At 45.8% G+C, this 144,179-nt stretch overlaps 4 long non-coding RNA genes across 5 annotated transcripts; 3 read left to right on the forward strand and 1 right to left on the reverse strand.

Moving 5' to 3' along the window:
• Nucleotides 1-24,693: 24,693 nt before the first annotated feature.
• On the forward strand, nucleotides 24,694-85,923 carry LOC308471234. 2 transcript variants are annotated; one of them, XR_013982824.1, is made up of 4 exons: nucleotides 24,694-25,586; nucleotides 50,943-51,058; nucleotides 53,389-53,469; nucleotides 55,541-55,718. It is a non-coding gene; the product is annotated as an uncharacterized lncRNA (long non-coding RNA). The 2 variants fall into 2 exon arrangements; XR_013982823.1 differs by lacking the exons at nucleotides 53,389-53,469; nucleotides 55,541-55,718 and adding an exon at nucleotides 84,632-85,923.
• A 16,322-nt stretch (nucleotides 85,924-102,245) lies between these two features.
• LOC308471170 lies at nucleotides 102,246-106,386 on the reverse strand. Its single transcript, XR_013982745.1, has 2 exons — nucleotides 106,248-106,386; nucleotides 102,246-103,379 (listed from the first exon to the last, which is right to left on the reverse strand). It is a non-coding gene; the product is annotated as an uncharacterized lncRNA (long non-coding RNA).
• A 1,157-nt stretch (nucleotides 106,387-107,543) lies between these two features.
• On the forward strand, nucleotides 107,544-108,143 carry LOC308471277. Its single transcript, XR_013982869.1, has 2 exons — nucleotides 107,544-107,637; nucleotides 107,826-108,143. It is a non-coding gene; the product is annotated as an uncharacterized lncRNA (long non-coding RNA).
• Nucleotides 108,144-113,544: 5,401 nt separating this feature from the next.
• On the forward strand, nucleotides 113,545-117,456 carry LOC308471228. Its single transcript, XR_013982817.1, has 3 exons — nucleotides 113,545-114,383; nucleotides 114,731-114,919; nucleotides 115,852-117,456. It is a non-coding gene; the product is annotated as an uncharacterized lncRNA (long non-coding RNA).
• Nucleotides 117,457-144,179: the final 26,723 nt, after the last annotated feature.

Below are 144,179 nucleotides of genomic sequence, written 5' to 3' on the forward strand. Positions count from 1 at the left end.
AGTTAGCCTACCCATGCTTTAAAAAGACACCTCAGCGTCTCTCCAAAAGGCAAACAGGGAGCCTGTTTTGTCAAGGATGGATGCCATAAAATAGGGACTGTTCCCGGTAAATAAGAGACAGATGGTAAGTGAGAATTATTTAGGCCAAAATGGATAACAGTAACAGGATCCTGAATCCTGTTTCTGAATTCTTGCCCTCGATAATGCATGCGGTGGAAGAACCTGAACGCCATATAATACCATGGTTCTTTGTGTTAATCCATCTGCGGGAACTATTGTCTCTTTACTCAAATGGGCAGATGCTCCGGGTTCCGTCCCGTTTTTAAATTGCAGGGAACTACAGCTTCCTTACCCCACTCTCAAGCTTCTGGAAATGATGCTCTGTACATAGCCTAGCACAGTTTTGACCTTCATTTCATCCCAAAAAAGGGGGTGTGGTGTGAGGGGGAAAACACCACCTCCCCTCTCCCCTGCAGTGTGTAATCACTCTGGCTGTGAGTGCAAAAGGGTGGTGTAAAGAGTGAGATTCACTAAAAACAGGAGGCTGGGAGCCAGGAGCAATTTTTCTGCATCTTTCTGAGGAATGAGGATTGGCTGCTAGCAGAAGGGACTCCTTTGCTGTAGTAGCTCACTCTTGGAATGCTCTCCTCAGGGAGGGTGGCTTGGCCCCTGCATTGTATCTCTCTGGCACCAGGTGGAGAACTTTTTAATTTCCCCAGGTCTTTCAGTCTTTAAAAAAGCTGAGTATTTATTTATTTTTATTTTTTTAGATTATTTTGTTTTCCACTACTGATATTCCCTGTTGCTGGCTTTACTTTTGTTTCATTCCGCCGCTGCTTATTCTGTTTCAGATTCGATGTTTACGTTTTATTTATGCGATTTTAACTTTTGCTGTAAACTGCCCCGGTGACCTTTTGTTACTGGGCGAGTATATATCCATTGCAAATAAATAAAATCGATAAATAAAGACTGACTGCTGGGTTGGATTGTTAGAAGGGCCATAGGATGCGTTGATAACCATCGCTGAGAAAACTTGATTGAAAACACAACAAAAAGCCAATACTCTTTTCTGTGGACGATTGAAATATCAAAAGTACCAAAAGGATGACAAAGGTCAGTTACTCCAAAGCAGTCCTTAAAATGGAGGTTCCCAGCACCTGATCATGAATGAATGACAGGGCATCACTTAATTCTGTTAATACCTCTATGCCCTGCAGTGTGAGCAGAATGTAAGAAATAGAGAGAGAAGTGCTAGCATTACAACCAGAAAAACTAACGCAATAAAAGCTACAATTGAATGCACACTGATAATGTTCAGTGGCTATTGAATGCTGACTGGCTGTCGGTGGGTGGGTGGGTGTGGCGAAAACCAGGTGGGGAACTAATACAATGGAGTCTTCTGGAAAAGGGCATGGCTGGCAGGCTAGAACCCTGAATGACGGTACTCCACAACAATGCAATATTTTGTTGCAGGTCCCTCTTGCCTTTGCAATACTCTAAAAACCAGCATAAGCAAGCCAGCTAATTGATATAAGTGCTGCAGAATACATCACAAAAAATTGTCATATTTTTTTCACTTCTGAAGTGCCTGACTCAAAATAAACAGTCTGCAATGTCACCTTGGACAAACTGTTCCACACTTTGGGAGATCACGGCAGAAAATACCCTGCTCTGCATGCAAGCTGAACACACACACTTATCAAGTGCATTTTAAAGATCTCCTTTGGATGGTAGGGCTCCATATGGAACGTTTTGTAGCAAAGGGTGCCAGGTCTTCACCCAGAGATAATGCCCACACCATCAGAACAGACATAGGGGATCTGTGGCCCTCCGTTTGTTCCATCATCCCTGACCATGAGCCCTGCTAACTGGGGCTGATGGAGTACAAGATCTGGAGGGCTATGGGTTCCCCATCCCTAAATTACAGCATTAGTGTCGTACAGGACAGTCTTCTCAACCCAATGCCTTCCAGGTATTTTGGACTACAATGTCTGTCATCCCTGAGCACTGGCCATGCCGGCTGAGGCGAATGGGAGTTTTAGTCCAGGCTGAGGCGAATGAGAGTTTTAGTCTGAAACATCTGGAGGGTGCTAGATTACGGAAGGTTTACAGTGACTTAAGGTGCTTCCAAACTGTTGCTGGTTTCGAGTGGGATTCAGTCACACACCAGAAATTCAGGTTGCCCAGTGACAGTTGACTGGGAGGTTTTGTGCAGAGAAACCTGCTTCCCCACCCCACCCCACCCCAAAATCAGACTTTTGTGACAGGGAAATGCACAGGAAAACACTTGCTTTGACACAACAGCATCCAACCTCCCTGTAAAAATAAAAATAAAAAATCAGGATGAATGCTCAATCAAGAGATTGTCAGGAAAAGCCCTTCTGGGAAGAAGATCTGAGTTCAAATCTGCCAGTCACTCTCTCTCAGACTGTTTAACTACTTATACTGGGATAGCCCCATTTTAACCACTGGAGGACAATGAGATAATAACAACACACATCAAGGGAGTGCAGCTGCCGTGCCTCCAGTGAAGGGGTGGGGAGAGAGGAGCAGTGGGTGCTGCTTTGCTGTCGCCACATGCTCTTAAAGCAGGGGCAGGGAGCTGTGTTCAGCCTCGGGGGCCACATTCCGTTCCCCAGGGCCACATGCCCGTAGTGGGCGGAGCCAAAGTCCAAAGTAGGCAGGGGCAATGAATGTGGCTTTTGCCTTTTTACAGTAGGGTAGTTTCCACACGCATACCCTGCCCTCCATCCGAACAAGGAAGAGGCATGATCAGAGTTCAAGGGCTCGTTCCAGCCAGACGTAAACATTCAAGGAGAGAGTGGAGCAGGGCCAGTGAGGGGTGTGGCCTGTGAAGAGGGGGCGTGGCTGTAGAGAATCTTGAGGGCCAGATACTGAGCTCCGCCTCCTGAGAGTTTTGAGAGTTCCTGATTTAAAGATATAGGTGCCGAAGCCCCAGGACCGGATGGGTTAACCTCTAAGTATTATAAATCACTTGTTGAGCAGTTAGTACCGGTTCTAGGGGAAGTAATGAATGCTATTTTACAAGGAAAAGGGAAAATACCAAACTCCTGGAAGGAGGCTTATATAACGTTGATCCCCAAACAAGATACGGACCATCAGAGTGTTAAAAATTTCAGACCGATATCATTGTTAAACAATGACTATAAACTTTTCACGGATATCTTGGCCAACAGATTGAAGACAATACTAAATGATTTAATTCATAAAGACCAGGGAGGTTTCTTGCCAGGTAGGCAATTGAAGGATAATGTGAGACATATTATTAATATATTGGAATACCTGGAAGTAAGAAATGATAAGCCAGCCGTACTGATGTTTAGAAAAGATGGGGATCTGTGGCAATTTTTTAAGAGGAATTGAGGAAATTTACTCAGAGCAGAAAGCAAAATTAATTGTGAACAACACCTTAACAGACTCATTTGACATTACAAAGGGTACAAGACAAGGCTGCCCACTATCTCCGCTGCTTTTTATCAGTGTATTAGAAGTACTAATAAATTGCCTGAGAGGAAGAACAGAGATAAAAGGGGTCAAAATAGGCGCCAAAGAATTCAAACTTAAGGCCTACGCGGATGACTTGGTATTAACCTTAGAGGAACCTCAAGAAAGTGTAAAACTAGCATTGGAAGAAATGGGAAAATTTGGGCAATTGGCAGGATTTAAATTGAATAAGATAAAGACGAAAATGTTAGGCAAAAATTTAGAAAAAAGTGAAGTAGAAAGGTTAGAACAAGAAACAGAAATCAAGGTGGTCAAAAAAGTTAAATATTTGGGAATGTGGATGACGGCAAAGAACATAAACTTATTTAGTGACAATTACCAACCAGTCTGGAAGGAGATTAAAAGAAATTTAGAAATATGGGACAGACTAAAGCTGTCAATGACGGGAAGAATGTCAGCGATCAAAATGAACTTATTACCGAAAATGGTATTTTTGTTCCAGACAATCCCGATAATAAGAGGTTTAAGACAATTTAAAGAGTGGCAAAAGACTCTCTCGCACTTTATATGGCAAGGGAGAAGACCAAGGATCAAATTTAAAATACTGACAGACAAGAAAGAAAGAGGGGGGTTCGGTGTACCTGATCTAAAACTCTATTATGAAGCGACGTGTTTATGTTGGATAAAGGAGTGGATAACCCAGGAGAATCCAGATCTGTTAGATTTGGAGGGGCATAACAATAGATTTGGATGGCACTCCTATCTTTGGTATGGTAAGGCAAAAGTGCATAAAGGGTTTACAAATCATGTGATAAGGGGTGCTTTATTTGAAGTCTGGGACAGAAACAAGAATTTGCTGGAAAGGAAAACACTGTGGTGGGTGTCACCAATTGATATGTTAACAGTTAAAAAATTGAACATAGAAGGGAGAAGGGCCACCTATGAGGAGATTCTGATGAAGGCTGAAACAGGTTGGAAATTGAAGCCTTATGATTGTATTGCTGGAAAATTGACAGGATGGTTGCAATACCATCAAGTCAATGATGTTTTTAAAGATGACAAAAAATTAGGATTTGAAGACAAAAAATCGAAATTTCAAATAGACATTATAGAAAAGTAAGTCTAAGCTACTTTCAAAAATGTATAATCTCCTATTAGAATGGAATACAAAAGACGAACTTAATAAAGAGGCTATGATAAAATGGGCTATTGATCTAGGACACAACATAGACTATGATGTATGGGCCAAACTCTGGAATGAGAGTATAAAATTCACCGTTTGTTCTGCCTTAAAAGAGAATGTTATGAAGATGGTCTGTCGTTGGTATCTTACTCCCACCAAATTGGCAAAAATGTACAGAACTAGTAGTAAAACTTGCTGGAAATGCAAGGAAAAGGATGGTGACTTCTATCATATGTGGTGGTCATGTAATAAATTAAAAGAGTTCTGGGAATCGATTTATAATGAGTTAAAAAAGATGTTTAAGTATAGCTTTCCCAAAAAGCCGGAAGAATTCTTGCTAGGTTTGGTGGGAGAAGATATTAAGAAGATTGATCAAAGATTATATCTGTACGCAACAACAGCAGCTAGAGTTCTGATAGCTCAAAAGTAGAAGCAACAGGAGATGCCGACAATAGGAGAATGGCAGATAAAACTGGTTGAATATCCTGAGATGGCTAAACTGACACACAGAATTCGCAATCAGGAGGGGACAAAGTACCAAAAAGAATGGTGTAAATTTTTTATTTATATAAGTGAGAACTGTACAAATTTGAAAACGTTGGCAGGATTGAAGTAAATCTTATGTCATGTTGTAATATCTAATCAAAGAAACTGTGAACTATAGAATAGAATAGGAAAACTGATGGAAGGGAAGGACGGAAGTCAACAGCTCTACGGAGCATAAAGTAGGATATATGCAATAAGATTTGATGTTTTATTGGTGTTGGTGGGTGATCTTAAATCTCAATAAAAATTATTTTTTTAAAAAATAAAGATATAGGTGCCGCCTCACTCCCTGTGGGGAGTTGGCAGCTGTACACGCAGAAGCAGTTCACCATCCAAGCACCTAGCTAGCACAACATGGGTGCTCAGCCAACATGGTGTTCTTTCAGCAACTGCTAGAGCCAAGTGCCCCTTTCCCCCCAAGGCACCCTGGCATGGGCATAGCCAGGATTTATGTTGGGGTGGGGGCGCAGGACACCCACCTGTCATCATCTTCCGTCTGGCTCTGTCTAGCAGATTCCGAATGAAATGTCTCAACAACAGTTGTTTTAAATAACTTTCTTTTGACCCCAAGTGCTCCGGGGGAAAAAATCTGTCAAAATCTTCAGTCATTTGAAAACTAGGAAATTAAATTTTAAAAAATTAACACCAGGGAGTACCTTCTATGCGGTTAATGAGTATATTTTTCAAAATTACAAAAAACACTTTGTTTTCACCTTATTTTTTTTTTAACAAAATCTAAACTGAAACAAGTTTTCTTGGATTTCCTGAAAACCTTTTCAGCACTTCTTTTTCAAATTCCTCCTTTTTCCAGTGCAGTTTTTCTGTGCACACTCAGTAAGCACGGCCGATTTCTACTTTTAGTTAAGTATTTTTATTTATTTACTTGATGGTGGGGGGGGCGGGGGCGGGAGGAGACAGCTGCCCCCAACCCCAACCCCTGGCTATGCCTATACACCCAGGGCTGATAAAACAAAGCGGGAGATGGCAAGAGAGATGCGCACTGGAGATCAGGCTTGGGGGCCCTTCTGAAAGAGATCTCTCCCCCCCCCCACCTACCCGAGGCAGGAGGCCTCTTGAAAGGGGACCCCCTCTCTCGATGTGCCCAGCCAACGTGGCAACAAAGCAAGCCCCTTTTAAACAAAGAGCAGGTAAGGCGAATAAATCAGCCAGGAGGAGATCAAATTTCCGGTGCACCCAAAAGCCCCTGTAAAACACAAGAGAAAATTGACCTGTCAAGGGAATAGATGGACAGTGAGATCACGCCTGCTTTCCCCAGACATCCGCGCGCGCCCTCTCTGGAAATCCATGGGGCGATGCCCGCTCCTGGCCAGAGGGAGAGACAGAGCCGGGGGGTCGTGCGCCCATCCCCACAATGCACCGCCGAGGGAGGCGAGGCATTTAACAGGCCTCTTTCCAAGGGGCGGACGGGCCTCTTTGCGCACAGCCGTGGCACAGCTGTAGCAGCAAATAAGACAATAAAACAGATGAAGACCAGCGATTCTGTCAGCAGACAGTTATAGGGCCTTTCTTTAATTTAATCTCCCGCCGCCGCCCCCTTGAACCATGGAGGGTAACCTCTCCATAACCTCATCCTTCTTTGCTGTGCAATTGGTGGACGCGCAGAGCGCAGGTGTCCTTGGAGCGCGGCGGACAAGTTTGCCGGCTGGCGCGGAGATGGGAAGGTGGAAGCTCTCCGGGACATCTTCCTTAACCTTGACCAGTGGAGGTTGCATTTGAACAGAGAAGCAGGGATTGGAGGAGAGAGGGATGGAGAGGAAGGCAGGAGGAGGACGGAAAGGGAGCTGAGGAGGAAGGGGAGAAGCCTGCCTTCGGGCTGGCACCGGTTAGGGCTGCTTTTTTAGTGTATAATGCTCACCTCCTAGAGAGCTACAATTCCCAGCACCCTTAAACTACATGTCCCAGGATTCTTGGAGGGGGAAGTCATGTGCTTTTAAATGGTGTGTGTGTGTGTGTGTGTGTGTGTGTGTGTGCAGCCTAAATAAATAATAATAATAATAATAATAATAATAATAATAATTTATTTATACCCTGTCCATCTGGCTGGGTTTCCCCAGCCACTCTGGGCGGCTTCCAACAAAACACTAAAATGCAATAACCTATTAAACATTAAAAGCTTCCCTAAACAGGGCTGCCTTCAGATGTCTTCTAAAAGTTTGGTAGTTATTTTTCTCTTTGACATCTGGTGGGAGGGCGTTCCACAGGGTGGGTGCCACTACCGAGAAGGCCCTCTGCCTGGTTCCCTATAACTTGGCTTCTCTCAGTGAGGCAACCGCCAGAAGCCCCTCGGCGCTGGACCTCAGCGTCCGGGCAGAACGATGGGGGTGGAGACGCTCCTTCAGGTATACTGGACCAAGGCCGTTTAGGGCTTTAAAGGTCAGCACCAACACTTTGAATTGTGCTCAGAAACGTACTGGGAGCCAGTATAGATCTTTCAAGAACAGTGTTATATGGTCTCAGCAGCTGCTCCCAGTCACCAGTCTAGCTGCCGCATTCTGGATTAGTTGTAGTTTCTGAGTCACCTTCAAAGGTAGCCCTACATAGATCGCATTGCAGTAGGCCAAGCAAGAGATAACCAGAGCATGCACCACTCTGGTGAGACAGTCTGCGGGCAGGTGGGGTCTCAGCCTGCCTACCAGGTGGAGCTGATAAACAGCTGCCCGGGACACAGAATTGACCTGTGCCTCCATGGACAGCTGTGAGTCCAGAATGACTCCCAGGCTGCGCACCTGGTCCTTCAGGGGCACAGTTACCCCATTCAGGACCAGGGAGTCCTCCACACCCGCCCATCTCCTGTCCCCCCAAAACAGTACTTCTGTCTTGTCAGGATTCAACCTCAATCTGTTAGCCGCCATCCATCCTCCAACCACCTCCAGACACTCACACAGGACCTTCACCTGTGTGAATATGGTTAAAGTTTGCAATCCACAGGAGGAGAGTACAGTGGTACCCCAGGTTACATACGCTTCAGGTTAGACGCTTCAGGTTACAGACTCCACTAACCCAGAAACAGTACCTCAGGTTAAGAACTTTGCTTCAGGATGAGAACAGAAATCGTGCTCCGGCGGCGCGGTGGCAGCAGGAGGCCCCATTAGCTAAAGTGGTGCTTCAGGTTAATAACAGTTTCAGGTTAAGAACGGACCTCCGGAACGAATTAACCCAAGGTACCACTGTAACTCCTAGGGGCCAAGATCCCTTCGCCTCCCCCCATTAAAATAGTTGAGGGGGATGCCCCCCCAAATGGATGGACATTGCCGCTCAAATGGTGTGAGCTCACCACATCAGGTGATTGATTATGTGGGGCAGGGCTTACCTGCCCCAATATTTTGTTCAAGTTGGTTCCCCTGTTAAAGCTACAACCTGAAGCCCACTTACCTGAGAAGAAGCCCTATTGAATTCAACAACAGTTTCCTTCTGTGTAGACCTGGTAATGTTCTGCAATCCTACATACACTTACCTAGGAGTAAGCCATACTGAGCACAACAGGGTTTTACCCTTAAATAGGCATACATAGGATTGCACCCTGCATACTTACTTGAGAGTACCGTAATAAACCCCAGTGAGCTGAGGGAGACTTGCTTCTGCACAAATAGGTGTAGGGTCATGCCGGCTGGACGCAAATGTAAAGGCTTTTACTAGGGAGTAAGTCCCCTTGAACTCCCCAGAAGTTATTTTTAACTAAACATACATTAATATTGCCGCGTGTTTATAACCTGCTGTTCTGCACAGCACTCAAAAGTGGCTTACAGAAGATTAAACAATAAAAACAAATAACCAAAACGGCACTTAAAAAAACTAAACAGTACATTAAAAAATCAGCAGTAAAACTTAAAAGCAGCAATAATAGCAGCCATAAAATGACTTAAAAGCAGCAGTCAGAAATAAATTAACAGAATACTGAACATTAGAAACCTTTTTTGGGGGAAATTGTCCTTGATAGACATCTAAAATTGAAAGGGGAGAGTGCCTGGCAGTTCTCCATCAGAAGGGCATTGCTCAGTTTTGGAGCCGCCACTGGGAAGGCCCTGCTTGCCTGTTCTAAAGTGGGACGGGAAACAAGGCTTCTGACATTCCTCTCAAAATGTAGGCAAATCCATGAGGGGTGAAGTTATTTTTGAGCTAATGCTGTTTGAACATTTAGGGCTTTAAATTTGTGCACCAGCACTTTAAATTTGGGCTAGAAAAAGGCAGGTAACAAATGCAGGTGATAAAATCAGAGTGATGTGCTCTGATTGTCTGACCTCATGAGAGATCGCCAAAGTTCAGGGCAGGGTAGGAAGCACACACACCCTCCTCCCACTAATATTTCCCACTTTCCCCATCTTTCATTCACAATATATTAAGGTCCTGTATAGGACAGATTAGATTCTTGCTCCTGTAGTGAAGGTCTTTGTAGTGACAGAATTCTTGCCATGCAATGGAGGGGAGGGAGTAACCTTGCTGGAAGAGAGGATAGCCGTATTGCAGGGAAATCATCATTTCACTGCATTATTATTATTATTTTCAGGTAAATTAGTTGATTGACAGCCTGTCCAGGATTGCAGAAAATAAGTGCACTGCCTAGAATCTTTTATTTTTTTAATTTTTTAAAGTAGGTGTTTCACATTTTCCAGTGTGCAACTTAGCTCAAATATGACTCTTATTCTTTTCACACAGTTGCAGACTTCCCTCACTCTATGGATATTCCTCTTACTCTCTCTTTCTCACCCCCGGCTAGGTCCGGTGCTTTTTTTCTAAAAAAAATGTTTAGGGGTACTCTAATTTCCCTACTCATATTGAATTTCCTACTCATATTGAGTAGGAATATGAGTACGAAATTCAATGAGGCCAAACTTAGATTCACAAAATGTTTAGGGGTATGCATACCCTGTGTCCCCCCGGAGAAAAAGCCCATGCACACAAATATCATAGCTGCAACCCCACACACAAATATTCAGAATCATGCCTTCTAGTTCCTTACTCATAAAAAATATAAAAAGAAGTGAGGGAAGTTTCCAAAATGGAGAACTCTGGAGAAAGAATACTTTGCACAAGAAGGGAAGCACTTTCCACGAAGCAGCCTTCCCGTGGGAACTTGAGTACATTGCTAACATCTCATTTATTTAAAGAATTTATATATCACTTAACTGCAATCGTCTCTGAGCAGTGTACAAGAAATACAGTGAATCAGTTAAAATTCAAAAATCAGACTTCAGTTAAAATGCCTGCAGGAATGAGGGGGGAATAGTCTTCAGTAGGTGCCTGTATTTGAACAGGGAATCAGCTTCTTTTCCTAGAACATGGGTAGCAAACTAAGGCCCAGGGGCCGGATCCGGCCCAGTCGCCTTCTAAATCCGGCCCACGGATGGTCCAGGAATCATTGTGTGTTTACATGAGTAGAATGTGTCCTTTTATTTAAAATGCATCTCTGGGTTATTTGTGGGGCATAGGAATTCATTCATTTTCCCCCCTTTTCAAAATATAGTCTGGCCCCCCACAAGGTCTGAGGGACAGTGAACTGGCCCCCTGCTGAAAAAGTTTGCTGACCCCTGTCCTAGAACCTCTTCTGCAGGGTTGAGGAACCTATGATCCTCCAGGTGTAATTTGACTCCGACTCCCATGAGCCAGTGTGGCCAAAATTGAGGGATATACAGTGGTACCTTGGTTCTCAAATGCCTTGGTACTCAAACAACTTGGAACCCAAACAATGCAAACCCGGAAGTAAGTGTTCTGGTTTGCGAACTTTTTTTTGGAAGTTGAACATGCTCCATTTTGAGTGCCACACTTCCATTTTGTGTGCCACACTTCCGTTTTGAGTGTTACGTCGAGGTCTGTCTGTTATTGCTATTTATTTTGCATTTTTGTTTTTGCGGCTCTTTTTGTTTTGTTTTTGCGACTGTATGGAACCCAGTTCAGCTGCAGATTGATTGACTGTATGACTGCAGTACATTGTTTATTGCTTTCATTTCATGGATCAATGGTCTCGTTAGATAGTAAAATTCATGTTAAATTGCTGTTTTAGGGGTTGTTTTAAAAAGTCTGGAATGGGCTAATCCATTTTGCATTACTTTCTATGGGAAAGCGCGCCTTGGTTTTGGAACGCTTTGGTTTTGGAATGGACATGACTTGGGACCTCAACCACAAATGCTCCACTCCAACACCTGAGAGTCCCTGAGAAAGCAAGAGAAGGGGGCATTCATGAGACAAAGTAGAATCGCTGCAACTGTCCCTACGATTCTCTCGAAAGCTCTGTGTCCCATCATGCTCTGAATATATTCTTTTGGCTCAGACCAGAGTGAGGCTGGGACATGCAAATGCAATCAGAATAGAAGACAAACCTTTTGGTCCCACTAGCAGGAAGCTGTCCAATTTTTAAAGAGTTCAGCCAAAAACTACAAATACCTTATGAGTTTTTAAAACTCTGGCCTAAGTCAACTGGGGCGTAGGAGTGCAAAACTGGAGTGAAACATGAATATTTGCAGAACGGTTTATTCTCATTAACAGGATTACCTGGCCTTCAGTATTGATTGGCCTGATAAGCTTAGTGCTTATTTGTCAACACGATGTGCTAAAATTCATTCATCCAGACCAATGACATCAGAAAGCCAGCTGTGCCTCAGCAGATAGAGTGCTGGAAACAGAATGGCAGACCTTGGTTCACATCTCCAGGTCAGCCAGGAGCTCAGTGGGTGGCCTTGGGCAATTTACTATCTCTCGGCCTCAATTTCCCATCTATAAAGTGGGGAGGATAATGACCTGCCGCCTCTCAGAGTTGTGAGGATGAGCAAGAGATAAATATGGTAAAGCGTGGTGTGCATTAAGTGTGCTATATAAATGATAAATTGTGACATGCCCTGGGCCATGTGACACCCACTAACCAATCTCAAATTACAGAATTATTGATTATTAAACAGCATATATCAAATTAAACAAAAAAACAGTCAGATGCGGTCATTCCAGTGTGCGTTTCCCCCACTCTGAATATCTGCTTCAGCCCTAATTGATTTGTTTTTATTTATCTGACAAAATTTATAAACCGCTTAATATATGTTTGAAAAGATATTTAAGCGGGTTACATGAAGTATCCATGAAGATCAAACGTATCCATTCTGAAGGAAATCAGCCCTGAGTGCTCACTGGAAGGACAGATCGTGAAGCTGAGGCTCCAATACTTTGGCCACCTCATGAGAAGAGAAGACTCCCTGGAAAAGACCCTGATGCTGGGAAAGATGGAGGGCACAAGGAGAAGGGGACGACAGAGGACGAGATGGTTGGACAGTGTTCTGGAAGCTACAAACATGAGTCTGACCAAACTGCAGGAGGCAGTGGAAGACAGAAGTGCCTGGCATGCTCTGGTCCATGGGGTCACGAAGAGTCGGACACGAGTAAACGACTAAACAACAACATGAAGTAGTGTGACACACACATATACACACAATGAAATTTTAAAACAAGTGCCACAATAATAGAATGATCAAAAATAAAACCAACAGAATTTAAAAAGAAGCATGCATAATAATTGCATGTCTGGGTAATAATTGCCAAATGGAAACAAGAGTTTTTAGTAGGTGTATAAAACAGGGCAGTGAGGGCACCCACCTGATCTTAACAGTTTGGGAGTTCCAGAGCTTCAGAGCTGTCAAAGTGAAAGACTGATTTCTCACAGAGGCAGAAAAAAGCATTGTATGGCACTTGCTGAAATGCACATCCCCCGGATAGAAATGGTCAAGCGAGCATGTACTGTATGGGTCAAGCAATCCTGCTAAACTGGTCCCAATATGGTTTTTTTGGTGTGTTTATTATACAACCCATTAGAAGTAAATTTATGCAGCTCTTAATCATAGAAAGTGGCATCAAGTCTTGCATACTGTGTAACATAGTTTAAGTTAGTAGAGTAGTAAGGCATTGAAAGGCATGCCGGAAGGGGTTTCTTGCAGTCCGTATTTTTCCTTCAGCTCTTCCACTTTTTAAATATATGCTTTCACTGCATCTTTTTTGGACATTCCTTTCAAGGCATTCCAGGCGTCCCACTTGGCGTCCACCTTTGAAATCAAGCATCCCAGGATGGCCTGTATTTACATCTCTACTGTGGCCTGCTTGTACAGTGGGACCTCGGGTTAAGTACTTAATTCGTTCTGGAGGTCCGTTCTTAACCTGAAACTGTTCTTAACCTGAGGTACCACTTGAGCTAATAGGGCCTCCCGCTGCTGCCGCATGATTTCTGTTCTCATCCTGAAGCAAAGTTCTTAACCTGAGGTACTATTTTTGGGTTAGCGGAGTCCGTAACCTGAAGCATCTGTAACCTGAGGTACCACTGTAATGGCTATAGACATCCAGCATTTCTTGATCTGCTGGTTGGGTCTTCAGCTCCTTGACTTCTTCTGCAGCTTTTTCAAACTCTGTCTGTGTGATAGTTGCAGAAGTGCATAGCAACCTCTTCCTGATGCAATGCAAGGGTGAACTGCGCCTGCTCTGGTCTAAGGTTACCAGATTTTTTTTCAGTGAAACCGGGGACTCTTCTCAACTTGGATTTTGTATGGGGACTGATTTGTAAATCCAGGGACTGTCCCTGGGAAACGGGGACATCTGGTAACCTTACTCTGGTCCTAAGATGTTGAGGGCTTTATATAATAATAATAGTAGCAGCAGCTTGAACTTGGCTGCCTTCCTCGTGAAATAAGGTGTGTGTGTGTGTGTGTGTGTGTTCCTCTATACTGATTGGCGCCTCCAGCCACAAACTCACATCCCAAAAATGTTTCCATCTCCCCACCTCTCAACTTGGTATCCCCAGAAGAATGCCTTTTTCAGCAAGCACCTGGTCTCTCCATGGGGAATGCCTCTATGGTCCTGTATGCGGGAGGCATCTGCTGCGAGTATTTGAGCGGTGGAGGGGGGGGATGTAGGTAAGTCGTGCTAATTTAATTAACGTAATGCACAAGTCTGCCCAATTTGGTGCATTTTGAGGGACTGGCTCAGATGGCTTTCTCCTGAGATACCGATCGCACCCTAGGAGCTTGTCCTCTCTGTGCCTGTCAGCTTGGGAGAAAGAGCCGAACCAGCGGGAGTCCTATTTGGGGGTTTGCAGAGCCAGCCACATGACCACATCGCTTGATGTCACATTTAGGCTAACCTATTGGGTTAAACCACAGAGCCTAGGACTTGCCAATCAGAAGGTCGGCGGTTTGAATCCCCACGACGGGGTGAGCTCCCGTTGCTCGGTCCCTGCTCCTGCCAACCTAGCAGTTCAAAAGCACGTCAAAGTGCAAGTAGATAAAGAGGTACCGCTCCGACGGGAAGGTAAACGGCGTTTCCGTGCGCTGCTCTGGTTCGCCAGAAGCGGCTTAGTCATGCTGGCCACATGACCTGGAAGCTGTACGCCGGCTCCCTCGGCCAGTAAAGCGAGATGAGCGCCGCAACTCCAGAGTCGGTCACGACTGGACCTAATGGTCAGGAGTCCCTTTAGCTTTACCTATTGTTTCACAGAGGCCAGTGAGGGTTGTGGCTTGAGGAGAGCTCCAGATAGAAAAAGCTGGAGGGGAAAGAAGGGGTAAGTTCCCCCAGCAGAGCGACTTTTCCTCTTTCTGGAATAGCAGGAGAAGTTATGGTGGCGGTGGATCCTTCTTACAGGGAAAGTGCTGATTAAAAAAGAGGGAAGGTGTCAAAAGGTTTCTGGGAGATGATTTATAATGAAATGATAAAAATGTTGAAAAGGTCTTTTATATAAAAGGCCAGAATCCTTTCTTTTAGGAATAATGGGTTCAGATATACTTAAGAGATCAGAGAAATATTTATGCAACAACGGCAGCCCAAATGGTATCCGCTCATTAGTGGAAGGAGGGCACAGTACCAACAAAGGAGAAATGGCAGATGGAATTGATACAGAAGTGGTTAATTGATCTGGAGGAATAAGAGAGCAGGGAGAAAGAGTCGTTAAAGAAGACTGGAAAAAGTTTGTGGAATATTTGAAAAATTATCATAAGCAACTGCAAACAATGGTAGGACTAGAGTAAATCTAGCAGTAAAATAATGAATGTAGGGAAAAATGGTAGAGAAAGAATAAGGAATAATCAGAATAGGCAGCAGTAAAGGAAAATTGAAATGAACCATGGAAAGGGAAGGGGAGGGAAGTCAACAATTAAAGTGTGGTTTGTTTTTGTTTGATTTGTGCAGATTTGTAAAATTGAAAATGATAAATAATTTTTAAAAAGGGAAGGGGTGGGTGAAGTTTCCCCAGCACAGATACCCCTCGAAAGAAGCTTACCCAGGGTATTTTTTTCAGCTGGAATTTCCTGGAACTGATGGTGCCATTGCCATTCTAAGAGAACAAGGGAGGCGTTCATGGTGAGTTCTGGCACCTCTTTTTCTAGAAGATAAACCAGATAAAGGTTATCCATTACAAGGAGACTACCTATTGCACCATTAGCGCCGATGCAGGCTAGTACTGTGTGCTTATGTTGTGTGTGTCTGTGTATGAGGGATGCACCTTTGAGGGCAGGGGAGGCAAGTACACTAAACATACTGAACAGCAGTCAGTTGCCATTATTTTTTCCATTTCTTCCAGACTGCATAAGCTCTTTTGGCAGGCACTTGCCTCGTTTTTATTTCTTGTACTGCACTTCATACAATTTTAAGCACTTCACAAGGACTGTAAACAAAACATCCATGCTGTAGGAAACCCTTCACCTCCTGGGAGGGAAGGAGCCTGAGGCAGACCCAAGGACTGGAAGGGGGAAAGCTCTTGGTCCATAACTCTGCTTTAAATGCCAAGAAGGTCTCAGGTTCAATCCCTGGCAGGTAGGGCTGGGAAGGTAGCCTGTCAGCCCAGGTCAGTCAGTGTAGATCAGGCATAGGCAAACTCCAGCCCTCCAGATGTTTGGGACTACAATTCCCATAATCCTTGACCACTGGTCCTGTTAGCTAGGGATTATGGTAATTGTAGTCCCATACATCTGGCAGGCCGGAGTTTGCCTATGTGTAGGCAATACCGGTCTATCTGGCTCAGTGGGACGCGGGTGGCGCTGTGGTCTAAACCACCGAGCCTCTTGGGCTTGCCGATCAGAAGGTCGGCGGTTTGAATCCCCGCGATGGAGTGAGCTCCCGTTGCTCTGCCCCAGCTCCTACCAACCTAGCAGTTCGAAAGCATGCCAGTGCAAGTAGATAAATAGGTACCACTGCGGCGGGAAGATAAACAGCGTTTCCGTGCGCTCTGGTTTCCGTCACGGTGTTCCATTGCACCAGAAGCGGTTTAATCACTATGGCCACATGACCCGGAAAGCTGTCTGTGGACAAACGCCGGCTCCCTCGGCCTGAAAAGTGAGATGAGCATCGCAACCCCATAGTCGCCTTTGACTGGAACTAACCGTCCAGGGGTCCTTGATCTTTACGTTTGACGTGGCTCAGTATAAAGCAGCTATGCTACCTATCATTCAGAGCCCTGGATATTCATGATCGTGGCCTGGGCAGGATTCACTCCCCTTCCCATCTTCTCCTGCTTCTGTTTGTACCTTCATGTCACACAGCCACAGTCCTTTTTGTGGATTCTGCCAAAGCCTGCCTTCTAACCAACTGAACTGAGTCCCGGAGGACAGATGGGGCTGTAAAGAAACAGACTGCAAAGAGGACCATTATTCTGCTTCTGACTCCGGTAGAATGAAATGTTGACCACAAGCCTTCCGCTTACAAAGTCCTCGTGTACATGCAGCACCAGGCTGAAGGTGTTTTGAATAACTGCTCCAGTTTGGAGCTGTTTCTGCATGTTTTATTATGCCATGCATGTTCTGTGAAAAATGAAATACTTTTCTCTAGGGCTAGGCCACCCAGACCTTCTTCTTTGGATGGGGAAAATCACCCGGGCTCTGGGGTCTGAAGCAAGGGTGCTGCTTGGTGCTTAATGGACTCAGGGCACAGAAACCCCCATAAACACAAATCTACATATATTGTGCATGTATCAGATTTGTATTGATGCCTCTGGGCAAATCAAGATGGTGGATAGCTAAGGGTAGCAAATAAAGTATTGGGGGCGTATTTGGTTTGGGATGGCTTTTGGGGGAGTGAACTGCTTTTTCTGTATGAGTGTGTGTAGTTTTTTTTTACCTGGGTTCTTTTTTTGGGGGGGGGTCATTTGCACCACCTATTTTTCTTCTGTGAAATGGGTATTTTGTGATGCCTATGACAAAAGGGTTGTGGACCTTGCAGTAAACAACGCAAATATTTTTTGTTTGTTTAAAAGAAGTAGGAAAAGGGGGCAAGAGATCTGAGGTATGGCACAAGAACAGGGGTCTGGAATTTCCTGGAATACCCCCCCCACACACCACCTTATAACATGCCTGATCTGAAGGCACCTGATGTAGCAATTTTGCTGATGCTTAGTAGATCTTAGACCTGGGTAAAAGGTAAAGGAAGGACCCCTGGACAGTTAAGTCCAGTCAAGGGCGACTATGGGGTTGTGGCGCTCTTATTGCTTCAGGCTGAGGGAGCCGGCTTTCCAGGTCATGTGGCCAATGTGACTAAACCACTTCTGATGGAAACCAGAGCACACGGAAACGCCGTTTACCTTCCTGTCACAGTGGTACCTATTTATCTACTTGCACTGGTTTGCTTTTGAACTGTTAGGTTGGCAGGAGCTGGGACAGAGCAATGGGAGCTCACCCCATCACAGGGATTCAAATCGCCGACCTTCTGATCGGCAATCCCAAGAGGCTCAGTGGTTTAGACCACAGCGCCACCCGTGCTGGGCAGTGTCTGGATGACAGACTATCTGGAAACTGTAGTTTGTTAAGGATGCTGAGAATTGTACATCCCAAAGGAGTAAACTATAGTCCCCAGGATCCTTTGGGGGAATTCAAAGTGTGCTTTAAACATACGGGGCGTATGCAGTCTTGAGCTGTATTCAAGCATTCAAAAGAAAGTGTGAGGGATGTAAACTAGGGAGGCGGGGAGAGGAACAGACAGGCCAGGTCTCAGTGTCCTTGTGTGCACTGGGCATGCCTGCTCCACCCTGTGACTCTCCTGGAAGGAGCTATAGTCAATAGATGAATGAAGAGACTGCTGTGGTAGCCAAATCTCTCTCTCCGTGGGTTCAGATCCAGCACAAAAGCCCCATGCACCCTCTTTGTGGTGCAATGGGTCGGTGTGTCTGGCTGTTAACCGAAGGTTGGTGGTTCGAGCCCACCTAGGGATAGCTGTGGGCAGAATTCCTACATTGCGGGGGGTTGGTCTAGATGACCCTTGGGTCCCTTCCAACTCAACAATTCTATGATTCTCTCTGATGTGCAATAGGGAAATATACCCACTTTCCAAATTCAGGTGCATACTTTCCCAAAAGTACTTCCAGCAGCCTCTCCTCCTTCCAGGGAGCATGGCCGTAAACCTGCCAGCCTCTGGAAGTTTTGGACTACAAATCCCATCAGCACCGGCAGATGGGAGTTGTAGTCCAGAACATCCAGGGGCTGGAAGGTTGGTGAAGGCTCCCCTAAGCCAAGAAGTAGGTTATGTGAGAGTGGTCACTGTCGCTTTAATTGTGGTCAGCATCCTTTCCAAACCAAGCCAGAACAGTAGCCAGGGATATGCAGTCCATCCTTCCAGTCAGAATGCAAAAGGAAGCATTAGCACCCCCCACCCCACCCAATACATAACTTTGTGCAAGTTAATGGTTCTTGAGTTAGATATAAAAATGATGCAAATTGGGGGAGGGGAGTGGATGGTAGGGGAGGCTTTTGAAACAATAATTGAGTTAATGGAAGCTCAGCAAGTGCCTCGTTTTTTTGGGGGGGAGGCGTAATTGGTCGTTTTTGTCACTTGTGTCCATTTACAAACTTCGCTTTTCTTTTCTCTATTGATTTTTTCCCCCTTAACAAAGTGAGGCACTTAAAAGCAATTTCTGAAAGCCCCAAATGATTAATAAAACCCCATTTCCCTCTCTCATTAAAACAAAGGAATTAGAAGCTACCACTTGATTTGTTTAACAATCCTGCAAAAAGTTCACCGGAAGCTGTTCACAATGGCTGATTCCTTGTTGTAGTAATGGATCAAGGATTTATTTTCAATTTTTTTGAAAAAAAACAAAACCCTTCAGAATGAGACAATGAGAGGGACAGCTCTCTTTGTTGAGAGGAAAGCATGGACTGTGTTGGGTCAATGTACCTCCTTGCTAAAGGAATCAATGATCAGGATTTTTAGTCATCTCTCTCTCTCTCTCTCTCTCCCCCTAGCCAAAGACACTGGTGTCTCTGAGACAGATGCCTGGGTTTATACCTTTCCCTTGTTTCCAGTCTCTGTTCAATACACAGCCAGGAACAGTGAGATTTTGGAGCTGCTATACTATTCAGCTGCTGGTCTGTCTTAGAACAGTATTTTCTCATCTGACTAGCAATAGTTTTCCAAGGGCTCACACAGGGCCATTCGATTGTGTGTGTGTGTGTGTGTGTGTGTGTGTGTGAGTGAGAGAGAGAGAATGAATAGGGGCCCCCATCCAGGACCCCATATTTTCACAGGCCCTATGCGTGGCTGCAGTGGCCATGATGAAGATCTCCAGCTCTTCCCTTGCTAGAGCAAGGCAGGGAATGAGGAAGTGAAGGGCCTTGCGGGTGTTGGCACCACTAAAGCAGCAGCAAAAGGGGGGGAAGTAAGCAGGGAGGAGAGGCTGCAGCTGCTAAACTGGTGCAAAACAAAACAACAACAATAAAAAGTAAGCTGGAGGAGAGGAAGAGAAAGGGTTGTTGCCATCACCAAGGAGGAGTGAGAATTCCCAGGGAAATACTGAATGTCTGATGTGAGAGGACCCTGAAAAATGAGGAGGGGAGGGAATGGAACGGAATGGAATATCCTAGAAGAGGGCATGACTGGCTGGATTATTGAACAGCAGCACTCCCCAACCCACCTTGCAACACTTTGCTGCAGTTCCACTGGTCCTGTTACAATTCTGTTGGTGGGAGACTCTTTATGCTGTGTGTATGGAGGTCCTGGGCGATGGCAAGACCCCCCTCTTGGTCTCACTGATGCGGTCCAAAGGAAAGCAGAGCAATACGTTTGACACATAGGTGTAGCCGGGGGGGGGGGGAGCTGCCCTCCCCCAAATCAATCAAGTAAATAAATAAAAATACTCAACTAACTGAGGTTCTGCCCCCCCCAACATGAAGCCTGCCCCCCCAACATAAATCCTGGCTACGCCCATGGTTTTGCACCAGCTTGGCTGCTGGAGCTGTAGGAAGGAGATGTAAATAATAATAATAATAGTAATAATAATAGTAATAATAGTAGTAGTAATAATAATAATTTATTATTTATACCTTGCCCATCTGGCTGGGTTTCCCCAGCCACTCCAACCATCTTAGGGACTCCATTCTGGATTTGTGTAGAGTTTCCTCCTTAGCCCTTTCTTCTCCTGGATGGGTTACCTACCTTCCCAGGCTGACAAGCCCCACCTGCCCCTTGCTTCCCTCTACAGCACGTGCAAAAACTGCCTTCTTGACCGTTGGATCCAGTCTTCCTCGCCCAAGCCTGTCTTTGCATGCAGCGGAATACACACGGCACAGCGGGAACAAAGTTACTTATTCATACACCTGGAGAGGTTGCTCTTCCAGAATAAGTATCTGGGGAGATGATACCTAGAAGAGGATTGCGGGGAGGGGAGGGAGGAAACATCTCTAAAGAGACCACAGAATCAATTTTCTAAAAAGAAAGCAGAAAAGAAAGCAGGGATGATGAGTGATGCATTAGGCTGGTTCTCTCCCTCAGGATGTTTTCACTGTGAGGCCTGGGAACTGAAGTAATACAAAGGATTCCAGTAACGGTCAAGTCCACCCTTATCACCTTGCAGGGAACTTGCATCCAGCTGAGGAGGAGTGAAGTTTTACAAGGCCAGGTGGGTTCCTTTGCGTGGTGAGGCCCCAGACCCCCTAGCTCCCCCCGAAATAAATACACAAATACAAGTATGTTGGGTTAATGGGATAAACAAGGCCACAACTTTATTGGTTACAGATGTGAGCGGTTTGGCTTTGGCAATTGGGTGAAGCAAGACGATATCCTGACTCCTGCCCAACTGCAGGAAGTTTCTTAAGGGTCGATGTACATCAATTGAGCTCCCCCAGGGTCGCCACTGGGGTCGTGGCATGGCCCTAGCCCATGCCAGGAACCACACACCCAGGTCCCTTTAACGGGATACCCTTAGTGTGGAGGAGCAGGCAGAAGAACAACCTCCCATAATGAGGCTAACCTTACAAAGTTGTGACGATTGCTACTAGGTAGGCAAAAATCAAATGGCTAGTGCCAATTTTGCCAAATGGAAAAATTCCTAGTCAGCCCTGACAACCAGGCGACTGACATAAGTCATAGCAAGGCCATAGTCAATCCACGCAAGAAAAGAGGATGGGTGGGCTGCGAAATCCCACGAATGGAGACAAAAGGAGGCCATATACTTACCAGACGGTGTCATATGCTGCCAGGTGTTTCAACTTCGAAAGCAAAAATGGGAGTGTTCTCTCCCTTTCTTCCATGGCTGCCCTGGTTTTATTTCAAGCCGTGACTGGAAAGACTCTTGCTGAAAGTGGGGCTTTATTGTTGTTGTTCATTAAATTGGTATACTGCCCTATACCCACAGGTCTCAGGGCAGTTACGACATAAGATCACAACATAAGAAAACAAAATATATAATAAAACAAAGACAACTAAATAACCCTCCCCCCTTTCCACAACACGTTTTTGAAAGGGCATTGGGTGTCAATCAACCAAAGGCCTGGTTACAGAGGGATGTTTTTGCCTGGCGCCTAAAGGTGTATAATCAAGGCACTCTTTTTTATTAATTGTGATGAGGAATTGGGGTTTGCTATCAGAGAGGGAGTCTGAGGAATGTCTACCACATCCAAGGAAGGCAGTGGGCATGTGAATTAGCCGCTCACGACCAGAAAAATAACAATGCAGGACACTTTCAAAATTGGGATAGGTGGTATTTGACTTTGATTCCAGCTCCAGTAGCTGTGGCTCTTATTAAAAGGTATGCATTTATTAAAGAGTGATGATGACCTACTGCTGAGGCTGGGAAGAAAATCAAAAGACCTGATTTGGGTGGGAGAGAAAGGCGTTCTCAGAAGACTTTGAAAACTGGCGATGTCTCAGCGGACGAAAAAGTGTGCCAAGCTGAAGAAAGACACAAGAAGTTGCTTATGCCAGGTCAGTCTATTTGCCCATCTAGCCCAGTATTGTCTGCTCTGACCACCAGCAGTCCTTCAGGCTCCAAGGCAGACATTTCCCCCATTGCCTAACTGGAGACACTGGGAACTGAGCCTGGAAAGCCTGGGTAGAGTAAAGCATGTGCCCAACACTTAGCTATGTCTCCTTCCACAACAAGGATCCTCCCACAATAGTTTTTAAGAGAGCTTAAAGTAATTTGAGAGAGGCATCACTTTTTATGGTATACCTACGTCTCACTGTCACATCTGGCCAGACAGGTATTTGTGGGTATTCGAAAGTTAGTTAGTTTGTTTAACAACAACAACAACAACAACAACAACAACCAAGCCGAATCAGAGGGGGCACAAGAATGCCTGTATTCTATACTGCAAGTACCATTCCTGTCTTCCACTCTGTTAGGGTGAAGATAGATGTAATATAAATAGAGAAGCCACAGCAGATTCTTCACCTGCAATGTGAGCTTAGTTATTCAGTTTACATGCCAGACACCAGTGAGTCAGACACTGGTTCAGCCATCAGTCTTGCTTCAGGTGGACTGTCTAACCTTTAAAAAATATTTAATGTATCACCTGTATGTAGGGCTGCCAAACGTCTGGATTTTCCCGGACATCACCAGCAATTGATGATGGAACTGAAGGCAGAATTGACGTCCGGGGTGTGTGTGTTATGAGTTAATCATTGCCTTTTTTAAAAGGTTAAGAAAGAATGTTTCATGAATAGATACATTCTATTTCTAAAAGAACTGCAAACCGTTTCTAAAACAGTTACAAACTATTTTTAAAAGAATTGCAAAACTGTTTTGGAAATAGGGGGAATGGCGTTGTGATGACACAAGTGCTAGCCAATAGGTGCCCTCTACAGGCAGCTCCACATCATGCTGAAAACTCACACAACCCTTTTTTAAAAAGAAGAGCTTGTTTCCACATGAAAATAGTACGTTGAACTAGTAAAACTGCCTCTAACACTCTCACAATGGCATGTTGCTTGTGTTATGTCACAAGAAATATCTCTTGTTGGCATTGGGAAATATGGGGATGTTCCCTCCCTGTGCATACATAGTAATTTTGAAATGGCTCTTGATGCAAAGCAGTTGCTTTAATTTAGTTTCAATTTCCATTCTGTTGGTTGGAAGTTATGTTTGTAGTTATGCCCAGACTGAAATCAGCAGAAGCCTTTTCCTTTTGGCTCAACTCTTCTTCTAGGGGGTGTTTGTGGGATTATTAGAGTAAAAAGGTATTCTCTTGTTTCAGTCTCAGGAATGGAGGCAGAGAGAGATGGGATACTGTGTGATAATGTATATGCATGAGATTAGTGGGTGTACAAACAGGATATATACATACATATGAGTTATATACACTGACACAAGTAAGGATTGGGTGCATGTTTGTGGTCAACTATACATGCACAATAATCTGGTTTGGGGGAGTGAAACACAATTGCTGCCATTTCGGATTTTGTGCCGTCCCTGATATAAAGCCTTTATTTGTTATGTCGCATTGATGCCGATGTGCCCCACGGCCAGGATGGATCTGTGGGCCACTCCTAAGGGGGCCCCTGCACCAGGGCAATCTAGATGGACTTTATTTATATCTATAAGATTTTGCAGACTTTGGCTATAAACTGGGGCCCTACCAAAAAAAAATTCAAGTTGCGCCCCACTGCTTCAAATTGGGCCCCACTGGCTAGCCCTGAGTCTAATAGTTGCTGGGCCCCAGTTGTCCTGCCCTCGCATGAAGTCTTGGGTTTGCAATTTTGGGAGAGGGGAGACTGGCCGCTAGGGAGTATTAGGGCTGGTGAGGCCCCCTAGATTTAGAAGCCCTAGGCTTCAGCCTACTTAGCCTATACATAAATCCGGCACTGTTGCCAGTTCGAATCCCTGTCACGGAGTGAGCTCCTGTTGCTGTGTCCCAGCGCCTGCCAACCTATCAGTTCGAAAGCACGCAAGTGCAAGGAGATGAATAGGTACCACTGTGGCGGGAAGGTAAACGGCATTTCCGTGCGCTCTGGTTTCCGTCACAGTGTCCTGTTGCGCCAGAAGTTTAGTCATGCTGGCCACCTGACCCGGAAAGCTGTCTGTGGACAAACGCCGGCTGCCTCGACCTGAAAGCGAGATGAGCGCCGCAACCCCATAGTCGCCTTTGACTGGACTTAACCATCAGGGGTCCTTTACCTTTACCTTATACCTATAGTGGCTGGGGCAAGCCAGTCAGATGGGTGGGGTACAAATAAAACAACTATTATTATTATTATTATTATTATTATTATTTGCATGCACCCCTTTGGAGAGGTGAGGTTAGTGGGCAGAATCAGGTTAGAATATGATATATTAGGGTTGGAGCCTACCTAGCCTCTGGAGTTCACTGCCTTTGAAGACTTCAGACTTTCATTTCTTTACATAACACAGTTTCATCTGTCAGATTGCAAAATACTGGATGGTTGGCCGCTTTGCAGAATGCCTGTAACATTTGCAGGCTGCTTTACTTGGGAGGTAGCCGTGTTTCCAGTGAGGCTTCCTTCCCAGATCTGGCTTCCAGAGAGGCCTCTGCTAAACCCAACCGTGGGACCCACTCCATACCTTAATGCAGCTGCCCATGTTTGGCATTGGGCACAAATGAACTGAGTGAGGAAGGAGTAGTGAGCCACCACTGGAGCAGGGTTGCGCACACAGGAGTGTGGCACCGGCTGAGGCGTGGGAGACATTTATTCAGTAGCTCGGGGCTGATTAGTTGCAGGTGAGCAGATGCCACGTGGTTTGGATTTCGGCGAGGTTCGGGAGCAGGCGATTGGAAACACATTGTTTGGCAGAGCCGGCTGGCTCATTGGGGAAGGGCGTGTGATCCAGCTAAGGCCCAAGGCATCTTCCACATGTCGGAACAGGAGAGGCTATGAGAATCGCAGAGCAAGACAAAAGCACAGGTCATCAAGGCCAGGCCCTGACCTTTGGGGCTGAATGCATCAGCCAGCCAGCAAGCCACAGATCGACTCCTTCAGTCCAGAGCTGAATGGGGAAAGGCTGCAGCTCAGTGGCAGTGTCTGCATTGTATGCAGGTTCAATCCCTGGCATCTCCAGGTAGGGCTAAGAAGAGACCTTTTGGCTTAAGGGCTATAGAGCCACTGCCAATTAGTGCAGACAATACGGACTTACATTTCTGCCGTCATACAGCAAGTGTGCTACAGAAAGGACTCCTTGCAGAACAAAGAGCTCCAGGTAAGAGTCGGGCTGCACTTGGGCTTTGTGTAGAATGGATAGTCACTAAGAGCAGGACTTGGGAGGTTCCCAGGAGGGATGGAGGAGAAATTTTATTCAGTTCACATTTAAAGGCGAACCAGTCAAATCTGCACTTTCTGTAACAGCACGAGAACCAAAGTACAGTCATCCTTTGGAATTGGCACTTGTCTACAACCAAGCTTTACAAAAATGCGTAAATCAGGGGAAAGTTCACAGAAAAAAATGAATATATTTTTGAGATTGACATACAAAGATGCGTTGTATTCAAGGAAATTGCTTGCGAAAATGTGTACATTAGTCCAAACTGCATACAAACGTGTTTATTAGAAGAAATTGGTACCAAAATGATGAATTTTTGTGAGGATCTTTTAAAAAAACGCTGCAGAGTTGTGGAGAACTGAAGATTGGAAGAATGAGAAAGTGATAGGCACGGGCAAATTCCCTGCCTCTCATCCACCAACTCTTTATCTGGCCTTTTGGGGCAGGTTGATTGCTCTCAGCCTCTGCCCTGCATCTTCATTATTTTGATGAAAATAATAACACCACTGCCTTGCCTTATAGGACACTGTCAGAAGCTACCAAGATAACACCTGCAAAATACAGTGGTACCTCGGGTTACATATGCTTCAGGTTACAGACTCCGCTAACCCAGAAATAGTACCTCGGGTTAAGAACTTTGCTTCAGTATGAGAACAGAAATCGTGCTCCGGCAGCGCGGCAGCAGCAGAAGGCCCCATTAGCTAAAGTGGTGCTTCAGGTTAAGAACAGTTTCAGGTTAAGAACAGACCTCCAGAACGAATTAAGTACTTAACCGGAGGTACCACTGTACTTAAAAAACTCAGAAGTGTTTTATTCATGCTAAGTAGGGTGATGACGATGCTTAAAAGGGAAGGGAAAGCACATCATTGTTATTAGTTTTATCGATGCCCATCTGAAAAATTTGTGCAAATCGCCGTTGTTGAGGGAGTGGAGGGCAGCCATTTTGTGCTGCTGGGTTGGGGTGTGTGTGGGAGAGGGAGGGGGGAATTTGTGGAAACCACAGGTGTTTAATTTGTTGTCCACCTTCAACTACAACCAGTGCTTTTTTTCTTTAAAAAAATGTTTAGGGGTACTCTCATTTTGACTCAAAAAAAAAATCACCATTTTATAGTTCAAATCAGGAAAGATAAATACAGTAAATGGACAAAAGTACGAAGATTCACAAAATGTTTAGGGGTATGTGTATCCCTGCACCCCCCAGAAAAAAACAACAACACTGACTACAATTATCATCATCCCTGCTGGATGGTCAGGCAAGCTGGGGGTGAGGGTTTGGGAGATCAACCACCTCTGGAGCGCCACAACTGAGGCACCTCTGGTGTAAAGTGTGTTCAACATGTGCACTGTTATGTATTCAGTGGTCTGTGTTTGCCTGAGCTTGAGTCTGGACTCAGGATTCTGAGCCCCTGTGTTCTGATATCCAATCACAGAACATTTCAGGATTTGGGCCTCTGCCATTGGCCCTTAAACTCTGAGTTATGATTCGCAGCTTAGAAGTTAAGACAGCCAATCATGTTGGGAGTGGGAGTGGCCCAGGCCTTCAGAAATATATATAAGCAGTTGCTTTGCCCCTGTTGTCAAGTTCTGTTAGTTCAATAAAAGCTCTTGCTGTTATCACTGTGTCTTGCCTCGTAGGGACCCACCTACTCTTCATGCACGACCGTGTATGCGTGTGGCACCGGGAAGTAATTAAATAAATCAATTCAAACTGTGGGTTTTTTAAAAAGGGTTTCCAGAGGTTTAGAGGGTGTTTACAGGCTTTTTAGATGCTATTCCCCACTACACACAATTTCATGTATACATGCAGTACCCAGGAACACTTACCCTGCATAAGTGGGGAAGATGCCTTTATTTGTGTAAGTTTAGACCTCTGGCAATAGTAATCTCTCTGCCTCCCTCTCCCTCTCTCTCGGCAGCCAATGGAATGGAAATAAAGAGAGAGAGTAAGGGGTGGCTTCACCCAATTTTGACTTTGGCTCTGACCACATCTGGTCTGCAGTCCACCTTCCTAGAGAGTGTGATCCTCAATAGTAAATAAATAAATAAGCCACTGTCACAGAGTGGAATATAAACCAAAAACATAAACAACCAGGTACAATATTTAACCGATTGCAATATTGTAAGCTCTAAAAAGGATACCCTCCAATGAATTGGGTAGCATATTTAAAATGTTAACATTATTTTTAGAAGCACGGTAAACAGTATTAGAAGATTAGAGCGGTTCCCCTCCCCCATATGTAAATGCATGCACATTTAATCAATCAGTCAACCGGCACTCATGCACTTAATCAGTTTTGATTTTTTTTCTAATTGTGTGACAGCACCAGTAAACAAATAAAGGAGCTGCACTTGGGGGTGGGCACAAATTTGTGGGCAAACAGGAGTAGGCATTACTAATAGAGATGATGTCATGAGATGGTGTCATACCTACAAAGGCTGCCCTCAAAACCTTGGTCAAAGATATCATAACTATTGGCCTCAACCTTTTCCAGAACACTGAGTGAATGACTCATTGCCCCACACAGCATCCTTCCTGCTCCATCCCAGATATTCCAGACATCTCATATGCAGAAAGAACCCCAGTTGCAGGTAGGCTGCATGTATTTATGGGCACATAGGCTAGATTGGCCCAGACCGTTTTTGGTGTGGCTCTTTTGCACTCCATGAAACCCAGAATATGCAAAGGAGAAGGGCAGAGCAACCAATAAATATCCAATATCAGGTTTGCTAGGTTTGAGAAGTAGCAAGTGGGGCAGAGATGCTGAGGACTGGGATAATGGCTGATGGGTTGACTTGGAAAGCTAATAAGAAAATACAAGAAAAGCCCTGGGTTGTGGTTGTTATTTCCTCATACACCCCTAATTTTGAGCTGATTTGGAAGCCTTTTTTGGCTAAGAACTTTGGCAAAAATTATTTCAACAAAATATATAAAATCAGCTCTGTACACAGCCGTCTCTGAAAAGGGGGAGTGGCCATGTGATTGACACAACATCCAGCCAATCCATGCTCAGTACAGCCAGTTCCTGCTAAAAAACAGATGAATCGGTTTCCCCCCAGCTTGATCTGTGGAAGAAGGCTGTACATGTGCCCTTAATGCTGTGATTATGATTCCACAGTGGCCTCACTGCTGTTATTAAATATGTCTTCATGCATTCTGAGTCATTAAGTGACTCCACATGAGCTGACTTTCTCTGTGACGCTACTGTCAGTGGCAGGACCTGAGTGTCCATTTTGCCATTTGCAACAGGTGGCAATAAAGTTTTTGACTAGACTATCGGCTGATCTTTGATTCCATTCTTCCTGGACTTTCAAAATGCTTGGCTGAGCCTAGAGCATCAGTGGTGAAGGCAGGAGAAATCAGTTCATCTCCTACAAAAACAAGAACTAGATCGCGTTTCATCTTTTACCTCCTTCTCTTTGCTGTTTAGTTTAGTTGCAGGACAGGTAAGGAATGGAATGACAGTACTTTCATGGGGTACGCAGTGCAATTACAGAACACTAGAGACTGAATGAAAGAAGAGGTAACTTGAATGGATTGCTAGGTCCAGGAAGAGAGATGCTCAAAGGGAAGGAGGAGGCCCAAGGAGAAACTGTATAGGATACCAAAAGAGGGAGTATCCTTCTAGCTAGGAGTCCTGGAAATGCTTAGAACTGGATAGCATGAGATTGGCTGGATGGTTCCATCAGTTATTCAAATATCCTTAATTTTCTCTTCTACTAATGCCTCCAGAGGCTCTGCCTCACCTTCCCAGCCAGTGGAGGTGTTGAAGAAGCCACGATGCTACCTAATATTTAAAAGCTTTCAATTATTTTAATCCATCGGAAGCTACCCTAGAGAATTCCTGTCAGCAGGAGAGAAAAAATGTGATAAATGAGCCTCTGCCTATTATGAGATTATACTGTTTATCCAGTTTTCAAGTTAATGTTAAGAGCAATTATGCCCGCATCTCGGGTGCTTTGGGGAGCCTTGTCTCTGAGGTCCCTGAGGATGGTTCCTTAGGATCCTTGTTGAAAGGCTAGGTCAGATTTCACCTTTTCCACCACATCTTCTTTCCTGTTCACTTTCTCTGTCTAATTCCAGGTGGGACTTTGCTCACGTTTCCATCCACTCACCAGCCCCTATAAAACAGAAGGAGTTAGACCCAGACGAAGTTTCTTGATGGAATCTCTGGCATTCCTGAAAAACCTGGTGGGAAACCAATTGCTACAACATGCCCTCCGAAATGGACTGGTGGTTTGAATCCAGAATCCTGCACCTGTCCCTTCTCTCGGATGAAAAGTGTGCATCTAGGCTTCAGTTCCATATTTGTACATTTTTGCAGAGGCATACCTAGACTCACTTGTGCCCTTGGCAAGGAGATGTATCGGCGCCTCTGAAGCTCCGAAGCAAGACCATGGACAAGAAACTCAGAAAGTTTGCTTTTGTTTTCTTCCATCTTGCCACCCACAAAACAAATGTTTGTGTTAATTTATGTTTCAGTTTATGTGCACGTTTATGATATTGTTTTCTTACATTATCTGCTCTGTTAACACTTAATTGAAAACCCCAATAAACATTTCTTTAAAGGGGAATTAGGCAAGTTGATGGAAGATAAAGCTGAATCGTAGGGTTGGAAGGGACCCTGAAGATCTTTGAGTCCAACCACCTGCAATGCAAGATGTCCCTTATGGGGATCGAACTTGCAACCTTGGTGTTATCCATACCACACTCTAACCAACTGAGCTATCAAGGGCTGCTTAGCCATGATGCCTATATGTTACCTATAGGACAAGAGGCAGCATGTACCCAGATGCCAGCACATCAGAACACAATTGGAGAATGCTCTGGCACTCATGTTTTTCTCATGAGCTTCTTGGAGGCATATGGTTGGCTACTGTGCGAAACAGGACCAGGTCGGCCTTGGGTCTGATCCAGCTGCAGGGCTCTTCTTGTGAGCTTATGGGGTTTTGCAGAATTCTTCTATACAGTGGTACCTTTGTTTTCGAACTTAATCCATTCCAGAAGACAGTTCAAGTTCCGAAACATTCGCAAATTGAAGACTCAGTACGTAAGCCTCAAAATGGAAAACTCAATACGGAAGCCGCTTTTCATGTTCGACTTTTGAGGCGCATTTGAAAACCGAAGCATTTACTTCCGGGTTTACAGCATTCGAAAACCGAAATGTTTGTCAACAGAGACGTTCGAAAACCGAGGTATGACTGTATAATGCTTCAGGTTAAGGATCAATACATGAGAAGCAGCAGATCCCAGACTCCTCTCCAGAGCGGGGAAATTTGTGATCCAAGAGTGACACAAACACAGTCTTCCCAAAACTGCCTTCCTCTCAGGATGAGCTTACACATGCTTATTCATCACTCGATAGCGGCAAAATCAAGTGATGACCTACGAATGCGAAGCAGCCATCTCAGATCAAACATCACAGCCAGAGTGCTTTCATGCTGTCTGACATCACCTATTTAAATAGAGTCAGTTACTCGGTCATCTGAAAGTCACTGAATGATGAGATATCAGGTGATATATGCTCATCTGCGAACCAGCCCTAAGAAGACTTTCCAGAGTCCAAGCAATCTTTCAACCACTTTGTGGGCTCAGCTAGACATCCCTTTGTGTAGCTGTCCATCTGGGCAAGCATATTTGTCCCTGTTGACGGTGTGGGTCCAAAGCAGTATGGTGCAGTCAGGTTCCCATTGTCTTGTTTAATTGTCCTGGTTACATGCCCGGATGCAGGAGATCTTTGTCGTTCAGAGTAAGCCTTATTATGCAGGGTTCCAGCTTCTTCGCCTTTTTAAGGGAACATTTAATTTTCAGCCCCATTGATGTCCTCAGGAAATCTGGCATTCTCTACACTTGGCATCCTGCAGGCCTGCTGCTTCCTAGAGGAGGGCTGCCTTTGTAAAACGACGGGGCCCAGGTTTATGCCCTCCAACATTTCTCTGATGAAAATAGGGACATCCTATTCCATAATAATAACAACAATAATTTTGTTATTTATGCCCCGCCCATCTGACTGGGTTGCCCCAGCCACTCTGGGTGGCTTCCAACACATATAAAAACATAATAAAACATTAAACATTAAAAAACTTCTCCTAGACAGGGCTGCCTTCAGATGTCATCCGAAGGTTGTATAGTTCCTTATCTTCTTGGCTCAAGGGTCACACAATTCCATACCCTCCGACATTTCTTTGATGAAAATAGGGGCATCCTAAGGAAAAGCGGGACATTCCGAGATGAAACCAGAAACCGGGTTGACTTCTGTAAATCTGGGACTGTCCCTGGAAAATAGGGACACTTGGAGGGTATGTGCCAAGAGTCAGGAGCAAAGCAAGTACCTTAACTGCACACAGGTTTCATTGGTCCCCTGTATTCAATTACTGTAGTAGCCCTCCCCTTTCAGGGTAAGCGACAAATCCATGTACCAGACCAGTCATATATTGTCCCTTTCAGATTCTTCTTGCCAGCTGTGCCATCCATCTCCTTTTTTGACTTTAAGATACTCCGAAGACCCCTGCAGTTAAGACTCCTCCTTCTCAAACTACAGTGGTACCTCTGGTTAAGAACTTAATTTGTTCTGGAGGTCCGTTCTTAACCTGAACATGTTCTTAGCCTGCGGTACCACTTTAGCTAATGGGGCCTCCCGCTGCCGCGTGATTTCTGTTCTCATCCTGAGGTAAAGTTCTTAACCCGAGGTACTATTTCTGGGTTAGCGGAGTCTGTAACCTGAAGCGTCCGTAACCCGAGGTACCACTGTACACAGAAAAAGGCCCTTGCAAAGAGTTCTTGTCTCTCACAAACGTCGCTCATGGGAGAGGTACGAAGCTACCCTATCTGCCCCACAGGCCGGTGTCTGGACCGAGTGCTGTTCAGAGGTTTAATGCAACCCTTAAGAAATGCTCCAGAGGTTTCACTGTGTCTTCTTTTTTTATGAGCTCAATAAGCAAGCCCTTTATGGAAGGGATGTGAGGAATATCCACAGAAATGTCTGCTCACGCAAGAATGGCCCTTCACACTCTGCCACCCAGTTGGGGGAAGCGGGTGGAGATAGGGCTGCGGAGGCAACGTCATAATTTCAAACAAACAAGGAATAAAACAGGGCAGAACACCCTGACCTCTGGCAATAAAATCCGCAGCTGGGTATTGGGGTGGGGTGGGGGCTTAAAGACGCAGGCCTTGGAGCAAAACGTGTGGGAGAGCCTGTGAAACGTAATTACCATCCGTGGACAGATACATTCTGGAAGAAATCGAAAATATTTATTGCTGGCAATAACTGGCCCAGTATTACAGTTGTAGCTTGCCTTTTTATCCAACCCCCAACTTGCTTTTCTTTATTCATTCCCTCACCCCCTATCAGAATGTGAAATGCCTTGTTTGCTAGGCTGCGCAGTTTGCAGGCAAAGCATCTGCCCCTTGTGGCCTGGGGGACTTGGAAATGCCAAGAGGCCCAGAAGTGAGCATTAAAGCCAATCTCCCCCTGCCTTCTTTTCTGAATTTAGGTTTCCTGGAAGTCCTTGTACTTCAGGCCTCTCCGTGGTGAGGAACTAAGACTACAGTGGTACCTCGGGTTACATATGCTTCAGGTTACATACGCTTCAGGTTACAGACTCCGCTAACCCAGAAGTAGTACCTCAGGTTAAGAACTTTGCTTCAAGATGAGAACAGAAATTGCGCGGCGGCAGTGGGAGGCCCCATTAGCTAAAGCGGTGCCTCAGGTTAAGAACAGTTTCAGGTTAAGAACGGACCTCCAGAACGAATTAAGTATGTAACCAGAGGTACCACTGTATGTCCATACCATACATTTAAAATAAATTCTCCACATACATCCTAAAATCTTGGAACTATAGTTTACCCATCACAGAGCTATAATTCCCAGCACCTTTAGCAAGCTACATCCCAGGATTCTTTGGGAGGGCTTTGTCAAATCATAGGTCTCATCTTGCTCAGTATTGTCTACACTGATTTTCAGCAGCTGTCAATAATAATAATAATAATAATAATAATAATAATAATACCCCACCTATCTGATTGGATTTCTCCAGCCACTCTGGGCGGCTTCCAACATATATAAAAACATAATAAAACACTACACATTTTTTAAAAAACTTCCCTATACAGGGCTGCCTTCAGATGTCTTCAAAAGGCTATATAGTTAGTCGTCTCCTTGACATCTGACGGGAGGGCGTTCCACAGAGATGGTGCCACTACCGAGAAGGCTCTCTGCCTGGTTCCCTGTAGCTTCACTTCTTGCAGTGAGGGAACTGCCAGAAGGCCCTTGGCGCTGGATCTCAGTGTTCAGTTCAATTTCAGACAGGGGGCATTCATAACTCTTAGGAAATGAACCTGAGACCTTCTGCATGCAAGGCAGATACTTTCCCACAGAGCTATGGCCCTTCGCCTGTTGGGAGAAGATGGAGTCAAAGAGGAGCTGAGCAGTCCAGTCTTCTTGATGCTGCCTGTTGGTATTTCCTCATCCTTACTGAACAGCAGGCCTACCATTTCCTTCCTCTTCTTTGGAGCTGAACAAGCTATTTCTTTGCTCTTGGCATCCCTCACCAGCTTTTTCTGAGCTTTAGCTTTTCTACCAACCTGGGCTCCTCATCTGTATTCATCCTAGTGTCCACCAGCCATGGCTTCCTTCCATTTCTGACATGTGCCTTTCTTTTATTTTCAACTCCTCACAAAGCTTTTCATGCAGCCACTCTCTGGCATTTTGAGATGCTTCCTCACTCTTGGGGGATTGTTTGTGCTTCTGGTATCTCCTTTAAGAAAACTCCCACCCATTTGGGGCTCCTTTCCACATCAATATATCTAGACATGGCATCCATCCCACGTAGCATTTCTCTGAATTTATTAAAATCTCAGCTTTCCTGAAATTCACAACACACATTTGACTATGCTCACCTTCGGCTTTCCACAGGATCAAGAATTTGGAAGCACATTGCTCCCCCCAAAGAATTCCGAGAACTGTAGCGTCCCATCCCCCACAGAGCTACAATCCCAGCACCCTCAACAAACTACAGTTCCCTGGACTCTTTGCGGGAAGTAACGTGCTGTTAAATGTGCATTGGATGTGTTCTAAATGGATGGCTTGACTCTGCCTTGCTTCCCTATTGGTAAAGAACAAGTCGAGGGTAACCAGTCCCCTCATTCCTTCTTCTGCCTTGCTCTGAAAGAAGAAGTTTTCAGCAAGGCATGTCAGGAATTCACTGGAGATTCCATGCCTGGCAAGATTGGTCTGCCAACAGATATCAGGGTAGCTGAAGCCCCCATCCCTACTAATTGTTGCTTCTCTGAAACATCTATAATTTATTTCAGAAAAGTTATTATCCGCACCCTTGCCTGGGTTGACCACAATGCTGTTTTTTCGTTTTTTCCTCTATTCATTTTTACTCAAATGCTCTCCATGGGGCTATGGTACCATATTTGCTCTCCTTAATGTCTGTGAAGGTGTAGATTAAAAAAAAATAAAATGCTTCCAGCCACTCTATTTTTTTTGTTGTATCTCTTGATTTTAAACAAGTTATATCCTTCAGTTGCTACATTCCAATCTTATCAAGTCATGTTTATCTTCCTGTACTAGGAGTTCAAGCTCATCTTGTTTGTTTCGTATACTCTGCATATTAGTATATAAACACTGGAAAACGTGGCTGGTCTGATCCAATGTCTCCTCTGGTATGTTATTTTGCAGTTTGCTAGATAACAGCACAACACCCCCAGTTTCTCCTGCAGCATCCAAGTCCCTTCCTTTTGTGCTTACTTTCATATTTACCTTTGGGCCATCACAGGATTTAGTTCACAGCCCTTTTGATTAGGGACTCAGCTACATTAGTAAAGAAAAGGCGTTTTAAATGTGTTATAACACTGTGGCACCAGATGGTGCTGTAGAGTTCTATCTTACACCCAAGTGTAACCCATTATGAGGGTTACCATGCATTTTCCTGAAACTATTTTTGTGGTATCTAGATCCAGCCTAGGTTGATTATCAATAGCAGACATTGGGGTGGGCTAGGGTAGGTGCTCACCTGACATCTGGTGATGGGCTGGCATACTGGAATGGACATGGGGAGGAGTGAGTCAGTGGCAAGGTCAGCCTGGTGCAAACTTACCAGCAGGAGTGCTGAAATGGCTCTGCTGGCAGGTCTGCTCCATGCTGTTGTCACCACTGCCTTGGCCCTCCATCATCAATGCAGGTGACCAGAGGTCAGGTGAGCACCTCAGCCCTACCCTGCAATGCACTAATGTTCATAATCCTTCAGCCAAACACATCTAATCCTGGTGAGGTGCTGCCCATCTCCTGCCAATAGTCCGGTGTTAAGGAAGCTTTAAACTATGATTCCAGAAACCAGACATCTTTTGCTGACACCATCTCTTTTCTGAAAGTTTTTTGAAAGTCTAAATACACAATGTTGACTGGAGCTCACCTGTATGCTTCTTGAAACTCTCAAAGATCTCCCAGAACGCTTAACAAGCTACACATCCCATGCGTCTTTGGAGGAAGTCATCTGTTTGCAGTGTTCTTTAACTGCATAGTGTGTAAGCAGCCATGGTCCAAAATATCTGAAGGGCACCAGTTTGGTGAAGGCAGCTAGACCTTATCTTTGCTCGAACTTCGTCCAAAACTCAAGCTTAGTTCATCCTGTCAAAAAGGTTTCACTGGTTAGCTTAGTTTGGCTGAGGTGAACTATTATTTGGGAGTTGCTTCAGTTGACTTGGGGACGCGGGTGGCGCTGTGGGTTAAACCACAGAGCCTAGGACTTGCTGACCAGAAGGTCGGCGGTTCGAATCCCCGTGACGGGGTGAGCTCCCGTTGCTTGGTCCCTGCTCCTGCCCACCTAGCAGTTCAAAAGCACGTCAAAGTGCAAGTAGATAAATAGGTACCGCTCCGGCGGGAAGGTAAACGGTGTTTCCGTGTGCTGCTCTGGTTCGCCAGAAGCAGCTTAGTCATGCTGGCCACATGACCCGGAAGCTGTACACCGGCTCCCTCGGCCAATAAAGTGAGATGAGCGCCGCAACCCCAGAGTTGGTCACGACTGGACCTAATGGTTAGGGGTCAGTTGACTTGAATTTGGCTGTGAGCTCCACTAATTCAGAAAACTTGGGAAATTTGGCCCCGTTTGCCTTCAAAATACACTAAATTAATTCAAGTTAGGTTTTTGGCCAAGGTAGCGTACGTTGAGATGGCTTACAAGTAGTTAAATTAGCTTGATTTGGGAGCAGGTTATGATGGAGAGGGCAAAATTTGGGTGGATGGCGTGTTTCAAATTGAGTAAGTAAATTCTTAGGTAAGAATTGTTCCAGCTCTGCAGCAGCTGTGCTGGAATGGATTGAGTTTCTGGTTTAGTAAAGCTAACCTTTTTGGTTGAGCTGAACTGAACTGAACTGATTAGTTCTGAAAAGGAATATATTGCTCTCACCATTTCCCCTCATTTCTTATTGGCTCCCTCACCAGTTCTTTTATTGTCTTTAAGGACCGCCCTTTTAAGTTCAGCCAGAAAGGGTGGAGGCAGTTATTACCTGACTAAGGGAAGTCCATTGCTATTGATTCTTGCCCTGTAGGTGAAATAGGACTGGAAGCTTTTGTGTTCCATGCAAATACCTTTTCATCTGCAGTCCAAGCTTATGAGAAAGGATGCTTCAAGGGCCCCTGGGGAGAGGAGGGGTCCTTTTGTTATACATGTCTGAAGAGAAAGGTCAATGTGTCTGTTAGACAAAGGGCTCTGAAACTATTCCATACACTTTCCCCATATAATCTCCACAGCACACATTCAGCAGAGTAAGGTTGTGTCTTCACACACACACACACACATACACACAGAGAGAGAGAGAGACAGACAGACAGACAGACAGACAGACGCCACTTCTCCAGCCTTCAGTTTGCACTGAGAGGCCCTATCCAAACTGCTGCCTCTGAGGATCAATGTTGAAAAATTCATGCAAAAAAAAAGTATCACACCAGATCCCCAAACCACAAAATTAGTGTTGCCAAAGGCCCTAACAGAGAAAAAGGGTGATTCGTTTGAGCATCCCATTTTTGTCTCGGCACTTAATTAAGGAACAAAAGTTCTGGGTTCTGTCTGCGCAGGTTCAAACAGGTACATGAGTTTGAATCTCAAGTTTTGAGGTTATCTGCACAGCCTCGAGGCCTGAGAACAAGAGAAGAAATAAATGATTGTTGTTTATGACCGCCCAAACCAGATCATCAATCATTTCCAAGCACATCAGACTCTGGCACTACGTGACCCTCACCTGCACAGTTTGGACTGAAGAGGTTCTGCCTTTGTGTCTGAAGCTAGCCCCTCTTCCGCGTGAGCTTTTGTCCTAGAGGTTTAAACATCGCCAACACAACAAGGAGTGAGTGTCACATCCTGAAGTAAAGGATCAGATTCCAAAGTTGGCTCACACATATACTTGAGTTGTCTCCTCTTAAGTCTCTTTCTCTGCAGCTTATGAGCTCTCTGCTTGTTAAGCTCACTGACCAAGTCCCAAACTGAAATAGCTGTCAGGGACATCAGTAGTTAGCCATGCTACACCTTCCAAGCTTCCCTATTTTCCAGGGACAGTCCCGGATTAACAGAAGCCACCCTGATTTGATCCTGGAATGTCCCTTTTTTCCTTAGGACATCACTATTTTCATCAGAGAAAGGTTGGAGGGGATGGAGTTATATGACCCCTGAGCCAACAAGATTGGTAACTATACACCCTTTAGAAAACATCAGAAGGCAGCCTTGAATAGGGAAGTTTTTTAAGGTTTAATGTTTTCTTATGTTTCTATATATGTCGGAAGCCACCCAGAGTGGTTGGGGCAACCCAGTCAGATGGGTGCATGATGATGATGATGATGATGATGATGATGGACGTCCTTATTTTCATCAGAGTAATGCTGGAGAGTATGGCTTTCAAGTCCCAAACCAAAATGGCTGCCATGCACATCAGTGGTTGGCCAGGCTCATATTAAGGGAGTGGGGGGAGACACTATTGTTCAGGCAGAGTGAATTTGGCCTTCAACACCCACTAGAGGGTGACCAAGAACAATAACAATGTCCATTGCCACCAGTAGAGCAGCAAACTCTACCTGTGGCCTTGACATAGCATCACAACAGGAGAGCCAGTCTCTATTGTCTCATCACATTGTATGAAACGGGTGGCAAGCTGGCAGCCCACCATGTAATCTTGGCTGGAGCCTGACCAGTAAGGAATATAGGAAGCTACCTTATACCAATCCAATACTAATCTAGCTTAGTCTTCTCCACACAACTGGTAGCAGCTCGCCAGAGTTTCAGGCGGGACTTTCTCACCGGAGATGATGATGTTGTTGTTGGTGGTGATGATGATATTTGTACCCCACCCATCAGACTGAGTTGCCCCAGTCACTCTGGGCAGCTTCCAACATATATAAAAACATAACAAAACATTACATGTTAAAAAGCTTCCCTATACTTCGTTCCTATGTCTTATATGGTTATATGGTTACTCATCTCCTTGACATCTGACGGGAGGGCAGGTGCCACTACCGAGAAGGCCCTCTGTCAAGGATTGAACCGGGGATGTTATGCATGCATGACAGATACTTTGCCGCTGAGTTATGACCATTCCACGGTTGTGCCAACTTCCATATTAAAAAATGTGGGCATCTCATTGCCCCCTTCTGCATAGAACTTGGAGTAGCAAAGGAGGCAGCAAAGCAGGTGTGAAAGCACTATGCACTCTGCCACAACATCACATTTATTTGTCTACACACACACACACACACTTTTCCTGGCTCGACAGAGCAGCCTATGGATGGCAGCTATGCAAGCAGCTCTTCCAGGCACGCTGCCAACTCACTTGAGATTGCGTAAGAAACACAGCATTAGGGTTTCGTTCGGTAACATGGCATCTTAGTAGTGTGCAAGTATTGACTAAACAGCTTAACCAACTAAAAACAATCCTTTGGTTTAAACATTCTAGATTTACCCAACAAGAACTCTGGCAACCATGCCAAATGCCTGGTTTTTTTTTACCCTCCCCCTCCCTCCAATTCTGGTGGCTAGCTCTCACACAGTGCTACAAAAACCAAATATTACACCCAGGCAGGTTTTGGGTTTTTTTTAAAGAACCTGACCAGCTGGAAATCTTAACAAATTTCACTCGAGATGAGCTCTTTTGAAAATTGCTCCCACTTCCATTCATAAGGAAAATGGTTTTCAAATGCTATGTGAGATAAAGAGATTCTGTACTTTAGCGTAACATCTCTCTGGCCTTTATTATAAAACCCAACCCCTCCCTAATAACAGAGCGACGAGAGGCAGGGTAGTATGACAACATACACATCCAGCCTATGGTCCATTGTTTAGAGAACGGGAAAGCCTTTGAGAACACAGAAATTAGCCATCCCTGGAATGAGGAAAGATGAAGCTTTAATAGTATGCCCCCCCAAAGAGTTATTATGAGCCCCGGGCTCACATAATCACAACTTGGTGGCCGGTGATCCATAAGGCATGTTTACTCTGAATATAAAGAAGCCCATTTACCCATGCTTCTCCGTATTGCGCAGCTTGCAAAGCTCCCTAAAACCTTTTAAATACTCACCCCCTGAAAAACAAATGGAATATGAAGTCTCTATCCTTAAAAAATAACTCCAAAGCAGGCTGGCACAACATTAAGCCTCATGGGCGATGAACCCTCCTTGACTAGCTTCAACTTCTTGGGGGAATACGAAGTATTCTTTTGTTTACAGACCATCTCCTTCCTCTTTGCGGGAACTTCTAATGCTCAAGCATCCCATCAAAGGCGAAGGTGGAGATGAGGGAATGCCAGAATCATCTTTATTGCTCATGCAGTCCTTGGATTCCCAGGTGTGTGCTGGAGTTGACATCAGTTCTTCCTGCTTGTTGCGCCAAGGCTGCGGGGCCCATGCTTTCCCCCTCTTGTGAATTGTGGGGAGGGAAAGTGTGAAAGCCTTGTAAGTAGTTCTTTTGCTGCTGAACTCAGCAAGAAGTGGCTGGGAGGAAAAGGTAGGAAGGAATTTTAAAGAGAGATTGGAAGTGTGTGGTATCTGTGTATGAGGGAGGGAATTGTAAGAGATGGGGTTGCAGAGAAAACCACAGGGTGGAGTGGGAAGAGGGAGTTAACAGCATACAGATCTGTGGTGGTTCATAGGGAGGGAAAGAGTGTGTCTTTCTGTGTGTTATGGGGGGGGGGGAGGATACCTGAGAGGAGTTTTCAGAGTGATGGGGGTACTATGTATGGGGCACAGAGTTAAAAGGGAGCTGACACAGAATGAGTTAAAGGCCAGCACTGATTCCCCCACAATTAACATAGCAATATGCGTCCCTCAGAATTATTTCAGATGCAAAAGTGTCTTTTCAAGAGTGATTTGACCCTGTTCCCAAGCCTATTCTGAGCAAGTCTGCTGAATATCCAGCAGAGGGCGTGCTTAGACTCTTGAAATACCGGAAGAGCCAAATATGGGGTGGAGGGGGGGGCCCTTGTTCCTTAGACAACCGATCCCCCATCCCACTCTCATGGAAAAAGGTCATTTGAAGCACCCTTGCACAGAAATCATTAACCAAAATGCCAAACAACAGTTGGTGACATCAACTACCCAGTGGCTTTGGTTACAGGCCCTGCCATGCAGTATCCGTGCGATGTGTACATAGATTTTCTTTTGGCCACTAGTTCCAGGGTGGATTGCCTCTATATCCCCATCTCATTCCTTTATAGCTTGGTTCTGCTACAGCATCCTTTTAAGTCTGTGGTTTTGTGCTGACCCACTGTCAATCCTGGACTAATGTGATTGGTGGAGGGATGCAGGGATGAGGATTCTTCGCAGCTGCTGTTGAAACAAAACAGTTCTCCCCTTCTTTCAAAGAGGTGCTTCCTAGGCAGCCGCCTGGAGTCATTTAGTAGAAATGATGGCCTTGATGATGCTTGCTGAGAGCTGGCTGCTCGCAGGCAAAGGTCGCCTTCCATGGCAATTGTACTATAGAGAAGGTCTTCCATGAGGACAGAGAGGTTCGTTTTTTCCTACAGATGCTCTTGCAGCTTTGCTCAGGCAGCGAGAAATCTAGAGCTGCAGAGAACCAGAACAAGGCACGGCTGACTGAAAGAGAAAAGGATATTTGTTTGCTTTATTATTTATTACTGAGGTATTTAACTAACTAGTCCTCGTAAGAGATCAGTGTGCCACGGTTTCCTACGTTGTGCTGCCTGTGTATGTCCAGTGGTCTTCCTGTAGCTTCCTGTCATGCTTAAAACTGCTCCTCAAATCCTACCTTCTTACATAAGTACAGAAGAAAAGTGTGACAATTGCTCATCTGCTTTTTGCCTTTGGCTTGGGGAGCCACCTGTTGCCATGCCAATCATGGGTTCCCAGCATCTGTGCACGTTATAAAATAGACATATATGTGATCTGCACATGCAAAGGTATCCATGGGTATTCTTGTGAACATCCAAGCAGGAAAATTGTTATGTGTGAAACTGTCCTTTAAGTATAGGTACTAGAATCAGCGGCTGTTTCTTTTGCATTTATAGGAACCCGAATCTTGCAATTTGATGCCATGCGGCAGTTCCTGATGATTCATGGTTATTTGTTTTCAATGTGGCTTTTGAGTCACAACAGTCCCATAGAACCCTGATGAAGCAGACTCCTTCCTCCCAGCATAAAAGATCTTGCAGAAGCAACGAAGAGTCCAAATGCATAAATGCTTCCTGGCCTTTTGGCTATGATCAAGTGTAGTACCTGTTAACATTTGTAAATGCAAAAGAAAGCAATTTATGCTCCTCTCCGTGAGCAGAAAATGCCCATCCATTGACCTGTGATAAAAAAAATAAGTCAATAAAACTCATTTGGGGATTTTGCTGCTCAGGTTTTAGCATGAATTTTATTTATTTATAATAGTATTTGTACGGCAACCTCTTATGAAATACCAGGACATTACAAAAAACATAAAAAATAAAAGCAATACAGAACAATCATAGAAATGACTGACTACTCAAGGAAATTTTAAACAACTGCACAGGCTTGTTGGTATAAAATGGCCTTCAAGAGACACCTACAAGTAAAAAGTGAGGCTGCCCACCACATCTCTGCTGGGAGAGTGTTCCAAAGTATGGGACCAGGGATACTGAATGGCTGGGCCTCAGTTACACAGGGGACAACTGACAGTACTCCTTCAGTTGATCTCAGGGTTCAGGCTGGGATATAAGGCCTCAGGTTTCTTGGACCCAAGTTGTTCAAAGCTTTGTATATACACACAATAGCAGCAGCAGAAGTACCGGTAAACTGCAAAATGCTAGATTAGAAAACAGCAGGGAGATAGAATGGCTTTTGTTGTAGCAGTCTACCATCCGAAGAAGTACAGAAGAGCCTTCTGGATCAGTTCAGTGGCCCATCTAGTCTAGCACCCAGGGGGAAATGTGCAATATGGGTGCAATGCCTGGGTGCAATACGAGTCTCCCTTCCTGTACCTGCCCTAGGGAATGCCCCCTATAGAAGGTGATGGTTGAAGCTGAATCTTCTTCATTGCATAGCTAGAGAGCTTTGGAAAGATCCAAGTGCCAGTGGAGAGGGAAGAACCACTTCTACATCCAGTCAGAGCTAGCCATAAGGCTTCAGCTATAACACATTAGAGTTATCAGCTAACATGCAGGGCAAGAAAGGGCTATCAGTTCTATGAAATCATACCAACGAAGCGTGATGAGCTACTTCAATTTTGGCAAAACATTGGGACAGGCACCTGTCAAGGCAAGTGCAACCTTCCCAGCTTTAGGTGGGTTCTCAACTCCCCTGCCTGTCCATTTGCCATTCAAGGTCTTTCCTGGCTCAGAACAGCTTTTGTAACAACCTCTTAGTTTACAATGCATGGATTTCCTCCATCAGGGTCAAACCAAACCAAGTCATCCCTTGTAGTCAATTTATTGCCTTTTGCTCTCTTCCACCCTGCTGGCTGTGCAATCAGTCCACTGCAATTGCGCCTAACCCATAACAAACAAAAACACTTCTTCTTCTTCTTCTTCTTCTTCTTCTTCTTCTTCTTCTTCTTCTTCTTCCTTATCCTTGATCTATCTTTTGAGTGGGTCTGCTGTTTCAGAACCAGTGTGCGTGTTTCTTCCAAAGGAATGCAGGCGGGTTTTTCCGTCTCTCTTCTTTGTTACTGTTTCATATGTTTTGCTGGTCCCAGTTGTCTTGTCCCTGTTTCTGGCAAATCGCTGTTCCTGTTTCGTCCCCCATTTTTGTCTTTTTTTGTCTTTTGTCAGGCAGGGAGAGCTCTAGCAGAGTAGCAGAGAGCACATGCGTGGCATGCCGTGGGCCTCAGGTTGGCACCTCCAGTTAAAAGGATCCAGCGAGCAGGTTACAGGGATGGCCTCACCTTGAGGCTCTAGGGAGCTGTTTACCTGTCAGACTAGACAGTACAGAGCCAGGCGGACAAGAGACAGACTTCCTATAAGAGAGCTTCCTTGTGTTCCTTGCTAACGTTTCCTTAAGCTTGAGCCGCTAGGGTTGCCATGCCTCGGGATTCAGCTCTCAAAGGTGTGCATGGATGGTGCATTTAGCCTTTTGAGTACCTGGATGTTAATTATAGGCAACACCAGCGTGGCAATGCTCTCCCCCTGCCCAAACTGCTGCAGTTCTGCACCCCTGTGTTGATTTGAAGGAAGCAATTCCCCCCCCCCCCCATATACAATAATAAACCAAAACTTAAAAGCAGATAAATAAATGAGTAAGTTAAGTTAATTTGGATATGCAGAATAGATTAAATTTAAGGAACCGCAGAAAGAGGGGGAAGGAAGTCAAGTTTTAAAATGTCAAAATGATTGTAAAATCAGAGAAATGTATATACAGTGGAACCTCGGCTCCCGAACGCCATGGGAGCTGAACGTTCTAGCTCCCGAACAAACGAAAACCGGAAATAATTGTTCCGGTTTTCGACATTCTTTGGAAGCCGAACGCCCGAATGCCCGGCTGCTGCAGCCAATCAGAAGCCGCGCCTTGGTTCCTGAACTGTTTCAGGAATCAAACAGACTCCTGGAATGGATTAAGTTCAGGAACCAAGGTTCCACAGCGGCAGCAGGAGGCCCCATTAACTAAAGTGGTGCTTCAGGTTAAGAACAGTTTCAAGTTAAGAACGGACCTCCAGAACAAATTAAGTTCTTAACCTGAGGTCTCCCTGTAATATGCTCAAATCGTCTGGTCCGGTGGGCAACCTGGCTGCTGCATTCTGCACTAGCTGAAGTTTCGTAACATAACGTAGCAGCAGATGCAGCCGAATTGTCAGACATGTGTAGCACTGTGTGCATGGAGAACTGTCTCAGCATCTTCTAGGAACTGGTGGGGGGAGACAGGAAGGAGTGGCAGGTTGCTCCCTGCTGTAGGAATGTGTCCATTGCTCAATCTGTAGCATGCATGTAGCATGTCAGTGCTATATATGTTCCTATCTCGTTGCCTGGGGCCCAGGAATTCTAATGGAAGTCTGATGTTTTCCTAAGTCTGCAGACAGCCTGCGATATCAGCTTGGAGAAATGTGATCAATGCATCAGCTTGAATCCGAGGCTGAGCCCTCTGGCCTTGGGGGTCTGGCTTTCTGTCTGTGGTGCCACCAAATGGGTTCTTCTCAGGTCACTTGTCTCTAAAGAAATGCAGATATCTGCCCTACAGATGCAGCTACATGTTGCTTGATAGGAGGAGATACTGTAGTATCTCTTTCACATTCTCTTTATCTCTTTCTCTCTCTTTCTCTGGCTTCTGGTAAACAGAACTGAGCCTGACACCATGCCTGCTTTCTTCCAAGATACATTCCTTCTGGCCAGAGCACACCCTTTTCCTGCAAAACCATATCCTTGTGAAACCATCTCTTTCTGCCTTGAAGCCGAATTCAAAAATGCCAAGCAAACTCCTCCAATAAGAGCCTTTAAGTTAACAAACTAAAATCCCAGGATATTCTACCTAACTCACTCACTATGTGGACATCGCAAACGAAAAGCGATAGAAGAAACTTCTTACATTGTTTATTTCTCACTATGACTGGAAGATTACTCTCCCCACACCTAGTGCGTTTTTGTCGACCTGCTGTTATTGGTCCAGGATGGCCTGGTTTGGAGGAAGCCTGGTCCTATGTATCCTTACTCAGAAGAAGGTATGTTCCACTTAGTGCAACAGGGTTTGCAGTCAGGCCAATGTGTTGCGGATTTCGGGCTTGGTATTCCAAAAGCCCAATACAGTGGTACCTTGGGTTACGTACTTAATTTGTTCCAGAGGTCCATTCTTAACCTGAAACTGTTCTTAACCTGCAGCACCACTTTAGCTAATGGGGCCTCCCACTACCGCTGTGCGATTTCTGTTCTCATCCTGAAGCAAAGTTCTTAACCTGAGGTACTATTTCTGGGTTAGCGGAGTCTGTAACCTGAAGTGTATGTAACCTGAAGCGTATGTAACTCGAGGTACCACTGTATTATGCATGTCTATTTGGAATTCCCATTGAGTTCATTGGAATTTACTTCCTAGTAAGAACAGCAAGGAGTTCTGCAGCCCCTTAAGGTTTAACAAAGCAATCCAAACACTTGGTCAGCAGTGCAGAAAGGGGTCTGGATGAGACAGAGGTGTCCCTCTGCCCAGTCCTCCCCAGATCCACTGCGGAAGCTGGTGCTGGGGTGCTGCTGTCAAGGAGCACACCAAACAGCGGGTGGAAGTTACTGCTGGTGGCATCCTTTGCACTGGTACACAGCAGCACCGGCATAGCAACCCCCATTGGTGCCTGGGGTGCAAAGATGGGTTAAAGTTGTTGAGCTTTGTTTGGAAGATCGGACCCAGGAGATGGACAGTGGCTCTGGGGCCCTGAAGCTCTTGTGTCACCCACAAGCCCCCATACCACCCATAAGCCCCCATACCACCTGCCTTCCTGTGCTGCCACTGCTCAGCAGAAACTCCCAAAATGAGTCGTTTTGCAGTTGGGGCTGCATAAACACAAGATCCGCAGAATCATGACCTGACTGTATGGCCAGCACATGACTTGGAGTCCCCCCCCCCCCCCCCATAGCACCAAGCCATGGATCAGGCTCAGTTTGTGACGGGGGAGCCAGAATTCTTGGATGAGTCTGAGGAGATACTGTTTGCACCATGAAGGGGTTTGACTGCAGTTTGTCAAACAGGGGGAAAGTGGGTCACCTACAATTGTGTGTCATATGTACTTTTGCCTGAATAAGTAGGCCTTCAAGGCAGCTTGTAGCTGGCAGCGCAGGAAGAGATGCTTTCCTTAGGGAGGGAGGGAGGAAACACATGTATATCAGGGCTAGGTAGACAGCAGGGAAAGGACAGCCACTGGGCAGGAAGTTGTGCAAGCACTAGGCTAGACGGAAGCCTCACCCCGCGGCCTTTGGGAGAAGCACTGTCCAGCCAGCTTCAGTTCCTGAGGCTTCACTCGATTCAACACACTCACAAAGTGACCACGGGGGCCAGAAACATGCTTTAAAATAAATAAAATTCTCATTATGCCAATACTTCGATCAAAAACTAATTCTGGCTTGCTGAATAGAATATACACAGCCCTGGCTGGAAACCTCCTGCATTTCTGTACCATTGAATTTTAGAAAGAGAGGAGGCTGAATCAAGCAGTTATTCGATGTGACTTCTTACAGAGGCTGGGGAGGGTTGTAGTTTGTTCGGTGCCCTACTCCCTGCTGCCCCACTCTCACCTGCCATGAAGAAGAAGAAGAAGAGTTTGGATTTGATATCCCGCTTTATCACTACCCAAAGGAGTCTCAAAGCGGCTAACATTCTCCTTTCCCTTCCTCCCCCACAACAAACACTCTGTGAGGTGAGTGAGGCTGAGAGACTTCAGAGAAGTGTGACTAGCCCAAGGTCACCCAGCAGCTGCATGTGGAGGAGCGGAGACGCGAACCTGGTTCACCAGATTACAAGACTACCGCTCTTAACCACTACACCACACTGGTGGTTACAGACCTAGGTGATTATAATAACAGGAGCACCTATATCTCGGGGTCACCTTTGAAGTTCTATATGCTGAATGGCTATGTTTATAAACAATGTTCACTGTATGCATGTCAAATGCGCAAAACCCCATGCTTAAGGATCTAGATCTTGGGCTTCCAGATGTGGGCGTCATATCACACAGCAGGGATGGGGAATCACCAAATTTAAGAAGAGCCTGCTGGATCAGGTCAGTGGCATATCTAGTCCAGCATCCTGTTCACCAGATGCCTGTGAGAAAACCCAAAAACAGGACCCAACCACAGCAACACTCTCCCCTCCTGTAGTTCCAGGAACTGGTATTCAGACTTATTACTGCCTGCAGGTAGAACAAACCCCTCATGGTTAGTAGCCATTGAATGTGGCTCAGCAGGGGTTCCAATTTGCCCCTCTAGACCAGGCACCCCCAAACTCAGCCCTCCAGATGTTTTGGGACTACAATTCCCATCATCCCTGACCACTGGTCCTGTTAGCTAGGGATCATGCGAGTTGTAGTCCTATAACATCTGGAGGGCCGAGTTTGGGGGTGCCTGCTCTAGACCATTTTTCTCCAAACCACACCCAGATGCAACATTAGGTGGGAGGCAGGCAAAGGAGTGGCCTTCATTTGACGTGCACAGATCTGGTTTCCATTGAACAGCAAAGGGTCATTCAGGTATCACAAATGGGCCACCAGCAACAGGATAAATCCAGATTAAATAGAAGGGGGACGGCATAAGGGGTTGGCAGCTTGATGCCCACAATGTCATGTGAACAGTGTAAAAAAAGAAGTAAATCACGTATGTTAGGAGCAACTATCTCACAATAAAACCCCATCTGGAAGCACGCCTTGCAACCATTACTACGTGTTATAAAAGGCAACCCCAACCATTGGTTCTGAACATATGCTGCTTTTTGCTGTTGACTATGCCCCAGAGCAGATCTTTCCACTTTACTGTGAATCTCCTACCCCTCTCAGATCTGACACGGTGCCCTTGGGTGTGCCATCTGGCTCCTCCATCCCTGCTGACTAGTTGGAGATGGACAAGCAAAAGGAACTGGGGCTTAGAAGAACCCTCTCCAACCGTGGCACAAGGAGGCGACCTGACCCCACCACTACCTTCTGGTTCATTGTCCAGTGGGGTCAGGTCACTATTCCCCCCCCAATGGGCATTGACCTCAGATCAGATTGGAACTTTTGACCTCAGAGAGTCATCTTTCCACCCATTGACAGATTTGCCTGAAGAACCGACTTCCGCTCTCTTTTCCCCCTTGGCTTTCTGCTCTAACACTGGTTTTACCTGTCTAAAAAAAGAGAGCAGGTCTCATTCAATTGTTCCTTGGGCTTCCCAGATGACAAGTGCTTCCCATACATCATCTGAGGGGGTCTCAGGCAACACATAGTTCCAGAGACAATTTATAGGGTGGGAGGGTTGTGCTGATTTGTGCCTGATTCTCCCCCTTCACTTATTCGATCTCCCCTCCTCCCTCCATGTTGCTCCTGAGACACACCTGAGCAAGAGGCAACCTGCATTTGACACAGACACAAAAGGTGGTAGAAAGAATAGGAGGAGCAGGAGGGCAGGCTGCCTCCCTGACCATCTTTATTAGCAGCCAGACCGTGACAGTTTCTTGCCTAGTCTTGCCGGGTCTGCTACCTGTGGAGGCGCCCAGATTTCTCTGATAACAGAGGACTGTTTCTCCCAGATGTCTCTCCATCTCTCTGTTACCATGTCATGAGCATGGAACTTGCACTTGATTTACAAGCCCTTCAATTAAAGGTTGGACAACTGTTTAGGAAGCAGCAAGGAGAGGTTTTTTTCTTTTCTTTTCTTTTCTTTTTTTGGTCCTGGATCCTATGATAGGCCTGTGCTAACAGCTTGCAGCGAGGAGATGCTAGATTTGACAGAGAGAGGTAGCGGTCAACAACCTCAAATATGCAGATGACACAACGATGGCAGAAAGTAAGGAGGAATTAAAGAACCTTTTAATGAGGGTGAAAGAGGAGAGCGCAAAATATAGTCTGAAGCTCAACATAAAAAAAACTAATATCATGGCCACTGGGCCCATCACCTCCTGGCAAAAAGAAGGGGAAGAAATGGAGGCAGTGAGAGATTTTACTTTCTTGGGCTCCATGATCACTGCAGATGGTGACAGCAGTCACGAAATTAAAAGATGCCTGCTTCTTGGGAGAAAAGCAAAGACAAACCTAGACAGCATCTTAAAAAGCAGACACATCACCTTGCCAACAAAGGTCCGTATAGTTAAAGCTATGGTTTTCCCAGTAGTGATGTATGGAAGTGAGAGCTGGACCATAAAGAAGGCTGATCACTGAAGAATTGATGCTTTTGAATTATGGTGCTGGAGGAGACTCTTGAGAGTCCCATGAACTGCAAGAAGATCAAACCTCTCCATTCTTAAAGAAATCAGCCCTGAGTGCTCACTGGAAGGACAGATCCTGAAGCTGAGGCTCCAATACTTTGGCCACCTCTTGAGAAGAGAAGACTCCCTGGAAAAGACCCTGATGTTGGGAAAGATGGAGGGCACAAGGAGAAGGGGACGGCAGAGGACAAGATGGTTGGATAGTGTTCTCGAAGCTACCAGCTTGAGTTTGACTAAACTGGTAGACAGTGGAAGACGGGAGTGCCTGGCATGCTCTGGTCTATGGGGTCATGAAGAGTCGGACACGACTAAACGACTACAACAACAAAGTTTGTACTGCATCTATCACTCTATCCATTTAAAATGTTCAGGTTTCGGTAGAATTTAGCTGCTGAAGACAGGAGTGCTTGGCGTGCTCTGGTCCATGGGGTCACAAAGAGTCGGACACGACTAAACAACTAAACAACAACAACAAATGCTCTGAAGGCTCCTGTCTGGAGGTTCTTGCAAACTTCAGCCACATCCACACTGTGTACATTTAAAGCACATGACTTCTCCCAAAGAAACCTGGGAACTATACTTTGTTAAGGGTGCTGGGTACGCCGGTTCTTTCCAGAGACTAGCAATTTTCTACCTAGCAGAATCTAGGAGGTTGACTAGGTTGACTAGGTGCAGACCCAGGGGGGCCCCAAACTGTGCCTCTCCCTGTTGGGCTAGGAGCCCATCCACCTATGTGTGGCCCACGGCCCAAGACTGGCAAAGGGGCAGGAGGGATCCCAGCTGTGATTTAGAAAATCAATTCATTCAGCCACTTTTGGAGCTACCACTATGAGATCATCTAATCCTCCTCTGCCCCGCCCCCCAAAATAAGGTTTTTGTGTAGATTTAAATCCTTTACCTTCTACAGCCTGATGGCCAATAACATCAAAATGAAGTAATGACAGAGGGCTTCTTTCCCCCCCCCCTTTTGTTTTAGGAAGGAATGCATAATACTCAAGAGCTTAATAATCCTCCAGGGCGATGCTCAAGGGACACCTTAACAGAGATATGTCAAGTAAACATCCTCTTGTTTGAGGAATGAGAAGCTGCAAAGTGAGTATTATCAGAACCCCACCATTCAAATTCTGGCCACAATAAAAATTGCATTTTTATTTGGTCAGGCGTTTTACGGACAAGAGGAAGACTGGAGTCATTTTTCCTTATCTGCTGAAGATGTTTAGTTAGTAGGTGTTGTTTGTATTGTCTACAACTGAAGCAGGAGCACCCTAAATAGTGGAGATGGGGGCTCCTATGAGGCCTGCTGATGAGACATGTTGACTTCTGTGACCCTTGAGTTGCATTTACCATTGCTGGTGTTGCTGGATTGTGATTTAAATGCAGTACTTTGAACTTCATATAGCCCAGTGACTTTAAAAAGTTTGCCTCCTGCTTACTTGATAGCATTTTCTATGCATACCTCTGAAATGTCCTTCATTGTGTCAGATGTGTCAGGGCAAAAGCTCACCTGTTTTTCAGATACTCCAGACTATTAAGAGGTGTGAGAAGCCTTTTCAAAGAAAGGAAGCTTTAAAACACAAAAAAAGAAGAATGCAGGATGGATGTTCCTCACAATGGGTCACATTTCAATTTAAAATACATTCACCACAGTAAACATTACACTAAACATATGTAAAAGGGAATTAAATCATGGAATGGCATTTGCCCATTTCATTCCCATTAGCATCTTTAAAAGGTTGGATGTTGTGTGTCTGCTGTACCTGGAAGAGAAGGCATAGCTGAGGCTGATCTAGTTATCCTAGATGGTTCTAGCTTTTCCTCAGCTCCTGCAGAAGGAAGGGGGAAGGGGCTTCTGGGAAACAGGTCTAGAGTTTTTCACCTGTACTTTGCACCATGTTCTACCTCTGTGAACTAGGCCCTTGAACCTGTAGCCAGAGTCGAATGTCTGCTCACCTTCATCTGGTCTGGTGCCCTGGACCTGACCTTGTTTGCCTCTGCCTTATTTGTCTCTGGTAGTTTGTTATGGGTGCTGGGAATTGTAGTTCTGTGAGGAGTAAACTGTGGTTCCCAGGAGGGAGAGGAAAATGTGCTTTACGTGAATGGTGTGTATTCAACCCTGTTCTCACTTAACTCTGAACTGGGGTCCATTTCTCTCTACAGCTAATTCTGCAAAGGTTATTCACATATCAGTTCATTTCCCTGACATCTGGTCAGAAAATGTTTTGGATTGCTGTGTATTTTTGCGTTTTTAAAATAACTTTAAAAAATAAGCCTGGACTCTTTTTTTTTTATAAAAAAATTAATAATGATAAAATATACACACAACAGGGGGAGATCAAAGGCAGCTGGGGGGGGGGAATCCAAAACAGAAAAAAACCCAGCTGCTTGAATTTGTTCTTTTATCCCCAATGCGTTTTGATATATAATCTTTTTCTAAGGGTGGAGGAATTCTTATTCTCTCTTCTCCAAAAAAGAGGGGGCAGAATTCTTTATCCCTTCTTTTCCAAAGAGTCATCAGAAATAGATGCCTGGGAGTTAGTCGGCTGCAGCTATGAATATTTCTGAGCTGTTTCTTACCTTGTTTCAGGAATAAATTACAACTAATTGGGGGGAAGGGTTCCCTTGAAAAATAATATAGCAAAACGCACCGAGAGCAAAAGAGCAATCCCGGCACCTGTTTTCTTTCTGTGTTGATCGTTTCAGCTCACACACCTCTTATGCCGTGTGCAATCGCTTTGCAAATTCAGCAGCTAAATTCTACCGAAACCTGAACATTTTAAATGGATAGAGTGATAAATGCAGTACAAACTTACAACAAACCAAAGCCACAAAACCAAACCATAGCTGGGGTTAAAAAGGAATCCTTCAGAATTACAGCCGGGTCAGTTTGGAGAAAGACCATCATTTCTAAGGGCATCCATTCGATATACAACATTATTTGCTTGAATCATAGGATTGTAGAGCTGGAAGGGCACCACGAGGGTCATCTAGTCCAACCCCCTGCAATCCAGGAATATGCGACTGATCAAACTTGCAGCCTTGGCATTATAAGCACCAAGCTCTAGCCAGCTGAGCTATCCAGGCTGACAATAACAAACAGGTGTTTGTTTTGTTTCAGGGACACAGGATCATGAATCAAGCATTCTGCTCAGACTTTCCTTACAGTCCGATGATTAGCTGACATGAAGTCATTTCTTTTAGGAATTTGCACTTTGTGGTGGTTTCCCCTCTACTACTCTTCAACTGAACTCTCCTGGTGGAGGCAATAGCTATTTAATATGCTGCTGTGACCGAAGTCAGTACCAAACTATAGCAGTCTAGTGAGTAGTGTGTGCTAAGTTCAGATGTGCCAGTGATCCAGAGATGTGGCTGCTGTCAGTTTAGAGCCAGGGGTGGCTAACCTGTGGCTCCTTCATATGTTGCAGGACCCCAGTCCCCTTCGCCCCAGACCATTGGAGCCACTGCAGGGCCGGATTTAGGATTGATAAGGCCCTAAGCTACTGAAGGTAATGGAGCGCTTTATATGTCCAATTTGTCAACAACAAATTGTTGGTGTTTTTTGTGTTGAATATATGGTAATTTATGGACCCTAATAGGTATCTAAAATGGGATGCGGGTGGCACTGTGGGTTAAACCACAGAGCCTAGGACTTGCTGATCAGAAGGTCGGCAGTTCGAATCCCTGCGACGGGGTGAGCTCCCATTGTTCGGTCCCTGCTCCTGCCAACCTAGCAGTTTGAAAGCACGTCAAAGTGCAAGTAGATAAATAGGTACCGCTCTGGCGGGAAGGTAAACGGCGTTTCCGTGCGCTGCTCTGGTTCGCCATGCTGGCCACATGACCCGGAAGCTGTACACTGGCTCCCTCAGCCAATAAAGCGAGATGAGCACCACAAACCCAGAGTCGGCCACGACTGGACCTAATGGTCAGGGGTCCCTTTACCTTTACCTTAAAGCCGTTTGCACATATTGTCATGCAACCATTCCATGCTGAATGTAGGCACCCTATATATAGAAATGAGCAAACCAGTGATAGTTTAGGGAGCAGGCTAGAAGGCCTTACATCTTAGGAGCCTATACAACACAAAACACTGCTGCTGTATGCAGGTTTTATTTTATTTCCGCAGGGCCTGCAAGACGGAGCTGTTCCGCCTGGCCTTTGGTTTGGACTCAGTCTGACCCTTATGTTTCCCTCCCCTTATGGTTTTGAACTATGGGCTACTTTTAAAATGAGGCTGCATTTTAAATTGTATTTTAACGTGTATTTTAAATTGATTTCCCCCCCTATTACGTTTTTATTGTAATTTTACTGGTGTTAGCTGCCCTGAGCCCGGCTCTGGCCGGGGAGGGCGGGGTATAAATAAAATTTATTTTTTATTTTTATTATTTGTTTTTTATCTTATATTTTGGAAATGTACATCCAGGTTTTTTCCCTTTACATTTTTTTTTGGGGGGGGGGCAAGAGAGCTATAGCTTGTTTAAAGGTAAAGGGACCCCTGACCATTAGGTCCAGTCGTGGCTGACTCTGGGGTTGCGGCGCTAATCTCACTTTATTGGCCGAGGGAGCCGACATACAGCTTCCGGGTCATGTGGCAAGCATGACTAAGCCACTTCTGGTGAACCAGAGCAGAGCACGGAAATGCTGTTTACCTTCCTGCTGGAGCAGTACCTATTTACCTACTTGCACTTTGATGTGCTTTCGAACTACAGTGGTACCTCGCAAGACGAATGCCTCGCAAGACGAAAAACGCTCAAGACGAAAGAGTTTTCCATTTTTTGAGTCGTTCCGCAAGACGAATTTCCCTATGGGCTTGCTTCACAAGACGAAACGTCTTGCGAGTTCTTGCGAGTTTGTTTCCTTTTTCTTAAAGCCGCTAAGCCGTTAATAGCCGCTAAGCCGCTAAGCCGCTAATAGCCGTGCTTCGCAAGACGAAAAAACCGCAAGACGAAGAGACTCGCGGAACGGATTAATTTCGTCTTGCGAGGCACCACTGTACTAGGTTGGCAGGAGCAGGGACCGAGCAATGGGAACTCACCCCGTTGCAGGGATTCGAACCGCCGACCTTCTGATCGGCAAGTCCCAGGCTGTGTGGTTTAACCCACAGTGCTACGTAAATCCAGCACTGTGCCGCTGTCTGCCTGGGCTGGTAAAAGTCTGGGATAGTTCACTTGGCAGAGACTCTTAATCTTAGGCTCATGGGTTCAAATCCCACATTCTGCTACCTGAGGCAGCTGCTTCACCTTGCCTCATGGGTGAGTCGGACCTGCATGCAAAGCAGGTGGTCTACCCTTGAGCTATGATCTTTCCAAGGAGAGCGTTGGTCGGAGGTGGATTTAAAGGACGGTTCCAAGCCTTTAACGCCCACCCCCTTGCCCCACAGCACAGGGGCCCAGGGCTGGCGTCCAAATAGTGGACATTTGCCCAAGGATGCTATGTGTTGACACTGGATCTGCCACAACCCCACTTATACCTATGTTATAAAAAAAGTTCATACTGCTTTTCCCTGTTCTCTCTCCATGATAGTTTGTAAGGCAAACTTGATAAATATTCCCCACCCTTCTTCTCTCATTTCTTTTTCAGTAATGTGGGGAAGGGGAGCCAAAATCCAGCCCCGCTTAGGAAAGAAGCAACTGTTCCAGTCCTGCTTGAAATTCCAGATTCTTTTTCGTTGGCTTCCGAGAGCTAAAGTGAATAAATATGCCCCAAAGTGATGCTAGGAGGTTGTAATTATTTTAATTAGAAAAGGTGGCCTCGGAGAGTCCCTGGGTCTCAGTCTATTTTATGAAAATGCAGGGGGGGGGGGGGAGGGAGAGAAAGGATAGGAAAGGAGGGGGGGGGGAGAACCACCAGGAGGTCTAGCACTTAATAAATGTGAACTGATTACAAATCTTCCTCCCGACAACTGTGCTTTTGTCTTAAACTGGCTTAATAGGGTTTTTGTGCATGGGCCCACGTGCGTTGTTTTTGTTTTTTTAAAAAGGCGATATAAAGGGGCATGACAGCTTAGGAAATAGAGGTGGATTTGGAATTTTAATTTGTAACACTGTTCCTGGGGAAAACAACTTGATTTGTGTTTGGCCTGGTGGAGCCCAATTGCAGGAGTTTGGGATTCATGTCCAGACCGGCCCTTGCAGCCAACAATTGATTTCATTCCCACGGCTGATATTTTTCACTCTAGGCATTCATCTTGTTGGCAGGTGGATGTCCAATAGAGAGTGAGCCCTCCCTCCCCCAAACTCAAATTTTAGAGGGTTTTTTTCCTTCTCCCCCAGACTCTCCTTGAGAAGCTCTGCTGAGGTCAGCAGCAGCGGAGGGTTTCGGAGGGTTTAAGAATTCCTTGGTGGAGGTGCCTCTGCTTGTGTGAGCTGTTTTTTGATGGGGAAAGGCTAGGGAGGGGAAACAACAACAACAACAACAACAGACTTGCCAAGTGTCCTTGTTTTCCAGGAACAGTCCTGGATTTGCAGAAGCTGTCCCGGTTTCTGATTTGATCCAGGAATGCCTTACTTTTCCTTAAAAGGTCCCTATTTTCGCCAGAGAAAGGTTGGAGGGAATGGAGTTATGTGACCCCCCCAGCCGAAGAGAAAAGTAACCATACAACCTTTAGAAGACATTGAAGGCAGTCCTGTACAGGGAGGGTTTTTCTAAATGTTAAATGTTTTATTATGTTTATATAAAATATATATTTTATTATATTAATTTATTATATAATTCATTACTATTATATAATTATATAATTTATTACTATTATATAATTATATAATTTATTATTATATTAATTTATTAATATATAATATATATTTTATTATTTTTATATAGGCGCTGTGGTTATATAAACCACAGAGCCTAGGACTTGCCGATCAAAAGGTCAGCGGTTTGAATCCCCGCAACAGGGTGAGCTCCTGTTGCTCGGTCCCTGCTCCTGCCAACCTAGCAGTTCGAAAGCATGCCAAAGTGCAAGTAGATAAATAGGTAACGCTCCGGCGGGAAGGTAAACGGCGTTTCCGTGCGCTGCTCTGGTTCGCCAAAAGCGGCTTAGGCATGCTAGCCACATGACCCGGAAGCTGTACGCCGGCTCCCTCGGCCAGTAAAGCGAGATGAGCGCCGCAACCCCAGAGTCGGCCACGACTGGACCTAATGGTCAGGGGTCTCTTTACCTTTACCTTTATGTTTATATATGTCAGAAGCCGCCCAGAGTGGTTGCAGCAACTCAGTCAGATGGGCAGGGTATAGATAATGAAATTATTATTATTATTATTATTATTATTATTATTATTATTGAAAAGGGTGTTCCTATTTTCATCAGAGAAATGTTGGGGGGTATGCAACAACACACTTCCTTAGGACAGCATTGTGTGTGAATCCTACCAAGTTGGTAAGAAGCTGTTGGAGGAAAAAGCAAGACAGGAAGTTATCAGCCTACTAAGACATTCCAAGCAGAGACAAAAAAATATTGGACTGGCTTTCCCGCAGCACTGTTTGAATGTGCCTATTTGCTGCCAAACAAGGACCGTTTTTCTTGTGGTCGTTCCAGGGGACTTCATTTCCCATTCTGTCCCCACTACAGCTAAGATTTTCAGAAGCCTTTATGGTGTCGCATGGAATTTCTAGTCCAGATTTTTTATGAGGACACTGTCGTAAGCGATGTTTAAATGGGTTTTCGAAAAAGCCTCCTGGCTAGCTTGAGGAAGAACAATAAAAATAGCCCTGCTTGATCAGCCCACAGTCCCATCTAGTCCAACACTCTGTTCTCAGAGCAAGAACTGAGCTCAACAGCCCTCTCCCCACTCTGTCCTGCTACCCTGCGGGAGCAGGTATTCAGCAGTTCAGTTCTTCCAGAGATGCAGTTTTTGCTATTTGCCACCCTGACTCGTGGCAAATGGATAAACTTTCCCTCCTCCGTGAATTTGCCTGATCCTCTTTTAAAGCCTTCTTTTTATTAATGCATTTTATTTTAAGTATTGTTAGGGGCAAAAGCCCTCCTAAAATGGCTTAATATTTCAGATTATAATGCATCTGAGCTAGTGGCCATCGCAACACTTTGTGGCGGTGAATTCTATTGCCAATTCTTTTCCCCAAGTGACTGTGAGTTCTAGGATTATGGGAGAGTATAGTGTGTGTTTTTCCCCATTGGCCTTTCCTTTCCTTTCCTTCCCTTTCTTTCTACTCTCTTTTGCCCCTTTATGGAAACCTCTGTCGCCTGCTTTTCCCTCAGATCCCTGCTTCTCAGCAGATTGCTTATTCTGCAGCTGTTTTGCATCCAATGTCCTTGCCCCTCAAGCTTCTCATGCTTCTCAGAATCTCTCCCACTATTTCGCCTGCACTGCAAATCTACTCTTGGCTCTAGGACAAATTTCCGTCCTCCCACAGAAGCTGAACTGCAAGCATTCGGACAGCTTTTTGCCCTGAGTAGCTGGAATGTTTGGGAGCATTCTGTGTCACCACATCAGCTCAGCTAATGAGTGTCAGAGACATCATCATTATCATCAGAACAACGCAATATAAGCTAATCTAGAGTTTCTAGTGTGCCGCAAGCTTTGTATTAATACCGTATTTTTCGCTCTATAAGACGCACTTTTTCCCCTCCAAAAATTAAGGGGAAATGTGTGTGCATCTTATGGAGCGAATGCAGGCTCCATGGCTTCAGCGATAGCAACGCGAAGCCTCCGAAGCGCAGTGGGAGTGCTCCCGCTGCGCTCCGGAGGCTTCGCGTTGCTTTTTCTGAAGCCTAGAGAGCACGAGGGGTCGGTGTGCACCGATCCTTCTTGCTCTCCTGGCTTTGCTTCGCTGGAGAGGCGCTGCGCAGCTTTCCCTCTCTGCGCAGCGCCCCTTCAGCGAAGCGGGAGGAGAAATGGAAGGGGCTCCGTTTCTCCTGCCGCTTCACTGAAGGGGCGCTGCGCAGAGAGGGAGAGAAATTTTTTTTCTTGTTCTCCCCCTGTAAAACAAGGTGCATCCTATGGTCAGGTGCGTCCTATAGAGCAAAAAATACGGTATTTCAGTACCTTCTAATGTTTTGTTTATCATTATTATTTATTAAATTTCTATACCACCCTCTACCTGCAGGTCTCAGGGCGGTTCACAGGATAAAACCACAATATGAAAACACAAAATATAACCCAATATGACCCAAAAAACTAGGAGGAAATGATACATTAATCTTATCCTTATAAGGACTGGATGGGCTTTAGGTTGAAGGGAAACCCTGTGTGTGAAGCCATCCTATTGCATAGCAGGCAACAGGACTGGCAACAAGGACCAAAATATACTTTTAAAATCTGGAAAGGTGTGCCCAGATGTTGCCTGGCTGTCAGGACTCTTAAAACCAAGCAGGCTGCATAGCAATGTTCTGACTGTCATGGTGATCTGAGGTAGAGGGCTTCTAAATAAACCTATGTCTGTATGCATAGGTGTCTGCAGCAATGTTTCGCAGGGTTTCCCCAAACTAGGGTCTCCAGCTTTTTTTGGACTACAATTCCCATCATCCCTGAACACTGCTAGCTAAGGATGATGGGAATTGTAGTTCAAACTTTTTTTTGGAAACCCTGTTTCAGGGGTGAGGAATAGTAGAACACCGAAAGGGAGGTGCAAGCTGGTTCTTCAGGAAAAAAAGAAAAGAAAAGAATACATTGCCTGTACATTTCACCTCATATCTCAGGCTCTACAGATCCTAGAATCTTACTCCTTTTTGAAAATGGAATCTGGGGATTATGGTTCAGCTGCATGACCCCTGGCCACCACTCCCTGCAGACACTTATAAGGATTTGGCTATGAAACTGGTGCAAGCACTCCACGAGGGCATTTTCACACATTAGCACATCAGCTCTCGAATAGCTTCCATAATAGGCTAACTTATTCAGTGCTCAGTTGCTAAAAAGAGAAGTGCCAGGGAGGCGAGCCTTTCCACAACTCTGAAGCCCTCTTGGGTTCATTCCAGATGGGTAAGAGCAGGCCACACAGGAAATTCTGTCCTGCATGTTTTCAGATGCGCTCCATTATTGCTTCATATATTCCCAGGGCATTCAGAGAACGTGGGTTGTGTTGCGTGGTTGACCCTGCCGAGCCCCTGCTTCAGGTTGTGCCCTGACGGTAATATCAAGGGACAGGACAAGTTGGGATCGAACCAGATGTGGGAAGCTGTGTTTGAGACGGAGGACACGGGTGCAGAGCCAGGCACTCCTTTTTGTGCCACCTGTAAATGTTGCGAAACGGGCCTCAGAAGCTCTCGCTTCCAGGGCTGATTGTGCAACAGGATGAAAGAGTGGTACGCTGTGTTGCTGCCTCTGAGAACCGAAGCACGCTGCGTTTGAGGCCTTGTGCCTGAAGCGCTGCAAAATTGCCACACCGTCATCCGCCCAGCCTCCCAGCTGCTGTGCTTTGCCTCCAATGCTAATGGCTTTTTAGCCTCTCTCTCTCTCTCCCTGACTCCCTGCTCACCCCCAGCCCGCCCTGTTGGGCCTGATTAGTAATGAGAAGAGAGCCTGCCATGCTCTCCATCGCAATCACTCAAGCTTCCTTCTGGGAAAGTTCAGCAATTAACTTTGGGTGAAGATGCTTTTGAAGCGCACAAGGCATCTGAGAGCCAAAGGGGAGGAGGAGGAATGGAGTGGTGAACCCAGGGTTAGGGTGGGGTGAGGCACGCCGAACCCAAAGGCATTCCACAAATTGGAACAGGCTGGGGCTCCTGGGAAGGGAAAGGAGGGGGCCGTCCCATATGGCAACAACAGATGTTGCTTCCCTCCTCCGCCCACCCCCCCTTCTCCGTTGGATGCAGGGTCAGCCCAGTTCCAGAAGCACGAAGAAAAAGAAGACTACGCTCGCTAAAACCAGAACTCCAAGGGTCAGAGGCATAAGAGAACAGAGGTCTTTCATGCAGCCTTAAGGAACTAGATTAGAAAGGTCTATGGAGTTATATGGTGCTGCGGTGGGCTGGGTAATCTGTGGGTCCCACGAAGGCTGGGGTTAACCATCATGCTGAGTAAACCGTAGATTGTTCTTGCTGTTATTACTGGTAGAGGCGGGTTATTACTGGTAAAGGTAAAGGGACCCCTGACCATTAGGTCCAGTCGTGACCGACTCTGGGGTTGCGGCGCTCATCTTGCTTTATTGGCCGAGGGAGCCGGCGTATAGCTTCCGGGTGATGTGGCCAGCATGACTAAGCCGCTTCTGGCGAACCAGAGCAGCGCACGGAAATGCCGTTTCCCTTCTGCTTTCGAACTGCTAGGTTGGCAGGAGCTGGGACCGAGCAACGGGAGCTCACCCCGTCGCGGGGATTTGAACCGCCGACCTTCTGATTGGCAAGCCCAAGAGGCTCAGTGGTTTAACCCACAGCACCACCCGCGTCCCTTGTTATTACTGGTAGAGGCAGGCAAATGTCATGGCTATCTCCATTTGGTCATTAGCTTTCTGAGAAACATCTGGCCAGCCACTATTGGAGAGAGAGAGCTGGACTCAGCAGTACCAAGGAAAGCAGGGTGGCACAGGGGGTTGCAGGACGTCATGGGCGCTGCAGGGTGGTGGAGCCATTGTCTGTCCCTCAAAGAGCCTCCCCGCCTCCAAAAAAAACCACAGCTCAATAAGTTTGGCTGATCTCTGTAAAAAAGCTCAACAACTTTGGCTGATCTCTCGCTGCTGGGACTGATTCAGCAGAGGCTGCTCTTATTTGTAGGAGGTGGGAAAAAATGGGAGGCCCCTGCTGTGGTCTCCTTGTGTGGGAATTAGTTGGTCTGGAGAGCACACTTCTCCTTGTTGTATAAAGTTTTCAGAACCCTCCACCGCTCAGAACTAGAGCAACTCCCCAATGCTAGGCCCGGCTGTCAAGTCTAATGCTCACCGCTGGCTGGGTCCATTTGCTTGCTTTACTCTCACTCCTGCTGTAGTAAACAGGATCCCGGGTTTGCCCCAGGCAGCAAGACAGAAGAAACTTCTGCAAATGGAAGGCACATCCAAACCTGAAGGAGGGACAATCCCCAGCTGCATATTGCCTTGCTGCCCTGGAGCTCTTAGAGTTGGCAAGTAGAGTCTGGCAGCCCTAGACGCCATCACAAATTAGAGGAGCAGAAACCATTTTTCCAGGTGTGGGAAAATAGCAAAATTTGCCTGCCTGCTATTACAAAAAGAAAAAGACTGTCTGCACAGCTGATACATGCAGGAATAGGACAGAATGAGGATAGAGTAAAAACGTGTGTGTGTGTGTGTGTGTGTGTGTGTGTGTGTGTGTGTGTTTAAGGGGACTCTGTATGCTGGTGCTGGTGGAAGAACAAGTGTCATTAATGGCATAGATGGGAGATATGTATTGCTGGCCACAGTATAAGTCAAGGCGGGGCCCTATTCTATATCAGGCTGCAAGTCTATACCCACTTCCCTGGGAGTAAGCCTCACTGAGTTTATTTCTCAGCATATGTGCATGGGATTTTTGCTGCTCATTTCCTTTTGGCTACACAGGAAACTGAAGGAGTTGTACTATTCTACTGTTTTTGCATCACCAAGGAATAGGGATGTTCCTGCTCTGTGTCTGGCTTACAAGTTTGTGTTCCTTCACAAGTCTGCTCTATCCAGTTTCCGTATCAATCTGCAATGCATGTTGTTGTTGTTGTTAACCCTACAAAAATAGCCCTGTTGCCCTCACAGAAGTCTTTGCGTAGGTTGAACCTGGCCCGATAGACTGATGTTTTCAAAATGTAAACAAGTTTGATACCCTCAAATACATCCGCATAAGAAGGGAAGGGCCCTCACAGCTCAGCGACAGAACACATGCTTGGCATGAAGAAGGTCCCAATTGCAGCCTGCAGCCCTTCCAGTTAAATGGCCAGGAATTTGGTGATGAGAAAGACCTCTGCTGGAGACCCTGAAGAGCTCTTGTTAGTCGGTGTAGGCTGTAATGCTGTACTAAAGGTAAAGGTATAGGGACCCCTGACAGTTAAGTCCAGTTACAGACAACTCTGGGGTTGCAGCGCTCATCTTGCTTTACAGGCCGAAAGAGCCGGCGTTTGCCCACAGACAGTTTTTCCGGGTCATGTGGCCAGCATGACTAAGCCACTTCTGGCAAAACCAGAGCAGCACACTGAAACGCCGTTTACCTTCCCGCCAGAGTGGTACCTATTTATATACTTGCACTTTGACGTGCTTTCGAACTGCTAGGTTGGCAGGAGCAGGGACCGAGCAACGGGAGCTCACCCCATCGCGGGGATTCGAACCGCCAGCCTTCTGATCGGCAAGCCCTAGGCTCAGTCTTTTAGACCACAGCGCCACCCGTGTCCAGTGCTGGAATAGATGGGCCCAAATTCCTGATCTGAACTCAGCATCTTCCTAGGTTTGTAAGATCCATTTCCCAGCAGGACCCATTATAACTGTGCCAAACCAGTAGTTTCTGTATAAGCCTACGTCAGAGTGGGGGGAAACAGACACCATGATTATTAAATGGGTGCTCCGGGAAGGAATGTGCTGTGGCAGTTGAAACTTCAGAATCAAGCCAGGAGTTTTCTTGTTACTGAGCCGATGCGGAGCCAATTTTGTGATGTGGGAAAGCATCTCATGACTGAACGTTGTTGTTGTTTTCCTCCTCCTCCCCCTCCCTAAAGCTTATCTCCTGTACCAGCCTATGTGAGCAGAGAGGGGTGGGGAAGATGCAGGCAAAGAACACAGCACATTGTATGCCAGCTGAGGACATATTAGCAATCAGCGTGTGAGGCTGTGCATGTAAGAAGCAGAGCAGTTAAGTAATGGAGCAGGCTGCTGTACTCTTGCAGCAAGCCGCATGGTGTCTTCACAGGTACGTATTTTGTTGTACTTCATGAAATGGAGTACTAACAAGAATTCTTTCAAAGCGTTAATTCTATCACGCAGTAACAAGCTATCACTCGGCTTTGGAACACAGTTTTAAAAGAACAGCCTGGCTAGCTTTTCAGACACCTTTTAATTAAATAACTTTCTAAAGAAATGCCTGAAGTAACTGATATTATATTTAAAGTATTGTTTATTCTGTTATATTTTACTTCAGGAAGATACATTTATCCTAAATAAGGCAGGCCTTTTTAAATACGATCCCATTGAAATCCCAAGATGAAATTTTGCAGGTAACTCTTAGAAATATTAAATAATCAATACAAATTTTCTGGAAATTTTTAATCAGATTAATTTTTTTAAATCACTTTTTTAAAAAAATTGAAATTTTGTAACTTACGTTTAAACTTTAGAGTAAGTCCATCATGTGACATATCATATTAAAGACCGTGAGGTTCTGAAGAGATTGGTGTTTTTAGTTTTCATATGAGTCCACAATGTGATGCAGCAGCAAGCAAGCAAGCAAACAAACAAACAAACAAACAAACAAACAAAAGCTAATGCTATTCTAGGCTGCATCAACACCAATATAGTTTCCTGATCAAGGGAAGTAATAGTACTGCTCTATTCTGCCTTGGTCAGACCACACCTGGAGTTCTGGGCGTCACAATTTAAGAAAGATATTGACAAGCTGGAACATGTGCAGAGGAAGGTGACCTAGATGATAATGGGTCTGGAACCAAGCATTAAGAGGAACACTTGAGGGAGTTGAGTATGTTTAGCCTGAAGAAGAGACAACTGAGAGGTCACATGGAAGATGGAACAAGTTTATGGTTTTTTGTTTTTTTGTTTTGCTGCTCCAGAGGGTAGGATCTGAACTACAGGATTAAAACTGCAAGAAAGGAAAGTCTGACTAAACATTAGGAATAACTTTATGATAGTAAGAGCTGTTTTACAGTGGAACGGACTGCCTTAGGAGGTGGTTGATAGACTGGAGGTTTAACAGCTGGTATGCTCATCTCTCTTAAGAAGGATGCGGGTGGTGCTGTGGTCTAAACCACTGAGCCTCTTGGTCTTGCCGATCAGAAGGTCAGTGGTTCGAATCCCCGCGATGGGGTGAGCTCCCGTTGCTCGGTCCCAGCTCTTGCCAACTTAGCAGTTCAAAAGCACGCCAAAAGTGCAAGCAGATAAATAGGTACCGCTCCGGTGGGAAGGTAAACAGCGTTTCCGTGTGCTGCTCTGATTTCGCCAGAAGCGGCTTAGTCATGCTGGCCACATGACCCGGAAAAACTGTCTGCGGACAAACGCCGGCTCCCTCGGCCTGTAAAGCGAGATGAGCGCTGCAACCCCAGAGTCGCCCGCGACTGGACTTAACTGTCAGGGGTGCTTTACCTTTACCTTTTTATGGTCATCTCTCAGGGATCCTAGGCAACTAGGATGATCAAGGGTCTAGAAGCCAAGCCTTATGAGGAATGGTTGAAGGAGCTGGGTATGTTTAGCCTGGAAAAGTCTCCTGAGAGGAGATATGAGAACCATCTTCAGACATCTAAAGGGCTGTCACATGGTGGGTGGAGCAAGCTTGTTGTCTCCTGCTCTGGCGGGTAGGACTCGAACAAATAGATTGAAGTTGCAAGAAAGGAGATTCTGACTACAGGAAGAACTTTCTGACAGTAAGAGCTGTTCAGCTGTGCAACAGTCTCCCCCAGGGGACTGTGGACTTTCCTTCCTTGGAGGTTTTTAAGCAGAGGTTGGATGGCCATCTGTCATGGATGCTTTAGCTGAGATTCCTGCATTGCACTAGACTAGACAACCCTCAGGATGGCTTCCAACTCTACAACTCTCCGATTCTACTGCTTCCAGATTCCTTGGAGGAAGCCATGACTGTTTAAAGTGGCATCATAGATGTATGGAGCAAATGTGGCCTTGGCTAGACACACCTGTGCCCCTGTCACAATCACATGGGCCCTCTTAGCAGAATGGGCAAAAATGTCATGTGGGTCCCTGCGGTGTGGCCCTTTGGTTCTCTGGGGCCCTGGCAAACCCCACTCCCAGAGGGCCACATGCAACACAGTCATGGCCTTTCCTCCGCTTGCTGCCCTCTTCAAGCTCCCCTACAAACCGACCATAATTAGCCAGCGCTATTCAGGTCTAACGGTACAGAGTTTACCTCCTCCAACTAATGTGTGCATATCACTCCTAATCTGTCTCCATGACAACGTTGTTTGACATCTTGGCTAGCTAGCGTCAGTTTTATACATATATATCCAAATACACCCACTTCCACAACAGTTGGGTGGTTTTTTCGTTCTACAGCAGCTAATTCCCCCGTCTGTAATTAAGAGGCATTGCTCCAGAAGAACACAGCCTCAAGCCCAGCTCAGGTTCAGCCATTTTGGGGTGTTTTTCGAGCATACTTAACTTGGAAGTAAGGTCCCATGAAAGAAGTGGGCTCCATAGATTTATTTAAGTATGTGACAGAGTAATCAGATTTTCTTGATGGTGTGAGCTGTTCAATAGTCAAACATTGCCATACAAACTGCATGATAATGTGCATTCATTGCTGGATGCAGGTGTCTTTTCATGGTGCTGTACATGCAACATTATTATTATTAGTAGTAGTAGTAGTAGTAGTAGTAGTAGTATACCCTGCCCATCTGACTGGGTCACCAAAGCCACTCTGGACAGCTTTCAGCATATGCAGAAACATAATAAAACATCAAACATTAAAAAGTTCCCTATACAGGGCTGCTGTCAGATATCTTCTAAAGGTTGTATAGTTACTTATCTCATCTGATGGGAGGGTGTTCCACAGGGCGGGTGCCACTACCGAGAAGGCCCTTTGCCTGGTTCCTTGTAACCTTACTTCTCGCAGTGAGGGAACTGCCAGAAGGCCCTCAGAGGTGGACCTCAGTGTCTGGGCTGAACGATGGGGGTGGAGGCACTGTTAGAAAACACCCTGGGGTGCCCCTGCAGCCCCCGAACTCTGAGCGTCCCCCGGTATGCGCAGCTCTGGAAAAGGCATTTCTCTTCTTCTCCAGTGCACTTCAGTAACATATATCAAATGATATATGCACACTAATCTTCTAGCATAACACAGCAAGAAGCATAAGACATCATAGAGCTAATCTACGTATTTATCTACACACTATGTACAGACAAAGGAGTCATAGTGTCCTCTCTCTCCAGCTCTGAGAGAAGAACAAGTAAAAGCAAAAGTACAGTACAATAGTACATACAGCGGAAGAGATAAGACTGTCTTCCTTTCCCACACTCTTCCCAGACAGGCATGTGGTTTACACCAATCTCATCTGCAGCATTGGAGGTGTGAAATACTAACAGACACTCCTTCAGGTATACTGGGCGGTGCCTGTTTAGGGCTTTAAAGGTCAGCACCAAAACTTTGAATTGTGCTCGGAAACACACTGGGAGCTAATATAGATCTTTTAGGACTGGAGTCCTGAAAGCCACATTCTGGTCCGGCTGCCACATTCTGGATGAGTTGTAATTTCTGAGTCACCTTCAAAGTCAACCCCACATTGTCCTTGTCTCACACTATTGGTCAATCCAAAGTACATTCCGCTGGGACGGAGAATTGACTTTTCTAGTATGCATGGGTACACAGAGAGCACTTTTCCCAGGTCACCTCCTACTGGGGCAGACCTAGTGACATGGCAGGGCTGGGCCACTTGCCCTCACCATGTTTAACTTGCCTGTGAATGAAATAGGATGCACTGCAGTAACAGAGCTGCCTCCGTATACTGATATATATACCTACGGTATATCAGTACATCGGCACACCAGTTTCCAGTCCCGCTCTTTCGAAAGACAGTGATAAATAATTTGTTTTTGTTTTTGTTTTGTTTTTTAAAAAAAGTCTGTGGAAATGCTAATTGAGGGGTGGGGAATAGAGAACACCACTGCTCACTAGTTCGAAACTGTGCCCACCTGTGTGTACGGACAACATGGATAGCAGCTTCTGCTTTGGATGACATTGTCACATGAAGGTGTGTAAAATTGCAAACTGCTATTGTCAGGGGTTCAGGAGCAGAGGCACAGGAAAGGGAGGAAATAGAGAGCGAGGGGGAGGAGTCCGAAGGTAATGTTAGCGATGACAGCGGTCCGAGGTCTCTGAGTCTTTCCAGCGAATCGGAAGATTCACAGAAAGGGGCTCCCATGGTCAGAGCAAGGGGGGTGCCGAGGGGGACACCCCAGGAAGAAGGGGCCAGAGGGGACTCAGAGAGAAGCAGTTGGAAATCAGGACCAGCGTCCACACCAGAGTGCAGTAGGGGGGAGGAGTCCCAGGCATCGGGATCAGGCAGCGCACTGCCAGTGGGAGGACATGAGTCAGGATTGGCCACGCCTCCATCGGGGAGCGAGGAAACGGTCGAGAGGAAGGTTGAAGGCTGGGCGCGCGCGCCAAGTTCAAATGTACAGGAGGGCGGCGCAGTTGGCAGCCCGGATAGGGAGCCAGGTCCCAAAGCCCGCCGAAAAGAGGGGGAGGAGTCAGGGGGGTCAACGTCAGCGTCAGAAGAATCCAGGAAGGAAGGGACCCCGGGGGGTAGCAGGACCCAGAGGAGAAAGGAGAGACGGAAGAGGTGGAGTAAGGCTAGAATCTTAAACTGGTGTACAGGGGGCGGAGACTCAGATGGAGCTTCGCCGATCTAACCATGAGACGTAGAGTTGCACGCAGCAGCTTGAGAATGGAAACTGTAACTCAATAAAGACTTTTGTTTAATGATCGCTGGCTAGCGTGATCCTCTGTGAGCTAGGATCTGGAAGCAGCTCTGACAGCTATGCACAAAAACGCACTGTGGAAAAGCGACCCCTCTTCACACAGCCTCGTAGGTTTTCAAGCAGAAAACCTATCAAGTGGGTCTCCTACATCCCAACTCACTGATTCCATTTAAGGATGCAACTTTCACATTTTTAGCTAGCATCCCCGCGCCCCGTTGCCCCAAATTTAAAAACAAAACAAAGCTGGAAACACAACATATATATGTGAAAGCCACATATACTACTGGATTTCTTCTTTTTTAATCATATGATTTGTAAGCAGAAGTTGTTGAGAGAAGTTTGCTATGGTATTAGCTTTGGTTCGCATCTCTGACAGCTCTTGCCATGATGACCCTAGAAAACATGGTTATATAAATCATAATAAAAAAGGTAAGATACTATGCTTGCATTAGTTCAATTTTGTTGGTGAGATTTAGCCCCATCTTTTCCTCATCCTGCTGCTTTTTGACCTCCATTGCCCAAATATGGTTGCAGTGTCACAGTGCTGAAGTGACAATAAACGTGACAACTGGGAGAATCCCCTTTTTAGGGTTTAGGGAAGATAGTAGGTCTAAGAAGCAACCCGATCCCTCCAGAGGATCCCTCCCTTGTCTGCTTTCTTCATTCCTACTAATAATGCACAATGCCTCAAGGCTCTGTTTACACTTTTTACCCAGTCCTGCTTTCTCCTTGACTCTTCTTCAGCTTCATGTCTCTCTCTGCTATCTATCTGTTTCCTCAGGTTTCTGCTTTTAAGGCAACTGGCTCCTTCCTTTAGCTGCTCTGTCTCTTGACCCAGGGCTGGCATCAGAGGTAGGCAAAGCTGGGCGCCGGCCTCAGCCCACGTTCCTGCAAGAGGCCAGTGTTGACCCTCCAAGCCTCTTCTGCTTTCCACTTTCTGGGCCTGTTCACCCACCGTTTCTGAGCCTAGAAACAGCGAGCAGAGCATGGAGGAACACCCTTCATGTTCCTTGCACAGTTGTGTCGATTGGGCCCTCAGAAAGAGGGCAAAAGGAATGGGCAGTGATGAGGAAGAGGGAGAGGTCCATTCAGGGCATCTTGCTGCCCAAAGGCCCTCCAAACTCTAGAGCCATCATGGGCTTTGTTAAGTTGTGGGCGAACATATCAGATGACACAGCAATTCTTCCAAAGCAGCTCTTTATTTGTAAGCTGAAACAGAACTGAACTGAAGGGCTCAGTCAGCCTGCTTATATAGAGCTCCAGTACCTCGTTACTGTAACAACTTTCTAAAACTATCCAATCACTGAACGTCACTTTCGATCCTTCATTTGCATAACTATCTACAGTATCCCCCTGCTGGCCCAGGGTGAGAACTTCAGTACATAACAGGCTTGGTCAGCCTCCCTAGTGCCCCTCTCTTGTTTCCCCAGAGGAGAGAGCCTCTTTCCTTCTTACACACTATGATGTTCTTCCAACCCCTTGGCCTTCTGATTACTCTATCCTTGCATCAGTTCCTTTATGCACCTGTTTCCTCACAACTCATTCTGTGCAGCGGTTGTGATGGAAACACCAGCTGTATGAAATTGTGCATCTTACACATTCAGCAATCTGTGTGCCATTGGAGTACTCAAGGAGAAAGGCAGTTGTCTGCAACAGAAGCATTACTGTTTTGTTTTAATTCTGTTGGTGTTAAAATATGAGTTAGGCAAGTAAAGTAAATTGGATCCAGAGAGTGACAGAAGAACCATACACAATGGACATAGTCTTGAACTCACTTAGCAGGGGAACAGTATTTTGGTATGGTCAGTGAAATGTTAAAATGTCTCCTGTGCTAGTACCAGCAGCATCCTGGGCTGCCCAACCTTCAAGTCCTTCCTATTACTGTTGCTTCTACAACCAATACTATGACCCATTCACTGCCTCCTTTGCACCCTTCTTTCAACCTCCTTGCCTCCCGGCTTCTTCTCCTTTAATTCATCTCCATCCCATAACCTCTTTGCTGGCCTCAATTTATCCTCAATTTTAACCCCATTGAAATGAACAACTTTCCCAGTCCTGTACAAACTCTAAACTGCAAACTGTTTGATTCATTTATTCCAATTCCAAGTCCCCACCACCAGCTACTCGTCCAGTGTGGAAGGTTTTGCTGCAACAAGCACAATAGAATATGGAATATGGAAACATTCTTGGCAAATGGTTTATTTTTCCAGAGGGAGGGCCAATGGGGTCATTTTAGGGTTGGGGGTAATATCGCTATCACAGATTATCTAGCCACAGTTTACATGAGGGGGCCATGGGCCAGAAAGTGATGCCTTTTACCAGCTTTAAAGTCTGTTTGGCCTCTATTTCAGCATTGCTTGCTGCTCAGAGGACTTCTAAAGCCTAGCGCTTCTGGGAAGAGCTGTAAGGATTTATCTAGAAGATCCTGCAAAGTCAACTCTGACTGCAATTCTTTGCCCCATTTGCACAATACTCCTGCAATTTCCTCTCGGCGCATTATCCGCTCCTCATGGGATGCGATGGAGAGATCAGAGGGAAGGCCTTGTTGTATAGCTTTGTCGCTTCTCCCTATCTAAAGCAGGGAGTCGAAATTGACAATAGTCCTTTCTGAAATCCAGGCAAGATGTGCCCAGAGTGGAAAGCATGCAGCCTTCTCAAAAATTGTGCCTTTTAAAAAGGGGAAGGTCAACAAAATGGTGAGCATTGTCATAGACATGGGGAGGGGGAGGAAGATGTTTTGCTATTGATCACAATTTTGGGGGCCTGAAAGCACTAGACCAGCATTCCCTTGCTGAGTGCTACACTGGAGAAGCCGTCAGCTTCCAATTATTTATTTACCTTGTGTTGTCATTCATTGGTGAGATCACTCACCACATCACCAATCTGTGACATGAACTCTGTGCAACCATGCAGCGGTTGTGATGGAAACACCAGCTGTATGAAATTGTGCATCTTACCCATTCAACAATCTGTGTGCCATTGAAGTACTCAGAGGGAAATGCAGTTGTCTGCAACAGAAGCGCTACTGTTTTGTTTTAATTCTTTTGGCATTAAAATATGAGTTAGGCTAGTAAAGTAAATTGGATCCAGAGAGCGACAGAAGAACCATACACGATGGACGTAGTCTTGAACTCACTTAGCAGGGGAACAGTATTTTGGTATGGTCAGTGAAATGTTAAAATGTCTCCTGTGCTAGTACCAGCAGCATCTTGGGCTGCACAATCTTTCCTCAGCCTGGCATCACCGTGCTGTGGTCTAAACCACTGAGCCTCTTGGGCTTGTTGATCGGAAGGTCGGTGGTTCGAATCCCTGTGATGGGGTGAACTCCCATTGCCCTGTCCCAGGTCCTGCCAACCTAGCAGTTCGAAAGCACGCCAGTGCAAGTAGATAAATAGGTACTGCTGCAGCAGGAAGCTAAACGGCATTTAGCCGCCGCCATCAGCCAGAAAGTGAGATGAGCAGAGCAACCCCATAGTCACCTTTGACTGGACTTAACCGCCCAGGGGTCCTTTACCTTTTACCTTTGCCTGCCCCTCCATTCATATTCACATATATAAATCCCCTACATGGCCTTTTATCGCATTTTCCGAGAAGCAGGGCTGAGACAAGCAGCAGCTCACCTCCTCCTCAGATAGCTCGGTCGGTCGAGCATGAGACTCTTTATCTCGGGGTCATGGGTTTGAGCCCCACGTTGCGTGAAAGATTCCTTGAATTGCTGGGAGTTTGACTAGATGATCCTCATGGTTCCTTCCAACTCCACAGTTCTGTGATTCTAGATGGGTTACACTTGGGAAGACAGGCGAACTAATACCAGTGTACTGGAAGAAGCAAAGATCACCAGTGTTGAAGTAATGATTCTTCAACATCATCTTCGTTGGACTGGTCATGTTGTGCGGATGGCTGATGATCGTCTTCCAAAGCAACTACTCTATTCCGAACTTAAAAATGGAAAGTGCAATGCTGGTGGTCAACAAAAGAGGTTTAAAGACTGTCTCAAGGCAAATCTAAAAAAAATGTAGTATAACCACTGACAACTGGGAACACTGGCCTGTGAGTGCTCCAGTTGGAGAACAGCCTTTACCAAAGGTGTCATGGGCTTTGAAGATACTCAAACTCAGGACACAAGGGAGAAATGTGCTGAGAGGAAGGCACGCTTGGCAAATCCACACCGTGATCAATTCCCACCCGGAAACCAATGTCCCCACTGTGGAAGGATGTGTGGATCCAGAATTGGCCTCCACAGTCACTCACAGACTCAATGTTAAAACCGTGTTTATGGAAGACAATCTTACTTGGCTATGAGTGATCGCCAAAGAAGAAGAAACATCCAAGGAAAAGAAGATAAGGGAGCTCTGTTGGAGTGATAAAGGGTTGTCCTTTACAGGGCACATCTTGCAAGTTAGCAGCCTTTTCGTCTTCTTCTTTTTTTTGGTCCCAATTTTATACCGATGCAATAAGGAGAGATAGATAAAGCAAAACACAGCTTGTGGATGGGAGGGAAAGAAAACGAGAAACAGGAAAGTTGGGGGAGAAACAGAGGAAGCAAGTCTCTGATTCACCAAGTCTCACTCTTGAGCCTCCCAAGAACCAACCTATGAGTCTTTCAAAGAGGAAGGCCATAAACCTCGGTTTCCCTGATAGTGCCACTCATCAACACATTTGGGAGGCAGTGAGTAGCCCTCACAGGTGGAAAGATGAGAGGTAGCAGCTATAGCAGCATCTGAACAGCCACCCAGCTAGCATCAATGAGGAAAGGAACAGAAACAAAAGGAGGAAGGGAAGATTGGGACATTTGCCGCTCCCCTCAAGGAGCTGCAACATTATTATTTTTTGACAAAATTGAAGAGGGAGGCCAGCTTGCTTATTCATATCTGCCATGGCTGTTTTGCCCCTGATCTTGTCAGTTTGCGAATGCCATTTCTGTTATCATCTCCTTCTATTTTACACGCATCTTCCTGCTCTTCGGAGATGCTCCTCTTGTGATTTCCCCATCGTGCAGGTGGCGGTGATTCTCTGCCAGGTTGTCAGACATAAAAAATCACAAGATTAGTTATAATACAGAGCTTGATGGATTTATGGGTGGCATCTTACAAGGGGCTGGGCCACTAGTGCGTAGGAAGGAGGCTCCTTTTCTAAGCCAGTACTACTTCAATCGAGTTGCCTGCAGAGGTCACAGAAGAATTTCTGCTCAAATCTATCCCGTGAGTTCCTGCCCCACCCCCCTTTTTGTGTTTTGTTTTGCACTGTTTCTTTTCCCTTGGCTCTCCAAGGCAATTTTTCTCAAAGTATTAGGCAGGTCTCCATAAGGAAACATGGACTATTGCCAAGGCAGGCAAATGAATGGGCCAGGAAGCACAGCGCAAGCCACGCCTTCCTGCTTTGTGCAATAGATTGTGTAATAGCCACCCTGCGTACTGAGTCTCACTTTCAACACAAGAGTTTGCATCTCTAAGAGCCAATGTTTTAGAGGGACTTGCCCTTTAGAGAGATAAATTGTCCCTTTGTGGAGGGGTATGTGCATGAATGATGGGGGCAGGGAAGGAGTAACTGGAGTGCCCCAATTGACAGGGTTATTATGGGTATTTTAGATAGGCTGTAAGCCACCCAGAGTGGCTGGGGAAACCCAGCCAGTGGGTGGGGTATAAATAATAAAATTATTATTATTATTATGGCGCTGTGGGTTAAACCACAGAGACTAGGACTTGCTGATCAGAAGGTCGGCAGTTCGAATCCCCGCGACCGGGTGAGCTCCCGTTGCTCGGTCCCTGCTCCTGCCAACCTAGCAGTTTGAAAGCACGTCAAAGTGCAAGTACATAAATAGGTACCGCTGCGGCGGGAAGGTAAATGGCATTTCTGTGCGCTGCTCTGGTTCGCCAGAAGCGGTTTAATCATGCTGGCCACATGACCCAGAAGCTGTACGCCAGCTCCCTTGGCCAATAAAGCGAGATGAGCGCCGTAACCCCAGAGTTGGCCATGACTAGACCTAATGGTCAGGGATCCCTTTACCTTTAACTTTAAGCCAGTTGGAGATGGCCAAGCCAGATAAGGAGATGGGGCAACAGATGTATCAAGGCTGTTGCCCATCCTTGGCCACTTCCTGTCCATCAAGGTTTGAGTTGCCGTGCCAGCTTGCCATCCCAACTGATGGTGCTGTTGCTTAATCATAGAATTGTAGAATTGGAAGAGACCCTCAGGGTCATTTATTCCAACCCCCTGCAATGCTGGAATCACATTATAAAACACCCTGATTATGGATGAGGAGGTTGACTTGGTGTGCATTACCAAGAGATGGGTGGGTGAGCTGGGCCAAAAGGGCCTGGCCCAGCTGTGTCCACATGGATCTGCAATACAGTACCAGCTAGGGATGCCAGAAAATCCCAGTGGCAATGGAAACGACTGCAGAAATTGCTACTGATCACATAGTCACTCATTGTTACTCCATGCGAATATAAGCAGCATTTGTTGGCATCAGATCCTTCCCCCCAAAAGCTGTGAATATTATGTAATTGTTGTTGTTGTTTAGTCATTTAGTCGTGTCCGACTCTTCGTGACCCCATGGACCAGAGCACGCCAGGCACTTCTGTCTTCCACTGCCTCCCGCAGTTTGGTCAGACTCATGCTGGTAGCTTCGAGAACACTGTCCAACCATCTTGTCCTCTGTCATCCCCTTCATCTTGTGCCCTCAATCTTTTCCAGGGAGTCTTCTCTTCTTATGAGGTGACCAAAGTATTGGAGCCTCAGCTTCAGGATCTGTCCTTCCAGTTAGCACTCAGGGCTGATTTCCTTCAGTAAAAGGCGAAAGATTTATACGATTTGAAGAGAAACCAGAGTATTTAGATAATTATAGGATAGAAAACAAAGGAAGATGGAAAGGAATTGCTGAAACAATTAATAGAAGTGGAATACAAAAAGGGAGGTGTGAGGAGGTCGTTGAAATAAGTGAATGAAAGATAAAATATTGAAACTGTATGATGTGTTTTAAACTGTTTTGTTTTGTTAGTTTAATGTGTTAGTGTTATGTATTGTTTTTGTATTGTATTGTATTGTTTATTTTTTTTTTTGGTAGTGTTTAAATTGTTGGAAAAGTAATAAATATTATTTTTTTAAAAAGGGCTGATTTCCTTCAGAATGGAGAAGTTTGATCTTCTTGCAGTCCATGGGACTCTCAAGAGTCTCCTCCAGCACCATAATTCAAAAACATCAATCAATTAATGATGTTATTGAAGAGAAGATTCTTCACCTATCTCAGCTGCGAAGGAAGGCAGGGGCGGGGGGGCGCACTGGGCGCCAGGGGGGATTGCAGGGTGGCATAGGGGGCTGTAGGGCTGCTGGGTGTCACCAGGGACTGCAGAATAGCAGGGGAGCTGCAGGGCAGCACAGAGGTTGCTGGGCATCACATTCTTTTCTCACACGGTGCCTCACAAAGTTGTCACAGCAACTGCTGAAGGTCCAAATGGCCCCCTTTTGGGTTTGGTCTATCCGGCCCCCTAATCAGCTTTTCTGTATGGCTATCCAGAAATGCAACAGAGCTGCGGAAGTGTGCTTTTTTTCACCTCCTTTGCCGGCCCAGGGCAGCCACGATTATACACTCAAACCTGTGTTCTGTCAAATATGCTATGAAATATACGTCCGTCCTCTGGTCTGCTTCACTGCTTGCCATTCCCTGGAAAAGTAGGGAGATGCACAAGCTGTACAGTACCCAAGAGAGTACAGTGGTACCTCGGGTTACAGACACTTTAGGTTACAGACGCTTCAGGTTACAGACTCCGCTAACCCAGAAATAGTACCTCAGGTTAAGAACTTTACCTCAGGATGAGAACAGAAATCGCGTGCCGGCAGCAGGAGGCCCCATTAGCTAAAGTGGTACCTCAGGTTGAGAACAGTTTCAGGTTAAGAACGGACCTCCAGAATGAATTAAGTTCTTAACCAGAGGTACCACTGTACTCAGGAATGATGGAGTCCAAGGCTCTTCCCATCTCACAGTTCCATAGCGAGACCATCTGCCATGACAGTCAGAAACTCTTCCATAGCATTCAGGAATCCTTCTGATTCCATTCATCTCTGGGGACGGACCATCTGAATTGGTCCCCTACACCTGCAGGGGGGGAACTACCACTGCCAAACCAATCCTCACCACTGAATCAACCATCCATGGCAATGGGGATCTTAAGTCTATCAGCTGATCGTTTCCAGTCCATTCTGCTGCAAAAACTGGGCCGAGAGTGAAGCTTGCCAGTGATGTACTGAGATAGCTCTAGGGTTGTCATGGCGGCCATGAAGTCCTGAGCTAAGCCAGATAAGGCAGCCGTGGTGTGAATATTCTCCAAAACCACCTCACCTCCAGCTCAGGCAGAGGAGGTCATTGGGCAGTGGGGCGGGTGGTACAAAATCCTTGTATTGTTTCTTCGGCTCAACACCGGAAGCAAATCTCCAAATCCACCTGCCTAATATATGGGTCTCCTGGTCAGAAAGTTGGAATTTCTATGAAGGGTGCCCTCCCCCCCCGCCCCCTGCCAATCATCCAACCTGTGTTGGAGTTAGGGATGTAACATGCTGTCAATTTCCTTGCTAACATGCATTTGTTAAAGAAAGGACATTCTCCATCTCGCTGCTGCTTGCATTTAGCATCGCAAACCACAATTCAGTTCATTTTGTTTTTTCACTGCTGAGTCTTTACATAATTAATATTATCATGTTTTCCTTTCATATTGGCTCTAGAGGCAGACATGCCTTATCCCCTCAGGAGGCTAAAGAGATGCCCAGCAAAACTACCTGGGGCGGAGAGAGCTTCCATATGTCTGTTGCTCAGGCAGGGGCAAGTACTGATGACTGAGCAAACGTCTTACATTTTGGAGGAAAAGAAATTGCAGTTATAGTGCAAACCTAGATATGTCTGCTCAGAAGTCCCGTGGAATTCAATGGTACTTATTCCCAGTAAGTGTATAGGATTGCAGCCTTAAATATTTAACAGTTTTATTAATAAATCTTATTACAGTGGTACCTCAGGTTACAGACGCTTCAGGTTACAGACTCCACTAACCCAGAAATATTACCTCGGGTTAAGAACTTTGCTTCAGGATGAGAACAGAAATCGTGCTCTGATGGCGCGGCGGCAGCGGGAGGCCCCATTAGCTAAAGTGGTGCTTCAGGTTAAGAACAGATTCAGGTTGAGAACAGACCTCCAGAACGAATTAAGTTCTTAACCCAAGGTACCATTGTATAATAAAGCAATACGGTTCTTTGTTGCTGTCATAGACTAATAATGTTTTCATTCTAGATCTTCAAAAAAAGTAGCCATATCAAAGTTCTTATTTATTGATTAAATTTATATCCCTCCTGCTCTAGGGTGCCAAGGCTCTGTGGGCCCCCTCAATATTTTTTTTAGCCCCCCCCCCTTGTTGAGGCCAAATGTGGAGCCAAGTGCAGAGCAATGTCAGGATATTGCTCGTGCGACATCAGGACATAGCATCGGGGCCCCTCAGTGTTATTCGGAAGATGGCGCATCTGCTTCCCAAGGACTCCTAACCCCGTAAGTGGTTTAGAAAGAACAGCACATGATGAAGAAAGCCCCTCTGTTTTAGGAATCCCCCAACTACTTGCTCTGTTTATGGAAGAAGCTCCAGCCTAAGGTGTGGTTTGGGCGGCACAACATCCTTGAGGCGCAATATCTTGGACACATTGGGAAGCAAAGCTTTTCTGTTTTAGGAATCCTCCACTCACCTGCTCTGTTTCTGGAAGAAAGGATGGTCTTGGTCAGATAGGCCAATGGCGTAGCAACCCCCGCCAGTGCCTGGGGCGGAGCTTTTTTTTAAGAGGCCAAAGTAGTTGAGGTTTTCTTTTTAGGAGTCAAAGATGGAGTTTTTTTGCACACATGTACACACCACATGCATACAGACTAAAGACACACAAGCACCTCTCTGCCCAAGCACATCTCTTCTTCTCTCACACAGACCACACATTCACACTTCCACACGTACCTTCCCCCCTCTCTCACACATTCACAGACCTTTCCTTCTCACAGAACGTATATACATAGAGTGGTACCTCGGGTTACAGACGCTTCAGGTTACAGACTCCGCTAACCCAGAAATAGTACCTCGGGTTAAGAACTTTACCTCAGGATGAGAACAGAAATCGTGTGGCGGCAGCGCAGTGGCAGCGCGGTGGCAGCGGGAGGCCCCATTAGCTAAAGTGGTACCTCAGGTTAAGAACAGTTTCAGGTTAAGAACGGACCTCCCGAACAAATTAAGTTCTTAACCCAAGGTACCACTGTACATACATACATACAGTATATCTCCCCTCTGTCTCAGTCTCTGTCTCTGACTACATGTGCATCCCTTCCTCTATCACAAACAACAATATCCACAGGATTTTTTCCAAGGGGGAAGGATTTTTCCAGGAGGGCATTTTTATCTTGGTGCTGGGGCCAAAGTAAAACACTGAAAACACTGGGTAGGCTAATTTCTCACAACAAAATGAGAAGAATTGTATCTGTACATTTTTGCTTCGCATTTCAGGTTCTAAGAATGCTAGAAACAGCATTTTGTTTTGTTAGATATGAAAGCTGGGAAACTGGGAATTATCGTTCATCCTGGGGTCACCAAAGGCAGCCTTTATGGCACCTGAGGGCACCAGGTTGGCAACCCCTGCATTAACAGAGTTGGTAGATACGCCCTCAACTACAATAGCTAGAAGCAGGAATGTTCACATTCAGACTCAGCATAACTTATTGCCAAAAACTGGGAGCAAACAGCGAGGGGTGCCTGTATTCCTCATGCTCTGCTTCGAACACTTTTTCTGACACAGCTGCTCTGATCTGGCACGGCAGTTCTTTCATTCTGAAATCAATGCAGAATTGTACTATTTTTTTATGACTGTTCTTTCCTTGGAGCAGAATTTCAGGTTTGCCGGAGGAAATTTTCTCTCCAGCTCTGAGCGTAGAACTGCAGGACTGCACGAAAATACTTTATAGAAAATACTTGGAAGTTGAACAGCTTAGTTCCCGAACGTTTTGGCTCCCAAATGTTGCAAACCCGGAAGTGACTGTTCCAGTTTGTGAACTATTTTTGGAAGCTGAGCGTCCAATGCGGCTTCCGCGACTTCCGATTTGCTGCAGGAGCTTCCTGCAGCCAATCAGAGGCCATGCTCTGGTTTTCGAATGTTTTGGAAGTTGAACGGACTTCCGGAATGGATTTCTCTTGCAGAACCTCCAGACTGTCCCATATTCTGATTGCTGCTCTAGCCTGCGATGCCCTAACACAATCTTGTGGCTTCTGTGGAAAATCTAAACAAAATTGTATCATCGGGGCATGTGAAGGGAAAAGACACCAGCATTTTATCTGGGCTAGCCTGAGTCAGCCTAACTGCGTTCTCTAACCACTCCATCCTAGCCAAAATTTCTTGATAGCACAATTGTTTCAGTTGGGGCCCACAGTCTCAAGACTTCCACCATGCACGTGGGTCTCGACTGTTTCTCAAGTGTTGCTTGTTCTGCCATCGGAAAGCAAAGGTGGAATGGACGCACTCTGTGTGTGCTTCTCTTTTAGAATTCAGTAACTCTTTGTCCTCCGCAAACACGCTAAGGAATAGTCATCAGCGGAGCAATTGGGCTCCTGCGCACGTCTCCTGCCATTTTTCTCCTTTCCGTTGAACACAGAACTCTCCTGGAGTCAGACAGATGCCTGGCAGGGCCCAATGAAGAAACTCAATGAGGATTTTCCAACATAAATTAAAACAAATTGCATTTTTATATCGCAAATAAGGGCAGTTTTATAGTTTTTATTGCATAACAACCATTAATGAAGTGCAGTTTCAGGAGGCCTTAATTGCTCAGAGACTAAAGTTCAATTCATATCTTCAGCACACACTAGAAAGATGCAATGTGTCATTGGTCACGTATCTGGCATATTAGAAATGTAAATAAATTTATGGTCACTATTAGGAAAATGGGAGAGAAGGGGCTCTATTTATCCCATCTATGTATGTTAAAAAAAAAAAGGTGGTTAAACAGCGCAGGAATAAAAACTCTGAGGAGAAAAACAAAGAACCAGGAGGACTTTTATAATACCTGCACCCACTGAAAAGGGCCAAATATATGCTCAAGACTAACAGCATATAGACTTCATCTTAAGGAACTGACACCCTTGGGAGGGGTGGAATTAGATGGAACTTTAGGACAGTTAAGGCAGGAATAGTTGATTTTTTTAACAGGCTCTGCTCCCATTTGGCAAACTGTCTTAAAAATCTGAAGTATGGATCAGTGACAGATTCTGGAAGATGTGGACAGTCTTGGGAATCCTTTCTTCTAGGTGAACCAATGACTCAATATGAGATGTGTATCCCAGGATCCTTTGCAAACAGCTATCTGGGTCCAAACTCCCAGGCTGTCCATAGTTAAGCAGCACCCAGGAGTTTAACTGCAGCATCCTCAGTGATCTTGTAAAGCATCTCTTGAACTTAAGAAGGTGTACTGTTGCAAGTGTTGGGGGCCTCCAGCCCATGGCGATATTTGACCCAGCAGGCCTCCATTTGGCTCACGATCCCATTTTCAAAAAAACACACGGCCACTTGCCCCACTCGTGATGTACTATCAGTGGTGGAGCAAGCCGATCGGGTGCCTGGGGCGGCGTGCGTGCCCTGCGCCCAGGGGCAGGGCCAGCCGGGGCAGGATGCTCCGTGGGGCCTCCGAAAAGTCTGCCTGCCCCCTCCCACTCAGCCGCCCTACAGCTGAGGGGCCACTGCGTCACTCCCAGGAGAGACATGTGGCTTGGGAGTGCTGCAAGCCCTGCGTTGAGTACTGCCCGGCATTTTGTCACCCCCTCAGTGGTGACACCCGGGGCAGCCCGCCCCCAGCACACCCCTATTCCTCCGCCCCTGTGTACTATGTGGTGTGGGGCAGGTAAAGAAGCAGCTGGATTTGCTGCTCATATGGCTGGTTTCTGCTGAAAGCAGGATTGAACTTCCTGCTCATCAGCCACCTCACAGGGAGTTTCATGCTATTTGGTTCAAGTGTGCAAGAGAGCTCCCTATAGGAAACTCACACACAAACCCTGAATAAAGTGTGACTGAATTTGTTATGTACTGAAGTTCTCACCCTGGGCCAGCAGGGGGGATACTGTAGATAGTTTTCACTCAGGTCCACATATGCAAATAAGGAATTGAAAGTGACGTTCAGTGATTGGATAGTTACAGAAAGTTGTTACTGTTGCGCTGTAGTGGAGCTCTATAGAAGCAACATAGCTGTCAACTTACAGATTTGAAAATAAGGGACCAGCAGCCTTGAAAATAAGGGACCAGCAGCCAAAATAAGGGACCTGCAGCCTCACCTGTTCCAGGCACTCCAGTCTTCCTGTCCTCCTGCAGTCTGGTCAAACTCATGCTGGTAGCTTTGAGAACACTGTCCAACCAACTTTGTAACCAGAGGTTCAACTAAATAGAATCTGAATCACATGCACCACAAGGCCTATGGATTGGAATACAAAAGAGGGAGGTATGAGGAAGTCCAGAAAATAAGCAACTAAAAAATGGAAATGAAACAGAGATATTGTTTTTAAATTGTTATGTTTCTTGTATTTTTATTGTTGAATTTTGCCTTTGTGTTTTTTTTGTTCTTTGTGTTTTTGTTATATGTATTGTGTATGTTTTTCTTTTATTTCTTTGTTGTTTAAAACTTTAATAAAAATTACTTTAAAAAAAAAAAAAACTTAAGATGGCTCCCCGGCCTGGCTTTGCACTGCAAAGTTTGCAGCAGCACGTGCAACAAAATGGTGTTCAGCATTCAAAAAACCCCTCAGCTTGCATTAACTAGCCACACACAAGGCATGCAAGCTCCACCCCCCAGTCATTCTTAGACTTCTTATTGGGTGAGCAACACAGTCAAGCAACACAGTTGGAGCCTCCCTCCTCCCTGGCCGGCAGGGAGGGAGGGAGAGGAGCTGCTTCCTTTGAAATTTAAGGGACATCATTTAAGGGACATTTAAGGGACATCTATCAATAAGGGACAGCAGCGGGACGTGGCCCTAGAATAAGGGACTGTCCCTTCAAATAAGGGACACTTGACAGCTATGATAAGCAGGGTGGCTGAACCCTTCAGTTCAGTTCTGTTCTGGCCTGTGAATAAACAAGAGCTCTTGAAGAATCGCTGTGTCGTCTGATATGTTCACCCACAACTTAACAGAATTCCCCATGGATCAGCTGATGCACACCCCTGGCTCACCAGAAGCGGCTTAGTCATGCTGGCCACATGACCTGGAAGCTGTACGCCGGCTCCCTCGGCCAATAAAGCGAGATGAGTGCCGCAACCCCAGAGTCAGTCACAACTGGACCTAATGGTCAAGGGTCCCTTTACCTTTACCTTTGTTGGCTGAAGTTTGTATTAGCCACTCAGCCTGGGACAGCAGTGTGAACTCTCTCTCTCTCTCTCTCTCTCCCTCTCTCTCTTCTGCCCTGCATTCCACTCATTCCAGGAGAAGCCGGCCCATGGTGTCAAAGCAGGCCGGCCTCCTTTCCCTGCTGCATGTTGGTAAATAAGGCTAATTGCCTCCAGTTATCCTGAAATACCAAACATGTGGAGGTAGCCAGCGGGGCCAGCCTAGCATCAAAGCCAGATAAATTTGTACCAGTTTCTGCTCCCGGACAACCGCTGCCTCACACGGAGGCTGCATCTCCCACTTACGCATTTATTAAATCAGGCTCCAAACATGACAGGTCTAATACCCATAACAAAACACAAGGAGTGTGTTATGCCCCCACAATGTACAGTTGTGCCCATTCCATCACGAACCGACCGTGTTCAGCTTCGTGCCTGGTACATTATGTCCAATACATTCAACATATTACATTAGATAGATTACATTCAGCGCAATGCATTACATGCGACGTTGTACAAGACGCCCTTCAGATACAGCTTGTCCAATGAAGCAAATGGAAATCATTCCTTTGGCCACATTTTCTGGGTGCTGACCATCAAATGGTAGTGCCCTTGAATTATGGGATCACTCTTTACTGCTTCCTGCGGAAAACGATCCCGTCTTCGTCTCTACGTCTCCCTCAGCCTCTCTTGTCTCTCATACGTGTACACACCCAGGGAATCTGAACTAGGCTTGCCATGTCCTGAGCTTCCTATTACATTGGCCACACAACGCATCACCGAAAAGAATCAAATGGACCACGAAAAAGGATGGCATACTTTTTTTTGCATAAAATCTGCAGTGGTCAATTTGTGCGGATAGATGCAAATTTAGAAATGATCGCTATTAGAGTTTAAAGAGAGACACAATAAGTCTCACTGTTGTAAACAAAGCCTGCCCTTTTCCCCTTATGGGGTATCCAAGTGCCCATATAGAGTCCTTACATGGGTTCCCTGTTGGTAGGAGAAAATAACAGAGGCCAACCAGAGAATATTGAGAAGCAAAGCAGCTAGTAAGCCTGATCTTTTATTATTACATCACCACAGCGGGGAAACCTGTGTGCTTTCACAGTCTGTGTGCTATCTATTGATAGGCCACTTTTTAAGGTCCTTGCTGCTCTCCCTTCTTAGGGTCCATTCACTTTAAACCAGAATTGAGCCAAATGGGGCAGGGATGGGGAACCTGTGGCCCACCGGATGTTTGTTGGACTTCAGCTCCCATCAGCCCCAGCCAGCCTGCTCAATGAGCAGAGGTGATGGGAATCATAGTCCAACAAATGTCAAGAAGACGAAGAAGAAGAGGAGGAGGAGGAGTTTGGATTTGATATCCTGCTTTATCACTACCCCAAGGAGGCACTGTGGGTTAAACCACAGAGCCTAGGACTTGCCAATCAGAAGGTCGGTGGTTCGAATCCCCACGACAGGATGAGCTCCCATTGCTCGGTCCCTGCTCCTGCCAACCTAGCAGTTCGAAAGCACATCAAAGTGCAAGTAGATAAATAGGGACCGCTCTGGGGGGAAGGTAAACAGAGTTTCCATGTGCTGCTCTGGTTCGCCAGAAGCGGCTTAGTCATGCTAGCCACATCACCCGGAAGTTGTACGCCGGCTCCCTCGGCCAATAAAGCGAGAGGAGCGCCGCAACCCCAGAGTCGGCCACAACTGGACCTAATGGTCAGGGGTCCCTTTACCCTTTACCTTTAAGGAGTCTCAAAGCGACTAGCAATCTCCTTTTCCTTCCTCCCCCGCAACAGGCTTCCAACCCCTGAAACAGAGGATGCCTTCTAACAGAGGACCATGCTCTGTAAAGTGGGGCACAGTGTCTCCTACTTCCTATATTTTGCTGATAGCGCTGAGGCTGGGGATAACCTATTGGGTTCTCTCTCTCTCTCTCTCTCTCTCTCTCTCTCTCTCTCTCCTGACACCTAACTGGCGGGATCAGACAGAAGCTTGCAGCACCCTGATGATATAATGCTGCTTCCCAGTAAAGCCAGTCTCCTACTTGAAGAACCATGCATGACCTACACCTGCAGTTCTACAGCATTTGGAAGACTTGCTTCTTAGTGTTGCTGACCCAGCGATGATCAGTGATCCCCTTTCAGTTTTGTGGATTTCATGAAGCATGAAACTTGAGGCAGTTTCATGGCGAGGGGTACGCTACATTTCCCACAATCTGGGAATGCAACTGCCCTGCAACTCTGGAACAATTTTGCTTTTTTTTTTTAATAAAACCTTGATTTGTTTAAATGCTTTCTAGCATTAGTACCACTGCTCCTCAGGGTTTCCAAAAGAGCTTGGATCCTGGTTGTTTTTTTTAAGGAATGGGGGGAGGTGATTAACCCTTTTAGGGAGGGAAAGAAGAATCCTCCCTTACTTTTCCCTGGAAGGAGTGACATGACAGCCTTCTGCCCTCTGTGCACGGAAATGTCAACATGAAGGGAAGCCAGAGACTTTGTCTCTCTGCAGAGATTCACCCAGAAGGGGGGTAAGTCCTGTAATGTTTAACATCAAAACAAAGAGGCCCTTCTCTGAGCTGCTGAAATGGTAACTACAGGGCCCTGTTATCTCTTCTCTGCACAGAATACCAGCCTCAGCAAGGTTGGCTGCTTGGCTTGTTTAATTTTTAACCAACTTCTGATTGCAGCTTGGGGGAGAGGGGAGTTAAAAAACAACAACACAGGACTTAAAACTCCTTCCCCAAGACCGAAACTAATCTCCAGACTCTGATGCTTATGTTGCTATTTGCCGCTTTTAAAAAAACAACAATTAATTTTGTCTTATTTTCCAAAATGGGGACCTTGTGAAAACATTCCAGAAGTGCAGCCATGTCTGCCACAAGAGAAAAAAGACAGAAACGTCCTGCCCTTTAGAAACGGGTTTATTTTTCGGCAAATTTGCTTAGAACGGTAGGTCCTTGTGTGATAGGGCTTTGAGGCAGCTGTCTATTGGAAAGGCAAAACAAAACCCTAAATTGTTACTTACGTGAGTATGTTAAGCCATCAAAATGTATTCCAGATGAAAACTGCCCATTGCCCAGCGCTGAGGTTGGTCTTTAAAAGAGAAGAAAAGTAACAGCCAGATTGGAAAAGCAAAACAGAATAAAACAAACTCTGCTTCAAACCAATTCAAAATTCATTATGTGATGTTCTCCTGAAGCCTGACAGAATATATGAAAACTTGTCTATTTCACATTCTTCCTGATTTGTTCACACAAAGTTGCAGAGGTTAGACTATCCTCGGTCTTTATTGAGTGTTTATTCTGACCTGCATGCAGAGATGAGCATTCATCTGATTTGTCTGTTCAGTGGTTATACATCTTCCTGTTAATCATTTGGTCGCTCCTCACTTTTCAGTGCATTTCCCTCTCATTTTCCTATCTGCAAAAGTGCATTTTTTAAAAAGTGGATTTACTTTATTTATTAAATTTGCATACCACCCTTCATCTGAGGATCACAGGGTGGTTTACAGTACAGTGGTACCTCTGGTTACGTACTTAATTCGTTCCGGAGGTCCGTTCTTAAGCTGAAACTGTTCTTAACCTGAAGCACCACTTTAGCTAATGGGGCCTCCCGCCCCCGCTACACAATTTCTGTTCTCATCCTGAAGCAAAGTTCTTAACCTGAGGTACTATTTCTGGGTTAGCGGAGTCTGTAACCTGAAGCGTATGTAACCTGAAGCGTATGTAACCCGAGGTACCACTGTATAAAAATACAAAAATACACAACGAACAAACAGTAAGACAGAGTGTGTGTGTGTGTGTGTGTGTGTTTAATAGGCCATAGACTGCTTAATTAGCCAAAGGCCTGGAAGAAACTGAGTTAAGATTAAAAAAGGATGTGTACAAAAAATGGAAAAGGGGGGAAACCACCAAAGAGGAATTCAAACAAATAGCCAGCATGTGTAGACACAAAGTCAGAAAAGCTAAAGCACAGAATGAACTCAGGCTTGCTAGAGAGGTTAAAAGCAACAAAAAAGGCTTTTATGGGTATGTTCGTAGCAAAAGGAAGAACAAAGGAACAGTGGGGTCACTCAGAGGAGAAGATGGTGAAATGCAAACAGGGGACACAGAAAGGGCTGAACTCCTCAATGCCTTCTTTGCCTCAGTCTTCTCCGATAAAGAAAACAATGCCCGACCTGAAGAATTTGGAGCAAATGATTCAGCAAAGGAAACACAGCCCAGAATAACTAAGGAGATAGTACAAGAATACTTGGCTAGTTTAGATGTATTCAAGTCTCCAGGGCCAGATGAACTGCATCCAAGAGTATTAAAAGAACTGGCAGATGTGATCTCAGAACCACTGGCAGTCATCTTTGAGAATTCCTGGAGAACAGGCGAAGTCCCGGCAGACTGGAGGAGGGCAAATGTTGTCCCTATTTTCAAAAAGGGGGAAAGAGAGGACCCAAATAATTACCGCCCAGTCAGTCTGACATCAATACCAGGGAAGATTCTGGAGCAGATCATTAAGCAAACAGTCTGTGAGCACCTAGAAAGGAATGCTGTGATCACCAATAGTCAGCATGGATTTCTGAAAAATAAGTCATGTCAGAATAACCTGATCTCGTTTTTTGACAGAATTACAAGCCTGGTAGATGAAGGGAACGCAGTGGATGTAGCCTACCTTGATTTCAGCAAGGCATTTGACAAGGTGCTCCATGATATTCTTGTAAAGAAGCTAGTAAAATGCGGTCTTGACTATGCTACCACTCAGTGGATTTGTAACTGGCTGACTGACCGAACCCAAAGGGTGCTCATCAATGGTTCCTCTTCACCCTGGAGAAGAGTGACTAGTGGGGTGCCACAGGGTTCTGTCTTGGGCCCGGTCTTATTCAACATCTTTATCAACGACTTGGATGATGGACTCAAGGGCATCCTGATCAAATTTGCAGATGACACCAAACTGGGAGGGGTGGCTAACACCCCAGAGGACAGGATCACACTTCAAAACGACCTTGACAGATTAGAGAACTGGGCCAAAACAAACAAGATGAATTTTAACAGGGAGAAATGTAAAGTATTGCACTTGGGCAAAAAAAATGAGAGGCACAAATACAAGATGGGTGACACCTGGCTTGAGAGCAGTACATGTGAAAAGGATCTAGGAGTCTTGGTTGACCACAAACTTGACATGAGCCAACAGTGTGACGCGGCAGCTAAAAAAGCCAATGCAATTCTGGGCTGCATCAATAGGAGTATAGTATCTAGATCAAGGGAAGTAATAGTGCCACTGTATTCTGCTCTGGTCAGACCTCACCTGGAGTACTGTGTCCAGTTCTGGGCACCACAGTTCAAGAAGGACACTGACAAACTGGAACGTGTCCAGAGGAGGGCAACCAAAATGGTCAAAGGCCTGGAAACGATGCCTTATGAGGAACGGCTAAGGGAGCTGGGCATGTTTAGCCTGGAGAAGAGGAGGTTAAGGGGTGATATGATAGCCATGTTCAAATATATAAAAGGATGTCACATAGAGGAGGGAGAAAGGTTGTTTTCTGCTGCTCCAGAGAAGTGGACACGGAGCAATGGATCCAAACTACAAGAAAGAAGATTCCACCTAAACATTAGGAAGAACTTCCTGACAGTAAGAGCTGTTCGACAGTGGAATTTGCTGCCAAGGAGTGTGGTGGAGTCTCCTTCTTTGGAGGTCTTTAAGCAGAGGCTTGACAACCATATGTCAGGAGTGCTCCGATGGTGTTTCCTGCTTGGCAGGGGGTTGGACTCGATGGCCCTTGTGGTCTCTTCCAACTCTATGATTCTGTGATTCTATGATTCTAAGAGGAATGTTTTTGCCCGGCACCTAAAGATATGAAGTGAAGATGCAGGCAAGCCTCCCAGGGTAGAAAACTCCATAAAGGGGGAGCCACTGCAGAACAGGCCCTCTTTCATGTTGCCACCTCTCGTGGAAGAAGGGTCTCAGGTGATGATCTCAGGGTCTGGGTCCGTTCATATGGGGAGAAGTGGTCCTTGAGGTAGTACAGTGGTACCTCTGGTTACGAACCTAATTTGTTCCGGAGGTCCGTTCTTAACCTGAAACCATTCTTAACATGAGGCACCACTTTAGCTAATGGGGTCTCCCGCTGCCATGCGATTTCTGTTCTCATCCTGAGGTAAACTTCTTAACCTGAGGTACTACTTCCAGGTTAGCGGAGTCTGTAACCTGAAGTGTTTGTAACCTGAGGTGTTTGTAACCCGAAGCACCACTGTATGGTCCTGAGCCATTTAAGGCTTTATAGGTAAAAACCAGCACTTTGAATTGATACCAGAAACTGATTGGCAGCCAGTGCAGTCAGGCCAGGGTTGGTGTTATATGCCCAAACCATCTTGCCCCGGTGAGCAACATGGCCGCCAAATTCTGCAGCAGCTGAAGGTTCCAAACTGTCTCCGAAGGCAGCCCAATATCAGGGCAACAGCCCCATCATCCCCATTCATTGGGCAAATCTAAAGTTCTGGTATTCACTTGTCAGGGACTGGGCAGAGGAGGAATGGTGGAGACCGCCTGCCCAGCCATACCCTTCCAGAAAAGATGTAAAGGTAAAGGTAAAGGGACCCCTGACCATTAGGTCCAGTCATGACCAACTCTGGGGTTGCGGCGCTCATCTCGCTTTACTGGCCGAGGGAGCCAGCGTACAGCTTCCGGGTCTTGTGGCCAGCATGACTAAGCCGCTTCTGGTGAACCAGAGCAGCACACGGAAATGCCGTTTACCTTCCCGCCGGAGCGGTACCTATTTATCTACTTGCACTTGACGTGCTTTCGAACTGCTAGGTTGGCAGGAAGAGAAGAAGTAGACAGTTCAGAATTACAACAGCTCAGAGGAAGATGAGTTGAAAAGTTGGGAAATAATGGGAGAGGAGGAGGAGGCAGAGCTGGAGCAGCTGGCTGACATGTTATCGCTAGAAACTATTATCTAGACTCACCATCTCCCAGAACCTGGCGAGCCTTAAAAGTAGGAGAGCAAAGGGCTCAGAAGCAAACGGCCCTCAGTGCCACCCGTAGAAGGGATGACAAATAAGGAAGTGGGAGAGAAGGAGAGGGGAGATTTACTCTGGGCAATGCCATTATTGCAAGAGGCAGCATTTCCAAGCCTCTCTCTGTGAATATTGAATAAAAAGCAGTTGGTAAGAACTTTTCCCGGTCTTATCCATTCCTGGCAACTGGTCGTGGGGTTTGGATCCACTGCCGCCTGACATCACTTTAGAAGCAACCTAAGTAAGGCTAATTTGGGGGGTTTAACTTGTTGCCCATTGTTTTCTTTATGGGACACCCTTCAGGTAAGGAGCGGAGGTCCCAGAGTAGCTGTCCGTTCCCCGCCACCTCCAAATGCACAGCCAGTGTTTCAGACCACAGCTGCTTGTTCCTCTGGACCACCTCTGCTTCTGGCTAGCTTACTCATTCTACACACCGACTATTCTTACGCACAATTAAAAATGGGGATAGGTATGAATGCCAAAGGCATAAATCACGTTGCTGCTTTTTTTTTAAGGTAATTGTTTGACATGTGTTGATATAGCACTGCTATATATAAAAATGTAACCACAACAAACATTGGGGTAAAATACGCACACCCTGATCTAGCCCTAGCCAGGAACTAGTCATGCAGGACATTTGATGCCTCCAGCCCTGGATGTGCATTGGAAGAGACATCCAGCCACTTGGGGGGGGGGGGCGGGGGCATGGCGAACACAACAATACAGATGGGGATTTGCATCTAATTGCGGAAGAGGAAGACTTTAAACTTGGCTGAGGAACTTCCTCTCTCCCCACCGAAATCGGAAAGAGGACCCCTGGCTTGTGGTGTTAGGTTGCCTTTCATTTTTAATTGCTGCTCTCCACTTGTGAGACATAATGAAGCGGCTTATAAATTTCTTAAATTCACACAAGCAAGGATGGGCAGAGATACAATGTCCACACTCCTGGTGTGTGTGTATGATTTAGGCCTACAGTTTGTGATCCACCACGTGAGAACCAACATAGAAAGCTGACACACCAGGTTAAGACCTGTTTCTCCATCTAGCCTGTTATCATCACTTCTGTGGTCTTGGGTACAGGGGATTTCCTATCCCTTCCTATCTGGTCTTTTTTAAACTGGAGATGCCAGGGATTGGATGTGGTGATCTACCAATGGTAGATGATCTACCAATGAGCCATGCTCTCTCCTTGTTTCCATGCATAGCTCTTATTATATCAGAACCATGGGTGGGAGATGCAGATGGAGGATAAAAGGAGAAAATGTATACAGTGGTACCTCAGGTTAAGAACTTGATTCGCTCTGGAGGTCCGTTCTTAACCTGAAACTGTTCTTAACCTGAGGTACCACTTTAGCTAATGAGGCCTCCCACTGCCGCCGCACGATTTCTGTCCTCATCCTGAAGCAAAGTTCTTAACCCGAGGTACTATTTCTGGGTTAGCGGAGTCTGTAACCTGAAGCGTCTGTAACCTGAAGCGTCTGTAACCCGAGGTACCACTGTACTCCTGCTTGCTCTTATCTCTTCCTCCTCCTTCATCGCCATCAAGAGTGTGAGTAACCTATAGGAACCATGGTAGTTTGTGCGGGTATATACACTCATATCTATACAGTATATGAAATTAAATGGAGCTGCCATATGTCCGGATTTCCCGATCATATACGGGATTCGTCTGTCAGAAAAAATGTCTGGGCAGAATTTCCAAAAATCGGTAAAAATGTCTGGGGAAACCCAGGTATATGACAACCCATGTCATAAGTGTTGTTGTTTTTTGGTGAGTGTCCCAAAAAAATAGCTCAAAAACCTCAACAGGTAAAGGTAAAGGGACCCCTGACCATTAGGTCCAGTCGCGGATGACTCTGGGGTTGCGGTGCTCATCTCGCTTTACTGGCCGAGGGAGCCGGCGTACAGCTTCCAGGTCATGTAGCCAGCATGACTAAGCTGCTTCTGGCGAACCACAGCAGCGCACGGAAACGCCGTTTACCTTCCTGCCAGAGCGGTACCTATTTATCTACTTGCAGTTTGACATGCTTTCGAACTGCTAGGTTGGCAGGAGCAGGAACTGAGCAACTGGAGCTCACCCCGTCGCTGGGATTCAAACCACCGACCTTCTGATCGGCAAGCCCTAGGCTCTGTGGTTTAGACCACAGCGCCACCCGCGTCCCAAAAACCTCAGTAGCATTGGGGCGATCAACAACTTTTGTTTCCAGAATTTCACTTTTTGAAATATAGGAATCCTAAATTATGACTGTGTACACTTTGTAAAGGACCCACCCCAAGAATCCTACAGAATCCTACAGTTCCCAGAATTCTTTTGGGGGAGGGGGGTGCTTGAAAATGCACTTTAAATGCATGGCATGTACACAGCTGCTGCTCCAAACATTCTGTGGCCCTCCCCAAACAATCTGTCGCACCGTGGTGTGACCAAGAAACAAGACAGAAGCAGACCTGCTTCTCAGTAAGTCACACGGGGAAGGGAAAAGTTTAGCCTCCATCCCACATACCCTAACATCCTCCTACATGAAAGGGTGCCATTCACTCTTGTGTAGGAAAGCAAAGCTTTGGGGAGGGGAGCGACACTGATGTGGGGAGGGCAAGACTTGACTGCCTCTCCCCATGACCAGTGCAGAGGCTACTGCAGAAGAAGGCAGTGCACCCAAAAACACACTGCATGCCACCGGGGTGCTATACACAATCCTACTCTTCTAACATGTCGCCCCACCCTCATTTCTCACCACCTGTTTCTCCTTTAGGTAAAAGACTCTGTTCAGACTGCTTTTTATTATTTGGGTCGGCTCCAGCTTGCATATTCAGGCCCACGGCAGGGGCCCATGGAGATACGGACCCCAAGCCTCTCTCTTTCCAGACCCAACTGAACATCATATACCCTCTCTAACAGAAGGCATGCTATCGCCTTCTATTGGAGAGTTTCTCTGCCAGAAACACGGAAGTGTTCCTGTGCTAGTAAAGGTAAAGGTAAAGGTACCCCTGCCCGTACGGGCCAGTCTTGACAGACTCTAGGGTTGTGCGCTCATCTCACTCTATAGGCCAGGAGCCAGCGCTGTCCGCAGACACTTCCGGGTCACGTGGCCAGCGTGACGAAGCTGCTCTGGCGAATCGGCACCAGAGCAGCACACGGAAACGCCATTTACCTTCCCGCTAGAAAGTGGTACCTATTTATCTACTTGCACTTAAGGGTGCTTTCGAACTGCTAGGTGGGCAGGAGCTGGGACCGAACGACGGGAGCTCACCCCGCTGCGGGGATTCGAACCGCCGACCATGCGATCGGCAAGTCCTAGGCGCTGAGGTTTTACCCACAGCGCCATCCTGTGCTAGTACCGGGTAGTAAACCTAGCAAGAGATCTGGCTGGTGTGTAACCCTGAGGTAGCAATTCAACTGCAGTGATGTCTCGTCTTCTCAGGGCTCAAAAGATTTTGATCCCTAGAAGAATCTCCTCTCTCACATACATATGACTAGCACATCACTTGCTATTCTGACAGCCTGTAGGGAGGAATGGAGGACCAAAGGTCTCCCTGACATTGTGCTTGTGACATCATCCAGAAACCTAGGAATCTGCTTCCTACTAGGTCAGATCCATTGGTCCATCTGTGTCCACTCACTGACAACAGCTCTCCAGGGTTCCAAACAGGGAACTGTTCCCAGCCCCACCTGGCAATGCAGCCGTGTGAACCTGGGACCTTTTGCATGCAAGGCAGAGGAGCTACAGAGGAGCTTTCATAAGCGATGGATGATACCACAACATTTCCCCCTCTGGGCCTGCCCCAACCATTTTGCGTTTCGCTTCTTTAATAGGGTGAGCCGTTTCTCACTCAGAGCTGTCATCTAGCCTTTAAAAAAAAATAATGAACAGCATCAAGGTTTTCCCTCCTCTCTGTCTCTCCCATGCCACAAGCGTTCCACCATTTTGAGACTTCTTTGCTTTTATTTTATTTTTAAAGGGTTTAGCGGATATTGTTGAAAGCTGTGCAAGCTTGCCTCTTTAACCGTGTTGAGTGCGCACATTTTAAAAAAAAACATCAAGGGAGGCTTCAGTGGAAAGCTGGGGTAGCATAGTGACGGAAGAGATAGCGTACCTTTAAAGCATGTGGCTTCCCCAAAAGAATCCTGGGAACTGTATTTACCCTTCACCAGCGCTACAGTTCCCAGCACCCTTAACTAAAGTTCCCAGGATTCTTTTTTGGGGGGAGAGCCATGTGCTTTAATTGCAATTTAAATATAGAATGTGTATGCAGCCTATGTTACATCTCAAGATGTCGTCACTGGGTATAGCATGAGACTCTTCGTCTCAGGGCAAAGGATTCCTGCATTGCTGGGCTTTGGACTCATGGCCCCTTCCAGCTCTACAGTTCTGTGATTCTAAGTCCTTTGTTCAAATCTCACTTTTGCCAAGAATTCATAGGCCGTCTTAGGTAAGCTGCGCTGTCTCAGCCTCAGTCTCTCCTCACACCTCCATTTACAATATGGGGGTGGGGGCAAGCTGGAACATGTGCAGAGGAAGGCAACTAGGATGATCAAGGGTCTAGAACAGGGGTCAGCAAATTTTTTCAGCAACGGGCCGGTCCACCGTCCCTCAGACCATGTGGTGGGCCGGACTATATTTTGAAAAGAAAAGAAAATGAACAAATTCCTATGCCCCACAAATAACCCAGAGATGCATTTTAAATAAAAGCACACATTCTACCCTTGTAAAAACACCAGGCAGGCCCCACAAATAACCCAGAGATGCATTTTAAATAAAAGGACACATTCTACTCATGTGAAAACGCACTGATTCCCAGCCCATCCGCAGGCCGGATTTAGAAGGCGATTGGGCCGCATCCGGCCCCTGGGCCTTAGTTGCATACCCATGGTCTAGAAGCCAAGCCTTATGAGGAATGGTTGAAGGATCTGTTTAGCCTGGGAAAGAGGAAACTGAGAGGAGATAGGAAAGCCACCTTCAAATATCTAAAGGGCTGTCACATGGAACATGGAGCAATCTTGTTGCCTCCTGCTCTGGAGGGTAGGACTCGAACCAATGGATTCAAGTTGCAAGAAAGAAGATTCTGACTACAGGAAGAACTTTCTGACAGAAAGAGCTGTTCAGCTGTGCAACGGTCTCCTCCGGGAGGACTCTCCTTCCTTGGAGGTTTTTAAGCGGAGGTTGGATGGCCATCTGTCATGGATGCTTCAACTGAGATTCCTGCATTGCAGTGGGTTGGACTAGATGACCCTTGGGGTCACTTCCAACTGTACAATTCTGTGATTATATTATTCTGTGAATCAACCCTCCATAGATTATATTGGTACAAGCAGCCGGCTAGTGCAATTATAGTGTGTAAAAGCCCTTCGCCTCGCTTTGCACACCTTACACTGGTAGTGACCTGCAGCTGATACACACTTTATAAAAATAATATAATAATAAATTATTATTTCTACCCCACCCATCTGGCTGGGTTTCCCCAGCCAATCTGGGCAGCTTCCAACAGAATATTAAAAACACAATAAAACATCAAACATTAAAAACTTCCCTAAACAGGGCTGCCTTCAGGTGTCTTCTAAAAGTTGGATAGTTGTTTATTTCCTTGACATCTGATGGGAGGGCGTTCCACAGGGCAGGTGCCACTACCGAGAAAGCCCTCTGCCTGGTTCCCTGTAACCTCACTTCTCGCAGGGATGAACAAGTAATAGTCTGAGCTACCACTGCATCTTAGTGCCCCTACCTGAGGCCCAGGAGTGATGACAAGACTTGTCCCCCTCACTTCTGTGAAATGGGAACACTCTTAACTAGGCTGCTGATTTCACAGAGGGGCTCAGAAGATGATCATCAGCTCTTAGTTTTTTAAGGTGATTGCATAACTACTGATTTTAAAGTGTTAAATAATGACACTGCGCATTTCATATTGGGTTTTTATGTAAGATTAGAATTCAGAAGTGGCACTTAGAATAATGGCATGAGGCAGCCCGGTGATATTTCTAGCAGGCGAGAGAAGATCCCATTTTAGAAGCAGCGATCTTTAACCACAGTGGCAGATGCAGTTTCCATTCCTAGCTCCATCTAGGACATGTGTTAATTCAGTTCTTTGGATTGTCCTACAACTAATTTAAATGTGCTTTTTCATTTGTTGGGCAATATATATTTAAATATATATACCAGGACCCAGAACAAACATGTCTGACGTCCTGTTTGATGCTTTCATTTGATGCTTTCATTACTAACCCCCCCCCATCTCTCTCTGTGTCACATCCTCTTTTAAAAAGTATTCCCATTTTACAGGTGGGAATACTGTCTCATCCAGGAGAATAAAGATCTACTGCTCCTGTGGATCCTGTCGCCTGATGCGATCATCTCACCTTGCCACATGGGCAGGCCCAACCCTGTGTACAACAAATCACAAAATGCAATACAGAGCACAAAATGCAGATTGAATTAATCATATCCAATACATTCTTAACTTTCTCATTCAAATCCATGGGACCAAAAATGTGGATCACATTCATAGTTTAGGCCAGTCAATAAATATGGGGGCCTCCAGTTGTTGTTGGAACTCAGCTTCTCTCAAGAACACCCCCCCCCCCCGCCGCCAGCAGGCCCAGAGGTCTGGGATACAGTTTTACCTCAGGTTAAGTACTTAATTTGTTCCAGAGGTCCGTTCTTAACCTGAAACCGTTCTTAACCTGAAGCACCACTTTAGCTAATGGGGCCTCCCGCTGCCACTGCGCCGCCACTGCACGATTTCTGTTCTCATCCTGAAGCAAAGTTCTTAACCTGAGGTAATATTTCTGGGTTAGTGGAGTCTATAACCTGAAGCGTATGTAACCTGAAGTCTATGTAACCCGAGGTACCACTGTAGTGGCAATTGGAGTCCAGCAACATTTGCCACTAGGGTAGGGAAGTCTGATCTATTGAGCAGAACAGGAATGGGGAAACTTTAGCCCTCAACTGTTGACAGGCTCCAATTCCCATCAGTCCCAGGCACCGTGGGCAATAGTTAAGGATGATGGGAGTTATAATCCAACAAGATACGAAGGACCACAATTTCCCCATCTCTCCAATAAATGAATGGCTAAAAGAAATCTTGCAATGAAGATGTCACATTTTATCCAGTGATTCATACTGACCTTCCAGTGAGGAACAGAGGACTCTCTTCTGAACTTCACACTACTTTAAAACACACACACACAATTCTCTGGTCATCTAAGGACTGGTGTCATGTAGTGGTGAATTTTCACATGGGAGCTTAGAATTCCTTTCATAAAATCTCACCACACCTATTAACTGATTAGGTGTGACCCAATAAAAAAATGTGTTGTTTTTAGGTGGTGTTCAGCAAACTCCTCTAGTGAAGCTGCAACATGGAGACTTTAATTCTGACCTGCTTTGCACAGTTGTTTGGAAGAGTTCCCGAGATAATGAAGTGTTTGAAATACTCTGAAGCACCATATAAATTTTAAGAATTATCGCTGACTGTGCCTGATGAAAAACTTCAGTGATACCCTTAAACTTTTTTTTTTTTTTAATTTCAAATGGATAAAGTCGGTCTTTCTTAAAAGCACCATCTGAAGCGATTTTGTGTCTTTCGTGCACTGGGTCATTTTATCCAGTCCACTCAGGGATGACTTCCACCGTACCTGCAAACAAATCTTCCCAAAGGTAATACTATAGATGGTTGTTTCGTCTGGCACCACAAAACTGCACTCTCCCCTGTTGCTTCCACTTTTTAACCTGAGACAACTGTTGTGATGGAACAGTCTTGAGTGACAAGGAACCTTCAGACAAGGTAAGATCACAAGCTTGTGCCCTGTAATGGCCAGGGCAACTATCAGCCAGCCACATCTGCTAATCTTTTTGTTTAAAGCAACTTTTTTCACACACACAAAATTGGCTCTGCTCATGTGTAAGCCCAAATTAAACAGCTCAGGCTTTTCCTGGCATAGGGATAAAGAGATGAGGCAAATTTTGCATGCTTAATACCTGCATGCCAAAAAGTTATTAAAGGCATGAGATTAGGTCCAGTTAAAAAAAACACCACCAATCTACCCCCTCCACCCCAAAAAAAAACTGGCAACCTTACCAAAGTGGGTAGCGGCAAGGAAGGAAGGATTTTTAATTTTTTTCTTGCCTACATAAAGCAAACAAACATGTTTGTAAATAGACTGCCTTTCCCAAGTAGTGCATTGGTAGCACCAGTGCATATACTGGTTCTGTACACCATACAAAAATAAAAATAAATCTTATTTGCATTGATGTCATCTCTGGAGACTCTTCTCCAAGTGTCACTATCATCATCATCATCATCATTTCTACTAATACATCAGAGTATACGGATGGGTACCTGCCCCACAGAGCTTACAATTTGGAATTCAACCCATAGGAAACAACAGAGGAAAGGAAAGGAAGGGAATTAAATTGAAGGCAGGGCTAGACAGTGGAGGAATATGTGATTGTTTCAGTTTTCAAATAATCATACAATTGTAGAGTTGGCAGGGACCATCTGTTACATGTTATAGACTCTGTTATAGACTTAGGGTCTTCCAGGTCATGTGTTTGAGCCTCATGTTGGGCAAAAAGATTCCTGCATTGCATGGGGTTGGACTAGATGACCATTGTGGTCCCTTCCAGCTCTATGAGTTAGTGATTCTGTAATTTAAGGAACTCCTTCTTGAAAGAAGTTTGCTTGTCACCAATCTTCCTGATGCCCAAATGAAACCATTTTTTAAAAAACAACAACCCCCAGCTTTTAAACATGTTATTTTTAAAACACTCTGAACGTTAATCAGTGTTAAAACACTGATTAACCTGACTTAAGAATTTCATCTCATTTTTGTACACAAAGCTGATGGGCAGTACATAACGGATGTAAATAAGCAAACAAATAAGTCTGTCCACCGGTACCACTGAAGATCTGACTCAAGCTGTTTGGGCAGGAAATCTAAATCACACCCCTTCTCTGAGTGGCAATCACAACAGCAACTGACCTCTTGTTCTCATTGGTTCCATGCTGGCCTCTCACCTGTCCATATACCAAGAAAGGATAAATCTGGGACCAGAGCTGGATGTGCAGTCTGCATGTCCAACCTCCTGCTGTCATCCTGGGTTTGGTGAGAGAGAGGCTTTTCCAGGTAGATGTCCCACACCTGGTGTTACACTGCAGCACCTAGCTAGTGGCTATACAGGCTATACAGGCAGCTGCTGGATAGACATGTTCTTAGAGACAACCAAACCCTTTTTAACTTCCCAAGGAAGGCTCACTACTAAAGCAAAGTTGAAATAATGCTGATCCAGTTCTTTCATTCCTCTTCCCCTGCTTATCTGTCCATCAGTTGTCTACATCCGTCAGCTGTTTTATGTAATATTTAGATGGAAAGCTTCTACAGTGTGAGTAATGTTAACCAACAGGGATGGCCTTCCATGTTGGACCATGTGTGTAGAAATCATACCTGCACTCTTGTGTTTCGGATTGTGTGTGATCAGACTTTGAGTGTGACCGTGTTGCGTGCATTTCCACAAACCAGTGGTCCACCGCTGCTTCTGGAAAGGCTGCTCCTTCATAGGGCTCGATTCACGGGTGAGTTTCTCTTGCTCAGGCTCCACAGAATGAACCAGAAAACTGTTAGAATTCCTGTGCTCCATGTGTGTTTATATGTAAATAAAGTAGATTAGCCAAAATGCTGAGTTGTTGAGGTCTGTTACACAAGCTGTGAAGACTCTGCGGATCCCTAAGTGTGCCGATGTCTGTTGGCATCGGTCGCTGTGATGTTCGGGCTGAAGAAAGCTTTTGAAGCTCCCGAACGAACGACCAGGAGGAAGAGAACATGCCAGTCGGGCATGTGTCTCTACCAGGGTCCTACTTGAGTGTAGGACGGGTTCCTGACAAAAACATGCCAAGAATGATTGTGCCCCCAAAGAACTGAGTCCCATTTCCTTTACAGAAAGCTCATTCCCCATGAAGTCCCAATAAAGTCTGTGGGGATGAATCCCATGAGTAACTGTGGCTTCATACAAATGCAAGTAATGGTCAAGGAAACCCCCACTCCAAAACCAGACATAGGCTGGCCCGGCCCTACCATTAGGCAGAGTGAGAAAATGGCTTCAGACACCAGGGAGAGCAGTGGTATCTCCCTAGTTATTCCTCTGAGCCCCTTGGAGGAGTAACAGTTCTGTTGGGAGGACAGAACTATGTGCACCACTTGAAGCCCCATAGCTTGTCTGCTCACGCATGGTAGAGGACACTATCCCGTTGCCAGTTTTGAAAGATTCAGCTACTAGTCCAGTTGGTTGTCCGTACTTGGGATGAGGTTGAGGATTGCATCTTGTCCCTTGCCTCAGACAACAAACTTTCTTGAGCCACCCTTGCACATAAGGCCGGTCCTGCCATTGGGTCACATGAGGCAGAACACTTCAGCGAGCAGATCTTGAGATTTCATTTAGTTTCCTGTTATGTTTTCACAACCACAGAAGTGACCAGCCAGCCATTGGGACTTTCTCTATTGAGGTTCTAAATTGTTTGTGTATGGGAGAGGGCTATGGCTGGACAAAAATTATCACTTGTCAGTGGTGAGGGGAGTGAAGGGTGAATTCCCAACTATTCACAAACTTCTATAGCATGAGGGGGTACCAAGGAACCCCTGCACTGTGTGGCCTGGCAATAATTCCTTTGCTGAAATGTCTAGAGGTTTTTCTAGCAGGGCAGTCCCATGTTCCGAATTGCCTTTCTCTCAAGGAATCTCCCCTGTTAGCACTGTGCCAGAAACATGTCATCCAATGGGTAAAGCAAAGGGCCCTGTGGCTTTAAGTTGTCCTCCCTCCCAAGTCATTTTGATTTAATTGTTTGCATTTGTCCGGTAAACTCAATAAATTATTTGTGTAGGCTGGAAAGCTGCTGCTGTGTGTGAGCTGCAACAGTTCCTGAAGGCGTCCAAAAAAGCAAGGCTAGGGACAGGTGAGCGCTTCCAAGACTTTCCCCAACAAAGCAGAAAGAAGAAACGCAGGACAAATTAAATGCATCTTTGCCATTTGCAGGAGGCCACCTGGTCAGCAGAAAAAGAGGCATGTATTCTCAGAGAAGAGGGACCTACAAGTGTCTTCAGGTCCATTCACTTGCAGATGCTCATCTGCTGAAACAAGACCCCAAACCAGGCAGATGCTCCATTTCCACAGAGCATGGACCACGAAAACGGAGGCTGTTCAGCTTTGACACTTATCAGCATCAGCATCGCAAAAGGGTTCAGTACCTGAACCTTAAAATGAAAATGAGCCAGTAGGACCATCACACTTATTAAGAAGAGTGAGACAGGTGTGGACAACCTTTTCTGCACTCACACCCTCCCCCCACGCAGCCACAAGGAGCATGAAACACCTGCAACAGTGCATGGATACCCGGAGGCTGCCTGCCAGTGGGTGCAACTGAAAGAGATGTGGCTGGAGCCAGTGATGTGCCAATGGTGGATGAGGCCATTCACACACACACACACACACACACACACACACACACACACTTATTGAGAAGAGACATCATCTATCTATCTATCTATCTATCTATCTATCTATATTTATTTATTTATTTGCTTAATTTATGTTCCACCCTTCCTCCAAAAGGAACCCACAGTGCCAAGGCTGTTAACTCTCCCCTCCCTGAGCGACGCTCCTCCCATCACAATTATGCAATTCTTGGCCTGCTCAAACTGCATGGGGGATGGCAGAATGCAGGAAGGTTGCTCCCCAGGCTGCATCCTGCCCATCAGAATGGTACCCCTCCGAGGTCACCAAGCAGCTGTTTGGCAGCCTGGCAGGAGTCCAAGTGTCATAGGAAGGATGGCTTAGGTAAGCACAAACTCTGCAGGGAGGCAGCAGAAATGCGGTGGGCGGTGAACACTTCGTGGACCTTGCTGAAGACCTCAGAGGGCTGCAAGTGCCTGGTGGTCACAGGTGCATAAATTTTCCAGCTCAGGAGTCAACATGGCTTAGGATCAGGCCTGGGAGCCATTTCCAACATTAACCACGTGAGAATACAATTCCCATGTTAACCTTGCAAAGGAAAGGGAACTTTTTTTGCATGAAAAACAAAAATGTAATTTCTGCCTTGCCCAGAGTTGTACATCTCGCTCCAGTTCAAATTCTTGCTAGTGTGTTTTGGATTACTTTTATTCCAGACGGCCCACCCGCCCAACAAAACAAAACAAAGAAATCAGTTATTGAGCTATTTATTTATTTACTTAATAAAATTTATATACTGCTTGCTTGATTATAGAAAAAAAAACTGCAAAGCTGTTTACAAAAAGATAAAACAATAAGATTATCACTTTTTTAAAAAATTGCAACCATAATCTAAAACACAGAAAAGTTGAAACAGCAACAGAATAGGCCAAAACAAATTAAAGCTCGTACCAACTTTCTAAACATATGGGTAGGTCTGTCTAAATAATAATGTCTTCAGCAGGCACTGAAAAGAATACATGGAAGGTAGGTATCAATCTGCTGGAAGAAACCATCTAGATTCAAGGGTTGCCTTTTAGGCTTGTGCAATAAAGATGGACGGGGGGGGGGGATGAGGGACATTCAGGATATGCTCACCGTTTTGCTCACTGGTTTCAGAGACTCAGAACAGAAGCCTAAAACTGCAGTCATTAAAAATACATCCTTTGGGGCAGTCCCATAGAAATCCATTGGGGGTATTTTTTTGCTAGTGCCAGCATATACCCGGTATATAAAGTTGAACTTCATAATGCACTACATACTAAGACTGGAGACAAGCATTTTCCAAAGTGTTGCAGGAGGGATCGTTGTTGCTTGTGAGGTGCGCAGCTATCCCACTTTTGCCTGTAAGGAAAAGGTTTGTCAGGTTTTTATCCTGGGCCAAAAACCTGCCAAACCTGCTTGACCAGAGGTGACTGCTTGGGTGGGGGTGGGGAGACAGTCTGTTCACACACACGTGTGGATGTACAGTATGGGAAATCCTTCCTCAAACCACTTTCAGCTCTCTCAAAAACAATTGTCTGCATCCTGCCAAAAAGCCTTTTGCTGTGAGGTTTATATTATAAACATATAAATGCTATTTAAGTGCAATGTGCTTAAGATTTAAAATTGCAGGGTAAGTGTATAATATTTGTCTGTTCCCCTTGTTTGCTGTGATCGCGCTGTGGCTTGCTGAGGGCATCATTTCCTTCCCACATTTCTTTCTTTCTTTCTTTTACAATTCTGCCCTCGACACAAATTTATTTAGAAGCCAGTCCCATTGACTTCACTAGCCTGTACTCAAGATCCAGTTCGATATGCATTTTTTTTCTGACTGTGGTGTAGATCTGCTCCTTAATGTGTCAAGGGCGTGTTCATCCTCACGAGGACCCTGCAATGTGGGTCAGCACATTTATTGACTAAGCGAGTCAATAAATGAGCCAGGATTTGAACCCAATGCACCTCTCAATATGCTATGAAGCCGGTCTTGTATAGCTGCCATGCTTAAAATGCTTTCTCCAGAGCTGCCCTGTAGAAGCATCGTGGGGCTGCATTCAGAAGTGTTGCTCAGTGTGACAGTAAAGCTCCCACCTGCAGCACAGGGGGGGAAGAAAATGTTGGCGGTTATTGCCTCTCCCCCTTGCAGATTAGTAAAGGTAAAGGTAAAGGGACCCCTGACCATTAGGTCCAGTGGCGGATAACTCTGGGGTTGCAGTGCTCATCTAGCTCTATAGGCCGAGGGAGCCGGCGTTTGTCCGCAGACAGCTTCCGGGTCATGTGGCCAGCATGACTAAGCCACTTCTGGCGAACCAGAGCAGCACACAGAAACGCCGTTTATCTTCCCGCCAGAGCGGTACCTATTTATCTACTTGCACTTCGTGCTTTCGAACTGCTAGGTTGGCAGGAGCAGGGATGGAGCAAAGGGAATTCACCCCGTTGCAGGGATTCAAACCGCCGACCTTCTGATCGGCAAGCCCTAGGCTCAGTGGTTTAGACCACAGCGCCACCCTTGTGGATTACATAACCCTAAATCTACTGCAGAGGGTGGGGCCTCTCTTGAGCAAATTTAGGGGGTCATGGGGGCTGCCATGGCAAAAAAACAAACAAACCATGCTTCTGACATGGGCACAGCCAGGATTTATGCCAGGGGTGCAGGCTTTATGTAGGTGGTGCAGAACCTCAGTTAGTTAAGTATTTTTATTGATTTACTTGATTTGTGGGGCTACGCCCATGGCTTCTGTCCCTGTTCTGCTACCAGAAGCCTTACCACCAATGAGCAATACCACTACATACATCCCACTGTTTCCACGGGTTTTGGCTACAAGACAACTTTGTATGCTTTGAAGTCTGCTCCTATATGGATGCCCACAAATGATTCAATTAAATAGGAGGCAATTAGGCAAGCACCCCCATGCATAACTTCGTCGATCATCATGTGCTATCTGTTCCATAAGGCAATTTGGTACACATATTCAGATCACAGTTCTGCGTTTTATGTTCAAACAGCAGGAATACACAACCCAATAGACTATCACCATTTAGTTGGGAGGAACAGAAGAGGCTAGAAAAGAGACAGAGCACAATGGAGATCCAGTGCAACGTGGGGTGTGTGGGTGGGTGTGTTTGTGTACTTACACGGATGATCCGATTCCCTCTTTGAAGTTGGAACACCTGGTCACCCCCACACCCATTTTCCAAGGAGAAATGCAAACGACATTGTAATGTAATATATGCCTGGGAGATTGAGATATCAAGATGAGAATCCTTGTGCTCATTCAGGGTACATTTGTAAATTGCATCTTCAAAGATTACCGAACAAAGCTCTCCCCAAAGCCAGTGGAACCTCTTAAACATTGTGCATTATTAGTTTATGTATATCTATCCTGTAGACTAGGCATATCATCTTGGCTTCCTGAATTTGGGGGAGGGAGAGGAGGTAAAGGCAACGGAGGCTTTCCTATGGAAAGAATGGACAGCTCTGATTTTACTGAGACAAGAGATTGTTTCTCCCTTGCATCTTTCCCTCAACAAAGCAAGGAAGGAGACAAGGAGCAAGGTTTCAGAGACTTGGGCACAAGGCAGCCTGACGCTGTCAAGAACAATTTTTTTAAACTCACACTTCCGTAGTAGAGCTATCACGAGGGCCATGCCGGAGTGGGGGGGGGGGCTTGAGGGGACTCCTGCAGGAGGAGAATGAGGGTGGTTCTCCCCCTTTCCTTTGTGTGTTTGGAGTGGGCCTTCTCAGCTCAGGATCTGGCCCCTCCAGCCGGCTTTTGTGGGGTCGGGGGCGAAGCCAAAGCCAAAGATGCTGAAGATCGAGAACTGAGGTTGGCCCCTTCCGCTGCTCCTGCCTTTTCGTGCTCGGGCGCACCAGAATGGACACGTCCTGGCCGAGCTCTCAGGCCTTCGTGCCGCGCCCCCAAGTCGCCCCAGGAAGCCAAATCTGCACTGAGGCAAAGGATGAGGGAGACACAGCAGCGACCAGCTATCGCTGCGGGGGGAAGGTTGAGATGCTGAGGCCCGGGAGAAAAGGGGAACTTTGTAGAGGTGGAGATGCGCGCTGGAGTAGGAGACGCAGAGCCTGGTGGAAGGAGCTGACGCCAGAAGGTAGATGGGCGCAGAATCCAGAAGACGGGAGTTTGGGAGCATGGCAAAGGAGGGAGAAGGGTCTGCGTGGATGGAGCTCCCCTGTCTAGGGTGCCTTGGCTCACGTTCAGGTCTCCCGCAGAACAGGGAGCCCACCCAGCAGATTGGAACAAGGGAAAGGTGCGCTCCTCCTGCCTTTGGGCCTCATCGCAGCTACAAAGGGAGGCAAAATCCAGAGATCCAGGAGTCCGGAGAGAGACGGGACCCACGCAGCACCTTCGGGCTCAGCACAAAAGGCACTAGGAAACACCGCCCCCGCGGAAATCCAGGCGTCCCCGCCCTCCTCTCTCCCTGCGCGCTCCCACAGATCCCACCGAATCTGTGCGTCACATATTTTGATTTAAAGCAACTATAAATTCAAACTGGGGGAAAAAAAATCCAAACCTTCCATCTATGCGCACATGCCAGGCTCTCTACAGATCCTTAGCGAGGGAATCGTTAAAAGGTGGGATGAGATAGTGAGAGATTCAGGCGCTTTTTTTGGTGTTCAAAAAATATTTTGAAAGGTAGTGTGTAATCTACGAGTCTGTGATGCGTTAGGCAGGGTGCATTGGGGGGGGGTCTCTCCCCCTCCCCTTGCTCTACAGAGAAGAGATTTCTTTGAACAGAAGAAACTCGCCGTGCAAGCTCCTGGAAGCTCCGAAGGAGCTGGCGTTAAAATATTAGCCTTCTAGGCAGGTAGCACCGCCTTTATGTAAGCAATGCGACTTAGCTGTTGCCCAGTAGGTATCAATATATGCTTGAGATATGGGGGGTGGGGGGAGGAGAGAGACAAGGCCCCAGCGCTGTTTCCCTACATCCATTGTAAAATACCTGATTAGGTAAGATTGCATCAAGTTGCCTCTGATCTCCGTCGGCGTCATTCTTTGCCAGATGCTGAATTCGCTTTCGTCGTGAGCATCTAAGAAAGAACAGGGGGTGCGTCCACACAGCCCGCTTGGGGCAAACCGATAAACACACGAGGCAGCGCCCGGTGGCGACCCCAGCCGTCAATGCAATACAATGCGGAGTTGGTTGGTTCGGTCTGCAGTTTGCAAACTGTGGGATCTCACTCCCCTAACAGCCAGGATCGCAGCTTCGGCGCAGAGCGCTCTCCTGCTCCCAAACTTCACTCTCCCACTGAAATTAAAGGGACTTGGAAACACCGGGGGGGGGGGGGAATCCCACCCTGCCTTCAGGGAAAGGTCTCTGCATAATGCGCGGCGCAAATGCACCGACACGTATCGTGGAAGCCGCGCGGATTCAGCGTGGAGCCCGCTCCGCCTGCGCGCTTTTAAAGTGTGTTTTAAAGGAGACTTCGACTCCTCGTTGTTGGCTAAATTTGGGGTCTCTTCTCCCCAGCACTTCTTTAATCGTGGGGGCGCGATCCTGGATCCTGCTGGCAGCTAAGAACGGGGTCCTGGCTCCGCTTTGCGCGGGTTTGTTGCCCGCGGGGACGCGCTAACCAGGCCCAGGCCTTCGAGATGCAGAGGCAGGTCTAAGAGCCGGCGCGCCCTCGCCCATTCCGGCGGCGGCGCTCGGCTCTCGGCCGCTTTCTGGCAGCGCAAGAAGCCGGAGATCCCTGGCGCTCCGAAGAAGGAACCGAGAGAGAAACCCGCGTCCTCCCGACGGCACCGGGGAGAGGCAGGCAAGCAGCGCGGAGCTGACGGCGCAAGGTGGCCTGCGCAACCCGCGCGCTCTGCCCGGCTCGCCGGAAGCTTCTGGCAGCCCACCGAAGCTGGAAATGTGCCGGATCCAGAAAACGCCGGCCAAGCTCTCTCTCCCCGCCTCGCCGGCTCCCAACAGGACGCCCTGCTTCCCCTCTCCTCGCTGCCGCAAGGTCTCTGCGTTGCCGGTCGGCTCCTCCGCCTACACCAAAGCCGCCGCCGCCGCCACCACATCGGTCCTTGGATCTGCTGCGAACTGCTTCAACCGAGAGCCGGAGAGGCCACTCCATCGTATCTACCTCCTCCGAGGCCAGCCCTTTGTTTACAAAGGAAGCTCTGGAAAAAATAACCGTTAAGGGGGGGGGGGAATTGCCCCCCCACCCGGGTTCTTTGTGTGCATAGGGACGAGGACAGGTCTGTGATAACACAAATTGTGCAACTCGCATTTATAGACGTGCATTTATATAGACGCACAATTACTGTCAATATTAAAGAATCGGTTCGGAGGCGGATGGCGAATTGAACGGTTTTACAAGAGAGTCCGTGGAGCGTAAAAAGTGCGTGTGTATGCATATAAAATTGGACACCCATTTCTGTATTAGGCTTCTTAAAATGTGCGATTTGGGGCTTGCGTTGCAAGAGGAAAGGGCCCTTAAATTAAGATTAGAATCTTTAAACAACTCCCTCTCCCGTCCGCCCTTTTTTTTTTTTAAAGGTTCCCTCTGCTTTTGTCTTCCTCCCCAAGGGCTCGAATAGAAGATCCACCGAGAAAAATCCCACCCACCCCCGCGCCTTCCTTGCCCCATCATAAATTTGCGCCCTAGTTCTGTCTTTCCAAATTTCTCCGCCGTGGAAGTTTCCCCTACTACCCCTGGCCCGATGCTCAGCTCCCGATGGAAGGCAACGAAAGGAGAGCTCCGTTTGTTGCTTTTACCAAACGCAAATGCGGTCGCGGAAGCAACGGTTATTATCTCTTATTAATCTCTCCAGTTACAAGTCACCGGTAAACAAGGAATGAAAGTGGCGGTTTCCTTAAAATTTAAATAAAGTAACTACCCCCTCATGTACGTCCCCAAACTGTTTTTATTTTATTTTAAATAGACAACACAAGGCTTCCCAAGTGTGATCAAATCCTCCTTAAGAAGCAGAGGCTGCTGGAGCCGAAGCGACGAAATGACCCTATAGATCTGGTCGGTTTCACGCCTGCCTCGGAAGGAGCCTCGTCCCTTTCATTTCACTTGCTGGGCTTTTGTTGTTGTTGCAGATCGCCTCTCTCTTTCCAACTCTTGGCCTCCAGAAACTACATTTGAATCGTTTGTGTCCTTCCTGGCTTTCCCAGGCCCCTAGATAATTTTGTTCCCCTGCCCCCACCATCGTATATTTTTTTCTTACTTTAAAAATTATATATCTTCATGTCACAACCGTTTCCCTTTTAAAAGCACAAACATCCAATTTGGCTCAGTGTAATAAAATCAGTCGGAGATCCTTAAACGCGACCATTCCGCTGAATTAAGTTGTGAAATCTAATCTATTATATCCATAAAGGAGAATGCTTTCATTGTAAATTCAGGTTATAAAGAAAACTCTACCTGGAGCAGTCAAGTCCCCCCCCCCCCCCAATTTCTCCCCCACCTCCTCTCCCTCCTCCCCATTCGGATTTGCTACTTGATGGCTTATCAAATTACTTCAAAACGCCGGGCTCCCCTTTTTCCATATCTCATTGGAACCAAAATTAAATGTGGCAAGACGCCCCTTTTAACAGCATGAAAAGGTCATAAACCGGCAACAACAACACAGGAAAGAATAAAGACACACAAAATTATTCCAGCCCTTTGCAACTAGGGTTCTGTGATTAATTTGGACCTTTAAAAATATCTCATATATATCTTAAACAAAGGCAGCAAGAACCCAGGCAACTTTGCAGAGTCGGGGTTCGACAGACACGCACGCGGTTAGAAATCTATAACGATCCGATCGTGGAAGACAAGAAAGGGGACCCTTTGAAAATGGATCGAGTTAGCTGGATCGCGAGGTGACTGTCACGATATGTTAAAAACCCCGAACGAAAATGCCCCATCTTCCTTAAAACGCAGAGAGGTCTTATGAGTATATCAGAGCAACTGGGGAGGGAAAGGGGGGAAGCGAAAGAGAATGAACCCATCAAAATTAAAATTTTGGAAGTGTGGGGAGGGGAGGAGAATACGATCTGGCGCCTGGGCTTTCTCCTGGTTCAAAGAAATCTCTTTCTCGGAAGAAAGAAAAGAAATCCCATCCCCACCCCCCAAAAAACCCCACCATCCACTGATTACACTTTATCTTTCCAAATAAATTTACAAACGCACACAGTGAAATTAACCTCCGAGTACCTGGCAGCTTCGAGGCACTGGGGCAAAAATAACTCTAAAGCAGATGCAAAGTTTTAGTTATTAAAGGGAGAAGTGGGTGAAAAGGGGGGGGAGCAGGAGAGGGAGAGAAATCTGTAGGATGCAGCTTTTGTCAGATCTTGGGAGAAAGATTTATTAATGTGTGGCTTATGTCCCTAGTGTTATATCCTCCTAAAGCCCTGCCCGATTTCCTAGTCTAATCTTTTATTTCCATCTAATTATTTTTTTTCCCTGCCACTTTCAACTCAAGTCTTAAAAGAGGGGAAAAGGGGTGGGGGATAAGCAGGGAGGGAGAAAGAGGCAATATGAACTCTGCAAAATCTCCGGAGGGTCCCCCCCCCCTTCCCAGCGCTGAAAACCTGAACGCCCCAATCCCAGCTAAAGAATATTAACAAGGGCTTCTCGACACAAGCCCTGTACAATATATAAATCGCGGGAGGGGAAAATCAATTTATAAAAAAAAATATATCTTAACACGAGAGGGGAAGGATTGGGCGCGGAGGGGACGACGAAAGATAGAGCCGAGGACCCGCGAGTTTAAGATGTTAAGCTCAGTATAATAAATATGCGTAAAGGCGAAGAAACCACACTAGCCAGGGCGAGGGTGCAACGATTTGGTTTAGTACTAAAGGATATTCCAAATGGAAACATTTTGCAAAACAAGTACCTATAAATAAAGGAATGGAAGCAAAGAGTCTAGCTCCGAACCCTCCTTTTCTAATTAAAAGAAAAAAAACATTTGCACGGCAAGTTTTAATTCCAGTGTAAAACTCCAGAATAGTGGCGATTTCGATGCACCAATACGGGGGCAAAAGCTAGATGTTCAATATTAGCACCACTTAATCTTTTGAGGTGGGGAAAGACTCAAATGGTGGGTTATTTGAACAAAACGAAGAGAACGTTCAGCTCCATTTTCATTCTGGCTCAGTACATTTTATCAAAGAGAAAAACTGATTTTTTTCCTTTTAAATAGGATTTACAGTTCGAGACTACCTACGTTTACTCGGAAGCAAGGATTTCCACAGCATCTACTAAAAATTAAATAGGACTAAGAATTCCAAACTTAAATAACCCCCCTCAAAAAAAGCCATGTGGCAGATAAGATTGGATCTAAATTATATTCTTTAAATATATGGATACTTTTAAACGCTGGAGAAAGGGGGGGAAATGAAGCTTAAGGCACCCATAAAGTAAAATAGAAAGAATTGCATAGGTGGGAAATCTTGCAAAGAAATCTACTACAAAAATAGTGTTGTGTTTTTCCTGGCTTCCCCTCTCGCCAGTTAAATCGAGATTGTTTTTTAGAGGGTGTTTTAATTAATAAAGGGAAAAAAATGTTTTAGGTATTCAGAGTTGGCTCTTCGAAACTCCCGATGCACAATATATTTAATGCGTGTCTCGCTAAAATCTTGTACAGAAATATCTTTTAATTTTTAATTTATTTTAAAGTTCTAGTGAATTCAGCTTTTATATTACCAAAAACGACCACCCCCAACACACCAGCGCTCTAGTTAATTTAGAATATTTGTTCATTGCAAACTGGAATATACTAGAGCAAAATTTCCCACGCCTTTGGGAAGGAAAGCCCTTTAAAAACGCCCGGGAAATACAATGCTAAGACTGGCTGTGGTATTTGTGTATTATAGAGCCATTGTTCCACAAACCATTAACGTTTTTATTCATGAAAACTTGGAAACAAATAATAACGTCATGGGCAGTTTTCAAAGGGAACTGGCGAGTCTATTTTCTGCAGTGGAAATTCTGAATCCTTAAAAAGGGGGTGATCGTTCATAAAAATCCCCACTTGCTTGTTCGCATTTGTTATTACCAACAAAAAATAAATTTTCTTCATTTTATCCATCCATTTTGTTTTCGGCCTTAGATCTATTTCCTTTAAATTTAGAAAATTTAGGGTGTTTAGAATCTGCCGGGCCTCTTGCATGTAAATAGGGTTGTTTTTTGTTCAATTTAAGGGGACAGATTTTCCATCTTTTCCTGCAATTTCGTATTTAATACAATTATTTTCCTTTTACATTAACAACCGCCAAACCCCGACAAAAATGGTTCCACCTGCCCGAAGCCTAGATTTAAATTAAAATGCCAACCGAAATATTTGAACATTTACTAGTTTCTGTCCTAATCACCTATAACTGTTTCTGGGGGGGGACGGGACTTTGAGTAAAGGAAAAAAGAAAAAGTTCAAATGAAGGTCCACAATGGTCCAAATATTACCGTTTATTTATAAGTTATTAATACAGTATTATTGGAAATAATGTTACTGGTATTACTGTGGGAAATTATGTCACGTGCCAGTTAGTATTAGGAAATCCCCCCACCCCTTTACGAAAGTGAATTATCATCAGTGTTTCTAACGTTCAGAAATCAAACGCCTAGTTTTCCCAAGACCCACTGTTTAAAAAATAAATTTACAATACCGTATATGTAAAACCACCCTAATTTTAATACACTAAGAATTTCTTATTACATTTTAGGCGATATGTGACTGTTATAATCCTGCATTTCCATTTTGGGCCCGTTTTGTATTTGAATACAATCCTAACATGGATTTAATTAATTAATTGCTTTTTTTAAAAAAATGTTTTATTTTCGCTCCAGTACGATATTTTGCGCGTTCCATTTCCCAAGTATTCGAAACAATCAGATCGAGCATATTTTTTTTTGTCTCTTTATTGGATGTTATTCTGTTTTAAATAAGATATTGGGGTGAAGGGAATGGGGCGAATTGTTCACAATCACGGGAGGTGGGGAAATAATATGGGAGGCGGGAAATAAATAAAACCACATACCTGCAAATCCAGAGAGCCAGTCCCTTTTCCCCCAATGAGTTATTAACACAGAGAGAGAGATTGGGGGTAGGGAGCAACCTCCCCACAGTGTTTTCTCCCCCCCCCCTGCCCTTTTCTCTACACACATACACCCCTTCCCCCAATAAAACATTAAAATTCAACGCGGATTTTCTCTGCAACCCTGAAGCGGGGGAGACTTGCTTCCTCGTTGGGATCTCGCCTCCGGCCAAAATATTTTACAAGCTCAGCTGGGAGGAGGAAGCAGCATCTCATTACAGGCGATCCCTCTCCCGTTTCCCCGTCACCACGTGTCTTCGCAGTCCCTGGGCTTTCGCACGTACATCCGGGTCTCCGACTCGCCATGGCTCTGCATGCAGTTCGTCGCTGGAGACCGGAGCGCCGCAGAGATCAGCCGCTTCGCCTGCCCGCTGTCTTGATTCATCCACTCGGCTCCTTTTTCTCCCAAGCTTTGCAAAGCACAACTCGCGCACCCCACCCCCCCACGACTGCAGACCAGACGCTTTTGTTTCGCCCCCCAAGCCAGCGGATTTGCATCTTCCCAGCTGGAGAGGACACGATCCTGGTGCATCCGGGAGAGAGCAGTCCCCTCCGGGATCGAAGGCGATCGCCGCCGCTTCTTGCTCGACCGGCGATCTGCTGCTGCTTCCAGCAAAAAATAAAAAGTTATTGCAAGCGGCGCCTTCCTGCCAGAGCTGCCTGCTCCGTCGCCGGGCTGTGCCTTGCAGCAGCCGCTTCTTTCTTCTTTGCAGAATCCGATCCTGCCCCCATCTCTCCCTTCCCTCCCCTCCGGCTCTCCTCCTGCTGCTGCAGCCACCCCTCCTCGCGTTTGCACACACACACACAGCTCCGGCCGTGCATGCCTGCTTTTGCAGAGGCGGCTTTGCATGGAGACGGCAGCGGTGCATGCAAGCCGGCCGCGATAAATAACGCTCTGCTGCAGCCGAAGCTGCCCGAGAGGCTTCGCTGCCCGGCTCTGCTTCAGGTCTCACCCCCAGGGAGAACGAAAGGAGAGAAGCAGCGGCGGCGGAGCTGGGGAGAGAGGAGCGCCCGGGGCGGAAGAAAGGAGGGAGGGAGGGAGGGAGAGGAAGAGGGGGGAGGGGAAGAAAGGCAGCTTTGCTGGGAAGAGCCGCTCCAGCCTGCCCTTCCCCCCACCCCTCGCAGCTTTAATCAATGGGAACTTCTCCGCCGTGCCTCTCTTAAGGAGGGGCGGGCTTGTTCCCCCCCCACCCCCAACAACACACTTTCCCCCCCACCCCACCGTAGTCAAAGCCAGACTGGCTAGCAACTGGGATAAGCTCTTGCAGCTCCTCTTTCCCGGCTCAGTTTCCTTTCGCTGCAAAACAAGCCAGCCCCCCCCCCGCGATTTTCCATGGGGGGGGTCCCCAAAGGCGCTCGTCCACCTTAAATCCCCGCAGTCGCGCCTAGCAGCTCTCGGCCAATCAGCGGGACGCCTCGTCTCGCTTGAATGACTCTCGTTCTTTGTTTGCGGAGAGGGAGGATCTCTCCAATCTGATAAAGGAAAGGAGGGTGCGGGGGAGGGGTGGGGAAGGAGGCCCAGCTGTTGGAGGCTCCTGAGCCAATCGGAGGCCAGAGCTCTTGCCTTTGGGTGTGCATTTATTTATTTTTTTGCTCCAGAAATTCCGGCTTGCGCTGGGGGATGCCCTTGCTGCGAGCGGGGACCTGAAAAAAAAATCTCTCTCTCCCCTCTCGCTATATTTATACTGGCCTTTCAAACTCAACTCATCCAAGGAGCTATTAGGCTGTCTGTCTGTCTAGGGCAATAATGTTTGAACAGGCCTTCCAATCTGTGACCGTTTAAACAAGGGCCATTTCAAGGAAAGGCATATGATTGATATTTCAAATATGTCTCTTAAAAGAAAAAGGAGGGGGGGGACAGAGGCCACACCGCCAGGTTGTGCAGAACGTAATAGGCGCTGAACTCGGCGCTCCTTTGTAGCGGCGCTCCCCACGGTGACCTCCCGGCCCTCGACTGAACATGAACTCCCCACTCTCCCCACCCCACGCCACCCCCGGTTAGGAACCGAAAGCAGGAAAGCACACGCGCTGCCTCTTTCTCTTGTGTTTTGAAAGGTGGTGTCAGCTCAAAATCAATCCCATTCGGGAAAATAACAACTTAAGAGAGTTGTTAACATTTCTAATTTAATCTATCCGTCCGTTCTGGGAGGGGTGTGTGTGTGTGTGTAACTAGGACAGTGAAATCTGTTAATGGTTTTAAGGCTGCAAGTCCTAAGAGTAAGTTCCCCTGAAGTCAATGGGGCCTCCTTTTGCTTAGACGCCTCTAGGATTGTGCTGCAACGTCTATTTGTTGTTTTGCTTTTAGGCAAGGAATAATTATTGGAAACAAATGGATAATGCCTGAACCCAGGTGTCATCTGGAAAATACGGCATTCGGTGAAGTTTTTTTCTTTCTTTTACAGAACAGCGAAAACTTTAAAAGGGGAGGTTTTGTGGGAATTCATCTGAAGTACAGTGATGTACTCTGAAATCCTTTTCAGAAAGAGCAGCATTGATTTAATGTAGTGTTTTCTTTGACTACTGAATGAAAGCCTGCAATTTGCATGTCCGCAGGAGACAGAATTCTAGAATACATAGGACTCGCTCTTAGGGTGAGTGTCGAGGTAATTTTGCTGTTTTGAATTAAAATTTTAGGAAGCTTCCTTATAACGAGCCAGACTATTAATTCATCTGTCTCAATATCTTCTACACGGACTGGCAGCAGCTCTCCAGGATGTCTAACAGTGGTCTCCTAGTTTTACCTGGAGTGAACATGTGACATATTCTGCATGCAAGGTCTACCACTGAGCTATTGCCATCCCACTTTAATTTAGCAACATGAACCTCAGCATATTTAATCAGGAGTATGTGCCACGGAATTCTTGGGAACTTGCTCTATAGTAAGTGAGCTTAGGACATGCCCCAACCACCCTCACCCCAGTCCCAATGTGTTCGAAGCCGTCCTGCTTCTATGACAAGCAGGTTGCCTTTTCACAGCCATGTAAACCCATTTATTGCCACTATGGTAATTTATAAAGGATCATCTGGCCTTTAGATATTACATAATCAATAACCGTCCATTATTATTTTTTTGAAATGTAAGATTTAAACATCTCATTAAAAAAAATAGCAACTTTCAAATTCACCATTTAATTTTGTGGTGATATTTCGGAATTCAGGCAAAATAAGATCATATCATGAAAAAAACACCCTACAATTAAATGTGTCAGCATTGGGGTTTTTTTATCCTTAATTCACTTAAAGTTCAAGTGCTGGGGTTTTTTTTTGGTACCAAACACACACACACACACACAGAGAGAGAGAGAGAGAGAGTTATTAAAACTGGTAGGGAAATAAGATCTTCATATCTTCTGTTTTGAACATCTAACCAGATTAGATTTTGAGGTATATGCGGATACAGAATTATTTTTTGTGTGCAATCAAAAACCCCTTCTCAAAGAAGGGACTGCTACTAGAATATATAGAAACATTCCAAGCAATCCACAGTTAATCAGCCTTGGTTTTGCTCTTTAATTACCCCCAGAAGGCCTGAAGCCATTCTCCCAGCCATGCAAAGACCTACTTCCTGTATACAACTCTTTGGTATGGCAGAGAGAACAAAATCTGAAGTCGATGACAGGGTGAAATTGACTCAATATTGCCGTCCCCCAAGTAAGCAAATGTGGGGCCACAAATGCCTTAAATCTGCTCGTGTAAATGTTATCATAGCCTTTACATAAATTCTCTTGGGGTAATAGTTCCTTGGGAGTTCAGATTTTCTCCTGGGTAAAGGCAGTTCTGATTCCACCCTGGCAGCAAATCCGGGCCACGTGAGGAAATCAACCATAAACTCCAGAAAGCAGTTATTTTACAGCGCAAGGAAACTGGGTCATGGCACTGTTTAGCTAGTCGTCTTACTTCAGAGTAGTATTCATCAGTATGAGACATTCACACTCAATGTTCATTCACACAGTCTAGGGAGGGTGACTGTACCTAGTCACACTATTAGGCAGGGTACAGTGGCTTGCCTCTGAGAGCAGAGTTTTGGGTATCATTAAAGGGCAGCAAACTGTCAATGGCTATGTTTGTTTTATTTTATCTTTCACCAGTGGGGGTGGCAGTTTAGATTTTCTGCCTCAGGCACCACAATGTCTTGGGCTGTGTCCCTGGCTGTACTTGCTTAACATCTGCTACAGGGTGTATCGCCGTTGCCTATATGTGTGAGATGCACATGCTACATATAATTGACTGTGCATTCTAAAATCCACACAGCAGCTGTCTCTCATTTTAGAAATTAGGCACTGGAAGCGTCAGGACTGGGGAAACCATTCCAGACACTTTGTCACTCAAGGGCTTAACTGTTGGCTGACGGTGCCTAAGTATTTAAATATTTCCTCGGTTCTGTACAGGGCCAGACCCTAAATATTTGATGCTCGCTCTTCAGAATTTGAAATATTTCCCCAGAAAGTTCTTGTGTGTCGCTACATTGTGTGTCACTGAAAATGTACACGTGGCCCAAGTAGAAGATTGCCAATGCTACCAAGTGAAGCACATTGTGGTATAGGGATACAGAGTGCATCACTGTATGCCTCCTGGCTGTCAATATCATGGCATACAGCTTGCTATGGATGATGGGAGCGTCAGAGCCCTTGACACAAGGCACTTTAACTTCAACAGAATCTTCTAGTGAGTCTGTATTTCAGGATCGTATTAATGGTTGACCCTTAAGGGGGAAAACATATAGCACAGTCAACTAACTGAAGTAGTAACAGGAAGATATAAATGTACTCAGATGCTTGCAATTTTGCAAGTAAGATAAGAACCCTTTTGAGTTAGCTGCTTATTTAAAATAAAGAAAACTTGAGTTGGGTTATTGAAAAGGAACGCGTTTTAAAAACTTGATAATTTGATTCTCTGTCTTTATGCTGTTTATCCATGCCAAGGGACCTTTGGAGGGGGAGTAGTTCCAACTGGGTAACCAGTTTTGTCTCATTTTATTTGCTCTGTTTTGTCATTCTCGATTTCCATCCACGGCTATGATAATGTTGCAATCCTTGGGTTGGGCAAATGTTCTTTAGGTCTGGTCCTGCCCAAATTATTTGCATTGAAATGAATCTTAAAAGCAATTAAATAGATCCTGTTTGGCAAACCCCACCCTCACCTTTCTTTATTGTTTCTATTGGGGTGGGGGGCTGTTACCGGTAAGAGTAAAGGAGCAGCTGCACTGAGTCAAGTCCACTAAGCCCTGTATTGTATCTCCCAACAGTGGCAGGATCCAGATGCCTGAGGAAATGTACATCTACCGAGTGTATTAGCCAAGTAATCTTTTTATTGTTCCCTCTCAGGGCTGAACGGGGCCTATCATTGCTTTTGCAAAGGGTTACTCTGCTTATCTTGCATACATTCCAGCTCTAATTGAGTCGCTCAGTATCAGTACTCTGTGCATTTAATTTCCCTGGGACCACAATTCCACACCCCTTACAACAATTTTTTTTTCAATTTTATTTTATTTACTTACTTTTATATTTGCCTTATCTTCTATCAAGGAGCCAAAGGTGGCCACCCATACATGCACTGACAAGACCCAGACCTGCTTAGTTTTGGCAGGGTGGTGGTGATTTCATGTGCTTTCCTTCCATACCATGGAAACCATGTGCATATACAGTACATACCTGAGACTGAGGATTACATCGATGCTGTAGTTTGCAAAAGGGTGTGCCATAATAAAATGGGTTGTCTTCATGCTAATTCAGGCACTATTCCCTCCCGCTACTTGTGCAAGTTCTCCCGGCCATCCTTGAACAAGAAGTTGCACAAGGACGGTGCCGCTTGGGAACTCAAGGTTGCTAATTAAAGTACAGTAACTTCCCTCAAGGGACGCGGGTGGCGCTGTGAATTAAACCACAGAGCCTAGGACTTGCCGATCAGAAGATCGGCGGTTCGAATCCCTACGATGGGGTGAGCTCCCGTTGTTTGGTCCCAGCTCCTGCTAACCTAGCAGTTCGAAAGCACGTCAAAGTGCAAGTAGATAAATAGGTACCACTCCGGCGGGAAGGTAAACAGTGTTTCCGTGTGCTGCTCTGGTTCGCCAGAAGCTGCTTAGTCATGCTGGCCACATGATCCGGAAGCTGTACGCCGGCTCCCTCGGCCAATAAAGCGAGATGAGTGCCGCAACCCCAGAGTCGGTCACGACTGGACCTAATGGTCAGGGGTCCCTTTACCCAGTGGCGTAGCGTGGGGGGTGCCAGGGGTGCCGGCCGCACCGGGCGCAACTTCTGGGGGGGCGCGCTCGCTGCCTCCGGAATCGCCCAGAGCCCCATGGCAGCGGCTCTCAGCGCTCGCTGCGGAAGGCGCGCCAGGCAGCCCCTCCTCACCGACGGGCAGCGTTCGCCTGCGGGGCTCGGCCAGCGCGCAGGGCTGGCCGCATGGAGTTGCCGGGGAGCCGCCGCCGCCTGCCATGCCGCCCTGGCTGCTTCAGCCGCGTCCGACAGCCGGCTCGAGGCTCCTTCCGGCCAGGTCTCCCGATGGGGTGCTGCGGGCGGAGGCTTCGGCACCAAGCGCCACGCCGCCCACCCGCCCCGACGGGGCCCGCCCACCCGCGCCGGAGGCTGGCCAACCCACTGGCCCCAGAGGCGCCCCCTCCCCGCGCCAGAAAGAAGCCGCGTCAGGGCTAGCCGGGCCGGGGAGGGAGACCGAGAAGGCTGCGCCGCAACGCCCAAAGACGCGCGTCTTGGCGCAAAGGGGCCCACGGCACCCAGACGCGGAAGGGACCCTCTCCCCCTGACCCGCCACTGAACTGCAATTCCCAGCTCCCTTGGCAAATCCCAGTGCCCAATCCCCATGCTTTATTTGAGGCAGGGGTCCTTTAATTGCAAAAACAACACCACGGAGGGCAGTAGTCACTACGAAATTTGCCCCAGAGTAGAGCCGTCAGTATTAATGACCATGGTTAGGGGTTAGGGGGCGCAAATTACTTGCCTTGCCCCGGGTTAGGGGGCGCAAATTACTTGCCTTGCCCCGGGTGCTGACTACCCACGCTACGCCGCTGCCTTTACCTTTTAACTACCCTCATTTCAGGAAATGTGTACTTCTTGGCTGGTAAAGATAAAGGTAAAGGGACCCCTGAATCCTGTTGTGGGGATTCAAACTGCCAGCCTTCTGATCGGCAAGTCCTAGGCTCTGTGGTTTAACCCACAGCGCCACCCGCATCCCTTCTTGGCTGGTAGCAATGCTCATAATCTAGCGGTGAGGCTGAGAAGTGCATCCCTGACATTGCAGAATTTGCCTTCAGCCTTGATCATAGAGGCAAGGAATCGTAGAATTGGAAGGGATCATGAGGGCCGCGATCCCATTCAACCCCCTGAGATGCAGGAATCTTTTTGCCCAACCTGGGGCTCAAACCCATTGCCCTGAGATTAAGAGTCCCATGCTGAACCTAAAAGAGGACTTTGTTTCTATTTCCCATATCCATAATGCAAATATGAAAACTTTTGTTGGCTGGCATGTGCTTTCAGGTTTCAAGTTCCTTTCACTTTCTCTTCCTCATCATATTCATAGAAAAGAGTGAAAGGGTCAACTGCTCTTTTTGTGTCTTCTGTGAAAACACTCGCTGTGTTTACTTATACCAATAAACATCCAAGAGCTCTTTTGCAAAGAATAAGAAAAAACCTGGAAACGGAACTGACTCTTAAGACTTCAGTGTCTGAGTCATCCTGAATTTGATATTGTATTGTGCTTTGCCCTGACAATTGTAGTGTATGTGTGCTCCACAGTTCCCTAATTCTAAGACACACTCATAAGTTCACTCAAAGACTTGGGGGTCTTTCCCAGTGTCCAGAACTCAGGGGACCCCTTAGATTGTGTCTTCCAGAGGGCTGCTTGCTCTGCAAGTATTTTAGGGGCTGGCTTTGCCTCATAGCTAGCTAGCATTGTTATTCTTGCCCTTTGTGAATTTGTCTCATCCTTTTCTGAACTTAGTTATGTGCATTTTGGCCAAGGCTTGTTAAACTTTGTGGCTGAATTATGTAGCATGTCTGAAGTGCAATAAAGAGGTAACCAGTGTCTCCTTACCTTCTCAACATTGCTAGTTGTTTTCTCTGGTCTGTCTTAGAGTTTATGAGGTTTATTTATAGGTAAATGTATTTTTTTTATGACTGAGGCCACCTTGACACTGAAGTTATCCATTCGTTTTTGGATTTACGGTAAGTAGAAGCCTTGCTAAAGTGAGCCTCCAGGTACTGGCTTCATGAATTGGAGAAGGGAGTTGTGAACCAGCATCTTTTTGGCCTTCACTTGTTTTCTGGGTGGCATAAACATTTGAAAATCAGTCAATAGGTAGTGAAGTCCTAGCTATTATATATTCTGATTATTTTAGGAGGCAGCTTATTCAACAGGCTGGCCAAAATCTGCTCAACAGGTTGGCCCAAAATCTTGGTTTTCATTATGCAGAATACTGGTTTCATTTGCTGATTTGCATTTAAGCATTCCAAACATCTCAAACATTGTTCTTTGCCCTGGAAGTTTTTGAAAACGGAAGGATTTCAATTGTTAACAGTGGAACAAACAAATACAGCTGTCATGGCTAGTAGATATTGGTAGACCCATGACTTTGTCTCTAATCCTTTCTTTAAACACCCCCACCCCCACCCCCACCCCCACCCCTCTTCAGAGATAGCAGCCACCATCACTGTTTCTTGTGACGAAAAATTCCATAAGTTAGTTATGCATTGTATGAAACATTAATTCTTTTCATCCAGATCATCAACTTTGTTGGATGACTTTTTCTTCCCATTTCTAATATTATAAGAAAGGAATACAATATTCGTATTGTTCTTATATAGCTTACGTTCTGTTTGTATTCTGCCTTGATATTTTCTATGAGTGGGCAGTAAATAAACGTATTCTCTCTATCCCCATTGCCCATGCTCTTCAGAATGTTATAACATTTCCCCATAATATCTCATTCTTCTTTTCCCAAACTCCAGTTGCCTTAGTCTTGCCTTGTAGCTGAGGACAGCTGGTTTCAAGGAACAGGCTGCCTCTGAGCACATCCTGAGCCTAGGGGTTCATTTTCAAAGCAAAAACTGAACTGAGCTTTCATAAAAGTCCATTCCTAATCAGCTTTCTGCATCACAACAGCCTCATTTAGATGGTTAAAGCAGTTTTTGTTGTTGCTGTTAAGCAAATGGGAGTCAGAGCCCCTCGCTGATCTATGGGTGTGGGCAGGGGGGCAACTGCCCCCCCCATCAAGTAAATAAATTAAAATACTAATAGAAATAATCAGAATATTTGGAATGGAAACGCTTGCTGAGGTCACTTGTATGGTGTTGTGGCGCATTCTAGTGATGCAACTGGCAACCCGAATGAGCGATGGGTGTTGCTTCTGCAAACTGACCAATTACGTCGGTTCTGGAACAGGAGAGGTGGGTGTCCTGCCCCCCTAAAATAAACCCTGGCTATGCCCATGCATCAGTCTACTGCAGAATACCTGGATATCTACCACCATGGACCACCCCTGGAGGATAAGACTTTCATCGGCTACTAACCCTGATGGTTATGTTCTGTTTCCACTGTAAGAGGAGAATACTGTTGCATGAAGTTCCTGCTTGTAGGCATCTAGCTGGCTGCTCTAAGAACTAAATTCTGGACTAGTTGGGCCTTTGGCCTGATCCAACAAGGCTGCTCTTATGTTCTTACAGCGTAGACCGTTCTCAGCATAGATCTGATCCAGTAGAACAGTGGTTTTCAACCAGTGTGCTGTGGCACCCTGGGGTGCCTTGAATGATGGTCAGGGGTGCTGCAGGCAACACCAGCCTCTGTCTCTCTTTCCTTCCTTCATTCCCTCCTCTGATGCCCTCTCACGTCTCTGCCTGCCAAGGGCTTGCAAAGCTGTTTGTTGCAGCAGCCCTGGCTACAAGCTCCTCAGGTGAATGGTGCCTCTGGGGCTGGCCAGGGGGTGCTGGTTGCGAGGAGCTGAGGTGGGCTCAGAGTAAGGGAGCAAGGGAGCCCAGCCAGCCAGTCTGTCAGACCTTGCTATTGGGAATGGACAGACAAGTGGGAGGCCAGGCAGGCAGGCGCTGTGCTGGCCTTGTGCTTGCTGTGTGCAAGGCCTGCTTGGGAGCTGAATGCCTGGTGCTGAAGGGGAGCATTTCCACTACGCAAGCCTAGCAGCACCTGCTGCTGCCACTGCTGTCTCCCAAGGTAAGGTGCTGACCTCACGTTCACTTTTAGCCAGTCTTCTTTGGGCCACTAAGGCCAGAAGCATCCTTTTCCCAGTGTGAGGAGACACCTCTCTTTGGAGCAGAGGGGCATCTCAAAGACCAGGAGCAGCAGCGGCAGCTGCCCAGAGGACTCCCAAGGATAGGGGAGAGGAGAGGAGGCTGAGGGAACACTCCACAAGGGAGGGTGTTCGAAAAACGGCGAGAGGCTGCCATCTCTGCAGGCAAGGGGTGGCACAACTGGGCTCCTGAGCCCCACAGGGGTGCCACAGGAAGAATGTAGTTGGCCAAGGGAGCCATGGACTCAAAAAGGCTGAAAACTTTTGCAGTAGAACCTCTGAAAAGTAGAAGGCTGCTATTTGTGTTCCTATGATGCTTCTAGTCCTGATCATCATAAATGGTGTGGCATTTGGTGTAGTGCCAAGCCAGTCACCAGGGTCAAACGATCAAAAAATTCCTTGTGCTTGAGCAGAAACATAAAATGTCTTTTTCTGGTAACCTAATAAACTACCCTAATCCAGGATTGTGCGTCCTCCAGTCTCAGTGGTCTTTTTAGGCACCAAGGGGAACAAGATGTGCAATGCATCAGCCCCTGCAATTGGCAGGTGCTGTAAGACCTCCACATTTGCCAAGCCATGTGCAAATACTAGGAGCTTGGTCTTCTGCCCTTATTGGGTCCAAAGAGCAGACTTTTTTTGTTTGCTGGGGGCTCCAGATTCTGCCTGCAGATACACACTCACAATCTGATTCCTGGTAAATTGCCCATGCTTCCAGTTTGAGAGTATCTCTTCCTTGAGATACGTCCCATCCGGTCCGTGTTATACATTCAAAGAAGCTTTTATTGGGGTGGGGAATCTGCTGACAAGGAACGAATGACAAGCCCCAAGAATTCTGTGGATGTTTTCAAAACCATGCAAATATGTAACATGGCTACAAGTTCGCCTATATCCAATCTTCAGCTGCAGTAAGAAGGGTTTTTTTTTTAGTCTGCTTGTTGTTTATTATTGTTTGGAATGGGATATGCTGTAGCTACAAGTTATGTTTACAGAGAAACAGTTTTATAAGACCAAATCTTGACATTCATGGACAAGTGGGAGGAATAATCTGGCATATTTCCCTATGAAGATTAATCTGAAAAGTCTCTTCCCAAGGAAGTAGGCTAGCCTGGACAAACTTGATAAGGTCAAAACAGGCTATTAACCATTTCTTTCTGTTGTATGTTGTTTTACTTGTTTGTATGCTTTTGTCCACTGAGATATCATAACTATACTCACGCAATTTTGGGGCTTGTAGTTGTATGTTTGATACTCTCATTGTATGTTTTATGGTATCCTGAGATTTTGCTGAACTGACAAGATGGGGAGATTTTCTGGCTGAGGTCATCAATCAGAAGATGTCACCTTCTTACCCCAAGTATAGATCACATGCAAAACAAAGGCTGTTTGGGATTTGTACTGCCTGCTCCAAGCATGGAAGTGTCCTAAGAATCCTAATAAACAAACTGATTAACTGAAGCGCCAGCATCCAGCCTTTTACAATAGGTAAATTCCTGCACGTTTCAAACCACAGTTCAATTTAATCAGAGTTTAAAAGAGTTTAAAAGTACCATTCCAGGAACCATTTCACATATAAAGGTGGGGGAGTGCCTCTGTGCATATGCAGAATGCTATTTATTACTAAGGAATGCATGACCATATAGGTCAACAAAAAACAGATAAGAGGACGTAGCATTTAAACAGGATCAAGCCACTGCGTTTCTCTCGCCGAGAACACACCAAGCAATAAATCCTTTGGAAAGCTGAAAGGAAGCGTGAGAGGAAGCCTTGGCTACGCAGAAGGATCTGGTCTGAATGAGGAAATGCAGACCCAATTAGTTCCTGACAGATGGACAAATGGAAACAGAGACGGATCAGTAGATGGATGGCGATACCTGGATAGGAAGAGGGGAAGCAGCAAAGATGAAAACACAGACTGATGTACTTAAACATGTTCAGATGGCCCACCTATTTCACTTTCTTCATTTTCGTCTTATCAGTTGCTGTTCTCCTGTTTCCCTTAGGAGGAAAAGGAAGAGCCGCTTCTCAACATAGATTTTGCAGCTTTAATTGATGACCGGCTGCAGGTCAAACATAAATGACCTGCCTTGACTAATTTTGGGGAGAGCTGCTCCCCTTCTACCCCCTCATATTTTTGTCATGCTGTTTCATTTCTGGGAGACTGGTCTGCCCACTGGATTTGGCCAGGAGCAGCCAAGGGCATCCTGCAACCTGCATCTGACGCCATTCCTGATTTTTTTATCCTATCGTCGCTGCCGTTCCCTGTATGAGAATGGATGCTCAAGGCGCCCTGCCACCTCTAACCACCCCCCACCCCTGCAAAAATTAGGACAGCCAAGTTGTTGAGAAGGATAATTCCATTCGCCGCTGGAGTATGAGCTCAAAAGGACAGGTGAGAGGAGCAGAGAAGGGGACAGGAAAGTCCAGTGACACAGCGAAGAAGCCTTTCTACACAGATGTGGAGATGATGGGCCTCTGAGACTTGCCACCTTCTCCAGTACCCAAACATTCCTCCCTTTTTAAAAAAGTATTTTTTATTTCCAAATTTAACAAAGGGTGCAGGGGAGGGGATTATAAATGAACAGAAAGGAAAGGAGAAAGGAGGAAAAGAAGGAAGAAAAGAAAGAATGGTTTTGGTAGAATCTCAGGGTATAAAACTGATTGGTTGAACTCTGAATGAATGCCAGTGGGCTTACGGTAGACCACTGACTATATACACCCAATGGCAATTTTATTTGTACCCAGTGGGGATAACATATCTAGGTATTTTGGTTCTGAGAGAGATTTCTCAAATGATTAAAAGGCATTTAATTAGGGTGCTGAAGGATTTTTCCAGCGATTTGGAAAGATGGGCACTACCTACTGTAAATTTAGTATTTGGGGCAGTTAAGATGAATGTTCTGCCATGGATAATATACATACTTAATGGTGTTCCACTATATATTCCCTAAGTGTATTTTCAAAAGATTAATGGGATATTTAGCAAGTTTATTTGGGATACCTCTCCACCTTGTTTTCCACTGAAGAGAATATAGCTTCTCCCATGTATTAGCCCCCTTGCTGATTTCATGCCCACCCCAACTTATAATTAGGCTCTGTTTCATGTTTATACTTTGCATGAGATAAAAAACAGATCCCAGCAGTTACCAACTTTGGAAATTTGAATGTCATTTCACATCACTTCCTATTGTCATTTATCTCCCCCAACCCCCCCAGGTTGTGATCCCCACCCCCCACCCCAGGTAGAAAATGAGAAACCACACACAGACGTTATTTGCTGTTTCATGATGTCCCAGTAAAAATCTGATGCAGCAGAATTAAAACAGATCCTCTATAATTGGCATAACTTTTTTTTTAAAAAAATTATTTCATAAAATGTATATATGCCTGCTTGTTAAAACAACTTCAAAGTAGTTTACTAAGAGGGGGGAAACAATAAAATTATCAGTAAAAAATGGTAAAAGCTACTATTTCAAATATTCCAATTTTTTTAAAAAATAATTAAAAATAAAATAAACAATAAGCTAAAAACGGATTAAAACACATTTCAGCCTTCTGGGTAGGCTTGTCTAAACAAAAATGTTTTTATCAGGGGCTGGAAAGGGTACTGCCGATAGGCATGGGATTCCAAAATATGAGCAGTGCTACAATTTCTTACAAACGTGGAATGGGTATTATGTGGCTGTTAAGTGGGCAATATACGGGGGTAAGGCAATCTCGCAATCACAGTAGCCTTTTCAGAAGATCGCTGCATTTCTTTTGTTTTCTGTTCTTGGTTTTGTACTGTGCTTTCACTGTTTATTTTTGTAAGCCGCTGTGAGGGTTGGAAAGATAGTACAGCAATGTTCAAATGGATTAATAATACCCTTTCCCCCCCCTGCTGTGGCCCATGCTTAGGCTGGGAGCCTCCCTTCAGAGACCGCCAAGATTTTGCTCAGTTCTTGGAATCCTGGACTAAGGTCGAGTCTTCCTTCAGTTTTACTCCATTGCTTTTCTGGCGGTTCCAGTTCGTACTTTCCCCCAGCCAGCAGTTCACTTCCCCACCCTCTCCAGCACCATGGGAGCTGCAGTTCACATGAAAAACAGATGAGGTGGTGAAACTTTTCCTGGACCTTAGACTGCAAGTTAGGGGAGGGTAGCATGACTGAATGGTCCTCCATTCAACAAAAGCAACAGGAGAATGGTTAACCCCTCTAATGTGCTAGTTTTCCAAAGAGAGGAGTTTTGTTTTGTTTTTCATGGAGAAGTATGAAGTCACCAGAGAAAATTTCCCACCTCAGCTGCTGTTCATGCAAACTAGACCTCAGATTGGCTTCTAAAAGGGGTGCCCCACCCCTACAACAGCTTTCCTGCCTTGCTGGTCTAAGCTCTGGGGATCCACCACTTTTTTAGGGGGCATGGGGCACATCTAGAGATCTGTTGTGGCCACCACAAAATGCCCATTTTCACAAAAAAGAAAAGCAACGGACAATGCAGAGAAATCCCCCTCCTAAAAAAACCCCGGTGGAACATCTATAGCCTCTCCCCATATCACTAATAAAACACAGCTAGAAGAGCAGGAACCCCAAAACAGAAATTGCTAACCCAACCAAGCAACAGAAAACACACACCCGAAAACACACACTCAAAAACCCTTTGTTTTTTTTTCAAAGGAGGAAGGGGTCTTGGGGTGTCTAAGGGGTCTGTGCTATCCATGTGAATCATAGTGTGGTACCCACATGTTGGGTCTAGCTTCTAGAGTCTCACTTAGGCTGAAATAAGTATTGGATTCCAATCCTAGACAAGGTCTGCCCAAGGGGTGTGTGGGTGTGTGTGTCTGTCTGTCTGTCTCTCTGTGTATGTACACACCTTTGTAGGGAGGAAGAATAGCTCAATGAATTAATACATGGTTTCTATGCAGTATTTTCCAGGTTCAGACTCTTCAGTTAAACAGATCAGGTAAGGGGTGATGTGAAAGACCTTCTGCCGGAGAACCCTGGAGATACACTGCCTGTCCAAGTAGACCACACTAGCCTAAATAGACAGATAGTACCAGATAGCTTCCTAAGTGCTAGTGCTGGTATTTTAACAGGGAATTATTTACCACGCTTCACAGACATTATCTCAGCCAACTGCATTACCTCAGAAACCCTGGTAGCAGTTCCATAAAGGAGGGCATTGGCCTTCAGTTAGTGAGTCTACCAAGTTGTGGCCTGGTCTGAAGTGGGTTGCAATGGCACCATTACCACCATACAAATTTATGGTAAAAACATTAAAATATGGGTCTCCCTGGTGGGTTCCAGGTTGGGGATAAAGTAGGGCAGTATTGTTATCCCCATATTGCAGATATAAGACTGAGGCTGAGAATCACTTGTCCAAGGCTATCCAATGAACTCATGGCTGAGGTGAGATTTGAACTGGGGACTGACGTACACCCACTAACACCATTTTCATTCTGGCCAAACTTTCCTGACCTAACTGGAATTCCTGCTGAATCATATGAAGAAAAAGAAAATTATGTAGAGAATAGAAAATTTAGATACGTATATGTATAGATATGCAAATTTTTAATCAATAAATAATTTTAAAAGAGTGGAATTCCTGCTGAATTGCCCTTGAGGCAGACAACGCAGTATCACAAAGGTACTCCTAAAAGTGACAGCTTCCTCACCATTTGAATGTAGCCAAAGGACTGGCCCTTGAACTTTGCTGCGTGTGACATCGCAGTTCTATTCCTGAGTGAAATCTGAAATGCTGGGCCTGAAAAGCCAGTCTTCCATATATTCTCATACCCTGTGACATTTCTCCAATGAAAATAGGGATGTCCTATTCCATATAATGATTGTCCTAGCCACTCTGGGCAGCTTCCAACATACAGTGGAACCTCGATTGCCGAACATAATCCGGTCGACTTCTGAAATGTTCGACCACTGAGGTGCAATGGGTGGTTGGTGAATTCCATTGAGAAAATGGAGAAACGTCCCTCAGAAGCCGTTTGACTTCTGAGGCGCGTTCGAAAATGGAAGCATTCACTTCCGGGTTTTCGGTGTTCCGAATCATTTGGCTTCCAAGACACTCGAAAACTCAGGTTCCATTGTATTTAAAAACATAACATTTTAAAAAATTTTCCTATACAGGGCTGCCTTCAGATGTCTTCTAAAGGTTGTATAGTTACTTATCTCCTTGGCTCATGGGTCACATAACTCCATACCCTCCAACATTTCTCCGATGAAAATAGGGACAAGGTAAGGAGAAGCAGGACATTCTGGGATCGAATCAGAAACTGGGACGACTTCTGGAAATGTGGGACTGTCCCTGGAAAACAGGGACCCTTGGAGGGTCTGTATTCTACGCTTGGAAGAGACAGGCTGTTAGAATTATGGAAGAGCCTGCTTAGAAACTGTAGAAGAGAGAGGAGGAGGTGGGGATTTTGAAGAGTGTGTATATGCATTGGGACCGCAGCCATGCCAAAGCCAGCCAGGATGTCAGTGGCAAAGACTTGGCCATGGATCAATGGCGGGGAAGCTGTTCCCTCAGACTAAACAGGCCTGGTTCCCTTCCAGTCTCTCCAAATAGCAAGCTCCTGACATCTCAGGGAAGGGAAGGATGTTTGATTTTCAGAGCAGGTCTGAAGCCAGAGATAGGATGCTCTTAACCAAGGGCGGAGGAGAAGCACCCCAGGCCTTGGGAGGGAGGGAGCCCATTCTGGGAAAGAAAGAAAAAGTGATGTCAACGTCTCCTTGGCTTCCGAGTGGCTCTGCCTCGCCCCTGCCAACTCTGAGCACGGAGAGGCAGCAGAGCGAAGCCAGCAGTGAGTGCCACACGAACAGGCACTGGGCCCAAAAGCCTCCCTTTTCCAAAGCTCGTCAATCACCTGGGGGAAAACACTGCAATTTTCCCAAATCAGAGCAATTTTCCCAAATTAGCAGAGACTTTGTTGTTATTACCCCCGTCCGTCCCGTGTTTCCCCTTCGGTGATGGATCGCACAAGAGAGGCCTGCCCAATTAACCGAGCTACTCCCTGGTAGAGAACTGGGGTGGGTGCCAGGTTAACTCTTTCAGCACCAGAGGTGCTTGGAAGTCTCTAGCTGCCATTTATGTTCCACAAAAGCCTCTTTTGTCTCTCGGCAATTGCCAGTTGGAAAGAAGGAGAAAGATTCTGGGCTTTTATCTGATGCGAGTTTGTTCGCTGTCCAGGGTGGGGTGTGTGTGTGTGTTATGACTTTTTTTTTCAAGGGAAATTTAAAATCACCTCACAAAAAACACACACAGCGTTTTTGCAAATGTTCCAGAAATGTTTTGCAAATAACGAGTTTAATCAGAAACTGTTTTACCTGTCAGGAAAAAGGAAGAAGGGTGTGTGTGCTTACCATATAAAGGGTCCAAATATTTTAAAATGTGACATTAAAAATAACCCATTGGGCATAAGGGATAGCTCAGTCAGTAGAGCATGAGACTCTTAATCTCAGGGTTGTGGGTTCGAGCCCCATGTTGGGTAAAAGATTCCTGCATTGAAGGGGGTTGGACTAGATGACCCTTGTGGTCCCTTCCAACTCTACAATTCTATGATAAGGCTATCATGGTGATTGCTGATCCTCACCAGCTGAATGGGAGATGACACATGCAAAGGTTCTCCCATTTATTTCCCAAACTCTCAGACATGTCTTGTTATTTCCTGCTGTGTAGCACACCTGGACTGCTGTTTGTAACAGCAGAGGAGGGTGATCACCAGGACTGGGAGTGGGGAGAAGAGGCTTCAGTTGCCTCATCTCCTTATCCAACGGTAAGGAAGGAATCTTGGAGACGTAACTTAATATCTCTAGGCAAGAGGTGGATCCAAGAAGAGTGAGATGCTTGGGTAGTTTATGGCAAGGGTTGCTAGCCTGTGGTCCTTCAGGTATAGTCCAACTCCCCATCATTCCTGACCAACCATGGACCATACTGGCTGGGGCTGAAGGAGTTCATCATCCACAAGGTCACTAGTTCTTCACCTCCCTGCTATGGAGGCAGGGGAAAGAACATTGCTGTGCAGAAATATTCATGTTAGTGTATTCCACTGGAGGCATGTACTGTAGGAATTTTGGAATGGCTATGAAAAAAACCTAACTTTTTAAAAGAAGGTAGCATAACTATGGGGGTGTTGAGTAAGCTTGAATGAGCAGAGGGAAAGCCATGTTAATCAGTCCAATGTTTCCAGTACCACCCACCCAGATGCCTCTGAGAAACCTATAAACAAAGCAGCAATCCAGGAGCGCTCCTCTGTTGTATGCCATTATCTGGTATTCAAAGGTATATTGAATAATACAGTGAAGGAGCACTTAACCTCGTCTGTTTTATTTTGATTAAGTAAAATAATTTATTTGAAGTACATAAAAAAGGTCGCAGAGAAACTGGTGGTGGATTTCATACTGTTGTGATAGGCACTAGCCAGTAGGTGCTTGCAGTTTCTCGTAGCTACATTCCACATGGTACTCATGAGCAAAGCAGATGCACAACATGGAAGAAGCACTAGAATTTGCCAGCAACAAGGATTGTGATATAAGTGTTGGGGAATTTTCTCACAAGAGGAGTGCTGCCTTGGAGAAAAACATCTGGGGACCTTGACAACAACTATGAAGTTACTGTTCTAAAAATAATTGAGGAAGACACAAAGATCTGGAATATTAAATGTTTTACAACTTGATTCCATCTCAACATTTTCTTCTTCGGGTTTATCTTCCAGGTTTCTCCAAAGAATGTATAGTTCAAGTCCACAATAATTTCTTCCACGCCTTTTCTTTGAACTTTACAGCAGAAATGGGGAACATTTCCCCCACTCAGCCTGAGTGTTGCATTGCCTCATGGGCAAACCTCCCAGAGGCCTCAAGCCAGGGATGGGCTTCGCCAGAGGCAAAAACAGACAGAGCAATGGATGTGACTCTTACCTTTGTCCAGTTGGCTGTACTACAGCTAGGAAAAAAACCAGACATTTCTACACAAGCGTCTCTCCATTCAAGCAAGCAAGAGCCATCATCACTGCTCCAGGACATATTACAGCCAGGCAAAAGCATTTGAGGACACAGAACAGGGACGATGAATCATGTGGCCTGAGAAGGATCCTGAGGGCCAGGTAGAAAGGCCAGGGAGGCCACGTTCAGCCTGTGAACCTGAAGTTCCTTGTTTCTGCTTAAGAGGCTGCAGTGTACCTGTTGATGTCTTACCTAGGATGAAGTGGAATGGAGACAAAACTTACTCAATCAGGATCACTTCCTGTCTGGTGCTACCTCAGTTCCTTCGCTGCCTGTAAAATGGAAGCAAGGGTTTTCTTGTTTTTGCTTTGAACATCTTAGACAATACCTTGAGGCAGGTATTACCTGTAGGTATAGTAGGCCATGCATCTCAGCATTAGGCACAGAGAAAGCCATTTATGATGGCATTGATGCAGCACTGATAATAAGTTATATACCCGCTCTTTAATTACCCTTCCTCATATATGAGATCAGCTGCTTCACAGTCCTCTCTGTGTTGTTCCATTTCCTGCCCCTATTCTGGCACCCTTCCTCCCACCCAAGAAAGCTGCAAGATGAGGCTGCTCTCTCATTGCCGTCACATACAATCAGACCCTTTGATCAGCCAAACAGAAATGGGGGCCAGGAGGAGGGGGGAAAGGGACAGAATCAAAGAACACTCGAGTTTCAGTTTCTCCATGAAAGTCTTTCTTCTGTCTGCTATATTTTGGTTCCTGCTCTCTGACAAATAACCCCCATCGCTAAGCTTCCAAGTACTAGGCTTGAGAGGGTGAGCCTGCTGCGCCTAACTGAATTGGCCTATAATGAGACCCTTGCCAGGATTAGCACTGAGTCCATGAGGAAGCAATCCAACCACATCTGCCCTTTGGGTGGACCCAACACGGGCTGGAATGGAAATACAAACACAAAGTGTTCTTCCTCTGTCTCTCTATGAATCCTTAATGGTGCCATATCCCTGTTGCTACCCTGTGGCAAAGATCCATTGAGGGTAGCACCAAGATCTAGGTGGATTTGGAGATGAGGATTGGTCTAGGCAAGGTCCCTCAGATCTCGGATTTCTGTTAGCAGTTAGCAGGCCAACAACATGGCCCCTCCAGAGATCCTTTTAATTGTGCATTCGTGGTGATCTGTGCTCATGACGGCACTGGGGTGGTTATACGCTATCCCACTTTCAACGCTCTTTATACCTGCAAAAGACTTTAGCGCTTCATTTCCAACCAGTGCATGTCCCAGAGCTTCGTCCTAAAATCCTGTAACTTTTCATGCCACTTCTGGGGTGAGGGGTGGAAGAGTGCCAGAGTGCCCTTCCGGATGGCAAATAAATAAAGCAACATTGGGGAATCACAACAACTAGGAAAGTGTAAAGTGTGGAGGGTCCAGTATGAATCCACTACTCATGCACTATGGTTCAGTCTTTTGGTGGGCCCTCATATCTGAATACTAAATCTCAGCCTTTCCACCTCAGGTCCAATTATTGCACCGCACCTCCTGTAGTTTCATCAGCTAGGCTCTTCTTTCTATTCATGTGCCTCAGCACAGACAATGTGATGTCATTTCAGCTCTTTCAATTTCCTTAAGATGCCTTTTTCATCCATCTGGCTTGTTCAGCTGCTTGGCTTAACTTCTTAGCTTTGCTCCCAGATGTCTTCATATGGACTAGACAGGTTTGTTTGCTAACAAGTCTACACTGATTCACCATGGCAAGTTCTGAAGAATCTTGAAGAACCATGTACCAGCCTCTGAGCTGCATGCAGAAGGTTGCAGTTTCAGCACCCAGCAGCTCCTCCAGGTAGGGCTGGGAGAGGCTTATTGAAGACCATACTGAGCTACATAGACCAATGGTTTGACTCAATATAAGACACCTTCCTATGTTCCTATGTAAGATGAAGCAGTGATTAAAGCTCTAGGATGGAAACCCGAGCTTTAACCTCACACTCAGTCGCCCTTGTGCAAGTGTATCAGAGTCTCAGTTCTTATCAAAAGAATAGGTAGAGCTTGCCAAATTGTCACAGCCATATTGCAAAGGCTATCTGAGTCTGAGCTCCTGTATTCATGCATCCTACGGCAAAGTGCTGTACCTTAGTGGCCGTGCAATGTTTTGCATATAAAACACTTGTGTTCAGTCCCAGGTCGAGCCAAAACTCTCATCCTAAATTATGGAAAGTGACTGCCAACCAGCGTAGACCATGAATGAGTAGCCCACTCAACTACTCCCTTCATTTTACAGTCTGTTCCATCCACTGCAAACGTAAGCAGATTTTTGGCAGCACCGAAACATCACAACATCACGATCCTTTGCAGTAAGTTTGGCCAAGTATAGCCAATTTTACCGCAAGCGATCCTTGCCAATTCCACTAAGACATTTATTGATTCACCCTCAGCTGGCTATCCTTTGCTTTGGTCTATATAGCACACCTATGAGAAATATCTGGGGCATTCATTTGAACACTGGTTCCTCCGTGGCTCAAATGGACCAATATTGCTGAGGCTTTGTGGAGCTCAACCATCATAAACGCCACATCCCAATAAGACTCCCAGTGACTTTGGCCCCGTGGAGGCACTGCGCTGAGCAATGAAACCCAGCGGTGCTCAGCGCTAACGATGAGACGGGTGGCCTACAACCCGCTAACCTGGCGGGCAACATCCCCGCACCAATTTGCTTTGAAATGAAGGAGTCACTGAAGGGGTGGAGAGGGAAGGATACACAGCGACAATGGAGCACTCAGCTTAACTGGCATGGCCAATGACTAGGAAAGATGGGAGCTGTAGTCCAACAACACCCAGAGACCCACAGGTTCCTCACCCTGATATCTGCAATGCTGAGTTGGATGGACCAGTTGCTCTGGCTCAGCAGAAGACAGCTCCTTAGGTTTTTAGCGGACATGTTTCAGCAATTAAAAGTTAAAAGAGGAGCCATTTTAGTCATTGCCCTTTCTCTGTAGATACTGACAGTGCTAATTGTGTTGATGTTCCTTTCATCTGTGGATACTTCCCAGTAAAGCATCCAGTGTATGTCCCACCCCCCACCCTTCCACAGATGCCTGTTCTTATGAGGTTGCTTCCGAGGACATCAGTGAAAGACACTAGTAGGCAAATGAATAGATTCCCTGTCCGCTGTTATGTTGCATGCATTTCTGTAGGGCATGTAACCAAGTTAATATGGAGCAGGACAAAGAAGGAGCTTGACGGCAATGGATCAAACATTAGAGGATGAATTTCAGTAAGCAAGCAAAAGGGTTTTTGTTTTTTGGGGGAAATCAAATAGTAGCTAAAAGGGCCCAATGTTCATTTTGATGACCATTATCCTAATTCTGGCCCTTAGTTAAGCAAGGATAGGACTGAGCATTTTGATCAGGCCAGATAGTTTGGATGCATTCATATGCATGTTTACCCAAGAGTAAGCCTCTTTTTATTCAGTGGTGCTTACTTCCATACAAATGATTGTTCTATTAGGCTACTTATTCCTAGGCAGCCCCTCCCACTGTTGGGTTACAATAACTCCCATCAGCATCCCTGACTATTGACCATACTGGCTGTGGCTCATGGTAGTTGGATTTCTGCAACATCTGGAATGCTATAACATCTAGAGAGCCACCAGTTCCCCATGCCTGAGGATATCTACTATGCGGACTTTGGTTTCCTTCTTCTCTTCAGTAATGGACACTGGGAGAGGACCCTTGTAGGGATATCCTCACTACAGAAGAATGTGGGGCTGTCAGCAACACCACGGTCTGCAGATGGTAACTGGGGGGAAGAGTGCAAATCCAGGTTTTAAAAAAAATCTGGATACAGCAGCTGTGGGTGAACAGCTGGAAACAGTTGGAGCCAAAAGGGTGAGAGAGGCAGAAGCAGGGCAACACATGTAGTCCAGCTGCTGTTTCCCATTAACTGTTTGCAAGAAGGTAGTTTACAGATGGAAGCTCTTTAAGGAAGAAATAGGAAGATAAATGTGGTATGAGAACAAGGGTTACGTGAAGCATCTCTCCAAACTGGTGCCAAGGAGGGACACCTTTCCTAAGTGTTGCTGCAGGAGAAAATATATAACACTGAAAGGAGAATTCCTGGATACTAAGTTCCAAGTTTGGGGCAAGTACTCTTTGGTGAGAGAACCCCAGCCGGGATTTTAAATCACAAAATATGTAGCAAAGTATGGAAATATAGGCAGTTAGGTCTCTGAAATAGTTCCTTCCAAAATTTCCAAGTTCCTTCCAAAGTTTCCCTCTTCCCCTAGCATAGAAAAAGACCACATTGGTAAATTAAATTGGTTTACTTACAAACTTTCCAAAGGTCAGATTCATGTGCTTTTCCATACAGAGTTCAGAAAAAGTTGCACAGGCAGTAAAAGTTGGCTTAGTCATAGTAGTGAAAGCTTCAAAATTATTGCTACAGGAACTCAATAAATGCTTGTAAGAGCTCACAGTTGAACTTCTCGGGTAGACTGGAGGTTGAACAAAGGCTTGATTACCACATCCCTCCCAAAGTGAGCTAAGTCTGGCAGGACAGCTTACTCTATAGTGTTAACCCCTTCATGTTGGTTATATGAAGCTGGACATGAAATCTCCATTAAAAGGGAAAAGAATCAAGGATGCAGTGTGTGGACTTGGGCAAACCAATCCCAAAGTCCTCATTTGTAAAATGGTAATAAGAGACGTCCACTGCCATGAACGTTGCAAACGTCAAAGCACCTCCAGAACTGGGAGGCCTCCTGCCTATTCTCTTGCTTGGCCAAGTGGCAGAAGCGGTAAGCAGCAATAACAAACCCATATGTTGGCCCTGATCCACTGCAGCCCTTCTTTTCGGAGGGCGCCTGCAAAGAGCTAGAAGAGCCTGGGGAGCCGCTGATGGATGCCCAGGTCCGTAGGAGCCAACGATGACATGTATTTTGGAAATGTACATTTTTTTCCCTTTAATTTTTTTTTTGGGCCCTAAGCTATAGCTTGTTTAGTTTATACGTAAATCGGCACTGGGCGCCCCCCCTCCAAGTTTATTGGCATTGCCATTCAAACGGTGATCAGAATGTGATCGATTATGCGGGGCGGGGCTTACCTGCCCCCCCTCCAATATTTCATTCAAGTTGGCAGGCGCCCCTGCCGACCTCTTTGGGAACCCAGAGAAGGCTGGCTTGGCCGAGCGCGCCTTTCGCGCACACGTGTGCGCTCTGTGTGTGTGTGTGTGTGCGCAGAGCGGCGCTCGCTCGCGGAATTCGCCAGGGCTTGAAAGGGCCCTCGGTTTACAATGCTAACTTCCTGTTCCAGCCCGGCTGCCAACATGACCGCAGGCAGGTTCACCCAGAGAGTGTCCGGCGGCGGCAACAGCAGCAGCCGCAGCAGCCGCGCTTCTTGGCCGAGAGGAGATCCCGCCCCGCTGCCGCCTCGGATTGCTGGCGGGCGAATAAAAACGACCCGGGAATCCAGACGCTCTTCCAGGTAGACGAGGCTTTATTTAGAGACTCTTTCCCCCTCCTCTGCTCCTTTCTTTCTTGGCCGCCGCGCGGTTTCCAAACCCAGCCGGGGCGTGGCGTGGTGTCCTTCGCCTGGGTAAATATTTGAGCGCTCGCAGCCAAGGAGGAGGAGAGCCGCTCCGCGAGGCACATGGCGCGGAGACACCGGCGGGAAAGGGCTGCCAGGGAAGCCGCCTCCTCCGCTGCCGCCGCACCCTTTGTGCTCCGGAGTGAAGCCCCTTCGCTTGTTGCAGCACCCTTTACTGTTTGGGCGGGAAACTTCCCCTTCAGGCTGGGAAGAAGGGTGGGCAGAGTTGAGAGGGGGACCTGCCTGAGGAAGAATTCAGACGAGAAAGGAAGCGGTGTGTTGTGTTTTGTTGACAGTCGTCGTCTTCTTCTTCGTTTTAAAGTTTTTTATGTGTGTTACAAAACAAACAGATAAAGGGGGAAAGGTACATCTTTTGTCTCCACTTTCAACCTGTCGTCCTTTCCACAGTTTGTTTGCATTTAGTGAGAGACACTTTTTGTCATGGACATCGTGCACTGGGGTAGGAAAAGGGGTGTTGGGGGTCTTCTTGAATTTAGGGTGCAGGGGTTGTGTGTTTGTGTGCCAGGTGGGCTTAGTTGCCCCCTGACAAGAGTATAGGTACTTAATTAATAATATAATGATACAGTGATATCTTGGTTCTCAAACGCCTTGGTACTCAAACAACTCGGAACCCAAACACTGCAAACCCAGAAGTAAGTGTTCTGGTTTGCAAACATTTTTTGAAAGCTGAACATGCTCCGTTTTGAGTGTTATGTTTCCGTTTTGAGTGCCACGCTGAGGTGTGTCTGTTTTTGCTATTTATTTTGCATTTTTGTTTTTGCGGCTTTTTTGTTTTGTTTTCGTGACTGTATGGAACCCACTTCAGCTACTGATGGATTGATTGATTGTGTGACTTCAGTACATTGATTATTGCTTTCATTTTATGGATCAATGGTCTCGTTAGATGGTAAAGTTCATGTTAAATTGCTGTTTTAGGGGTTGTTTTTAAAAGTCTGGAACGGATTAATCTGTGTTACATTACTTTCTATGGGAAAGCATGCTTTGGTTTTGAAACGCTTTGGTTTTGGAACGGACTTCCGGAACAGATTAAGTTTGAGAACCAAAGTACCACTGTAATTTATTATTTATATGACGCCCGTCTGACTGGGTTGCCCTGGCCACTCCGGGGGCTCCCAACAAAAAATGGTAAAAGCACACAATGCAGCATCACACACTAAAAACTTCCCCGAACAGAGCAGCCTATAAAAAAAATCACATCACTGTTTATCTGTTTGACATCATCTGCTGGGAAGGTGTTCCACAGGGTGGGTGCCGCTACCAAAAAGACCCCCTGCCTGGTTCCCTGTAACCTCACATCTCGCAATGAGGAAGGCCTTCGGAGCTGAACCTCAGTGTCCAGGCCGGATGATGGAGGTGGAGACAATCGTTTAGGCCAACTCCTGCCTTTGGTTACCATTAGGCTTCTGTTTCCAGAGCCTGTTGCTTGAGAAGAATAACCCCTTGTGTAGAACGTAACAGCTCTATACAGTACTAGACAACTAGATATGTACTGTACTATATACTATATCTATACTAGATATATTAGATAAAGGAATTATTATTATTATTTGTTATTATTATTTGAGGAATTCAGAACTATCCCACCAGCGTCCCATTCCCATTGTGCTGTTCTGTAGTGTTCTCCCAAGTCAGTTTCCTGGGGTGCAGGATGTTGGGCTAAACATCTTTCAGAGCTAGTTGACTAATATTTGAAAATACTGGTAAACTCTTTTAACTGTGACTTCACTTTTTGTGTTGTACAGAAGGATGACATTCCCCAGTTACTTGTGCAGCACACATGCACTCAGTAGCAAACTCAATTGAGTTTAATGGGACTTACTCCCAGGGAAGTATGTGTAGGATCGCAACCTTACTGAATCAATTCAATTTTCTGAGCATCTGAGTATAATTGTTCTCTTCCTATTGTGCCTCAGTTCTGGTCCCGACTACCTTAAATTTAAGGGACAAATTGCAGCTGTGTGACAGAGCCTAGGCAAACAGTAGAAGTCTGTGATATGCAATAGGACTTTACACTGTCAGATGGAGGTGTTTTAAATGCTATTATCCAAACAGTGTTCTCGCTCATCTGAAATACTGTATGTACTCAGGCGGCTCATCTCAAAAAGGGTATCGTCAAATTGGAGAGTGTTCAAAGGAGAACCGCAAAAAATGATTAAGGACTGAGAGGAGCTCTCCTGCAAAGAGAGAGATTTGAAAGATCTGGTTTGTTTATTTTAAAGATGAGACAATTTAAAGTGGCAAGGCTAAAGGTCTGTAAAATAATGAATGGTATCAAGAAGGCAGATCAGGAACTATTGCTGTTTCTGTTTTGCAGGATGAGTGTGATATTGAAATGCGAAGATTGCAAAGTCCTAGCAAAGAAAAGGCATTTCACAGTTAGGGATAATTTAGCCTGTGGAACACTCTAACACTGGATATTGCAAATGTTACAAAAATGGACTAAATGCTTCTAAAGAGTATTGTTTGCAAACCCAGCTGTCTTAATAAGTGAAGGATGGTTCAGCACCACATTCCTGTCAGTTTCAAGATATCATATTCATCTCCGATCCAATAGCTAATACTCTTGACGTAGCATCCATGCAATAATAATGCTCTGACAGTTCATTGATCCAAGAGGTACATAGCCTAGCAGCACCTTATAGGGATGAGTGGAATGTATGGTGCTGCTGTGTCATATATTCGCTAGGCACTTTGATGACATAATCACTTGCCTTCATGCTGATCTTCAATCCAGTCTCTGGTAAGGTATCCAGCACCCTGTCTTATTCACTTCTGTGGAATGAGTTTCATTTATTGAGGCCTGAAGGTGTGGACAAGGTGCTTTTGGCTGTCCATGTCTTACTTGCGCTCTCCTGCCCATCCTGGCTCGTTCGTGCAAGTTGTGGGTGGGAGAGTGGACTGGCTGAATCTAAGAGGAGGTTAATGCATTCTTGCATGAGAAGAAGAAGAGAAGAGTTTGGATTTGATATCTTGTTTTATCACTACCCTAAGGAGTCTCAAAGCGGCTAACAATCTCCTTTCCCTTCCTCCCCCACAACAAACACTCTGTGAGGTGAGTGAGGCTGAGAGACTTCAGAGAAGTGTGACTAGCCCAAGGACACCCAGCAGCAGCATGTGGAGGAGCGGGGAATCAAACTTGGTTCACCAGATTATGAGTCCAGTGCTCTTAACCACTACACCACACTGGCTCTCACCAGTGAGAGGGTGGTCACCATTGCTTTGTTGGAGGTGTGCATCTCTTCCTGGAAAAACCTATCCTGAACTCTGGGGTATTTGACAACTGTTGCCTGATTGCTAATACCCACTTTTTTGGGAAGGTTGTGACACTTTTGGAGTTAACATAATTTGGACCAATTCCAGTCTGGGTTCACATATGGTTTTGGCACAGAATCGGCTCTGGTTGCCCTCTTCAATGGGGCAACAGGGAGAGTGTGAATCTGTTGCTCCTGTTGGACCTCTCAGTGGCTTTTGATACCATGACCATGGTATTCTCCTGGACTGTCTCCATGGGCTGTGAGTTGGAGGTGCTGTTTTATGGTGGTTCTGCTCCTACCTGCATGGCCAGTCTCAGAGGATAGCATTGGAGGACTATGTGTCCAGATTCTGGCAGGGTATCCCTAGTGGTATATGAAGCCATTAGGAGCAGTCACCAGGAGATTTGTGGCATGGTGTCATCAGTATGCTGATGGCACCCAACTCTTATCTCCCAGTTAATTCCAAGCCTTGCAGAAGCTGAACCCAGGGCTAGATTCTGTGGTGGGCTGGATGAGGGCCTGAAGCTGAATCCTGTTAAGACAGAGACACTGTGGGTGAGTGGTTTCCAGGTCTGAAGAGCACCTGTCACCCAATATTTTCAGGAATAACTTGGCCACTGTGACTCATATATTGGTAGCCTCACATTTAGACTATTGTAATGCACTTAGTGTAGAGCTTCCCTTATGGGTGGTCCAGAGGATGCAGCTGATGCAGAATGCTGCAACCCAAGTGGTCAGTGGTGCTTTGCATCAAGCACTCCAGTGCTAAGGGGTCTGCACTGTCTGACTGTTATTACCAAGCCAGTTTTAAGGTCCTGCTACTTACTTTACAGAGCTGTAAAGACTTCTGGACTAGGATATTTGAAAGACCGCCTTCCCCTCCATTGCCTGATAAAGGCATTCAGATTGACAAATGAAACCCAGTTAGAGTTGCAATAGTACTATTATTATATATTATTATTACTATTAATATATATTATATATTATTATTACTAGTACTACTAGTATTATAATGGTCGGTGGTAACATAGAGATGGGCTTTTTGAGGGGTGGTTACCAGTGTTGGGAAATTCACTCCCTGTTGAAATACGAGAGGCCCCATCAATATTGGCATTCTGCTGGCTCTAGAAGGCATTCCTCTGATTTCCTGACCTGAACCTCCTGCTTTCATTGTTTTAATTGCTATTTTAACTTTGAATTGTTGTGCTCTTTTATTGGGCTTTTATTGTACTTTTTAACCGTGGATGTTATTTTAACGATGGAATCGTTTTATAATGCATTTTAATTATGTGTGTTGTTTGTAATTGGTTTTATACTTGTAAACCACTTAGGAGCCACTTTGGCAATTAAGCAACATATTAATTAATTAATCATAATAATATATATTGATTCAGCCAAACTCTGTACATTAAAGACATGGGCAAGGATATTGTGTAAGTGAAGCATCAGTCTTTTGTTGGATTCTGACAATCTTTACTTGCCCTGTAACTGGAGACAAGCTACCAAGTGCAAGCCACAAATCTGTTAGTAAGCACCTTCCTTTTACAGAGGATGTCTTGCATCCTCATCATGCTGAGGAAGTTGATTATGTGTCATGCAAGCTAGGAGAATAGCTTCCTATATATGATGCTTTTGTACTATGCCAGCAGCATAGGAAGTATTTTCCTACAACTCTTTGAGTTTCCACATTGCATGAAGTTTTGTGCATTGTTTCCATGCTTGATATGACATCTTCCACTTACACCAATATGCTCAGGGTACTACAGTGAATTGGCACAGGGACTAAAATGACAGGCAGGTGCTTTGCATAGATCACGCACACTGAATCAGCAGGTCTAAATCCCAACAGCAAACTTTTGTAGGCATGCCATTATAATCCTATTCGTACAGGTAGCTAACAAAAAGTGAGACACTTGGTGTGAGCCCATGCTATAATATTATGGGAATCTGATCAATGCCTTTCTCCCTAGGCTTAAGATTGCCTGGTCATTAATGGGAGGCAATGCAACTAATGTGCAATTTGGCTGCTCTAGTGTAAAGTCAGCTTGGAAAGTACCTTGAGTCACAGCCATCTGGAACCAGATTTGCTAAGCATTTTCAAAGGAGGAATATTTGGGAGAGGGACACGTTCCAAAGTTGCTGATGGTGCTTTGCGACGAGCACTGCCTGCTTAGATGCATTTTGCTGTATCCTTTAATTCCTGTTCAATCTGCATATCTGTAAGTAAACAGACCACTACAAACACATACATGTTCAGTGTACCCCTCTCCAAAGGAAACACCTTAGTAAAGGATGCCCTGAACTTTTCACAACTCCAAATAATATCCTGAGGTTGCTACCCGGTAGATCTATGGCTCAGCTTCTATTTGAATCTCTGCTTTCCCAGTTCTAGTCTGTCAGACAGTCTATTGAACCCAAATGCAATCCTTTGCAATGAAAGCGTGTTCTGAAACAGGTGGAACTTGGCAACAGAACCCTCCGACATGAACATCAGCGGAACGGTCACTTTCAGAAAAAGGTACCCTGAAAAGAAATCCGGTCAACCACAGATAGGTGTGCTGACGTCTTGTTTTGGCTGCATCAATTCTCCACGGTGCACGCCGAGTGCCGTTCCTCCTAGCAAAACGATCTGTGCAAGTGGAGCAGAGATTTACAGCGGCTGACAACCGGCCCCTTCCACTCCTACTTGTAACACAGTGTTCCCATCGATCCTTCCCCAGACACTGACACTCTCAAAATGGAATGAGCGGCTTGTTCCCATTGGCAGTGGGGAAGGATTCTTCAATATTCCGCTGAGCAACAAGACAGCAGCAAGCAACAGTAGCAGCAGCAGCCAACCGCAGCAGAAGCAGCAGCAGCAGTCTCCGGCCCTCTGCAGCAGCCCAGCCCGTGTGCCAACACCACATCACAAGCTCCACAATCCGCCACGCCCCTCAGCAGCCACCACAATTGCTGTGACATCCAAACCGCCTCCAGCCATGGCAACATGCCACCTGCTATAGCATCTCTTACTTGCTGTTACGCCTCACTGTGACTTTCACCACCACACCACACCACACGCTGCAGAAACCCATTGCCGCCACACAGGCAGAACAGTAGCATGTTTCAGAAGAAAGAAGAGTCTGGCTGGGACTCATTCATCTATGGGAACGTAATTTTAGAAAATGAAATTGTATCAATTTTTAATCTCGAAGACTGAAGAAGGGGCGAGAGAGAATCCAGTGCTGCCAGCTTCAATGGTTTTTTGGGGTTTTTTTAAAAACCCATAACAAATCACAAGCCAAATGCTTAGACCAGCTGAAAATATCTTTCATTCCCCCCCCTCCAGAAAATTGTATTCTTTGGACTGCAAGCTGTAATCTTTTTAATTTTTAGAATGCACAATGAAAGCTTTAGCTGATTAATTAGTGGGGGCAATTTTGATCAGTAGGCTTACTATATATATATATATATATATATATACATACTACTATATATATGCTTTGGCTCGGATATGATATGATGCCATAGCAGGGACAATATTAGCTGAGGCCTTCTAACAGTAAATGATAGATTTCTTTATTAAACTATAAGTTATATTTTGCTCCCTCCTGTATTTCAGAAAGGGTACCCATATTGAGGTTTAGGAACGTACATATTTATTTAAATTTATTTAAATATGAATTAAGTAAGAATTACTACCAGGTAAAGTATGCATAGAATTTGTTTAGGAATCACTTCCCATAAAACATAAACGATTTAACAATAAAAACACATATAAAAATTATTTCAATTTCGGCACAGACACAGATTGAGAAAAGCAAAAAATC

The sequence above is a fragment of the Podarcis pityusensis genome (genome assembly GCF_964106645.2).
Source record: "Podarcis pityusensis genome assembly, chromosome: 2".
In the NCBI taxonomy this organism is placed as follows: Eukaryota; Metazoa; Chordata; class Lepidosauria; order Squamata; family Lacertidae; genus Podarcis; species Podarcis pityusensis.